Below are 117,413 nucleotides of genomic sequence, written 5' to 3'. Positions count from 1 at the left end.
CAGCTCCGTGTTGAATGTGTCCTGATGATACGTCAGTGACGTTGAACTGGACCACGTCTGTAACGTGCGCCTTGTTTGGATGACCACGTGCAAGTTTGTCCTTGAAGGTGGAAAAGCGAACTATTGCCTCTATCTTTGCATCAGTGAACGAGATTCTGTTTCCATTACTGGAAAAACAAACAAACAAACCCCTGGTTATTCGTTTTTTGCAGCTTTTGGAGCTCCTCCCGTTAGTACGGCTTTTCACTGAGTTTTCCAAAGATTTCCTCTGGGCCAGTCGCACACCCACACCCGCACACAGGAAGTCAGTGGTCTCACACTCAGAAATCGTGTGTGTGTGTGTGTGTGTGTGTGTGTGTGTGTGTGTGTGTGTGTGTGTGTGTGTGTGTGTGTGTGTGTGTGTGTGTGTGTGTGTGTGTGTGTGTGTGTGTGTGTGTGTGTGTGTGTGTGTGTGTGTGTGTGTGTGTGTGTGCTTCCACGACTCACATTGCCTAAGTGGGCTCACGACTCACTTCCCACATGGAAACGACAAGTACAGCATGGAAAGTGTTTTCTTCTCACCTGTGATTATGATTCACTGCTGAAACAAACCTGATGGTTTTCACTTTCCCTCAAAAAAAAAAGACCAAAAAAAGGGCTTTAAGGAATAAAAGCATATTTAAAACTTTAGCTCAAGCAGTGATGTTACTGTTCTCAAGTCACCAGAGTTAACCAGTGTATTGTTTGTGAGTTTTTGCATGAATTAAGATTTGAATGAAATAAAACAAACCCAAGCTCATTGGAAGTCATTGGCATCTTTGCTGGGAAGACACTTTTTAACCTGATTAAGACCTTCAGAGTCAAGTGAATGAATAAGGACGTTCAAAAGACACATTAGTGATCATTTTCTCCAAAACATAAATTGACATATTTTCTAAAAGGACATAAAAAAGGTGACACATTTGGGTTGGCTGCATCTCTTCCAGGTCATCTTGGATCTCTTCAAAACTGTCACTCTATACAATTGTTAATCTCTGCGGCTGCTTTGAGTCCCAACTTTGGCTGGTAACTTCTAATTCATGTCACGCCTCTCTTTTATGCTCACCTTTAGAAGGATTAACTCTACAGTCTCCATTTCTGGAGTTTCATCTTATAGTCATTGTGTACGTTTTACTAGATTTGGAGGCATTTTGAATGGCTGTGAGGAAACCTCTTTCTGAAATAAAATAATTATTCGTGCCTCATGCAAAATATGCACATCATGTGAAACCTGTTGACCAACTGAATCACAAGCAAATGAATGACGGCAACAACATTTGGACCTCCATACAAACTCCTGCAGTAATTTCACACAACATATTGTTTTTGATTCCCTCTTTGGGAACCCATTGTTTGTGCTACATATATTATTTACAGTTATCACATTGATCGAAATATTTTCCAACTGTTGTTAGATTAAACCAGCCCGAGTAGCTCCATCAAGACAGTAACATGATTTTCTAATGGGTGTGTACTGGAAGTCCTGTGAGATTACACTCTTGTGTGATGTCTGGATGCGAGTCTCGTCCCCTAACCGAGGGCCCCCTGGACACCTGAAGCAAACATAATTCTCACCAGCCTCTCTGAGATGGTACAGGTGTGAATCACTGTCTCTCTCTCTCTCTCTCTCTCTCTCTCTCTCTCTCTCTCTCTCTCCTTCCTCCTGTATGACCCTCACTCCTCCAGAAATAGCCGGAGTGCATGAGTCAGGATCTCAACCCACCTCATCTCTTCCGCCAACCCTCCTTAAGGGGCCGTCTGTGAACATATAGGAAGCACGGGAGAATAGTTAAGGGGGGAGGTAAAAAGTGACAGAGAAATGAGAAAAAAAATTAGCAGTGGGGATTGAAACACTGTGTAAGCGAGTCCAGTGGGATCAGCGAAATACAGTCAAGTAAGAAAAAGAAAAATGTGTTATGTGAGAAGAGATTAAGTGTGAATCCTCCATAAAGAAGTTCCTCCTTCAGGATTTTTTTTATTAAAAAGAAAAAAAAAAAGACACAACAATTGTTCTCTTGAAAAATAAAATTCACCTGCACGTGAATGTGAATCCTCCCCCGGCACACCCTGTCTGTTGATTTCTCATTTCAAAATCACATCAGACAGAGGAAAAAAACAAACTCCTATTCTTTTTTTTTAATTACTTTTAAAGCTTATTGGAGAACTGTCATATTCTTCATGGAATCATTCTCTTGTAGTTCAGTGTAATTCATTGTATTTTGGCGACTTCATTAACAGTTCGCTGATATTCCTTGTCCAACCTCTTTTTCTTACTCAGTGTTGCTGGTGCTAATCCCAGCTGACCATATGATGAGGCATCAGTCCCTCACAGGGGAAGTAACACAGGCTTCAGACTCACCAACGAACCTCAACGGCATATTTGTGGACGGAAACCAAAGAAACCCCTGAAACTCATGACGAGAACATTAAAGGAATTTTCTTGTTTCACTGTTTTGTTTTTTCTTGTCACATGCCCGTGCTCACTATCGTACTGGTGGATCTCATCGGGTAAAAAGGTGAAGACGAGCGTCAGCGGGCGGAACCTGTTCACAAGTTCCAGGGCGGTTGCCGAGATATGAACATTGTAATCCGCTCATTCACTGCTATTCATAGGGTCACGAATGAGCCACCAGAGTCAACATATCTATATATTATCTCACGCAGACGTGAAAATGCCTCAAACACAGACTCATAGGAAAACTACTGTCATGCTTGAGGTGGAACACGAGCCTGCGTGCCACCGTTATGCAATCCCTGTGCACGTGAGGAACGGGTGCATTCAGCCGTTGAACATTTATTAGAAACAAAACAAAAAAATAAATAAAGGTGTGTACACTGATAACTTTTATTATTCCTGTACAGCAGCTTTACAGGCCGTCATGTCGACTTGAGTCGAGCGTGGATCTCGGACGTATGTGGGTTGTTATCTTCACCTGCAGATTCACTGAAACAAAACCTGAGAGCCTCTATATAGGATATGGCCATGTGTCTTTATCGCGCTCACCAAACGGGAAACACGCATGCACGCACATGTGTGCAAACGCGCACGAAAACACATACACATCAAGCAAATGACATGAAAACATTAAATATTCACCACCAACTTCTCTTGAAATGTGGTACTTCCTGTCCACTTTACATTGACAAAATAAATCTCTGTACACGTAGCGCTACCTTCATATGTTTACTATGCAAATGTTTTGTAAGACTGGCGAGAAGATGAGCGGGCAATTAATTGACATCGTCATGGACAATCGAACCAGACGTTTTATCATCAATGTGGTCATGTGAGGATGACTGTCTCATGCCAAATGTGTCAGCGCTGACAACCAACTCTATGAATATCTTCTTGTGGTTAAATTATAGTTCTTGGAACTTCTGGATGACATAATGAAATTAAACCATTCATCACGTTGACTCTACTATAGTTAAGTAGCCAAGAGCTTCAGTTATGTCGCGATAACTGTTAAATTTGCCGCATCTTTGAGTAACTCAATGCACCATCTTGTGGTCGAAAGTTGTATTGCGTGGCAAAAAGCGGCAAGTTGGATAGCTTGCTGAAGTTAAACATACATTTAAAAAAAAACTGCATTTGAGATTATATCCAGGCTCTTGCTTCATCTTGATGAATTATTTAAGGTTGTAGTGATTGTCACAAAAAACAAAGATAACAAATTGTATAACAATGTACCCACAGTTTACACATTTATCTTGCGTGTAATATGTGCCATATCATGTAGATCCAGGTGAACCATATCACACCACAGATATGACTCATTAGATGAAATACACTAAAAATAATGAACAAAAACTATTGGCCCCTCTGCTACAAATATACAAAATAAGTGTCATCTCATCAGGACCCATCATCAGAATATATACATGGTTTCAAAAGTAGCATGGAGCATTCCATATCTTGATTGCTATGTGGAAGATACTGGCAGATAATACTTTTTTTTTCTTGATTTTGAGGAAGGACAAGTTGAGCTTAATTTCTTTTCTGCTCATTTTTGCTTTCTGTGGATTGTGTTATTCCTACTTTTTTAAAACTTCATTAATTTGTTTTCCATTTTTTGAAATATACATTATGCAAATCTCTCTCTCTCTCTCTCTCTCTCTCTCTCTCTCTCTCTCTCTCTCTCTCTCTCTCTCTCTCTCTCTCTCTCTCTCTCCATCCATCCATCCATCCATCCAGTCCACTCAAGGTTTTGGGCCGTGACGTATTTACTGACGGGGACGCGCGAGTTTTCACACAGGTGCTTCATCTGCTTGCCGGTGCGACTATTTGTGGAGATAAACTTCGCCTCTCTCTCTTCCTCTCTCTGTTTCTCTCAGTCTCTCCCTCTCTCCCTCCCCGTTAACATCCCCACTTGTTAACGCCGCTCCCTCACCTCCCTGCCGGTCACTCAACCTCCGCCTGCGCGCCAGAAGAGAGGGAAGGAGCACAAGGTTTGCCCTTTTGACACTGTGAAGAAACGAAATACTGGAGGGGGGTTTAGGCACGTTCTCCCAAGAAACGACGCGACATTTAGTGAATAACAGAGGACGACAAAAGATGCTGGATCGCTGTTACCGAAAAGTCCAGTCGTTGCTCTTTGGATGCCTGGCTTGTCTCGTGGTGACCTCTGTTGTAAACGCAGACGGTAAGTAAACATTTAAGACTTTGTAACAACAGACACGCAAATACGCCTTATAAGAATATATTTCATAAGACATTGCGCTGTAAACGTTTATAGTTGCTGTGAATTGCTGCTTCTTGTTTCCAGAGCGCACCAAAAAAACTGGCTTCAAAGTCGTTACCTGCTGCGTTTTGTGACCGTCACCAAAAAAAACCAACTTTTCTCTCTTAATCCTCGCGTTTGCAACAATAACATTAATATCTAATCGCCTAAACGCACGTTTTTCCTAGTTATCATTGTGCATGTGCAAAAAGTCTGAACTTTAATAGTTGAGCGATCCGTGCGTAAAAGTTGCGTTGCGCAGAGTCATTTTTGCCCGAAATGGTGCAATTATGCATTGTTAAGGGTTGCGTTTCCTGCTTTGGTTTCTGAAAAGCTAAAAATGAGAGGGCAGCGTGCAATAAACCCCCATGTCTGTGGCTTTGTGATTCTAAGTGGGGCGTTTTGTTACATTGTCTGTGTATTTGTGCTCTTTAAACAGTGTTTTTAAAAAAGATAGTCCAATCTCTTCAACATTTCCTTGAATCTGAAGATATGCAAGCAGGAAAGTTCCTGACCCACAGTGAAATAAGACAATACCATACATTTAATTATAGATTTTAAACGTTTTCAGTCACCAGGTCGTTGAATATATTACCTACTGATGTCTCGTCTCTATTTTCAACCTTTTTATAAGTTACATTTTTCTTTAATGAAATGCTTTGCAGTGATCAGAGGAAGTTTTATCGTACAATCCTAGCAAATCAATTTAATTTCTTATACTAGCAATTTTAATACATCCATGTACCCGACTGGAGGGTCACTGCTTGGTTTGAGTAACTATTTTATAGTCTTCCACACACCCAAACAATGTCTTGTGAGATTGTCATCAAGACAACGAATGAGAAAATGTTTATTAGTAGATGGCATGCATCCCTTCAGAAGAGATTTGGCGAAAACAAAGGGCACTTGAAGCTTCTCCGTTATGTTAGATATGCTCTACTTTTGCTTGTTGCCTCAAGAAATCAATCAGATAAAAGATTAATTTGCACTCTTGTACAACATAAATGTAATTTTATTCATGGGGATTTTTCTTAAATGCCCCTTTATGCGGTAAGTATATCTGAAAATCCGCTTTTTGAGCGTTTGCCATGTCAGGGCTTTTTCACAGGTAATAAGAGGCTCCTCTGACTCCTCGCTCCCTGTCTCTCGTCAGGTCGAGTGTTTGTGTTGGACCTGAGGAACTCCTCCGACCTGCAAGGCTTCAGAGATGCTGAGCAAGCTTGCGCCTCACAACACGCCCGTTTGGCATCAGCAGAGGAGCTCCGTCACGCTGTGGTCGAGTGTTTCTTCTCCCCCTGCACCCGTGGGTGGCTTCACGGAGGCAAAGTAGGGTAAGAGGAGAACAGATACAGTGTATGAGTTTTTCTTATTGTTTTAAGAGACCGAGGGCTTCCAGAGAGAGAGAGAGAGAGAGAGAGAGTGAGAGGTCAAAGGTCTTTTAGCTGTGTGCCCCTCTTTCTTTGCGTGTGGCGGAGGCGGCGATGGATAAAAGAGAAAGGAAGTAAACAGAGTGGCGGCAGTTATAGAGCGAGCGGGAAGATAGAGGAGTGACACATTTCAGGGGGGAAAGAGAAAAAGACGAGAGGAAGAGACGGAGAAAGCCTCCTCTGTTCCTTCCTGCAGGAGGAGGGAATTCTGAGCTGGGGTGTCATGTCGACAACTGCCTCCATTTACACCTCTGGTCTCCGTGGCAACGTGACACACAGCCCTCAGCTCGCAGAGACAGGGACGGGCAGACAGGGATGGAGAGGAAGACCGGTAGAGCTGACCCCCTGCTGTTTAAGAAACAGAGCTGAAAATCAGTGTATGATGATGGCCTGCATCAACAATGGTTTGTCATGACTTGACAAATAATTAGCCAAAAATTTACATTTTTTAAATTTCCCCTTAATAAAACTTCAAAACGTTCTTTATTTGCACTTTTGATAATAAAATGCAAACTTTTTTGTATCGCACCTTTCATTTGTGTTGAAACAACAAAGTACTTGACAGAAAAAAAGGCAAAAGGTGTACAAAGAAAAAAATCATAATTTTGAATAATTTAAGAAATAAAAATGGATTAAAAGGAGATAGAAAAGCTAAACATGAGATGTGTGTTTGCGTGTGTATGTGTTTGCGTCCCACATGAATAAAATTGGCTTGATCAGGCTGAGCAAAATTTTCAGAATCACCGTGAGGCAATATTTGCCCTGAATGTGCACAAGAATGACCGAATAAGTCCGATAGCTCGAAAAACGATCCTGTAAATTGACACGTTGCAGATTAAAAGTGTCTTTCGTCATGACTTGGAAGAGTTTTAGCATTGATGCACGAAAAGACTTGCTTCCAAAATGGCGACGGCCCTGAAAATGACGAACGTCTGGTCGGAGGAAAAGCTGACACTTTTTTTTTTTTTTTTTGGTCAGTGTTGGTCAGTGGACATCAGCTTTCACACTTGCTTACCATGTTTCACACTTTATCATCCCTCTGTGGCTCCGTCTGCCGAGGTCAGCGGCTCCATCTTCCTGCTTGGGAGAGTCAGAAATAGACCAGATGTGAATTTTCATGTGGAAGCTGGTGGAATCGCTTCAGGCTTTTACCGAGTTCTCGCATTTTCCATGATGAGCGTCAAAGCGGATTCAAGTATTCCATTAAATCTACATAATGGTGAGCTCATGCAATACATGTTTGAAGATACTGACGAGAAAAGTGTCCCATTGGACATTTTGAAAAGCTGCTGGGCTCTAATATCAGTGAAGTGACAGCTGATATTGACTAAGAATTCCTAATCACAATTAAAGGGCATTCAGAGAATTGTCAGGACCAATATAATGGCGGGGTTGGGGGAGCTGCTAGATTTCTGGATGGATAGATGAAGAACTTCAATTCAATTAAACTCTATTTACCCCCAAGGGACAATTTTAAGAAATTAATTGAATTTGTTTGTTGGCTTCCTGAGCTGTTTTCGATCAATACTGTGAAGTCCATGAGCGTGCACGCCGGTGTTTGGATTATTGAACTTAAAGGCCTCGGACATTCAGCCGCCAGGTTTCTGGGTGTGTCGCAACAACACGTCCTTCTCGGATTGACTGCAGCCTTTAACGTCTTCATCTCACCTGTCAATCATACGCGTGCTGCCCCGGTAACCAAACTCAATAATACCACCAAACCCCAACTCGCACTCGGGATTCCTACGCATATGGTGATGTTATCCAGCTGTCAAATGTCGAAGTCTTCCTGGGATTTGGACCTCAACCGTCCTCCTGATGGTGTGTGAGCAGCGCTGGGTGAGGGAGTGTGGTGAATGTCAAGGGACTTCCTGAGTTCTATAATCCATAAGATTCTATTTTTTGGAGGATTTTGTTCCTCACAGTGAAATTCAGATGCCATACAACTTGTGCTTTCTCACAGCAGACACACACATTCTGGACGTGTCCACCATTACTACCGCTCCCCAACTGCCGTCGCCTAACTTCCACCTTGACCTGACCTCACACATGTTTTCCCTCTGAAATTGCTTTAAATATTGACTTGACTTGGGTTTTCACGTTATTCTCATGTAAGATACTGAGATCTGAGAAATAATCAGTCTTATAGATGATGAGCCTCACACATTATACTTCTTGCCTTCTCTCTCCAACACACACATTCACAGAGAGCCGGACGGCTGTTAAAACAGACCCTGTTCTTTTCTAGCGTTGTCTGGATTATTTCGGTCTTGCTCCCAATCGCTCTCTCTTTTTCTCTCTCTCTCTCTCCTTACTTTTACCCGCAGACTTTTGTCCTTATAAGCTGAAGTTAGCATGGCACAAGCATGCAGTATGACTCAGACCACTCTCTTCTCACAGCCTTCCTGCACTGCCAGTCAAATTCTTTCCAATCACTGGTGCCTTGATTAGGCACCCACACACAAGCACACACTCACGTCTGGGCCAAAGTCTTTCTCCATTAAGTGTCAGCAACGTTCGCAATGAAACCCCTTTATTAACCAAAAGTGTGTGGCGGGCTCAAGTGGGTGCTTGTGGAGTCAATCAGACTTTGAATTGTCCGAGCCGGGGCTGATTTGTGCCGCTCGTTGCTCAGGGAGCACGATATGAATGTCCTGGGAAGTTTGGAATAGGGCTTATCTGGTGGTTATTTTGGATGACAAATAGCCCAATAATATAATAACGTGGCAACCGAAATAGAATATGCACTCAGCAGTTTTAGCCTCTGCAGCTTGCAGGCGATTTGCACTTTGTGCACTATTCGGCCACTGTGGACTTCATAAATATACGAAGTCCACACCGCTATGTTTGTTCTAATTGAAGGCGGCTATAATTTATGGCACCCGCTGTGGGAAAATCTGTCCCCGATGTGTAGTGGTGTGATAATATTACGCCACACACCAGGGCCGCTGATACCGCTGCATGTTTGAGACGTGATGTGTGTCCGTGGACCCTGATGTCATGTTGTAAAAATATTTACAGAGGCAACAAATGTAACTGGGGCCACTCAGAGAGCACCGTACTGTGGTGCAGTTTATATCTCAGTGTGCAGTCTCAGTGCCTGCATACATGCATAATGCAGAGCTGCAGCTTCACATATGATATTACTCCAAAGACCCATCAAATTAGTGGTATACCTCATGTGCTTTCAATATTATTAGAGGTGTCAGCGGAATCATTGTTGTTTTGATATTTCATTGAATGACCAGCATTTATCGGTGCCATTTTCAAACGTACAAAATGTTACTGGAATAATCCACTGCATGGTTGTTACCACTTCTGCAATTGTTCACAGTTACTTAAAGCAGCTAGTTTGGATCAAATGTTTTAGACAAGCGGTTCCTATTATGTGGGTCAGAGCCCCTTTTCTAAATGTTGCACCATTATTCTAAGACGTTTTACAATTATTGAGGAGTGATCTGACAAATTACTGAGACCTCTCATACATCTCATGCAACCAAAAAAAGCTCAGAAGCAGAAACAAATTCAAATAGCTTCCAGTGGAAATAACCTTTTTGTTGTTCATTTCGCATATTTATTTCTTCATCTAGACTCCATTCTTTGCATTTGTAAAGAGAGCGAGTGCGACTTCCTCATCATTTTCCACTGTCAACATCAATATTAGGTTGCAAATGTCCCCTCGGTTACATTGTTTGCCTCATCGTCTGGTACTTTAGCACAGTGGAATATTGAGCAGCTTTACTGGTGCAAAGCAAGAGCCCTATTTTCACACTGTGACTCATCAGTTTAACATTTATTTCAACTTTTCTCTCCTGTGAAAAAACACAGAAGCAATTAGTTCAAGGACATGAAAATACACTTTCTACTCAAACTACTTTCAGAGTTGACTTTTATTTGCTATTTCTAATAGAGTGCGATACGTTTAAATGATATGAAGGTATGAAAAAACTGCATTTAAGCACACTACAGAGGAATATTTCTGTTCAAGGTACAAAATGTGCACGTTGCTCTATGAATGACTGTGTCACAAGTGAAAACGACTCCATGTCATATTATGTGATTGTGTAAATTAACTTTATATGGTGAGTGTTTGCATGTGACTGATTTGTGTGTTTCTTTTTTTTTGTAGGACCACTGTGTGTAATATTGTTGGGGGTACCCTGAAAGCAGTGGACGTAAGGATGGAAAACACTACAGATGTCTCTGCTCATCTGGACGCCTTCTGTGTCAAAGATAAAGGTCAGTGAAAACATAAAGTTGAGTGCTTGAACTCTTGGGAGTGGTGATCGGAGAATGACCGAATCCCTTTAGTATAAGTATTTTTCTATTTCATAAGATATTTACAAAATTGTAGAATCTATTTTATATCAAATTTAGTCAGTCTTTAAGTGCGTGAGTGAAATAACTTGATTTGTGCAGATGGAGCTGAAAATTAAAAGGTTTTCAGGCATTGGCTAAGAGAAGGAAAGCACATCAGTTGATGTTTTGGATCAGATTAGTATTGAAATCCACCTGTAAAAGGCCTCTAGTTTTCACTAATGAACAGGGGAGCTACTGTACCGTGACTGTTGACACGCCACACATGCCGAGGCTGAAACAAACACCCTGCTGTGGGATCGAATCTACACGTCGTGCACATCCACTGAATGCATGTGAAAGCTCCTACAAAGCTTTATGTTGTAGGTCTTAGTAACAGTTGACTTGTTGACGCACCATTAAGGATGTTTTAATTCATGAGAAAAAATTATGTCGTAAAAATAATGTATTGCTTTTGTATTGTTGAAGTAGGAAATGTTTAGACTACTTCTCTGATCCCGATGGAATAATTAGTAATTACCTCAAATCTAAATCTACATTTTTACATAATCTCATGCTTCCCATGCCATTAAGTAATCCATAGTAATGCATTCCAATGCTGTAAATCAGATCCAAAATGAGCAATGTTGCTTTGATCACCTTGTTTAATATTAAACGAGGGCAAATCCATCCCTCACTAGTAAGTTTGTATAGATTTGAAACATTTTGGTAACAACTTAACATCTGTTTTTCCGTTGCCAGACGTTCCCTGTGGGGACCCTCCTTCCTTCCCTAACGCTCGTCTGCAGGGACACTCCGGCTTTGAGATGGGAGATGAGCTACTCTACACTTGTGTCCCAGGATATGTGATGCCCAGTGGACAATCCGCCTTCAGCCTGCTGTGCGACAGCTGCGGGGAGTGGTACGGGCTGGTGCAGATTTGTGTCAAAGGTACGAAGAACTTTAAACCGTTTCTCTTGAAAAGCAGAGTACAAACACAAAAAATGCCGAGCCTGACAGGTCCCTCTTGTGCTTGCACGTCAAAGCTTTGAACTTCGACCTGCACTGGACACCAGAAGGGGGTCAATCTCTTTACTTTCTTGCGTGTTGGACGTTGGGGTTTGTTAGGTAACTAGTGCTCGATTCCTGGATTGTGGAACACAGAGCCTTAGTTGTGAGGCGGGATGAAAATGGCTGCTCCGACACCTTAGTGAGACATGCCAGTATGTGGCCCAGTTCATGGCCGACAGAGAGACCGTATCTATGAAGGCCAAAGGCCAGGCCTGTGTGGATCGTATAGTGAACACAGTCATAGTCAACATATTTGTTCCCGATCTGCCAGGGGTTTTTGCCTTATGTTTTGCTATAAATTGGCCAAATCGGTTCTTAAGTCTGGTTTTTGAAAGATTTCGTGACTTTTTCAAATATGATTTGTTCTTGTGTTTCTGCAGATCAAACTGAAGGCCATGTTGACTACGAGGACAAGTTCATAGATTCTCCCGGAGCAGCAGAGCGAAGTAATGAGAGTCCAGAGGAGGCACATGGCGAAGTGTTAGAGGAGGCGTATGGAGCTGCATACTCAGATGAGAAAATGAAGCAGGAGCAACAAGAGACAAGTTTCCATGTCAAAGAGGGGGAAGTGCGTCCAGATGAACACGGGGACCGTGAAGTGGTCGGAGAGGTGATTGACCACAACAGAGCGTTTGAAGGAGATGCAGAAGACAGAGGCAGAAGCCAGGAACGGGCTGTTGAGGATTTTGTTGGCCATCCCAGGTGGGAGCAGGAGATGACGGAGGTGGTGAGGACCGATACTGCCACGGCAACAGAAGCACCTGTGTCTCTTCTCTCCCAGAAACACATGTTCTGGTTTCCGTCCGAGGCCTTCCAGGAGGAGGGATCTCCTGTCTCCACCAATCCAGTGACACAGACAACACAGAGAGCCTCAGGCGCCCAATCAGAAGAAAGCCAAGAGCACAAGAGCCACGAAAGACTTGACCACCAGCATCCTGCTGATATTGATGATCATGACGATGAAAGAGACAGATATGATGACCATGACAATGTTGATCATGACGACAGCCGTCACAATGAACAGGATGTCCAGGACAGTCACTATGATGACGGTGATAAAGACAGTCACTATGACGACCAAGATGAAGGTGACAGTCGCCAACAGGAAGACGTGAAGCACCCAGCTCGGTATGACGAACTGGACACACGGGAACGCCATGACGATGCCGACGGTCACGATGACCATTATGACATGGGCGAACATGAAGAGGACAGTGATCATGTTCGCTATGGCAGTCGGGAGTTTGATGACGGAGATGATACTCACAATGAACAGGAAATCTACGAGGACCATGACGATCTGGCTGAGGATCACAACGGGGAAGATGGAGAACATCTCGAAGTGTCTGAGGAACAGTCGCAATATGATGACCATGATGACCATGATGATGGTAAGGGATTGTCTGACGTTGATGAAGCCCATCATCATGACCATGATGACCATGATGACCATGATGACCGTGATGACCACATACACAGAGAAGATGAACGATATGACGACCCTGACAGCCATGAAGACGATTATTCTCGACACCATGAAATCTTTTCTATAGCAGCAAACGAGCGTCAAAACGTCACTCAGAAGGAAACAGCCACCACAGATGAGACGTGGCTGGACGGCTACCCCGTCGTTCAAGAGGAAACGGACAGTGACTCCACAACGGAGGAGTCTAAACCAGAGGACAGAGAGAGGGGGAGTGTTGCCAAGACAACAGATAGGCCCAATGAGGTAGAGATCCGTAAACCAGGTCCTGACACCACCTCGCCAGAAGAGCAGGCATTGCCGACGGTTCCCGAATTAGAACAAGGGGAAGCGGAAGAGGTGTGGCCAGGTTTCACTGGGACGTCTGTACCTGCAGGTGACCTCTTAGAGCCTTCGGACTCCCCCTCGTTCTCCGACACTCTGGACTACGACACCCAGCAGGCAGCTCCCACCCACTCGTGGCTGGGCGACCTCACTGAGCACCCTTTCCTCGATCATGGCCCGGCTCCACCAGTGCGGGATGATGACGACGTCTATCCTGGAGTGATCGAGGAGCACACGGTTCGCAACCTCCCGGGTGAGACTGGCGACAGAGGGGAGGTAGAGGGGGAGATGGAGGAGACAATCTGTGTGGGTGATAACTGTCCCCCCAATACACCCACCCCCTCTACCCGGGGTCCCACAGTGGCAGCCATTATTGTGGCAGTGTGCGCTGTCGCCACCGCCGTCATCGTTGGGGTTTGGTGTTACCAAAGGCAACAGCGGAAAAGTTCGATGTATGAGATGAACGGGAAGGGCCAGAGTCAGAGCAGACAAGCCCAACAGATAGAAATGCAGCAAAAAGTGTAGGCGGGACCAATGAGGAGAAGGACTACGATGAAAGACAGAAACTTTTGAGACGTGAGAGAGACGGAAAGCACAGCTCCTGATCTTGTTAGAAACTAATGCATATTTGAAGATCTTGCAGAGGTATGAACAGATTACTTCTGTAAAAGGGGAAAACCTGGCACTCTGATCAAGACAAGGCAAAAGAATACAACATGATTCTTTAATGCAGTCGCCCTGTATGACGCAGAATGGCAAGGTTTCTCTCGTGTTTCAACCCCAAGGAAATACAGTTGTCCTTCTTATACCTTTCCATTATTTTCAATGTGTCGGCATCTAGCTGGACACACAAAGGGGCTGTGACTGGGCTGGACTTAACCCCGGGAACTGCGAGAGGAGATCATGAAGAAATGATCATGTCGGTGAACCTTCCCGCCCACCTTCCTGATACAAGAACTGAGACTTTAACCTCCAAAGCAATTGGACATTGTGGTAAAGATTATTGTGTTACTTTGCTGTTGTTTTTATTGACTCTGACCTAATGTTCATTGTTTGGATTATTTGGTGTTCTACATCTTCTTTTCTGTGTATTCCATGTATAAAACATCGCAGTCATCACCTGAGTGAACATTTCAAAGCAGATTTGTACAGCTTGCCCCCCCTCCCCTCACATGATAAACTCCAGGTCTGGCGGAAGAGTGAACAGAGAGATGATGGTTGATGACGGCTATAGCATGAGGGCTGCGGAGAAAGGCAAGATGAGAAGGAGGAGATGAAAGAGGCCGAGGAAAGGTGGAACTGGGTGGTGCAGTGGGATGGGAAGGAAACTTATGAGACTTTTCTGTCTCTGTTGGTTTTGACAGTCGGCTGGTGAAACATACAGAGGCATGAAGACTGCAGACTCGGCTCTTTGGACGTGTGTGACAAAAAAGTGTGAATGTGTATGTGTGTGGTCCTGTTTTACTGTCTTCGTGGGGTCCAAAAACTTTGGACCACACACACACACACTCTTTGTGGGTCTGACCCGCTTGATGGGTCTAAAATGTTGGAAACCATACATACTGTATGTGGGAGTTGAGAATGAAAACGGGGTTACGGTCATGGTTCGGCACTTAATTGTGAAGGGACAAGGGAATACATGGCGTCTATAAGTCGACCTCATAAAGTTAGAGGTGCAAGAATATATGATTGTTAGTCTGTGTGCAGTTTAGAAGCACACTTCACTGGTTGAGTCTGACGTACCTTGTGAACACTGGTTTCCATGTGTTTGAAGGTTAAAATGTGTAATTTTTGGGTTAGCATTGGGTTGGTACATTGTGTTGGTACTTGCGTGAATGCTGGAGACATTTTAAACCAACTGGAGACGCTCCCATGGCAGCAGAAAGCTCAGATATTATGCTTAAGCTTAAGAAATATCACCGATCGCTTGACTGCTTTGTTTGAATCTTTAAATGAAAATTCAATTAAAAAAGTAGACATGAAAGAATAATAAATGTAATTGCAGATTTAATTCACTACATCCGTTGATTAATTTTATTCTATGAGTACACCCTGATTGATTACACTACCAGCAGTTAAAGAAGCTCCTCCAGACTGGACAAGGGGATAATTTGATGATTAAATGTCTGACGAGTTATTGCTGATTGTTATAATAATAAATCAGAGAAGATAAATCATAAAGTTCACTATTTATTTCAGAGAGCAATTAATCTTCCCAGAGGGGCCACATGAAATACACAACTGCTGTGAAGGACTGAATCTCTTGATGAAAAGTATTTTGTTGATGAGGCACTGCTCCTGTTCCTGCATCACCCCAAATCTCCCAACTTAGATCTGATCATTCTAAATTTTACATGTTAAAGTGTTCAATCCCAACTAAGCAGACGTCCTGACACTTGACTAAAATAAATGATTGTCCGCATCTTGATAAAAACTGCTTCCTGTCTGAACCAAGGGTATTACGAACTGTTTGCTGTCGCTCCACATTGTGTTGATGTTGAACTCCTGTTCATTTCATGCTGTACCAAACACTCAATTTAGAAACAATACAAATATAACTATATGTCAGTTGTCACAAGAAAACTTAGATATAGTATCAGAAAATGTTTGTCCAGTAATGAGGAGAGCTGAACTCTCAAGCAATACCTTAAATATCAAGTGTTTTGGTTCCAATTATAGACCATAATAAGTGATGGTGAGTAGAGAAGGTTCAATTTTATGTGTCAGCAATAATAAATTATATCTGTTATCATGTTTCCAAGTTTAATTTACAAAAAAAAAAAAAAACATTTGTTTCTACACTTAAAACGGACACAAAAGGAGTAGAGATTTAAACACAGTGTATTTATGTTTCTGTAAATATGAATCTGAAAACTATTAAGTTGCTGTAAATACTGCGGTTTGTGGGAAGTGAAACTAGACATTGTTTGATTACCAAAAGTAGACTTTATCCCTCATTTCTCACACAAATCGTCCAGAGGGTAGTCCTTGCAAGGTTTTGACAGGTCCTCGGTCTGACGCACACTTTATTGTTACCAGGCTTTCCACAGAGCTTTGAAGCGACAGATTCATTAAATTCATTGAGGTGTGTGTCAGAGCAGGAAGACACTGAAAACATGCAGAGTTATGGCCCCCCAGGACCAAAAGGGCCCACCTACGCTATGATATTTAAACTGTAGTGTCAATAAGCGGTGTTTCTCATTGAGTATCAGTGATTTTTAATGGCTGAAAACTGAAGAATGCTAAAACACTGAGATCAATTTTGGGATGGGGATGAGATTCAGATAAGTGCAGAATGTAAACTTAATTTACAAAATTGTTTGGGTTTCATCTCAAACGGCAAGATGTTTGATGTCAAGATGAAAATGTACTGTATACATGTTTTCTAAGTCCAAATAAACTTATAAACATGTCATGTCTCTCTTCCATCATTTTCTCCGGGTCAAATGAACACATTTGCGTCTAATTTGCTATAAAGGTGTAACTTTGATTTGCAACCTCGACTCTCAACAATCAGACGTTTGTCATTTATCCAACTCGGGCTTTTTTTTTTTTTATCAGTCGCCTCCTTCTGCTTCTCTGACCCAAATGTTTACAAAGGAGACTAACACATTTTTTTTTTTTTTTTTTAAACGCCTCAAAAGATGAAGTGGAGATGATACAGAAGGAGGCGTGATGAAAAAGACAGGTAAATAGAGGCAGGAGAGCAGGCGGACGCAGAGGCGTAGACACACAGTAATACAGAGGGAATGTTCCCCTGTGGGCTCTTAACGCCGATGTGTGACAAACTGCACGGAGACTCAATGTTCAAACATGATTAAACAACTCCGTGTTTTCTCTGGATGTCTCTCCGCTCGACTCTCTGATCCATTCTCCTGTCCCACATTTGGGAGTTTTTCTTCTTGCAGGCCACTTTGGATTAAAAAAAAAAAATCATTGGACTGAAAAAGAGTCATTCTAAAATCAGCAGAAATGTACAATTTGGTCTTTCGTGATAGATTAATTCAGTTTGCATGTTCTCCCTGTGCATGCTGGGATTTGCTCCTGCAGTCCAAAAACACACGTATGAGGTTAATTGGTGTCTAAATGACCCGTAGATGTGAACGTTCAGTGCATAGGATTGTTGTTTCCGGCTCCAGCTCTCGAAGCAGAATAGAGGAGAGACAGATGAAGTTATAGATTACTTTTGGACCCATACTCCTATTTTCTATGACACTTTATGCAATTTAGGATTACTGGAGATTACTTGCTGTAGATTATCTACAGAGAGACCCAAAACTCAAACCAGGGAGCTTCTCACTGTGGGACCTGGGTGTGAACCACACACATTTACACAGAGGCATAATCCAGGATCACCAGTTAACCTCACATGCATGTTTTTGGACTATGTTAAGAAGCCAAAGTACCCAGAAGAAACAGAAGCACACATGTGAAGAACATGCAAACTCCACACACATAAGGCTCGGCCAGTATTTGGACCCATGACCCTTTTTTCTATGTGGTGCCAGCCGCGGTCCACCATGAACAGATCACACACACACACACACACACACACAAATGGCACCTCACATCAGATTTTTAGAAATGTATTTTATTGTCAAAAAATCCCGAAAAGACAACTTCGATGATTCACAGTGAGAAAATGAATTCATAAAACAGTACGTACAAATATTCCTTACCCAAGTCTCATTGTCTTTATATAATTTCCCCCACTGTACTGTAAAGTCCATCCCTAGATACTTAGTGCACCGTCTCACAAGTATCATCAATATTCAGGCTGTGATGCTGCAATTAAAAACACAGTGATCAATCAGAGACTCTCAGAAAACCCCAATAAATAATACGTTTGGGAGTGTTTTGTTGTTGTGTGTGTGTGTTTGTTTTTCAGTGTTTCGGCAGAGTTTTCAACGTGGGCTATTCATCCTCGTCCAGGAACTCATCTATAAACTCCACCACCTCCCCCTGAAGACAAAAAAAAAGAGAGAGAGAGAGAACAATGAACCAGGGACCACTCAGGAGGGTTTGTCTCACTTCAAATTGGATTGCCCTCAATTCTCCCCCTCACGGCTCGATCTGTGATTTCTCATATCGCAAATTACTAAAGAGATTACAGTCGCCCAGTGAATGGTGTTTACTGTGTACAGCATGTAATCCTGCTTTATGGTGGCCTGCCCTGATGGCCACGCTCCTTGTGCTGCAGCAGAATGACTTCGAGAAAGTTGGTGTCACACCGCCACCCGACGGCTATCTGTGGTACTGCAGCCTGATAGACACAGGGCACATTGTACTGCAGAACATCATGTGACCATACTGAAGAATCTCGGGATTTTTCCATAAGTTACACAAGGACACCGTCTATGAGGGAAGCAGAGAACCTCGCGTGAACTTGTTTAATGGGAATCACACAGGTGTATTCCCACCTTATCTCATTCATATACAATCACCTGTCTGGAGGCATCCTGCAAAGCATGAAGAGAAAAAGATGCCAGAGACACACCTCATCGTCGCTCGCCAGACGCTGTTTGGAGAAGTCCAACATCTCTAACTGCATGGTCGTCTGGTTGTAGTACCGCACTGCCTCCTGCCGCAAACAAACACACATGCGTGCAAAATAATGAGGCATTTTAAAAATGGATTTTATGTATCTTTTACCTGAAAAAAACAAAAAAATAAAAGAATGACAGCCAGCTTCCCCCTGTCATGCAATAACACAAAGCTGCAACCATCAGTACACTAGATCCTATGCAGGACTGTATGCAAGGGATGCAACCGTATTCAACCATGGATAGATAAAAAAAAATGTTTTAAATTATGTACGTGTTGTTATTTTGTCCTCACTGACTGTGACTGTGAGTGTGTGTGTCGTCGTGGGTGTGACTGATCATGTGAAGTATATTGAGACTAAAGTGCTCCATCAGCTGAGTGCACTGATCAGACAGAGGCTTGAAATGACTACAAGCGTAAAGCGTTTTAAACAAAACACAAAATGAGTTGTCAGGAGAAACTAAATACACCCCATAATGCCACACAATGGGAAATGATTAAAACACGACAGAGAACAGTTTAAGTGGAAGGCTCAAAGGAAAAGACAAAAAAAAAAACTGGAGAAATTGGCAACGACAAATCATTTTCTCTTTTTCAGTCGGTGTGAAGTTTGGCGGAAACGAAACAAAGTCTTTTATACCTCCGTGCCCATAATCTCTTAATAAACGTTGGTCAGTGTTTAGATGAAGAAGCGGACTCCGACCAGCTGCTGATTGTCGTATCATATGTGTCACACACAGGTGCCAAAGTGACGTTATTATCGAAGTGATTTGCGTATTTGAGACTAAATTAATAAATGTGTTCCATATTTACTAACACGTCATCCACTCTTGCCTCGAAGCACAACAAGGGCTTTTTTGTGTGTGTGTGTGCAGAGTCTGCATGTTCTTGCATGTGAGTGTGAGTGACTGTGATGAACCATCCCCCAATACCCTCAAGCTGGGCTCCACAAACAGTTACCGATCTGGGGAGGAAGTCCTCCTCCGTCAGCCCCCACTGGTCTTTGTGGTACTTGTAGTAAGCCACGTTGTTCTTCATGACCTCGTCGCTGGGGTCGAACAGCATGTAGCTCACTGCACAGGGCACCGCGTTCTTCAGGTCATTCACTGGAGACGCAGAGATCGGACCGCTTTCACTAGATTTGACTCGCACAACAACAGAGGAAGGTGCAGAAACCTCGTGGGCTGCGGACGACGGCGTGCTCACGTTTGTAATACGCAAACTGCAGGTAGTGGTACATGGTGGCCACGAACTTCTCCACGACGAACCCTCCGACCACGGGCGTCAGGTCGCTTTCACACGTCACCTTCCTCTCGAGCACTTCTACGTAGTGATCTGAAGAGGAAAGAACATCATATAGACTTATTCTGAATTCAAGAAGTTTGCAGGGGAGACTGTAAAATCAGGAAAAAAAGAAAATCCAGAAAAACAATATGTAGTCAGGGGCTGACCAGCAATGGACGGGTAGAAATCTTTAAAGTCCTTGACGTCCCGCGGACCCTCAGACGCAGCCAGACACTCGTCGTAGACCTTGAGGAAGTCTCTCAGCGCCAGCTCCATGTCTGATACCGACGTGCGGAAATTGTCGCCATTATAGGCTCTCACTGCTCTGACAAATAACATCTGGAACGGCAGAGAAACACATTAAATAATAAATAACAGTCATTGCACAGGAGGTGTTAAAAACATCTGCTCACGTCTGATCGAACCAAATAGTGACGGTTCTGACTGAAAGTTCCCGTGCGAGCACGGCATGCAAAATCCACACAGAAAGGCTTCCACACCGATATGTAGAATGTCAGCTTCTACATGTGTTTTATGCCGTTTCATTATTCTATGTACTTAAAAAAAATCTAATAACAAGAAATGAAATTTCTCTTATTTCATCTTGTGGCGCAGATACATTTGTGGTTCCCTGGTTAGAGCAGTCAGAGTTGTGTGTGTTTTTGTGTGTATATGTGTGTGTTTGTGTTTGTGTGTGTGTGTGTGTGTGTGTGTACCTCGTAGGATTTGGTCTCCAGGTCTTTTAAGTGTTCCTCGGCTCCGGGCAGACTTTTGTAGTAGGCCATGTTTTTCTGCATCATGTCATCGTCCGGATGCTTCAGCAGGAAGGTGTGAGCAGCAGACACAGCCTTGGCCAGGTTGTTCGACTGAAACACATGAACAAAAAACACACGCTATATATCTATGTTGTGTCACTGTCAGTAACAAATACAGCTAAATACGACCACATTAAAAGATGGATGGATGTTTTGTTTTTTTGCTGTCACCATCAGCAGCTTGAGTTTGACAGTTGTTTACTTCATAATATTTATTTTTTTGCGGATTGCCTGTTCATAATCAGATACTTTTGGGGAAAACAGACGGACGGAAGGACGAACCGATAGAAAAATCAAATGAATAAATAAATGAATGAAGGATGAGATAAATAATCAATACTTATGAACACATTAATGAAGTGAATATGTTATTTAAATGTAGAAACATAAGTAGAAAATGAAATCAGTCAATTGAAAGTAGAAACATCACACATACATACATACATACATACATACATACATACATACATACATACATACATACATACATACATACAGACAGACATTTACCAGTCATTTGATATTTTAACTCGACATATAAATTGAGATCAACGTTATAAGTTAGTTCCAAACTATAGAAAAAGATGCGTGACGTGCATTCCACAAGATGAACCTTAAATTTGAAGAAGTGATAAAGGGAGAAGTCCTTGTTTCCGAGATTTCTATTTCTATGCGTCTAATTCCATGTTGACGCATGACAAGTACAGGCTGGTTAAAGTGGGATCTGTTTTTTTTTTTTTTAAACCCCTCTGGTGCATCCGTGGCACGTAGACGACGTCAGGAGGAATCACTGAAAAGCAGTAAATAACCTCACTCCATGTTGACCGCTGCTGTCCTGCACTCAACTTTTATTTTATTTATTTATTTTTAAGTGAAGCAGTCGTTCCTCCCAGCTTCTCTTACTTTGAAATAGGCGTACTGGAGGTATCTGTAGGGCTCCCTCTTCTCAAACTCCTCGATGGTGTCCCTGCTGGGCATGGTCTGTCTGAACGCGGGCAGCCCCTGTTTGCAGCGCTTCAGGCACTGCGCCCTCTTCATCACGTTGCCGAACGCGCGCAGCTCTGGGAACTCCGCAAACTTCTCCTCGTCGTCCAGACGCACCGAGCTGCAGTTGAGGTTGCAGAAGGCCTCGCTGTCCCGCAGCAGCCGGTAGAGCCGCAGGGACACCTCGATGTAGTCCACCGTCTCCTTCCACTTCTCCCCGGTGTACTGGTCCAGTGCGTATTTGTACGCGGACTCCAGAGGCATCAGCTCCTGCCTGGGGAAACTCCTGAAGCTGTACTTCTCATACTGGGAGTCCACCGCGGAGGACAAAACCACGATTAAGAGTGCAGACAGGAGTTTGGAAGACGTGGACGGGGCCATTTTTCTTTCTTTTTCTTTTTTTTTTTGAGGGAGGTGGGGGGGAAGGCCGTGCAAATGGTGGGATGATCCGGGACTACGTGGGTCTTGGGACCGCCTCAACTTCCACAGCGTATCCGGGCAGAGGCTCCCCTCCCCCGGGCTCAGGGCAGGATCAGTCGCTCCGGGGCTGCGGCTGGGGCTCCTCCTCCTACTGAATCACAGAAGCGAATCTCTACTGTTCTGTTTTAAATTAGCCCCCCCCCCTCCTAAAAAAAATAAAAATCAGAATTTAACTAAATAAAGTGTTTTAATGAGTTGACACATTACGGCAATGAAAGACGTGTTCTATCTATGCGTTAACCCGCAGTGTACCGTATTTAATCTTCGTGTGCATACTTTGTCCATTCTATTTAGATTTTTTTTTTTTTACCTTTTTCCAGTCACCAATTAAACCCCTGGTGAGTTTCCCTCCCCCTCGAGCTGCCACGTAGAAACATTCCACTTTGGTGCGCCTCAACTACTCCAAAAGGCCACCAAACACATTTTTACGCGTCTATACGCGCAAAAACAGCCAACACCACGACTCTGCACAGTATTACACCTTGGGCGTAATTCAGATTTATTCTCATTTGAAAGGCCCCTGAGGGGATGTATCTGAGGAGGAGACCCTTTCACTACCACGTTGACACATCTTGGAGGGCTGCAACTGCGCAAGAGCAATACGTGGTGCCCCAACAACCCCATTCAGTTTGAAAACTGCCCAAATGTCATTGAAGCACACCGGAAACATGAGTTGTAATTTCAGAACAAGAGAACTTTTTTAAACTCTCGTGGTTGATATATATCTCCTACGACCTCGTGCAGATGTTAATCCACATATTCCCGTTGTGTTGTCCGTGTTTATGTAGTAAAACCTGACATTTTTAGCCATCATAGACGTTTTAGTTGCGATAGTAAAACCGGATATGGTGCGTTTTCTGTGTGACTTGACACCCGATCCTCCCTCCACTTGGGACCAGGGGCAGGACTACGATCCAAGTCAAGTCGAGGAAACCCAAGTACCGGGTGACCTGGAAGAGAGCACGCACACCTACAGGCCGTTCCCTCTGCTATTTTCCACCTTCCGAGAGCTCGCGACTGCCAAAAATGTTCAAGTGCATGCAGGGGGTTTTGTATCTGTCGGTGCTGGTGACGTTCGCCGCCTGCAACGCTCCTCCGGTACCGTTAGACGACATCCTCATTGAGAAAACTTTCGTCCCGGAGCAGTGTGGCCGGGCGGTGAAAGTGGGAGACTACGTCAGGTACCACTACATCGGCACGTTTCCGGACGGCAAGAAGTTTGACTCCAGGTGAGAATCGACCGCGCAGGTCAGCGGGGAAAGGTTTCAGTTTCAGGAGGGAGGGAGCGGGTGCACCGAGCGAGCTTCGTGCGCGGTGCGTAAAAGTGCGCGTCTGGTGGTTCGCCTCTGAGCCACGCAGGCAAAGCGGAGAGGCTGAGCAGTGGAAGTTAACTCTCCAAAACCTCCAAGCTGGAACGGGAATACTACTGAATACCACGCTCTAATGGGAGGTGGACTTTAGTCTTTAAATTAGATTTAGATTAATTTGAGAAATTACTAGTAATTAGATTTTCTTTTCTTTTTTTTTCTTTTTACCTGATGGGTAAATGCCCACATGGCCTTTGAATGTAGCTGAGCTCCACTTCTGTTTTTTTTTTTTTTTTTTTTTTAAAGTGTATCCACAGTTAAAAAAAATGCATATAAAGTGGACCCAGGCCTAAAATCCATCTCATGTTCACATCATTTGTCAAATACAAAAAAGCCGTGAACTGTATAAAATGCACACATTTCTTACCATAATCAATCTGCCATGTCAGAGGCATGACTTTTTTTCAAGCTTACTAATGAACTAATAAATTGTAGTTAGTGCTTAAAATTCTACTATTAATGATCAAGTCATTTCTTTTCCTGTAGTCCCACAAATCAAGAATAATCACATCATTGAACAGATAAATATGTGCATAATTGAGTGCCATTAAAACGGGATGCTTTAAAGTAAATGATATTCAGACATGAGCATGCTTCATTGAAATAACAGTGTGGTTTGTTTTTTTTGTTAACTCTCCAGCTATGACCGTGGCACCACTTACAACGTATTTGTTGGCAAGAAGCAGCTGATTGCAGGCATGGACAAAGCTCTGGTGGGGATGTGTGTCAACGAGAGAAGTCTGGTGAAGATCCCCCCTCAGCTCGCCTACGGGAAACAAGGATACGGTGTGTATGTCTGGATGAGTGTCAAACGTCCCTCTTGTCCCATCGTGGCTGTTTTATGTGGCTATTATAACCACCCCCAGATGATATAGTCGGCCCACAGCTGGCACAGCTCACCATAACAACGAGAAAACTATTGCGAGGACAGTGGCCAAGGTAGGAGGAACAGAAGTTACAGTCTTGTATAGAGAGCAGTGTTTTGTGTTGAGGCAGGGGGGGAAGTGGGCTGCCTTTAAGCGTCCATGTTGGATGATGTCAGAGGGACATCACAGACCAGGAAGTGGATCGGGAGGCAGCCGGAGTTTGTGCAGAGCAACCACTCACATTGTTGACGTGTAATGAAACCTGAGGCCCTCCGCTAATCCGAGCCTGTGTGTGACACGAAAAGCAGATTTGTTTGCACGTTTGCAGAAAGAAACATATTTGAGAAGTTTTCCAGAGACCGATGTCTCATGTACGAGCAGGAAATACTTAGATAATAGGAAAGAGAGGGAGAAAGGGGGCATGTATGGGCAGGCCAAAGCAGAGGCAGTGTCCTTTACTGCTCTGTATTAAAGGGATCAGAAAACCTCAACAAGGTAGCGGAAGGGTGTGATTGAGGATTTTTGAAGAGGTACAAAGAGATTCCAATGAAGAAAAAGAGACTGCCAGCTCATCGGTCGGAGACGTTTAATGGCTACCATGCACATGTGCCTCATTCAGCTTCTTTTTTTTTTTTTTAAATTTTACATCTGCTTTACAGTCGTGCAGTTTGTTTCAATTACCAAACCAGAGATACAAGTATTGAACTTCAGTATTCAACCTTTTTGAAAGGGCAACTTCAGCATTACGAACCCTTATGCATTATTAAGGGTCTCAACATCTTGAATAAAGAGACTTTAGAGTACACGTACAGTTGGGGATATTATGCTGGAGTTCCAGTTGCACTGCTCGTTCGGCCACTTACAGAATACGGGATACGAGAATGTTACCTTCCCTCTGCAGGTACCATCATCCCTCCCGACTCCATCCTCCACTTCGACGTCCTGCTGCTGGACGTGTGGAACCCGGAGGACGGCGTCCAGATCAACACGTACCACACGCCAGCCGTCTGCTCCAGAAAGGTGGAGGTGTCCGACTATGTCCGTTACCACTACAACGGCACCTTGCTGGACGGAACCCTCTTTGACTCCAGGTTTTTTTTTGTTTTTTTTTAAAGAGCATACACACAGTCACACCAACACGCGCCTGCACGCGTCTAACATTTGTTCTCCGCTGCAGTCACACGCGCATGCGTACCTACGACACTTACGTCGGCATCGGCTGGCTAATTGCTGGTATGGATCAGGGCCTCCTGGGAATGTGTGTCGGAGAGAAACGCATCATCACCATGCCCCCGTCGCTTGGGTACGGAGAGAATGGCGACGGTATGTGTGCAGAATTTAACGGCTCATCATTTTGTTCGTAATATGTGTCATTTGCAAATGAAATGAAGATTTTTAAAGAGTTCGCTGTTTCGAGAAAAGCTCGAAAAACCGACGATTGCCATGGAGACATAAACATAATGCAACACAGCTTTACACTTCAGCTTTATGTCCCATCATGTGTCACCAATGTCCAAGTGGATCCCCAAGAACTTGTTTTTTTTGTATTTTAGTATGAAAATCTCAAACTGGAGGGTTTGATGTGGAAAAATCTGATGCAGTAATAATGTAATCTTGTGATCTACTTAATGTCACTCTGATTCATCATCATATAATCATAGTGTGATTAGTAGAGATGAATAGTGCTTCGTGTTATGCTATATTTTAGAATATTCTGCTCAGTTTAGGGTTAAAAAAAGAATCAAACCTGCACATTGAAGGAGTGTAAATATGTCTAATATGTCAAAATTTCTTCTGCAAAAGTATTTTTTCCTCAATACACGACATAATCACTTCATCTGGAAATGCCGGATGCAACACTTACGTCTGATAAGCCTCAATAAATCGACGTTTTAATGGATATATGTTGTCACCTTCCAGATGAGGCTTTTTACATTTTTAGCTTTTGGATGATGATGGTTATTATTATTATTATTATCATTATTATTATTATTATTGTTATTATTATTATTTGTGGACCTTTCAAAATAAATAGCTAGATTTCCACTCCTCATATCTCTTATTATTCAAATCGTTCAATTCCAAGTCTGACTATTTAAAAGGCACAAAGAGCAGCACACATCACAGACACACCATTAATCATCATGTCAAAATGTCTCACATGCTAAAATCTTTTCGAAGAGATTACGAGACACTGCATCAGGACAGAAATCACACCGTGGGATCAGAAACAAATAAAACTCTTTGGAACTGGAGCCAGTTCAGAAGCAAGCCGTGCTCCCTCCACGTGGAGATCAGAGCTGCATGACAATGTTCTCTCTGTCTCCTCTCCTCAGGGAGTGACATCCCCGGACAGGCGTCTCTGGTGTTCGACGTTGTCCTGTTGGACCTCCACAACCCCAGAGACGGGATCTCCGTTACGAACCAGCAGGTGCCCGACTCCTGCACCAGGAAGACCATCGCCGGAGACTTTGTCCGCTATCACTACAACGGCAGCCTCCTCGACGGAACCTTTTTTGACTCCAGGTATGTGAACATGTTCAATGATCATCTAGGAGGGTCTCATCTTGTGCCGCCTGCAGTTTCTCAAGTTCGCCTCGGGGTGGCAGCACCGCTCTGTGCGCTGAGGCCCTTCAGACCCCTGAATCGAAACTTTCAACTAAGAACCTTGAGTTTCATGTTTTGTTTATGCAACACTGCCTTTGCGATCTTCTTTGGAACTGTAACCACTTCCTTTCGCACTGCAAAGGAGTTTGTCTTTATACCACCATGAATTCCGCGTGTTCTTGATCCAAGAGAAGTAAAGACAAAGTTATATTCTCAAACAGAATTTATTGTAATAAAGCAAAAGGATACAAATTGAATTTACCAAATCACAAGCGCTTGGTCCGTTCTTCTGAACAAGCCGGTGTGAAGGACCCGAGCTTCTAGAGAAGAAGGGCCCCGTTCCTGCCCAAGGCTGTTACGATACTATTCTACTTTTAGCTGATTATTCTGCTGCTATTTATGATTAAGTGGTTTTTAAGCTATATATCATTCAACTGTAATAACTGACAGGATGTATTAGTCATAGGAAAAAGCAGATCTTGAAAGAGGCTCACTCCGATTTATGAGGCTGCTGTGCCAAGTGAAGAACCTAAAAGCTGCATATAGTGATAGAAGCAATGAAAGAAGAAACACTTTGATTTGAAATATGGAAAACATCAGATTCATGGAAGATTCCATTCGATTTTGGAGGTCATCCGGAAACCTGTTTTTTTTGTGTGTGTGTTCAAGCTTTGGTGGACAACAGAAATCTCTGATTGTTTAAAACTTGTTTGTGCTTGTGTTTTTTTTTTATTTTTTAAATGATATTCTCATACATTATGTCGTGGTACCTGAACCCTTTGAGTTTTATATTCTCAGACTTTGATGTGATTCCGCGTTCTTATTTTCCCCCAGTTATTCTCGCAATCGTACCTACGACACCTACGTGGGCCAAGGTTATGTGATCGCCGGCATGGACGAGGGTCTGATTGGGGTCTGCGTGGGAGAGAAACGCACCGTCACCATTCCCCCGCACCTCGCCTATGGAGAGGAGGGGACAGGTGGGTTTATATGTGTGTGTGTGATATTTGGATGTCCTCATCACTTGAACGAAAAGTGATGAGTCGTGGATTTTTGATGAATTGCAGTCCTGGGCTGCTCTTAAATATACTCCTTCGGGGTCTTCCCCCACCCATCAGACACATCCCATGTTCTTCTTGATCACCCAACGTTAGTTTGGAAATAACCGTGTTTTCCATAATGTGTTTAGGAAGCCCCTCCTTTATCTAATTCTAGTTCATGCCCGTTTCTAATGGTAACTGCCATCGGACTTGGCTCCAGGTATTTTCACGGCTATTCTGGGACACAGTTATAATTGTCCGTGATTGATTTCCTTTTCTTTTTTTTTAAACATTTATGAGCTTATTACATTGTTTTGGTTCAATCAGCATGCACAGTATGTTCGGTTACACAGGCACTGGTAATACAGTGCTCCAGAGAATAAAAGATAATTATTCGACATCTGCTATATTTGCTTCTCTTTCTTCCCGACTCAAGGCTCCAAGATCCCCGGCTCGGCCGTGCTGGTGTTTGACGTTCACATCATCGACTTCCACAACCCGGCGGACAACGCAGAGGTCACCGTCACTCTGAAGCCACAGGAGTGCGAGGCGCACACCAAGAAAGGAGACTTCGTCAAATACCACTACAACGCCTCCCTGATGGACGGCACACCAATCGACTCCACGTGAGTAAATAGACTGAACGTAAGCTGGAAGTGACCGGCACTAGAAATTCTGCAAATAAAAAGATTTAAAAAGTGCTGTTTTGCGAGGGAAAATTGTGTTTTTATGTGAATGTCATTAGTTCAGTTGCTTCATCACCATGTGGCCTTTGTGATGCAATTTTTGTTGTGAAAATCTACTTTTTTTTGTCCCTTGTCCACCATATTTGAGAGAAATTGGCCTTTTGTGTACAAAGAAAAACTCTTTGAGTTCAGCTCGTGAAAAATGGGGACAAACTGGAGGGTTGCATTTATCTTTCTGTTCAGTGTAACAATGAATAGGTGTCTTTATAAACACCTATCATACACTTGACCTATGCCGTAGAAATAGATGTCCTTTTAACTGAATGTTTGTCCACCACTGAACAGGATTAAGTGGTATTTCGAAGAGGGATGGAGTGAGTGATTTGGTTTTTTTTCAGGACAGCCAGATTTACCTCCCAAAAAAATGGAAGTTAATTGGGAAAAAATGCTGCCTATTACAAATAACCCTTATCCCAGTTGGACCTCAATTGATCTGGAGCAACTCCCACTTTTTCTTGCTCTCAAGATCATGTTTTTATGAACTCACAGTCCAAGTGGGACTTTCATGCCAACTAGAGACAAGGTAACTAGTTTTTACTGCTGCATACCGACAACCTGATGCTCAGAATTAATAATAGGAGTTACTGTGTCTTCTATATGATTATGTTGTATACTTTGCTTGGTTATCCTGCATTGACCCTTTGCATTGGCCACATTTGGCTCATGGGACGATTTGCATAGCTGGCCGAGACCAAAATATACAACACAACCAGTTTCAGTTCCTCAACAGATGTTGAGAGTCAGCTGATTTGGTAAAGGTGCAACAACAATAATACACGTTGCAGGGCGCTCACATAGTGAGTACAGAGCACAAACCAAACTTAAAATTTGTGAATTAACTTGGATTTCTGTTTCAGCGCTCGACGTGCCGCACATTGAAAGACTGAAAGAAAAAGTCACTGTCTGACAAGTATAACGCGCCTACTTACAAAAGATTTATCCAAATTACATTCATTTTGTATTGTTTTTTTTCTGTTTTTTTTTTTAGGTATAATTATGGAAAGACATACAACATAGTGCTGGGAGCGAACCAGGTCGTCCCCGGGATGGAGGACGGTCTCATGGACATGTGTGTGGGAGAGAAACGACACCTCGTCATCCCTCCTCATCTGGGTTACGGCGAGAGAGGAGTCAGTAAGTCTCTCTCACACACACACACACACACACACACACACACACACACACACACACACACACACACACACACACACACACACACACACACACACACACACACACACAACCTCCTAACAATCTCTTTGTTCTTGTGTTGTTTGACCTTCACGGCAGGGGGTCACGTGTGTATACAGATTCCTCAGAGCCTTTGATGCTTTGGCCAATTTGGAAAGTGATTGTCTTGTAGCAAAGCAAGGACAGACGCCCCATCAGGTCACATATGTGAGATGTTTAAGGAGTGTCAAAGAATTTGAGGAGGATCGTTGCTTTAACTGAGTTGCCGGTGTCCTTCACTGCATAATCCCGGTTTCAGCAAGTTTGATAATGAGTGGCCTTGTTCTTCTGTCCAATAAGACACAGATAGCCAGACGTTACTTCAGCATCTGAACAAAGGCTCTCTATTCTACCAATAGGCGTTAAGGCATGAGGCTGTCTTTTATCATCTGTCACTACAATTGAGGTGTCGTGGATTTTTGATGAATTGCAGTCCAGGGCCAAGTGCGATGTCAGACGTCTTCCACGAACATATATCGATAATTCTGTAACTATACCGGTACTCAGCTAGTCAACAAAAGCAAAAACAGGCTGGAAGATGAGAACTGGATGCAAACGGAGTTTTATTGCTAAAACACAGAGCCCAGGTCGACCAATGGACACAAAGACTGTGCTTTCGGTTCAGCTCTTAATTACATTTATCGGTGCCCTCCCTCACCCACCAGGCGCGTCCCTTTTTTTTTTTTTATATCACCCAACATCTATCTGGAAATAACCGTGTTTCTACATAATGCATTTAGGAGGCCCTCATCCGCATGTTCTATTGGTATCCGCCATCTGTCCTACTCTAGGTTTCTCTAAAGTCATTCTGGGGACACGGTTATAATTTCCTGAGGCTGCTTTCCATTTTTTACAAACATTTATGAGTTTACTACATTTTGGTTTAATTATCACGCATAGTATGTTTGTTTACACAGATTATGATATATTTATTAGGGATAATATCAGCAGGGGTTAGGCAACAGCATTTGATTCCATTGTTACATAAAATTGATAAATGATGATTCTTAATAGCCTGATTAAAATAATAGCTATTCACAGAGCCTGCTTTCTAAATATACGACCTGATTAGCTGTCCGTTTTTTGGAGAGGGGAGGTGAGACGAGCAACTTGGCGTTAGCTGCTGCGCCCGGTCCCAGGCCTTGTCTTGGTTGGATCCTCCTTGAGGGAGACGCAGGATCTCCGTACAGAGTTACGGTCGCCCGTGGGGAGGGGGATTCCTCCGTCGACAGGGATAGTGGATTCTGCCGCGACGTCAGTCTTGATGCTGCAACCTGTGACCCGTGAATGCCTGTGGGTTCGATGGAGAGAAACTCCAGTTTCTCTTCTCGGTGCCGGTCTTCGCCCTCCCACTCGTCCCAATTCTCCGGAGACTCCTTGAGGGTTCGGCTCCTCTTGTGGGATGCATCTTCTTACGCAAAGGACTCCATTGATCTCTCCCTGAGACTCTCAAGTCTCAGATTTTTATTCTTTCACAACTCTCCCTTGTCAACTCCTCCTCTCTGCATTTGTTGTAATTGTCGTTTTTTCCCTACTTGTCAGTTACATGCTCATGCTCGCCTACATGCCTCCCCTCTTACCTGGTTTCAATTCTGCTTTCTCAGGCTCAGGCAAGCTCAGATTTAGCCTTATTGTTACATCATCATCCTGTCACCCGGTACCAGAACATCCTGCTTCCTAATGAGACGTGTGGGTGTGTGTGTGTGTGCGTGAGTGTGTCGGTTACACTTTAAATCGCTTTTTAATCAGAAATTGCAACCTTTAATCAGTTTGCTTTACTCTAATCATACACAGGTTGAATACATATGGTCACTTTCAGTTCCTTCTTTCCCACGCAAGTCTCCGTGGTTCGTGCTGGGATCTCAACACTTAAAAGATAATTATTCAACAATGGTTTAAGAATTAAGTCTGCTTGTCCTTGTTTTTAGTGGTCTGAACCCTTTATCTGATGGATTAGAGGCGTCCATGACCAGTGTCCATATTCACAAAGTCTCTCAGAGAGCTCCTCACTTCGCCTAAACATTCCTAAGCAAGGAATCATAGCTTCAGACTGATTCCGGAAGATTCTGAGAGCAACTCTGAGCAAGGAGACGACAGAAACATTTACCTTAGTGAGGAGGTGTGGCTGACCCTGTTGCTCTGTATAGGAGATTAAGATTATCTTGGGCTGGATTAAAAATGTGAAATCGTGAAAATTATTTTGTCACGATGATCAAAATCAGAAAAAAATAATTACATTTGTACACAGCTTAACTCATTCACATGCTAATTATAATGTGACTATTGTTATGTTTTCACCCTGGTTTGACAACTGGTGTTTAGATATGTAATTCTTCTCCTCAAGTAAAGCCACCTGTCTGGGAATCGTCTAACTGGGAATCGTCCATCTGTGCTGAAACCCTTGACACCATAGAGACATCTCTCCTAAATGGAACCATGTGTCTTGAGAGTGGGTCAAACATTATTCCTGCACGGTCCAGCCGGTAGCGTGTGATTAAATCGCTGTTGTTTGAACAAACAGAGAACATCTTTCCGCCATCTTGTCTGTTAAAGAAACCTTCAGACTTCACTCTAAATAAAAAATCTTAAAATTCGAGGGATTCTAAGATTTCAAGAGTGACGTGAGTAAAAGCGACTTTGAGCCTCCGGGTGCTTTATGAATTCGGGCCCAGGTCTTCGCCTCGTTCCACCACTGACCAATAGGTCATCTACTTCCAAGTCTGTTCCATGGCTGTTGTTGGAGGCCAGTGACTGTGGCTCTGTCTGCATATTCAATTGTGGATTTGGTGTTTTTGCAGGCTTGTGTGAATAGTGGGAAGAGCAGAGGGCTCAATATGCAGCCCTGTGGACTGCCTGTGTTTAGGATGAAGGTGGAGGAGGTGTGCTTTCCTACTCTAACTTGCTGTGGTCTTCCTGTGACCATGATCCATGATCCAAGCACCCAGGGTGGTATTTAATGTTGCTGGCAGACGCAGCTACCGAGAATTTGAATTTGAATTTGAATTTGAATTTGAATTTGAATTTGAATTTGAATCCGAATAGGTGTAGGAAGCAAAAGCGTATACACACCTACCCTTTCACAAAAAAACAAAACAAGGCTCTCGAGATAATGTCACACACACACACACACACACACACACACACACACACACACACACACACACACACACACACACACACACACACACACACACACACACAGATACGCACGCACGCACACACACACACACACACACACACAGATACGCACGCACGCACACACACACACACACACTTTTTAAACTGATATAACTACTTTTACAATACGTATTACAGAGAATAAAAGATAATTATTCAACAATACACATATATACTTCACATGTACATAATAATAGTGAACAAAAACATTTACAAATAATAATATTAGGAATATATTATTTAAATGTCATCAATTACATTTTAAATACAAAATATATACTGTGGCAATAATAAAATTAATAATATTCTCTATCACAATATATACAATCTATTATGTTTAATAAGTATTAATATATTTTATACCATTATATGCATATTATATATTATGTCTGTCCAGGTAAAATTGTTGCTTTTTTTTCTTATACTTATGAATAATATATGATTTAAAAAGCTTTTTAAACTGGTTCATGTTGGTACTTTGTTTTATTTCATCCTTTAGGCGGTTCAAAAATGTAACCCCTGTTGTTGTTACACTCATCCTCTTCAGTGTCGTTTTAGCACATTGCATCTTGAAATTTAGTTTTCCTCTTAAATTATATTCCCCTTCTCTCTCTTTTCCTGCAGCCCTTTTGGAAGTGCACCTTCATATAATAATTTGGACATTTTTTGAGTTGGACGAGATGTGGTGGTTTTAAATCTGGCGTTTTTAGGAACAAGCCATTTATTTGTTGTGTTATGTAACAGTCCGATGGCTCTTTTTTGTCCCCGTTATGAATAACGGGTTAGATGTTGGTGCTTTAACAAAGAACTGCCTGAACTTTGCAGTCTGTGGCTGTCACGTGAACACAGCACGTCATGTGACTTAAGATCACATATACTGTATAACGTGCGTTTTTCACACATGCATTGTACTCAGCGGATCAGGGACCTGAGATGTGGCGAGATTCAGCGTGAACCCCGTTCGCGAACATTCTACAGTGGCTATCCCATCCTGGACACACTCTGTGTGTGTGTGTGTTTGTGCAGCTGGTGAAGTCCCAGGCAGCGCTGTGCTGGTGTTCGACATCGAGCTGGTGGACATGGAGGAGGGACTCCCCGAAGGCTACATGTTCATCTGGAACGAGGACGTGTCCCCCGACCTCTTCGCCGAGATGGACAAGGACGACAACAAAGTGGTGGAGCCCTCCGAGGTGTGTGACGACGCCGGTCTCAGTTCTCTCTCTCTCTCTCTCTCTCTCTCTCTCTCTCTCTCTCTCTTTGTCGCTGCGATTCCGTGAGACTTTAGACAAACCGCTCTGTTCTCCGTCTGTTCCACACAGTTCACCGACTACATCCTGCAGCAGGTCAACGACGGCAAGGGCCGCCTGGCCCCCGGCTTCGACCCTTATCGGATCATCGACAACATGTTCTCCAACCAGGACCGCGACGGAGACGGGAAGATCACCGAGGAAGAGTTCAAACTGAAAGCAGACGAGTCTGCTACCCACGACGAGCTATGACGGGACTGAGTACTGGAGGGTCGCATGAATAACAAAGGGGGCCACGAGTATGTGGTGGGGGTGGTGGTGGTGGTGGTGGGGGAGGGAGGTAGGGGGGGGTGAGGGGGGTGTAACAGGAGAGGCTTTGTATGTACACATGTGCTGGGGCGAGAAAACTGTTGATATGGATTTGTGCTTTTTTAATTTTTAAAATGAGGCGGTAGTTGATCCTGTTTATTGGGTGCCAAATATGACGGAGGAGAAGAAAAAAAAAGAGAGGATTTTATCGGAAAATGAATATATTGAAAATAGATATTACAAAAAAAAAAAATTTGGGAGACTATGATGACAGTGAATGACTGTTTTTGTTTTACCTCGTTCATCAAGTTCTTCATTCCTACTTTTATGTGAGTTTTTTTCATCTTTTTTTTTTTTTTAAGTTCTGAAGGGTATAAAAGCACTCCTTTGTAACAAAACAAACAAACACGGCCTCACTCCAAATTCACAATGGACGTTACTTTGACTTCACAGACTATTTCTATCACTGTTACTGTTGTGTCACTCTTTATTTTCTTCAAATATCCGTAACATTTATTACTGCATTATGGTTTCATGGATAGAAGTTACTTTTGTTTCAGAGGTGCTGCCTTTTTGTAAAGTTGAAAAAAAAAAAAAAGTAGCCACGTCAATGACATGGAAGTAATAAATTAGAACATGTTTTTGTTCCTCCCTGCACCTCCCCCTATTACTAGACGTGTCTGGATGCGCTCTGTGGTTTCAGATGGTAAAAATGACTCACGGAGCTTCACACTGAAAGGTGGCGAGTCCTCAAATGTTCTACAATCATTTTCAGTCATTTGTTTTGTTTATTTGTCTGTCAGTGTGTGGTCTTATGTGTGTTTGTGACTGAGAGTGAAAGACAGGAACGTGTGTGTGTGTGTGTGTTGTTTTTGTATTATGTTTTTATTCAGGAGTACCAATGGTTGATGGAGACTGTGTCATTTGAGTTTTTTTTTTAATAAATGACTTGACCTGAAGATACCCGAGGTGTTTCTGTTTATTTGCCAGTGTTTACTTATGAATAGAAAATAATAGAACGGAATAGAATAGAGCCAAATGGAGCATCACAATGTCTTTTCTATTAACACAAGCTGCCGTTTACCTTCTTGTATATAAAAATATATATTACACCAAACTATAGTTAACAGGGTCAAAAGGAGGATCAATGCTTCCTTTATAACCTCCTTTAGCCTAGGATGCATCCTTTCTCAAAGGAGGGATAATGCTGCCCCACAATTCCTTGCTGCAACTAAATTTAAAGGGACCCACTCATCCAAGTTCAGGGAAACTCACGATGACTGAAAAGGGACGCAACTGATGCAAATTACCAATGCAATAATATACCTTGACCAACTTTAAATAGTCTAAAGCCCATATCCCGACTATGAATGTTATGTTGTAAAACGAACACAGTAGAGAAAAAAACTTTTTGGGCAGCCTATTCTTAGTTTGCATTGGTTTATTATTCACCTGGCAGGCGTTTCACTTACACGGTAGCCTCTTTAACTTTGATTTCAATTCAAAACACGCAGTATTTGAAATTATATCAGCGGTTAGAGGCACAGGGGAAAGCGTTCGATGTGTGCTTTTACTTGTCCATTTTCGGAAATTTGTAGTTTTTTTCCTGTCAGTAACCTGCACTGCTGTTGAATTATTATGTCAACGAGGTGGATGACGTCACGGGGTGAAGGAAAGGTGAGGTCATCCACCGGGTGAAGGGGAAGTGGATAGGAAAGGAGATAGGATATCGCTTCAGCTCCTCTCTCGCGCGCGCTCTCTCTCTCTCTGTGCAGCGGTCGAGTGAGGAGGGGGGGGGGGGGGAGGAGTCAGATGGCTCGCCGTCTTAAAAGCCGCGGCTAGGAAGCCGAGAGTTTCCTCCTCAAGCTGGACTAACGAGCACCAGACAGCCACGCGGGGACGTTCTCACGGCTCCCCTCAGATGAGAGGGCGACGACGGTCCGAAGCGGGGCGTCTCAACTTTGCGGAGCCATGGAGCATTTCAAGCTGCGGTGTCAGGTGGGTGTGTGCACAGACACACTGCTCCCTGCAGAGGATGAAACTTTCTCCAGACGCCACATGTGGGTGTTTTTGTTTTTTTTCCGAGAAAGACCAAGCGACGCTTCCTCCGGCAGCTTTACCACACTTACACGGTCACAAATTCTTAATTACAGGCGCACATACAAGCTCACGTTTTTTTTCCTGCTGTTGTTGCAGTAAATTTGGTGGACATTTTTTTTTTTTTTTTTTTTTGTGCTCCTGTGTCAATGTGAAGTTTCTGTTTCCTTCAAGCGCAAATCGACATAGCAGCTCTCAGTGGATATCTCGTGAAAGACCCCGGAGTGGTCGCTCATTGGAGAAAAGGGCGGTGCTTAGCTGAGATTGACGGATTTCACAGCCAATCAGGAGAGGGGAGCTTCTCTCTCTCTCAGCCAGGCTCCATCATATCTTAAAGAACTATTAAATCCAGTCAACAGTTCTTTCCACCGAAAGAATTGTTGAATGTACTGAAATAACCACTACACAAGGTTGACGCTTTTCCGTCACCCATCGTTGGGGTACTGTGGGACAACTGAACGGCCTGGTTTTGGGGAACCGTCTGCTGATTGGTCAGTGATTTACTACATGGCCTCAATATTTTAATATGTGGGCTGTATGAATCCACTCTTAACATATTTAGCTTTGCATTGTTGTTTTTTTCTGCGTCGTGTTGTGGACTTTTGTTTTTCAAACAGTTATAATAGCCTGAGGCTGCTTTCCAATAAAAAAAAAAACCCATTTATGATCCTAATACATTGTTTTGGTCTAACCAGCTTGCATAGTATGTTTGTTCACATAGGCTTTTTCTCAATACAAGGTTTACAGAGAATGAAAGGCGCAACAGCGTTTGTCTCCAAAGAGCAGAAGCGAGGCAGGGATGGAGACTGGGACTCGGTAGCTGATCCGGGATCAGAGCTCGGAGGCAGCCGGGGACGTCTGTCGGAGCAGCTCCGGTGCACTACAGAGTCCGCTCGCCGCATCGCTGTCCGGAGCCCCATTGCGCTGGCCGCCAACATGGAAATTGTGGCGAAAAAAAAAGTTAACTAAACAGCTAGTGCAAAGCAGAGGATGTAAACAACAACAACAGAGGATTTATAAGGTCCAGATCTGCCGCCCCGACTGAGATTTCTGTTGCAACGTCTCATAACTGCGGAGCTCTAAACCCCGCCCACATCTTAACCGGACTTTCTGCAGAGGAAACGCGCAACAGATTAGGCTCTTGGTACAAAGCAAGGTTCTTTCCTTTTTGTCATCCGAAAAAAAATAGTCAAAACTATTTCAACAAGATGAGGGAGGCAGAGTTTCTTTTCAGGACCATTTGTTGTTCCACCACGCCTCCTCACTACACAACCAAAACAAACGCGTTCATAATTCACTATGATTGGTTGGCCAGTTGCTCTGGTCTGATGCTTCTGCGTGTCTGCTTGTCAGCTGAGAGCGGTAATACATACAATGTTTGTATTGTTTACGTTTTTTGCTGCCTGAAGCCAGTAAAATGCAGAAGCTGCCACAGGAAGTGCTACAGCGAACCTTAACCGCCACTTTTTGCAGCACCTCGCCATTGAAGGCGTCAAACGGAACGTTCTCAGTTGGAGGTGTCCACTGAGCTCCGAGCGTTAAGAAGTATCATCAGCAGGTTGAACAGAGACACAGAAAGGCATAGAAGTGGAAGAGCTCATACGACCTTGATGACGTCACCAATCCCCGCACGGACAACACAAGCCTCATTTCATCCTCGTGGACGGCGAAGCTCCAGCTCACTGCGGCGCCGTCTTCAGTGGACGCCTGCTGGAGACGGCGGGACCTCGAATGGAGCGACTTGCACTTCCTCCAGACCTGAATCTCTGCTGCTTGTTGAACCTCGCTGTGGCGAGTTCAGTTGTCGTTAGTTGACTTGGTAGTCGTATGCATTGAGCCTGAGTACAGAAAGCTGGGATTAAACAAGTGTAAAGTGCCTGCGACTTCTGCTCAATTGACTTCTTTGAGTTTTTCTACTTTTCGATTTATCCCTTTTGTTCAGACTACAGAAATGAGCCACCAGGAACAAAAACTTCACAAAGACTGCTTTGTAAGCATTGTGCAGTTGGGCGTAGCCTAATGATCAGTTCTCCAACACAGCAAAACTGCATTTTGCTCACATTTATAGTCTTGTTTAGAACATTCTGCCGTTTCCAGTGAGAACTAATGGAGACATTATTGGCAGCTTTCGTCAAGTTGCTGCAATCTGACATTATTTCATATCATGTCTCAATCCAGAGTGCGAAGATTTTAGGTTTCCCCTGGCAAACATGCAGTAGAGGTCCCTCTATGTCAATCCGCCCTCATTTCCACTGCGACTTCCCTTCTTCCCATCTTCTTGTACTCCTATTCTCTCTCTCTCGTCTTAATCGGAGCGCCTATGACCTGGTGACTGGAGGCCAACCCAGATCTGATTGAGATGTGGATCCGAATTGAATTAGGTTTGAGTGATAGATGGAGCCTGGCTGGGAGAGCGGGCTGCCGATCAAATAACTGAATGTACAGGCAGAGTCAAGTCGCAAAGCAATGGATTTTAAAAAAAGAAAGAAAGAAAGCAGGAAGTAAGGAACAATTCTGCTAACAAGATATCATGAATTCTTCAAGCATTGAAAAGCATGTGGAGTTCACGGTTAAGGACTGCATACATATATTAACGTCAGTTTTCAAAATAAAACTTTATCCTGCTTTGGATGTTAGCTGGAAGTGGGGAAACTCCACCCTAACTTCTACAATAAAAATGTGGCTAAAGAATTTACTATGTTTGCTTTAAGCTCCAATGAGGTTGTTTTGAGGTGCCACAGCATCAAAACTGTAAAACAAACAACATTTTGGATTAACCGAGATACTTTTGTAAAAGGGGGGGAAATTCATCTTCTGCAGTCTAATCAGGCGCCACTGATGGTTGACGTTATTCCTGCAAAAGGAGTTTAAATCATTCATTAATCCAAGGATTTTGTAATTTTTCCAAATTTGCATTTTTTTCCCTGGATGGACTCAGATTCTGCAATCTAACTTGGCCACAACACACCTGGAGTAGCTTTCAGCACTTGGTTCACGCTATGGCGTGAGCATTTTTCTCACCAAAAAAAGAGAAATTCTAAAGTATTCCCTCTATCTAACCCTTTGTAAGGAATGTGACCACTTTTGGTGACATCTCTATTCTTTTGCTGGGTTTGGTTTTCATTCATTTATGTTTTATAAAGATGTATATTGCTAAATAACTTTTTCCTATGTGTGCAGATATCTGACCTGTGTCACAATGTGTATTTCATAGGGATTGTATTTGCTTTGTATAGATATGCATGTGGTCCTGTATATGCAAGCTTGGCACAAAAAGGACATTTGTGGTTTGTCAATCTATTCGTGTGTGATCAGTGCCTGATTGCCACTTTACGAGCCAACGCCATTAGGATGAGACTCTGCAGCCACTGGGATCCCCTGTAACTTCAGTTGGGGACTGAACTGTATCGTAACAAATGACTACACCTTGTTCCACTGAGCGGACTATAGCAGAGAAGGAAACGGCCCTGACCTCAGCCCACTTTTGGAAGAGATAAACCGACCCCACTGAATTGACGAACAAAACCACGATCTCTGACTGTTGGTTGAAGATTAAGATGCTGTTTCACCGCACTGTGAGCAGGCTGCTGTGGCTGAGTTGTTTTTCCACCTGCTACTATTAAATGTATGAGGACTTTTCCGAGTTACAGATAATCACCCAATTGAGATTTTCCTTACTTAGTGCACTATCTTTCGACATCTCTGGTAGCCCATCTTTCATAATGAGGAAAAATTCCGGCACACCGGGGCCGTGTGTGTCTCGCCACAGACAGGTGGCCTGCTGCTCCCTTCAAGTTAATCCTTCAAGTGCTGTATAAATCCATCCATGACCCCACATGTAGTGGCCGATAGGTTTCAGATCACCTCTGGATTTGGTTAAATTCAAATTTTGTGGGAGCCTGAAGACCAGTTGTTGGGCTCATGCATAGTCTAAACCTGGAGCAGGAGGGTCACTGGTTCACATACTTCAATAAGCAGGATATTTAGGGGGGGGAGTAGAAGTTATTGCTGGACTATTTTCATTGTACTCTGGAATCTTCAGTAAGGCCCCGAATCTCACTACTTCCTTGGTATTTGTGGTTTTAGGATTACTTATTAATGAAATGGGGGGGGGGCGTGTAGCTGTCCTAGCAGTCCTAATCTGAAGGGAAGTGTATGAGGGAATAAAAGGCATAAACATGTGCACAAGACTGACAAAATAAGCATCAAATACAGGTCTTTGTCAGTGTACTTGTATATATTTATGGGGGTTGTGTCGAGTTGATGACAGTAGAAGGTTGAATCCAAACGGACTTTCTGTTTCTGCCATGAGAACTAGATACTTGCAATATGTCATGGACTGGGAGGGTGGTTCTCGAGATCGCTGGAAGCGTGGCGAGCGTTTTGAAATCTCATCCGTTGACTAGTTGTCCACCGAGGACGCTGTCCGTGGACGAGTTGTTCAGGAGTTGCAATTTTGTGGACGAGTTGTCCTACAATCGTCTGTGTCCCATCTTGTTGCTCCCATTATCAGGGGACCCCCCCCCCCCCCCCCCCCCCGTTGGTCAGCAATGCGCAAGTGGAGCTTATTCAATGTAGTGGAAATTAACATTGGTGCCTGTAATGTGTTGCCCTGCAGAAATAGCACCTCTCCCACTATGACTTTGCAGGGGGGGGTGTGTTCATAAACTGCATCCCTTCTAGTAGACCCACCCCCGCGGCTCCAGTTTGTCAGGGCAGGGAAGGCAAATGTAAATGTGCGTACGACTATATAAAACTGACCAACCACACCAACTTCTCCAGGACTGTGTTACTCAGACCTTTTCCAGTCTTGAGCAGCAAGGACTCCTACTAAATGTTCAGTGTTCAGAGATGGACGGGCCACTTAATGCTCACAGTGAAAAAACAGAGTAGTCGTCCACAAGGTTTAAGCCCAGATAGACGACTCCCATTTAGACGACTTATTAGAATAAGTGAATTATTTCGAACATTTCAGTGACCTAGGATGAATAGCAACGTATTTTTACACATGAAGTTCCATAGGGTCTTTTAAAAAGTGGCCCAGCATTAGTTTAAAATTGCGGCGGGGGAAGAAAAAAATAAGCATGTTCGACGAAAAAGCACGATTTATAAAGGAGTTCTATAATAAATTGAGTTTATTTTGATCTAAGGCTGATTGGATTTGACACATTATGCCAATATTCTCTACCAATTTTGAGTTCAGGATATTTATATTTGCCTTCCAACTGTGCTTTTCATCAAAAATAATTCCTAGAAATGTGTTTATCACAAGTTTGGCAGAAAAACTCGTATTCGTAAACGGGGCCTTAGGTGTGACCAGACCAGTCGAGGTGTCTGGGAGGTGCGATGAGTAAAATTTGACCAATTGTCAAGAGAAACAAAGCCATATGATACTGAGGATGCACCGATCTACATTTTTCCGTTGAATTTCCGTTGCTTCCCCGGATGAATGTAGAATAGACATTGAATTAAATGCAAGGGACTTTAATTCAAGAGACCTTGCTTTATACAAGGACACACAGAGAGAACACCAGTTGGACCAGCTGCCGTTAGACAACACAACCCATTGTCTTAAGTCAGAGGCGCCGGCTAATCGTCGGGAAGGAATAACAAACTGGGAGAGAGGCAAGGACGGCTGCAAATACTTCAGTTAATATATTATAAAGGCCCAATCCCAATTCTCTTTTGTACCCCTTAGCTCTCCGCCTCCGCCTCTGCCTTCACCTCCAAAATGAGGGCAAAGGGATAAAAGTTTCAGCCCTTGGATTTGGGCGCCATTATATCAGCAGAGCTGAGCCACGGATGTTTGTTGATTTTCCAGCAGGAGCATCGTCATGCCGTCCCAAATTCAACGTGTTGCAGCAGCTTGGCTGCTTTGTTTCGTTTTCCGCCGTTCCACATCAAGGCGAAGAAATAGGCGGAGACATGGATTACTTCAGAGATGGATGCTATTTAACCATTCTCCCCACTTGGGTACACCCCAAAGTTAATGCAACGTACATTACTTCGCGGAATTGTATTTATGACACTTCAATGTTTTTCATAACAGCATTTTCCAAGAACTTAAACCACAAAAGAACATTTGTTACGCCTGACATACTGCAACAAGTGTTTCTGACCTTTTCTATTCAGCAGCAGAGGTGACAAAAGCGAGGCCTGCAGAATTTCCTGTTTATCTGCAGATATGCTAAGCACAGTGGATTATATGCAGCTTGTGTGTATTCCTTCACCTTTAACGGGTGCGCATGATTAATCGGCAATTGTGCATGATAAAATACAATAGTTCTTCACTTGTTTGCTCGGGGGTCCCTGTTTTCAAAACAGCCATATTGGACTACTTTGGAACTAAACAGTGTTATAAACACGGTCTCTACGAAACAAATACACATGGAAGCTACATACGCCAGATGGCAGCGCTACTGCTGCTCTTACTAGTATAAAACACAACAGGTTTATATAACTTTAGAAGCGTATATATGTGAAATGGGAGTCCTTCAGCGCCATGTCCTCCTACCCCTCTGCTTAAAGTGTGCATCTGGAAAAGCTCCATTTAGAGGGGTGAATAGCCCTTCCCCTCACCCCTCCGCCTCTGTACATTAGTGAAATGGGACACCTCTCAGACTCTTGTGAACGCGCATTTCAGAGGGGTAGGGGTAAGATGAAGGGCTCAGGGGGAGAAATGAGACTCAGCCCAAGAGGTCTCGGTACAAAGGGCTAAGGATTTTTCACTACATTTCCACCCTCTTTGATTGAAAGATCAACGCTACCGGTACCATTAGCCTTGCATTCATCACAGTTATTAAATGAAAAACTTATGGCTGGTCCCTTGCATTTTTTAAATTTTAATTAAAATATAGTCACACTAAAACTTTGACTCGCCACCCCTCCAAGGTACATAAACGAGCCCTCACAGAACAAATGACCGCATAAAGATGTGGAGATGATTACAAACCGCTGGGAGGTCAGAGACTAACCCGGAGACTGAGAACAGGCAGACGAGCCCAAACCTCACCTTCCCTCACGGCCGTTCCAGGGAAGGAGTAAAAGAACTCGCGCTCTCTACACCTGAAGTGTGAGACAAAAACAGAGAACAATGGTTACAATGAAATGTAATGCCGTCTTTGATTACATTGAAATCATCAAATATCATTTGACAATAAAATTGTAATACCTACAGAGCAATGAATCCACTGATCATACAGTAGCTTAAACTAATTCAATAGAATTCATGTGTGTGTATATATATATATATATATATATATATGTCAAAACAGTGGACATGTCATGAAAAGTTGGATAGCACAGTGACACTATGCTAGCTGGCTGCAAACTGTGGAATGGATTTCCTGACTCATTACTCCATGCCTCATTCAGCCTCCATTCAGAAAGTCCATTCCACAGTTTGCAGCCAGCCAGCGAGCAGAGCAGCTGGTGTGGTATCAATATCTTTTATTTCTGCAGCACTGTACCAAGAATGTCTGCGTTTTGCATCTGCAAGCTGAGCTTTAAAGATAGTAGTTGCTGCCTGTCAAAACTGGAGTGATGAAGGGGAAAAAAATGTAAATGCTGGATGCAGATGACATTTTTTTCACACACACGTCAAAGGAAATTCATTAGAATTACTGTTATCAACATAAGCACTCTGAAAAGATGCTTGTTCAGCCTGTGTTGTCGTTTATTCCTGCTCATGACCGGCAGAAGGTAAAATATCCCAGACCAAACAAGGAAGCACACAAATGTACAATTTACCAATATTAACCAGATGTATGGTCGATTATATCTCATTTATAAATCAAACACGGATGCAAGTTTCTTTCTTTGTCAGAATTTTTGCGAGACCGGTGTTCCTTGTTCAAGAGTGTAACTTGCATTATAAACAGTGTTGAATTTCATATTCAATGCAGTCTTGTATTTTCTTCACCATAACCTTTCCTCAGAAAGCACAATCCAGACTTTACTGATGCACATCTTGTTCTTGTAGCTCTGCCACATCTCCTTCAACAAGGTGTTTGCTTTCAAGTCACACGTGCAGTCACATGGAAAGGTGGGTTTTCAAATCATTATGTACACGTCACATACCATGTGTTGTATTGAACTGAGAGAGATGCTGTTTTGATAATTTACCCCAACATGTTTCCTCTATTGATTTATTTATTTTTTTTACCCACAGAGAATGAAAGAAATCTTCCCAAATGGTAACAAATGCTCTTTAGCTTTATTGTAATTTGTGTCCAGTTTGTGTTAACTCAGCATTCCCATTAATATCTGCTTTTTTGTCATGTTTTTTTTTTTTTTTTACTTCTTCTCAGATGTGGTTAAGACCCTTGGTAAGCTCGCCAATATTCCTACAACCTTTATGCTCTTTTTGTGTTTGAATATGTCATTCTCTGTTAAAGTTCTCGAAACCTTTTATTAGTTTGTCATGAAGTAGTTCAAAGTATAAAAACGGTCAGAAGTGACACTAGAGTGACCGTAGCTGCTCACTCGAAGGTAAAGGAATTGTGAGGCGTCTCCACCAGGTCGGATTTGATGGTTTCCTTCTCACTGTCATGTTTTCGCCACAGCTCAACTTCCCTTCATCGTTTTTATGAAAGGCGCAAACGACTGGACAAATGTCAATGGTGAGCAATTGACACTTAACTGTAAATGTTTCCCTCCATTTTAATAAAAAAAAAAAGAAGAAATTCCTAATGTGCAAACTGTTTCCATTTTGTCCTTCCTTCCAGGTTTGTCTCACCTGACGTTGGTTATTGGTGACACACCGATCAGCAGTTTTTACCTGTGCCATGTCTGTCACTTAAAATGCCCAGTCGACAATATTCCAAGCCACGTCCGTTCTTCGGACCATTTCACCAACTTCCTTGTAAGTCTTGGACACCGTATGTGGTGGGGGGGGAAAAAAAACAAAGCTGTTTTTCCACATTTCTGAATTATAATCAATGATTTCTTTTGTAGAGCATCACAGACCCAAATTCACTGGAATTCTCTTGGATGCCACAGAATGAAAAAAACAAACCATATTTGTGTGGCGAACACATGAGAAGAAATCGTGAGCTTCAGGTTTGTACACCAGTGCATTTGTGTATTAACTATGGAGTCGTTATTGTAGGAAAACTGAGTTTTTGAGCATACACAACATTGGCGGAGACAGAACTAGACTCGAAGCACTTAAAATTAAAAAAATCAAAAATTAAGCCAAAGTCACAAGTATTTACTCCAGTTCTAATGCGGTGGTAACCGGTCTGGGGGTAAAGTTTTCTTGATTTTTGTTTCTACTCCCTTGCAGCAGTTAAACGAATGTTGAAGCCTTACAGCTGATTAAATTGATCCAATACCCAAATGCAAGTCGCCATGAATTTATACTCTTGAATTTCACTGGAACCGTGTCAGGCGATGGAGGACTGCCAGAATGAACGAGCCTGTGAGCCTCAGCTCAGGGCGGGGAAACCCAGGCTTTTACAGCTTTGAATCCTTTCACCTCAGAAGTCTCGCGAATATCATGTGTAATAAAAACAGTCAATGGTGAAGCTGCTCAAAACAGACTTTTCAAACACAACTATCTTTGTACGTGTTGACAAATGGTTTTACAAGTTGTACTTCAGATAAGCAGATTTAAATTTTTTTAATTACAGACAGACAAATTTTGAAATGACTTTTGCAGATTCTGGTTTACATTGACAAATTCTTTTACAAAGTGATGACTGACTTCAGACACTCAGATGGAGGAAACTCTCCACATCCATTGATGAAAAATGTTGCTCCAATAATCCCCCATGCCGTCTACCATCTGCAGATCTTGCATTTACCCGCAAAGTTGCTCTCCGAGTTGACGTCCAGTCAGTACGCCGGCGGTATGCAATTCTAAAATTTTTATGTAAAGGATTTACGACGTGTGTGTCGAATCGCATGTTAAGAAATTGTTCTGACTCTTCTCTGTAGTGATGCGGACGTTAAGTCGAAATGAAAAACTTTTCAAACGCCTTCAAGGTCTGTACACATTTTCTTCACCGCAAATTAAGTTTTGTGTAAAAACTATTTCAATGATCTACTGATTCGACAGAATCTTAAACGATATCATGTCTTGAGTTCACGTCTGAATTCTTTCCGTGTAGATGCCCTGCCAGAGACCGACCTCATCCAAACTTACCAAAAAGACTCCAAAAGAAAGAGTCCATTGCTCGGTCAGTAAATGTACCAAACAGAACAATTGTGATTCTCAAATTTTTCCTGAAGTTGTCCAGTAGTTATATCGGTAAATTATTTTAAATACGTCTAAAGCAGCATTTGCGTTCCTTTTGGCGTTCCTCACCTTTCCCTCTTGTTTTTCTTTGTTTTCCACACAGGTCTGCATCACATTGTCGAATGTGTTTGTGTGGGTCCGAGTAACGAGAGGTACTTCCTCTGCACACTCTGCCACCTCCCGGTGGCTCCACACATGATCATCAAGCACGTTCTGAGCTTTGACCACGTCTTTCGCTATATCGTAAGTACCACATCCAACATAATGTTGCCGATCAATATAAGATTTATTTGCATGATCCGAGATGGTGAAACACTTTGTTACTTTAACTTTGCTGTTACTTTTAAAGTTGAGGTCTTGGAAATGTAGTTACCGTATTTTCCGCACTATAAGGCGCACCTAAAAACCTCCAATTTTCTCAAAAGCTGACAGTGCGCCTTATAATCCGGTGCGCCTTATATATGGACCAATATTGAGCCACAACAGGTTTCGCAACTACAGTAAGCAGCCGCCGACTTCATTTTTCCCCGTAGAAGAAGAAGCACGTGGTGCATGCTGGGATATGTGACTGCGCGAGGCGTGCCGTTTCATTTCCATTTGTGTGTTTATGTAAAGACCCCAAAATGGCTCCTATTAAGAGACACGCTTACGACGCAGAGTTTAAACTCAAGGCGATCAGTCACGCAGTAGAACACGGGAATAGAGCAACAGCGAGATAATTTAATATTAACGAATCAATGGTGCGGAAGTGGAGGAAGCAACAAGATGACCTGCGCCAAGTAAAGAAGACTAAACAGAGTTTCTGAGGGAACAAAGCGAGATGGCTACAGTTGGAGGACAAACTCGAACAGTGGGTTGTTGAACAGAGAGCAGCAAGTAGAAGTGTCGAATAGTGCAATCACTATTCGAATGAAGGCAGCTAGCAAGCGCTAGCAAGCGCTAGCAAGCGCTAGCAAGCGCTAGCAAGCGCTAGCAAGCGCTAGCAAGCGCTAGCAAGCGCTAGCAAGCGCTGTTTTTACGTGTTTATTGAATCGAGGAAAAGTTCCCCTCCACAAGGTGATATAAATGTTGCACTACATCTTATACCTCGCTGTTGTTAAAAGATAAATGAAATACCACGTCACTGACTTTACCTCGGGGAAAATAATAAAACAGCTGTTTATTCATTTTGGGAGTGAACGGAGTTGTCAGAACGCTGGTTTGTAATCTATTAATAAAGTTTGACTGACCTATCTGACTGTTTTGTTGACATTCCATTTAGCGCAGCTCCATCTAATGGATGCATAACGTAACCCCAGCCTCTACTGTAGCGTCTATTCTATGCGCCTTATAATGCGGTGCGCCTTATATATGAACAAAGTTTTAAAATAGGCCATTCATTGAAGGTGCGCCTTATAATCCGGTGCGCCTTGTAGTGCGGAAAATACGGTAAGTACAAAAGTAAATATGAAATGCTAACTATGACATAAGATGCCTTTTTTTTTAAGACTTATTGAACCTGTTCTTTCTGCTCATCGCGCGTCTCTAATGGTGTCCTTCAACCGTCGCGGGGGTCCCCTTTCTTATCTCTGTTCGTGTTTTCTGCTCTAATGGTATCTCCATCAGTCCTACTTTATGGTCATTCTGGGGACACGGTTATAGTTGCTCGAGATTCTTCATTTTTAAAAAAACATTTATGAGCTTATTACATTGTTTTGGTTTAATCATCATGCATATGTTCAGTTATACCGACACTCATAATACGGTGTTGCAGAGAATAAAAGATAATTATTCAACAATAGCGGGGATTGCTCATATTTCCACCAAACTCGCAAATCTAACTTTCATAATGAGGGAAAGGGAGAGTTACAGCAACAATACAAAGAATAAAGGCCTTATCTCTGTTGATAAAAGTATTTTATTGGTCATTTTGGTTAACTGTTTAACCGTAGAGTGCAGCAGGCCGGAGTTACGTGATGTACCTGAATGCATCACTCAGGGCTGCCAGTTGAGTTAGACCTGACCACATAACGCAGCGCACGACGAGGTCAGGAAGATAGAAATGCCAGTTTTAGGGCAAATTTTGGAGAAGCAGAGGGGCTCAAAACAGCACAGATGCATGTCGATCAAATAACTTTCTTGTTCTTCCTTTTTTTTTTTTTTGCGCAGGAAGAGTGGCATCCATCTACACTGTTGTCAAAGGCGAGCTATATAATAGACGCCTCCTTTAGCTCCAAGATTTTGGACCTGGCAAAACAGGCAGAGGAACTTCAAGGATGTACCAACATGAAGGTAATGACAGTTCACTGAACTATTTTTTCCCAAATTGGACATTTTTATTTTCTGATACGGTGAAAATGTGCGTTTGTTTTCTTTCCTAGCACATGAGACTGGAGCCGGACGAATTCACGTCGGTGAATTTCAAGAGTTACTCAGAAGGTTTGTGTTTACTTTTTCTCATTGCCTTCATTTGTGCACCATTATTGTTGATCAGTTGGATCCAGAGTTATGGATTTACTAATTCGTATGTTTTGTTTGCTTTCAGCTTTAACGAAGCTGGAACTGATCAAGAAGTGCAGCTTGCAAATAAGCGTCAAACCCGGGGAACAGCTTGGTAAAATATTCCATTTATACAATTTCTTTTCAGCGAATGTTGAATATTAAATACAATTTGATTTAACCTATTCGTTGCATTTTCTTAAGTTGTTTTGTTTTAAAAATGAATAATGAATTTGTTTCTGCAGCTGTATGTTCTCACATGTTTAACATAGCGTTGTTAAAATGTACCAAAACTACTTCCTCAAGTCCTTCTTTATTTATAACGCATAAAGCTACCGGTCGGATACAGTTCTTTGCGACCACAAAAGCAAAGACGAGAAGTATTGTGCCTTTGACTTGACTTTCCGGTCAGGCTGAAGAAGAGGCGTGTCCTTGTGTTGTAGTTTTTGTTCTCGGTGGTCGCGAGAACCGCTCCGTCTATTGTCATTTAACACTCAAGAGACATGACCGCCTGTCTTCGTAGTGTGTCGTCCGTCGTCATCGGAGAAGCAGGCGACGCCGGCGGTGCAGTCGACACCGGTTGCATCCTTTTCCTCGATCTTCAAAATAAGTTGCCAGGTAACGACTCCCAGTTCCTCCAAAACGATCCAGATTATCATACCAGGGGATGTCTGTGTTGTAGAAAACATTTAGAATATCTTTAATAATGCACAGAAGTTCGAATGACGTATGCCTCCGCCATGCTGTAGATCAGACCTCGTCTTTCCGTCTACATGCACACTAATAATCCAGTCCTTTTCTGGGGTTTTTGAACTAAGTGGGGAAAAGTTATTCACATTGTGAGTCAAGGACAGCTGATAAAAAAAGACTGGCGTTGTCGCCATGTTCAGATGCCTTGACAATAACAGGAGGTTTTATCAGAGGTCTCAGCCGTTACATTCCAAGAAAACCAATAATGGACAAAATAAAAGGAAAACCAGGATTTCATAATATGATGGCACTGACGTTGTTTGTAACTTTGCTGGTGGGTTAATGCATGAATTTGTGTTGTGGGGTGACTCTGCCTTGTCTCTTTGTGTAGGTCTGCCATATGCATGGTCACAATATGTTTTGGTTTCTCAAACATTTGGCACAACCGAGTCACCAGACGGTATGTTTCCCTTTCAAGAGACGATCTTTATAACATGTTAATTAAATTACCTTGCTTAAAAAAGTTGCTTACTTTGTTCTTCCACAGGGTCTGGTTAAAGTCTTTAATGATGGTATGTTTTTTTTTGTTTTGTCTTTTTTGTCTTTTTAATTTCCTGCTGTTAAGGTTTGTTTTGTTTTTTTTAAGTATTATTTTCTTTCTTACAGATGCAAAGGTTGATGGTTCTCAATACCAAGGTACCGTTCCCTTGCTTTATGTGGTTAGATTTTGATTTTGAACGCTGCTCATTGCAGCAAATTCTAACCACTGCACTCCTGCTTTTTGTTTTCTTTCAGCCTTATTCAACTTGGGCTTATACTCCTATGTTCAGAACTGCTTAAGAAAGAAAGAACCGCTTGTCGGTGAGGTGCTTTTCTTGATCTGCGTGTCCCACGTTAAACAAGCAGACCAACAAAGTTGATTTCTTTTTTCTTTTTTTCTCTCTCTCTCTCTCTGCTCGTTTGCTCAGGTATACCCATGATCGTGTCCTGCATCTCCGCTGAGGTCACGGAAGATCCTTTTTACCTGTGCTTCGCCTGTTCGGAACACTTCAGTAGCTCCTTGGTGCGACACCTCACGTCTGAGAAACACCTCATGCTCACACTGGTAATCGTTTTTTCCAAAGATGTTGCACGGTGCCTGTGGGATATTTAGCAATGGAAATTAGATTAATGTCTTTGTCGTGACGAGCTTTTGTCCTTTCAGTCCAGGTACCAGGATCCCGAGGTGCTGCCTTTTGCATGGAAGTCTGATGTCGACTTGGACGTGAAGGTACTGAAGGCCAAGGTGTGGGAAAAGGAGAAAAAAGACAGATCATTCATTCCCTTGAAGGTAAAATACCAACATTTATTTATTTATTCATTTTTTTGAAGAATCAAGCACAAGTAACAAACAAAACTAGTTATTTCTAGAAGCATTTTGCAAAGCTGCTAAAAGTTTGCTGATGCCCAGTGCAATAAAAGTAAGTTTCTCTACCAGGTTATTGATCTGCCGTACTGGATATTCTGCGACATCAATACAAAGGGTTACACTGAAGGTAAGAGCTGATCTTGCGTGGGACGTTTCCCATCGTTTCGGTGCAGAGGACACAAAAAAAACACATTTGATTTGCACATTGGTTCTAAAAACTAAAAACCTTGTTTCACATTATATTGTTCACTGTCCTTTCACTTTTGTATTTTGTGTGCCTCTGCAGTTTTTTCCACATTTATTTTTGTGACAAACTCCAGAACAAAACATACATTTCAGAAGTCACAATGTGAAATGATGTCTGATATTTTCTTTTTATGGACTTCAGCGGTGGAAGTGCTTAAACGTTGCGACACTCGCCTGACGGACGGAGGTTAGTTACAAGCTTATCAACTGAAAAACAAACTTAATTTTATTATTATTGATGTCATTCTACTTGTATGTCTTTTTTTGTGGTTTTGATGCAGTTCCGCCATTTAAAACAAATTACGGTCTCCAGGCCAAAAACAACCTCCCTGTGCTGGGTGAGAATAACTGAAATCATAAAGCCGTCCGGCCGAAATCCTCTTCACATTCAGCTGCTTGACTTCGTTTACCTCTTTATTGTAGGAAAGCAGTTCCTGGTCAAGTACGAGGCACAGAACTCTAAGTCACAGCGCTACAGGGCCTTTCTGTGTTTGCTGTGTCAAAGAAAGCTACGGAACAAGGAGTCCCACGTCCACATCTTCTGCCAAGAGCACGTCGTCTTATTTCTGGTGAGTAATTTATTGATGTCGCAGGAAAAACGTGCACACAGACGATAACGGCGACGGTCAGTCGGAATACTCCCGTTTTTTAACGCAAGTGTGTTAATCAATTGACTGTATTTGACAACTTATTGTTCTATGAGCAGAAGAAATGAACTGTGTGGGTGTGTTCCTTTTTAATGTGTGTGTGGTGTGTGTAGGAGAAATTCCACCCAGGCTCACTGGATTCCAGCAATGTCGACGCAAAGTGCTTATTGGATTTGGCACAACAGGCTCAGACTCATCAACCCGGGGAGAAGGAGCCACAGGTTGGATTTTGCGCCATCTTCATCGAGCACCCCCCTTTTTTGCCACACATTTATTGTTTTTCTATCGATGTTTTTTTTGCCTCCCTCAGGAGGTAAATCTGACCGTGCCCGTGAGGGATTCCCAAACCTATAAGAAAAGTAAGCGTGCTGCAACAATTGCGTCTCTGTGGCTGAAGCGTTGGCTTTACTCATTTTCATCCCTGTTTTACAGCAACAGACATTTTGAAATCTGCAGAGAAGCAGGACTGCAGGGTAATGTTTGAGCCAAAGATACAGCCCAAAGGAAGACTGGGTAAGTCAAATCAAATGATTTAAAGGAATCGTTCCCCGGAAATCAAATTTCTCCTATGTTAAAACATGTATTTTGGTGTTGGACCTCAGTTGAAACTTGCCTGAAAACCTGAAGTTTGAAAGTTGGTTGAGGTTTTTGTTTTGTTTTATTTTATCGACATAAACCCACTTCTGTTAAATTTCGCTGCTTCCTGCCATCTGGACTAGTATCGACTCGGAACCCCCTGTGATTCAGAAATGACCCCTGTGTTTGATTTAGAATCTCCGGGTTGCGTTGCTCCGCGGCCTGGATGTTTGTAGACGTCTCCACGATCAATTTTTGATTTTTAATATTTCACGTGAGCAAAGGACTGCTATGCTATCATCATGATTGGCTGTCCCTGTGGCTAGTTAACATCCTTTTTTAAACCATCACATTTTAAGAATTGATTTATAGACATTACAAAAGGAGACTGGTTATGTGAGAATATCGAATATCATCCCATTTTTGTCTGGGATATCGTCAAGATGTATTCAGCTGCCTTAAAATTAAATCCTTCATTCATTCATCGATTTGCTGCTTTCGTTTTGATGCAGCGTGACATTTAATCAGAGAATGATAAATGCACTTTATTTATTTTTTTTACATTGTTTCTCAGTTCCCAGTGGGTCTCCTTCAACTGCCAATGAGAACCACGTGAGAGGCCACAGTGTTGAAAAAACACCAAATGTGGAAAACAAAGGTACAAAAAATGTCTCAAGTGAACAAAAAGTCTCTCTGGAAAAAGAGGTTTTAGAAACCAACTCGGCGGTGGAGACAAAATCTGAAGAGGCGTCACTTGAAACGACAAAAGAGGAATCAAAAGAGGCTGAAGTTGATAAAACCAGTCGGGAAGTTCCAGGAAGCAGCCAGAGCGCAGTGAAAGAGGAAGTTGGAGCGCACTGTGAGCACGAAGCAGCCAAAAGCAGTGAAATTGTCCCGGCACAGCTTGAGAAGTGCAGCAACGAAGGCGGCATGAGCAAAAGGAGTATCGGCATGTGTGAAGGATCCCCGGAGGACCGGAGCCATAAAAGACAGAGGTTCACGTCCGAGGGCGAGGCTGGACTGACGGACCAGAGCGCGCCTGCCATGGAAGAGAGCCACAAGCCGAGTCAGAATGGCCGTACGTATAAAAACTCTAGTCGCCTTACCGGTAATCCGTTTTGTTCAGCATTCATGAGAATATTTCGATCGTCACCGAGAAGTTGATAATCAGGAGAAACCGTTCCGTCCAGGTTTAAGCAAGCTGTACGATTGCCGATGTGATAAACGTGATTCGGTTTACCTCTGCGAGTGCTGCTCCCTGAAGATCCCACAAGACGAGTTCATCAGCCACGTTAATGGATCCGGCCATCCAAATGTTGTTTTGAAGGTGAGCGAATGTCGTCACAGACATCTTTTGTCGGTTTCGCCCTGAAAATTCTGAAATGTCGTCCGTGAATGAGTTGTCCTACTGTCCTCTCTTCCAGAGTTGTTTTGTGCCTGTGCACATTTCAGAGCATGGGATTAAGTTAAAGCGGTTCTTGTACTTTCAGTGGGAGAGAGCTTAAGTAGCACGGCCACGTCTGCTTCTTGTATTGATTGTTGTTTATGTCTAAACTCTCAGGTTGTTCAACTGGAGGAAGATATGTACAGTGTCATCTTAAAACATAGCTTTGAATCGGGTAAGCTTGTGTCAGTCTTAACTTGTTGGAAGAAATCCTCTGTCTGCCGCTTATTTTGTGCAGTTGAGAGCTCAGTCCAATATCTTCCTTCACCTTGACAGTGATTGAGATGGTGTCGGTGCTTCTCTCCCGGTCTGAGCGCCCCTCAACCCCACCCTCTGCTCCACCTTCTGTTAAAGAAGAGGAGATCTCTATCACCCTTCATGAGCAACATATCGTCGACTCTGTGAGGGATCACATCAAGGTCAGTAAATTTGTCTTTGAGTGAGCTAAAATGACTTTGTACTTCCTTTCCATCTAGATAATTCAAGTCTTTCTTATTCATACAAACTAGAATGAACTTATCTCCCTTTCCCGCTAATCTTAACTCGTCTCCGCCTTAAAATCTGCTGACCGTCCATCTTCTGCTGGATTGATGCCCATCTTTTGTGAAATGCAACCATTGTTGCTTAACTTTCTCCAGAAGGAGAAACTCCCCATTTTAGAAATGTGCTGCAGTCCTGTTATGTTCAAACACCAACATTAAGTTTAAAATGTCCTGCTCAACACTAATTCTGTTGTCTGCTTGGAAAAAAGAAAAAAAAATTTTTTGTTTATGCAGAGTGTGTATCCATATTGAGATAAACTCCCATTTACTAAAAATAAAGAGTCCGAACACAGAAAAAAAAACAAAAGTTGACTTTGCAGTCAGTGTTTTCAGGGCTTCACCACATCCTGTTTCTTCTTAAAGGTGGAGAACGTGAAGACTGAAGGTGATTCAGAAACCTGCGAGGCGGCAGCGAGCATACTTGCGGTGACATCGAACGCAACTCAAGCCGCTGAACCGAGAGAATACGCAGAGTCTCATGTCGGCATTTTTGAATCGGCAAGCACAACTGAAAAAAACCTGGCGCCTCCTGCTCTCCCAGGGAAACTCTCTGAAGCCGATTCTACGTTCAACTCGGACCTGGATGAAAGGATGGCGGTTAATACAATCTGCACTGCAACTTCCTCTCCGTGTACAGCGACCACAGAGGAAGTAATGGAAGTCAGTTCTGCCTCGAGTGCATTGTCTGATGCAGAAGCTGCACAGCAAAATGCTGAAGGTGCATCTCCAAAAGGATCCACAGGGGTGCATGAAGGTCCGAGCATAATGGCTGACAATAATCCTCAATACCTGGAAACTGCACCTGCAGCTTCAGGCACGTGTCAGAAGTTACCAAAATCTGTGGCCACCGGCAAAAAGTCAATACTGGCAGTTAAAAAAGGGAATCGAGTAGAAGGAGTGGTCAATGTTTCAGCCCACATCGCACAGTCTGCTGCTCCTCAAGTGATCGCAGCCATGCCTGGCAGGCCTGAATCCAAGAGGGAGCCAACGAAGCTGCCACTCGCCACTGCAAATAAGACCAAGTCCACTAATGGATCTGTTAAAATTGGTACGTTTTGATTTTAACGTCGCAAGAAAAATCTGAACGCGTCTTAATGAGATGTTAAAATAGATGTCTCCACTCTCGCCTCCTCTCAGGTACCGATCAACTCATTGTTTTTATGAGCTCAAAGGAAAAACGGCAGCAGGTCTACTGTCAGCTGTGCTCCGTCAGGTTGCTGTCCTCGGATCACCTGCGCGAGATGAGCCACCAGTATAACTACGTGGTGCGTGCGTGATGAGACTGGGAGGAAAGTCAAGGCGCTGGTCAACAAGAGCAGCAGAGTTCAATTTCACGTCGTAAACTATATTATATTTTATTTTCCCAGCAAATGAAAATCCCCGGATGGACTGCAAAGCCTTTGGAGTATGCACAGAAGTTTCAAGAGACGGTGGCCATGTTGGCGAAGGAGCAGGGAAGTTTCAGTCAGGTACATAGTGTTTTATCTCATCTTGTTGACTTTTGAAGTTCAGTCGTGTACATTTGAACTCCTGCAAATATTTGGAAGCTGTTTTGACATGAGCTGTACTGGATGGATCGGATAAGGCTGTTAACTAGTTGTGATTAATCTTTTGCTAGAGACTGGAAGTCATGATCGATGTGTATGAGGAGGTGAATCGTCTTCCAGTGAAGATCGGTAAGGAAATAATTTTCTCTGAAGTATAAACGACTGAAGTGCAAGGTGTTTATTTCCTTTTATCCTACGTCACCATAATCAAATTTTACGTTTCCACTCACAGATACAAACATGGTATCACACTGTAAAAGTCGCATACTAAAAACGGTTCCCTTTGAGAATAGCTCATGTTTGTCTTGATTTATTGTTACTGAAATCTGTCATTTTTATGGTTCCTATTCTTCCCGTGTCTCTTGTTTCAGCTATAAAAAGATTGACAGAAATGCTGATGCAGAAAAGCCTGAAGGGCTCATCTTCGTCCACAGCCAACAATGTGGCAGCTTTGCAAAAGACAGTCGTCATTGGCAGTCCATGTGAAGTCACGAGCTCAGACGATGGTAAATTCAAGTGTCATTTCCGAGGATCAAATGTCTCCCACATACACCTGATTTCCAACCTCATTTCAGTTTGATTTATAGAGCTCTGATTGAAACTGTCATTTTGCAACCTCGATATTTTAATACCTTGTAAAGAAAACCAGGCGTGTTTGATTAACGAAGAAGACAATTAAAACCAACCCTGTATCTGTCCAAACCTGTAGGAGTCAACGTGGAAAATAATCGTGGTTGTGTCAAGCCTCAAGTCGGCTACCCTGAATCAACGTCGACATTTTTCAAAACTCCTGCCACGTCTAAGGAGACTCCTGTCAGCAGCCAACAACAGCCAAGGAAGGTTCCAGAATTAAAGGACACACAGAAAACCCCTGGACATGCTCAGAAGACATCATGTGTAATGTTGAGTCGAAACCCACGTGTTGAACCTGCTTCTGATGATAAAGCAGTGCAGAGTCAGTCAAGACCGTCCAACAAGGAAGATCAAGTGGTAAAGCAACATGCAAGACCTGGAGGAAAGAGTTCATCTGAGGAGCCGTCAAGAGTTTCAATAGGTGAGTGTTCTGTGTGCTTATTTGCAATTAGATGAAGAACTGGGGTCAAAGAAAAGAAATCCGTGAATAAAGAACAGAGAGTGCAGACGACCGGAGTGTGGGAGAGGGATGACTGGCTGCAGGTCATTGAGGACTGATCACCGCTCTCCCATTAAGGGAGGAGCTGCCCAGACAGGTGGAGGAAGACGCACACGAGCCTGGAAGAGGCGGCATTGTGCGTGTGTCTGGGGTGATTTGTGTGTTGATTAATCAAGAAATGGCGACTTCAAGAACGGTGTCGTCTCGCCGGTGACGAGCAGGTTCCAGGTCCACCTGAGTCGACTCTCGCTGTAATTTTTTCTCAAATAGGAAAGGGTGGGAGGCGGTTTCTGTATCCTGAGCTCAAATTTAAGTCTTGTTAAAACGACAGATGAGCCTGTTGGCTGAGCACGCTCTCGTCTTCATATGTCTCTATCAAGATTAATGAACAAGATAATTTATGCAAAACTTTTTTATTCTTAAATCTCTAGGTGTCAATGGGGACAAAAATCGTGGTTGTGTCAAGCCTCAAGTCGGCTACCCTGAATCAACGTCGACATTTTTCAAAACTCCCGCCACGTCTAAGGAGACTCCTGTCAGCAGCCAACAACAGCCAAGGAAGGCTCCAGAATTGAAGGACGCACAGAAAACCCCTGGACATGCTCAGAAGACATATGTATTGTTGAGTCGAAACCCACGTGTTGAACCTGCTGCTGCTGATAAAGTAGTGCAGAGTCAGTCAAGACCGTCCAACAAGGAAGATCAAGTGGTAAAGCACCATGCAAGACCTGGAGGAAAGAGTTCATCTGAGGAGCCGTCAAGAGTTTCCATAGGTGAGTGTTTTGTGTGCTTATGTGTTTGCAATTTACAATCTTTCTCCCCACAAATTGTAATTGTCTTGTTTTCGATCTCTTCATCTTATGTCTCCTTCATATTATGACTAAATCAAGATTCCTAGACAAGACAATTTACACAACTTTTTCCTTATCAAATGTCAAGGAGTCGATGTGGAAATAAAACGTGGTTGTGTCAAGCCTCAAGTCGGTCACCCTGCATCAACATCCAGAACTCCTGCCACATTGAAAGAGACTCCTGTCAGCAGCCCACAACGGCTAATGAAGGTTCCAGAATTAAAGGACACACAGAAAACCCCTGGACATGCTCAGAAGGCATCATATGTAATTTTGAGTCGAGACCCATGAGTGTTCTGTGTGTTCTTGGGTTTGTCGATTCAGGGATGATTGGCCTCAGCTGCTAGTAGTTGAGGACCGATCATGTCTCCCCCCATAAAGGGAGGAGCCTCTGAAGTAAACAACAAACCCTTGTCCCTGTTTGGGCACCAGGTTATGAAGTGAACAACAACAGGTGTGTCTTGAGGATGAAAAAAGACTTCAGTGACGCCTTCTTGCTTGCGTAGAGAAGGATTTAATGCACAAGTAGTTTAGCAGCAAAAATACAGGTGAACGTTCAACCCGGGAGTTTGCTTTGCCAATCTGCTACTGAGTGTAGGATCACGTCTCATTTTCTAGAGGTCCAAATGGAACTACATGGACCTTCCAAATAAGGTATGAGTGACCATAACATCCCATCAGGATGTCTGGTCATTGTCCAGGACCCGTTTTACAACCTGAGCCGACACGGCAAAACTGACCTCAAAGTATCTGTTATCTGGTGAAAGCCGTAAAAATGTATACATCACAGGATGTGAAACGACTCTAGTCTAGTCTCATGGCGGCAGACCAAGGTGGCACAAAGTTCCCTTCACCTCCCAGACACACGTGTTGCAGGCAGAAGAAGACAACAGCATTGTGTGTGTATCTGAGGCCGTGTTTACACGGACCCTGGTATTTTGGAAGAAAAAAGTATTTCTCTGTGTTTGGGCCACACACTTTCCTAATTCCTGAGAGCTCCGGCCTCAATGGAGATCTGGATACACTCCGTGTCTCTGGTTGCATCTGAAGGGGGGGTCGGCGGATGTTTGTCACAATTGGTGAATTTCCAGGATTCTGATTGGCTATCATGGCTTCATGCTTCTCATTACACTGCCTGCTTGTCGTTACTGTCTGTGTTGATGAAAACATTTTTTTTGGTAGAGACAAATACCAGGGTTTGTTTTGTTGTTGTTTTTTAAACTCTGGTATGTGTAAAAGTGGCCTTGGGTGTGGCGATGCGTGTGTTAATAAAGAAATGTTGACTGGTAGAACAGTGTCACCTCCTCCGTGTTTGGACTTGCGGCGAGGAGGCGTGCCTGCCGCAAGGAGAAAGACCTGCAAATTTTAATTGCAAGTCATGGCTTAGTAACCCAGGCTTGGTGCATTGAATACAATGACCGAACAACATAAACCTTATCGCAGCTTCACTAAGGAAAAGAGTCCAGGTTCACATGAGTCGGCCCAAGCTGCAAGTGCCAAGAGCACTTTCTCCTCTTCATAATATAATGACATCAAATTTACTGAGCAAGATAATTTACATGAAATCTTTTTTTATTCCCAAATCTCCAGGTGTCCATGTGGAAAAGAATCGTGGTTGTGTCAAGCCTCAAGTCGGTTACCCTGAATCAACGTCAACATTTTCCAAAACTCCCGCCACGTCTAAGGAGACTCCTGTCAGCAGCCAACAGCCAAGGAAGGTTCCAGAATTGAAGGACGCACAGAAACCCCCCGGACATGCTCAGAAGACATCATATGTAATGTTGAGTCGAAACCCACGTGTTGAACCTGCTTCTGATGATAAAGTAGTGCAGAGTCAGTCAAGACCGTCCAACAAGGAAGATCAAGTAGCAAAGCACCATGGAGGAAAGCGTTCATCTGAGGAGCCGTCAAGAGTTTCAATAGGTGAGTGTTCTGTGTGTTCTGGAGGTGCAGCGGTAGACCGTTAATTTAATGGAAGCTGGTGACTAACTCCACGTTCTCCATCACTTTTCTTCATCTGTTTTTTTTTTTTAACTGCTCCTTTTTCTTCTGCAATTATGTTTTACGGCAGCTTTCAGGCTCATTACTGCCACCTGGATTGAAGGAGGACTCTATTTTTTTATTTTTTTTTAATGTACACACTCCAATATTTTTGTCAGATGACACCATACTGTGAAAGTATGGGATGAATACAGATGCCATTACACCCATAGTGTGTTCATGTTTGTCAATTTTGTCTTGGAATGTGCCAGGTTCTTATGTTTCACAGGAGAAAGTACTTCCCAGCGTCAATGTTTGAATTCCTTGTAAAGAAAAAGCATTTTTGAGGAGAACAGCCTCCAGTAAAACTAGACACAGAGGAGGAAAACATCCGCTTTGTCTTTTTCTCCTGTTCTACTTTAAAACACTTCAAATGCTCGCCAGCATTTTTCTCAATGTCATTCTCATCTTTCTTCCCGTCAATCTTAATTGTCTTGTGTTCTGGATCATTCTCATTATAATTTTTTTCTTCATATGACTAAATCAAGATGAATATGACAATTTACACAAAGCTTTTTCCTTCCCAAAACTGTAGCAGTCGATGTGGAAAATAATCGTGGTTGTGTCAAGCCTCAAGTCAGTTACACAAAATCAACATCCAGAACTCCCGCCACGTCTAAGGAGACTCCTGTCGGCAGCCAACAACAGCCAAGGAAGGTTCCAGAATTAAAGGACACACAGAAAACCCCTGGACATGCTCAGAAGACATATGTAGTGTTGAGTCGAAACCCACCTGTTGAACCTGCTTCTGATTATAAAGCAGTGCAGAGTCAGTCAAGACCGTCCAACAAGGAAGATCAAGTAGCAAAGCACCATGCAAGACCTGGAGGAAACGGTTCATCTGAGGAGCCGTCAAGGGTTTCAATAGGTGAGTGTTCTGTGTGTTCTTGGGTTTGTAGATTTTGCTTCACACGAAAAAAAAACCCAGAAGTTTTAAGTTATTTGTTGTCGTACTTAAGGAAAAAAAAAAAGATACTGAACCATCATGTGAGTGTTCATACTACAGCCAATGATGTGGCAGCTTTGCAAAAGAAAGTCGTTGGCAGTCGATGTGAAGTTACGAGATCAGGTGATGGTAAACTCGATACCATCCACAGCTTTTATTCAGTGTATATGCACGAAAGCCCGTCCAGAACCATGAAGTACCGGCACATACTGCACAGTGGAAACGAGGTTTATCTTGACAAAGAAACCGGTCAAAGAACGGCAGTCCACATGGACAATCGTCACGTTGGAGAGTATAGACTGCAGGAGAAGGAGACGTGCAAAGTTGATTACAAGCTATGTTGATACAAGAACCCATGGAGGCTGGAACTCGGTGAGAAGCTCAGTGCATTGAATACAATCACCAGACAGTATCAACTTGTAGCAGCTTGTCGAACAAGAGGGTCAGTTTCACCCTGGCTCCAAGTTTTATCCAATAGGAAAGGGTTAAAGAGAGTCGCGGCCTCCTGAACTCAAATGTGGAGCTTGTTGTAGCGTGAGGGGAGCCTGTTGGCTGAAAGCACTTTCTGCTCTTTATATAATGTCGACATTAAGATTAATGAAGATGATTTACACAAAACCTTTTCCTTTCCAAAGCTGTAGGAGTCGATGTGGGAAATGATCGTGGTTGTGCCAAACCACAAGTCTCTTACCCTGAATCCACATCAACGCTTTCCAAAACTCCTGCTACGTCTCAAGACGCTCCCGTCGGCAGCCAACCACAGCCAAGGAAGGGTCCAGAATTACAAAAAAAACCCAGAGATGGTCAGAAGACCTCGGAAGTAAAGTTGTTGGGTTGGGACCGACACGTTGAACCTGCTGCTTATGGTGACGATAAAGAAGTGCAGAGTCAGTCAAGACCTGGAAGAGGGAGTTCATCTGAGGAAGTGTCAACAATTTCAATAGGCGAGTGTTGCATGTGTTCTCGCGTTTCTCGATTTTTGTCCTTGAATGTGCTTGGTTCTCATGTTCTGATGTTTCACAGGGGAAAGAATTGAAGGAGAAAGCCATTTGTTGGCATACTTGAGTATAAAAAAAATGGACGCTGAGCCCATCATTGGTGAGTGTTTATAATGCTCAAATCCTATTCTGATCCTCGGTAGTATGATTGAAGCTGCCGGTGTGTTAAAGCTGGTATGTCTCCGTCAGGTCAGGGCACTGTGTGGGAGTGCCGAGGCATCTCCCAGATGCCGTTCTTCCTGTGCGAGAGCTGCGAACTGATGCTGCCCCAAAACAACATCTGCCAGCACATGATCAGCCAAAATCACAAGTTTAATTATTTGGTGTGTATCGTCTCCGAGCCGTGACGATGACTTTTGGCAAATGCTGCTTAATGGAGATTATAATCAGACGTATGTTCTTCCAGCAGAAACGACACACTGAATTATTGCAGTTCTGGACCTTTCAGGACTTACTCGAGGAAGAGAGACTGGAACTTTTTGACTTGGTGACCTCGGAGGTGGCGAAGCGGGAGAGTATTCTGAATATAGGCGCGAAGGTAGCTCACATCTATATTAATGAAGGATCTCCAAATGTTGTATTTTCAGTGCCTCTATTGTTTTTGTTTGAGATTTTCAAAATTGCATCAGTAATTTTCTGTATTGGACTAGTGTGTTTTGATATATATCATCGAAAAAATATATATGTCAAGAAAAGTAAAAGCAGATTGAGGACCTGCTGCTGTTTTCTGTTTCTCAGATTGTATTGCTGAGAACAGAGTTGTACGAATATCTTCAGAAAGCCCCATTCACTGAAGGTACCGTTATACACAATCTGCAACTGGCCAGAGTTCATTTTCATATTAAAATATACAAGATCTTGTCTAAACTGTTTTTTTTGTTTGGTTTTTTTTAGCCTTGAAGCTGTTGGAAAGCATCAGTGAAAGGAAACTTCGAGTCGCCTGTCTTCCAACACAGAAAAGTGAGTTCAACCAGCTCGGTTGTTTTCACACTCAAGCACAGTCTGACAGACTTCAGCCGCCACAATACAAGTACAAACTATATTCTATGGTTTCTGTTGAGCAGGTCAGCAGCTCGAGTCCCAGCAAAGTTTGAAGCTGTCTCTTCCCACAAAGATGCAGTTGAGTCCAACACCTTTAAAGGACCAGGGACGTAAACATGGTAACATTAATTTGAGAGATTTCTTACTATCTCTCCATTTTTTTCTACATGTTGAGAACCTGTCCAATGAATGCATTTAAATAACTTATTTTAGGCCGTTTGGCTTGAACCAGTGTGAGAATGAGGAAACACATTTCAATATATGTTGCAGGTGTGAACAGCTGGCCTTCCTCTCACTTTGGTGACAGATGTTCTGCCACAGTCTCCAAACCCCCGACATCAGCCGGCCAAATAGTTTACTTTGTCTTGTACTTTAACTCTGTTCCATCTTGGTCTGTCATCGTAACCACTGACAGTCACAGACTGGACTTTCTTCTCTAAGTGCTTTAACAGCATCCCGCAGAAGATATAAGCAATATAATCGCTCATAATTTCAGTATAAGAGCATAAAACTATTTTGAAAACTGAAATTATGTGCTACTAAACACTGTTTTGCATACATTAATGACTAATGCATGTAGTGCGGCCCCTAAATGATGGTAACCCTGATTTATCATGCAGCATAGACAAAATATTTACAATAAATGCAATTAGTCAGTTTTAAAGAAATGTTGGTCTTTTAGTGACATGAAAGGTAAATACAATTTTTGGCACCACACAGAAACTACACATAGTTAGTGTATAATAAAAGAGGACGGTTGCCTCTAAATACTTAAAAGAAAATCTCTTCACTTTTTTTTTTTTATTGTTTCTTTATATTTGAAAACAAAACACATTTTCAAATGTTATTGGACAAATAAAACTTATGAAACTAGTTTCTGACCAATTCAATTGAAAATCAAGCCTTAAAAAAGATAGGTAGATCAGAGACTGTACTGTTCCAACATACCCCCCCCCAGTGACATTACATCACAGGCAACAAAGTTAAAATACATGCTTAATAGTTTATGAATTCCAATGAACACCAGACAGCTTCATGAAAAAAAAAAAAAACGGATGTGAAAGGTGGATATGTCCTGGCTTCAAACTGCATTTTGTCACTGGTTAATCGTTTTTATTGTGTTTCCTCTGCCGTTTCCCTTAGCAGTAAAAAAAAAACACGTGAACGAAGATCCGATGGATGGAGAGTTACATGACGTCCAAAAAAGAAAAGCCTCCAGTCCTCTGGATGCAAGAAGTTTTCCCTCAAAGGCTGACGCTGCCATCGCTCCACTTCCTCAGGCTGGCACTTGTATCCAGCCCAGAAACATGTGTGCTAGTCTCTCTGTGCAAAAGGAGGTTGTGCCACCCGTTTCCCAGCACCAAACCCCGACCGTCCATGTGTTGGCAGCAAATCTGACAGATGAAGATTCAAAATCCTTGTCTTCTGCTCCGGGTGATCTTGAAGTCGCTCAGACACTGCCTCTCTCAAACCCTCCGAGCAGGAAAAGGAAAAGGCCAGCCGATACATCTGTTGAAACACTGGTCAGATCGTGCACAAGAAACTCCCCAAAGAACTCCTTGCCAACCAAATCCAAAGCCCCCCCACTGCAGCCCATTCAGGAGCCTAGCTCTGTATCGCCTTCTTCCATTGCTGGCGACCCTGCTGCGACTCCCAGCTCCCTGCCTCTTCAGCCTGAACACACAAAGTCCATATCTGACATACAAAGCATACCCCCAAATTACTTCACAGTTCTGTCACAAATAATAAGTGTGCTGAGAGATGGTACTAAGGCTTGTTCAGCCACAGATATTATGAAAGCTATCCACTGCCGTGCCATCACGTCAATACCAAGTGATGAAGGAAAGGCTTCTCTGGCGAGTGAAAGTATAGAAAGGAATACTACTGACAAGGGTTTGAAGATTTCAGGAGGCATTCCTCGGAATCCGCTTCTCAATCAGCTTCTCGCCCGGGGTGCCAGCTCTACCAGTGCAGCCAGCAAATCACTTTTTCAGAACAATTGCATGAGGGACGACCCTACGCTCACGACAACTGAAAGCAATGGTGCTGGTGGCGTGGCAATGTGTCCTACGACTTCTACTGCCTCCCATGCTGAATCCAGTGATCCACGACATCCACAAGGCAGCACGAGGCAGCTGACATGCAGTGCTGTTGCTCCCAGTGTCACAGAACCTGGAACATCTGATGCTTGTCCCATAAACACCATCGTATTGGGCAGAGGAAATTATGCTTGTGGATACGTGGTGACTGGCAGCTCTAAAGGCCCCACTAAGCTGAGCAGTAACCCCCAGGTGGGCTTGTCCACAGGCCTATCGGTACCCACTCCTGCAGCATATGCCAAATACAGCAAAGCCACATATGGTAAACCTGGACATTCATTTCACAAAACCACAGTCAACCCTACTATCAACCCGACTTTCACCTCACCTACCAACATGGTTGTCAACCCTCTCGCCAACACTGTCAACTCTTCTGTCATCCCTCACGTCAACTCTGCAGTCAACTATCAGGCCAGCACCATTACCAAGACTTTCATGAACTCTTTCAACAGTTCGGTCCAGCCACATACCAACAGTGCCGTCAACCCTCCCGCCAACAGTGTCGTCAACCCCCCCACCAATAGTGTCGTCAACTATTCCATCAACCCTCATGCTAACAGTGTTGTGAACCCAGCAGTCACCCTTCACGTCAATCCCCATGCTGTTGGTCAGCCTGATGTTGACTTTGCCGCCAACACTGTCGCCAACCCTACGATCAACCCTCCCGTTTCCTCCCAGAGTTCTTGCCAGTCTTCCGCGGGACTCTACCCAAGCCAGATCCACTCGGGAGTAAACTACTTGCATCTGCAAACAATTGGACACAGTTCAGCAGTTGGGATGGAACCCAGGTGGACCAACGTGGAAATGCAGCAGTACCAGTATCGGCAGCAGTATTATCAGCAACAGCAGCACTATCAGCAACAACAGTATTATCAGCTCCAGCAGCATCTGCAGCAGCAGCGGCAGCAGCAGTATTCAAACCAGCAACAGAACCAGAACCAACAGCACGGCTGGTACCAACAGTCGAATTAGCAGCAGGGAGGAGTAACTGTTTCTGGAGAAAATGGCAGGAAAAAGTGACCTATGGTTTTGTGTTTTACCTTATCAGCTACCCAGTTGTTTTCCTGATGCTGAAAAGTTTTCATTGAAGTAGCATCAAATTCTCAGGTTACTATGTAAGGAAATTGTTATGAGTTCTACTTTAAATTTAAGCTACCAGTCAAAAAATTTTCATATGAAATCACATCGGGGTTTGTTTTTTTTCGATTTTAATCTGCTGTAATTTACTGAGCCTTTTGTAGCAGTTTTATCAGTGTTTTATTTGTTTTAATCCTGATGCTCCAAATGTTCGCCACTTTGTAGATTGAATAGTATTTGGGTTTGTATATAGTTCTTGAATGATTTTTGGATACGTTTTTGTTGTTTTCAGAATATAAAAAAAATGGTTCAAAGTGCATTTGTGTCTCATGTCGATTGCTTTCTTTTAGGATCGGGTGTGAGAAAAGTCACACAGGATACCCAACTAATGCAAGTGTGAAAACTGTCCATCTGCATGCCTTGTGTGTGTTGAGGGCTCACAATCAGTGTCTACCACATTTCCTGTTCCTTTGTGACACATCAGTGACTTAAATATGCCCTATATTGTGTGGCAGGTCAGAAAGCTCCCTTACCATTTTTGTTGGGTACTTGTTTTAAGGGAAAGACACTATGGAGGAGCAGGAACAACAGCTTGAGGAGGCAAAGAGAGCAACACCTTCGGTTTATGGTGTGTGTGCAACTCCTCCCCCGCTGCAACTTCAAAGTAAACAGACTGGAAGTTCTTGACTTGTGACCAAGAAAATAGAACTCTTGGCTTTTTTTTTTTCTTCCATTTTAAAAGCTATACGAGTGTGTGAATGTAATGGTGGGGGTAAAATTAACTTCATCACAGTGTCGGGCTCCAAAGGTCGTAAGTCGCCTCCTCCACATCTGAGGAATTTTCTCCCACTCGGCCATAAGGCAGGGCCTCATCAAGGCCACAAGGTTTTATCAGGTTCAGGCTTCAGTGGGAATGTTGTTTCTGAAAAAACAAATTCTAAACGGACTGGAGAAGGGTTTGTCACTATCTCTCTGTTTTGTCTCATTGTGTCAGTGAGGTCGTTTGTCTTTCTGTACACAGAGGAAGCTCCTTGAGAAGGTCACATAAATAAAAGTATGCGTCTTTTTTTCTGAGATTACAACTAGAATGTTCAAACTATGATGGGCGATTGTCCAAATGTGCTACAGAAGAATAATGGCTATCTGGCTGAATCACTCAAAAAATCCAAAAGAAAACTTACGTTTTGCACAAAAAAGTTACTTTGTTATTTAGTGATCACTAAATTATTGCACACAGCTCATTAGTTGCAAATTGTCTATATGATTTACTGATTGCCGGCAAAATGATAAGTACAAAACAACTCAGACATAAGAATGAAAAAAAAATCAGACATTAAAAAGGGAAACAATAGTTATTAAAGTGAATTAAAATGTTACTTGAAAAAATCATATTAAAGAAGTCTTCATAGACCTGTAGCAGACAGTGGAGAACAGAAACCTTTTCACTCGCTGCACTGGTGCATAATCTTCAATCACTGCTTCACCTTATAAAAAGCTAAACTGTTGAGGGAAGATTTTAGAAAGTTCTCTACCGCTTTAGATTAAGATTGTATTGTGAGTTGTGAGGGTCTACTCATGTATGGGGGGAGCCCAGATCGTACAGTGGACACAAAACATTTGGCTTTGCTTCCTTAATTTTAAAAAACATTTATGAGTAACACATTGTTTTGGTCTAATCAGCATGCATAGTATGTTCGATTACACAGACATTGTCAATACAGTGTTACAGAGAACAAAAGGATAATTATTCAACAAGTCCTTACAAAAACAAAGAAATCAACCTATCATGACTTCTCTCTCTTGCTGCAAGATCATTGATTAAATGATGATTGATTTCAATCTTTTCTGGTCTCCTTGAGATTTCAACTCTTATCTGAATAGTTCCATCCCCAGGCTCACAGCCAAGCTCTCACAACAGCAAACATAAGATTTATCTTCATATATGTTTGGGTTCTCTTAAAAGGATCACCTGTGAACCACGTTGGATCCAAGTGAGTAAAAAAAAAAAACAGTCTGCCTTTCAGAAACAGCGGGCGTCAGTCAAACAAAGTGACACATGAGACTCAAAATGAGTATCTTGTCAAGGTGAAATTATATTTTGTTAGCTATTGAGGCGCTTGTCAAATGGGACTAAAGTGCGTTGAGATCTCAGCACAAAGGGGGGGGGGGGGGGGGGGGGGGACTGAAACAAAGACTGTGATGATTCAAACCTGTATGTGATCAAACTATAAGAATGAATTGTTGCACGATAGAAAGTTTAACAATTATGTTTGCGATTATAACGAGATTTAGGAAAGCCTGAAAAATATATGTATGTGATGAAGTAAAGGTATAAAGATACAGATGATTTATGTGTCTCAAAGGAAGTCAGGAGGTATGGTGTAATGACAGGAAGAGTGATGGCAGGAGGTAGCTGTACTGGTGTAGCGGAAAATAACACTTGAAGCGTGAAGAGAAAAGCGGAATTGATGCTGGGAGAAAGGGGAGACGCGTAGGCGAGAGTGTAACTGCTATAATAACTGTTAAGCTTTTGGACTACAAATGGAGAGAGGACGGGTGGACAAGGCAGAGTTGGAGTGAGTAGAACGCTGCTAAAAGGGCTACAACTACAGAGGGGAGGTGTTGCGGCACCTCCCTGGAACCAGGAGGGCCGTAAATCGTTGCGACTAAAAACACGCTTATACTCTGTTATGATGGATTTGATGTTATCTGAGAATCACTGAAACAAACCGCCTTACGAAAGCTGCATTATATTCTGAAACGTGCAGATGTTTCTCTATTCCTTGGCTCCAAACTGGCAAAACACTCCGTTTCTCAGCGAAGCCTTATCTGGTGGGAAGGGAGCGCCGTTTGTGTGAATGTCAAGGTGAACCGTCTGGTTTGTTTCTGAAACTCAGAAGCTCAATTATGACTGTTTCCATCACCCTCCGAAGTAGATAAGAGTTGCGCACAATGCAACCATACACTATTTACCCTTTTTTCTCATTCACCAACTATCTCTAGGTTGCAGAGGTATGGACACTTTATGGCGCTCCAGGGAGCAGATCTGGGGGTCAAGGGTCATGCTCAGGGACCCACAGTGGTGAGGGAGGGACTGAAACTGAGAACTTCAGATTCCACGTCTGCCTCTCTCACCTCCAGATCCCCACTGGCCGGAATCTCCACTGTGGGGCGGTTTCTATGCCCCCTAGAAGAAATATGGTCACGCCTTCTGGAAATAACCATATCAAGTCCTTGAGCTGATGACCATTTACCCTAATTTAATAATGTTCTCCACTGTGTTCGCTGACACCATTATTTCCTGATGGCCACATTTACCTTTTTTTTTTTTTTTCTAAAAAAGCACAAAACAAAATATGGCTGAACACACAAACATTTCCATTCATACGTATAAACATCAGTAAGCATAAGCACTATTCCGCTGAGCTTTGTCTATCTCCGAGGTCGTCACGTCGCTCAGACAGGGAATTTCTGGCATGGCAGTTCATGCACGCATGTTGACGTGCACATCCCCACAATACAGTAGTTCCCATCAGCAATGAGACCCTCAGATAAGAAGAAGATTCATATTTGATTCCCAGGTGTTGGCGTCTCACCATAACAAATGCCTGAGAAGCAACATAATACTCCAGAGCCGTACAATAATAATTAAAAAAACTTCTCTCTGTTGACTATTTATTGGAATTTTGTAAAAGCTTGCACAGAAAACATTTCTGTTCAGAAAGTCATCGTCGCCAAGCTGCTAATCTGCAACCAGCCTCCCAGACATGGATGCTCTGTTATTGTGCAAGTTTTATAAGTGACAAAGTACAAATGACTCTCTTTCTTTGTCTTTCATTTATGGCACTTCTTCTCCCCCCCCTTAGTCCTCCTGTCTCTCCCTGACACCGAAGTGTAATGTTTATGTCTCAGCTTACCTCTGTGAGAGTGCGTATTTCAACTTTTCTGACCTGAAGAAATATGTCAGTTACACATTTGTTTTGTGTGTGGCACACTGAAATCATATTGCATCCATTCTGTTGGTTTTCACAGCTCACAGCTCGGTACATTCCAAGTTGGTCCTTGACGTCTCCTCAGCTCTCCACTTGTAAAAAAAACATGGTCATGATAAGCTGAAATCTGAGAAATAGGGAGGTTGATACCGAGACTCAGGGGTCACCTTGACTGCACAACAAGCTCTGAGAGAACCAGTTTAAAGCAGTTTGGAGTCAGATGAGATAAGAGGCCTGGCCGACCACAGTAAACTTCAAAAAGGCATCTGACCAGTCATGTGAAGAAGGGGAACTCGGGATGTATAAAAGACATGATGCAGAGCAGTTGGGGGCCTTTCTTCGCTGCAAAGCTGGGGTGCATGCTGTGGGTTAGCGAGGAAGAATGGACTGAGCTCGTATTCTGCAATCTCTGGTATATGCATTTTGTAATCTCTTACTTGTGTGATCAATAAATTCACTATTGAGGAATCAACTCTTATTTCTGCCTCTCCTGGATCAACGAACACACGGAATTCATGGGAACACAGGAACGAATTCCAACAGACCATATTAATATTGGACCATATTAAACAATGCTGATAACATCTGACATCTGACTTCACCTGAGGGGCTTCCTCTAGCCTCTAGCCTCTAGCCTCTAGCCTCCAGCCTCCAGCCTCCAGCCTCCAGCCTCCAGCCTCCAGCCTCTAGCCTCTAGCCTCTAGCCTCCAGCCTACAGCCTACAGCCTCGAGGCCTCGTGACAGGATGAGATGTGATTTAGCATGTGGCCTGCCTAGACTTCAACATGATGCCAGATAAAACATAAGAAACTTTATATAGAGAGAGAATATAAGAAAATATACTTCTGTATCTTTATTAATGCTCAGTTAAAAAACTAATTTGATAATATATCCTGACAGAACCGCCCATAGCCTCAGACACAACAACAGAAGCAGTTACGGTGCAACATATAACACAGATTAGACTATCTGTTCACCCTGTGGTTGCATGTGAGGTGTATTGTTTTCTTCCTCAGCTCGTCTGAGGGAGACCTTGGTGAGACAATGTTTAAATACAGAGTGTTTATCGATGGAATTCTACATGGACTCATATGTGCTGACATTCTGTTTACGAGGCTTGTGTCAAGAATGTATATAATGTGGAGACGGTCCGCCGTTCAAGGTGCTACACATGTCTGCTGCCAACTCTGCCGGACTTAAACCATCGTCTGTGATCCTGGTGCGATCAACCTTACAAATAAATCTTTTAATGTGCAATCAAGAAGGCATCAGATAAGCCCCTTTTCATCTTCTTCACTTGCTGAATAATTTGTAGATGTGTGGTGGGATCGAGACTTCAGCTGACGTGAAAGAGAGTGAAAAATGAACTTGTTTCGATGATGCTTCTTTGTTTGGTTAAAAATATTTACTATAGAGTCGGATGGCATCAACTCACAGACTGACGACATTAGAAACTTTATATAGAGACAGAATATAAGAAAATATACTTCAGATGTTTTAAAAAAAAATTCTAGTTGTGAAGCTGTGCATGTTTGATTATTTCCCTATTTTAACATGTGTTTGGAGAGAAGTTATGATTTGGGTTTTCTTTTGTGTAGGGCAGGAAACTTTCAGCCAAATCTGGCAACCCTGCTCATTGGTAACTTTAAAAAAAAAAAAGAGGACGTGACACGTTCAGATCAAGATAAAACATGACTGTATGTGGCCACTGAACCGAAATAAATCTGGAAGTCTTGATGTGGATGGTTTTGAGTGGGAATACTTTGAATCGGGGTGGTTTTGAACCGGACCTGGCAACCCGCCACCCGGCCTGGAGGCTCGTCGTCTCCTCCACGGGGGAAGAAGCCAACAGACCCGAGAGCAGCAGGTAACAGACGAACGGCGTGTCATCTCAGGACAAAAACTCCGTAACCGACAATAGTGAGTATTCCTCAACCTTTCACTGAAATCCAGTCCTTCTATATCTAATTAAAAAAAAAAAAAATTGTAAACTTTTAAGCATGCTGTTTATCGGTGAGTACACTTCATGTTTTCTACTAACAGTTAAGTTCCAGGGACAATTCTAGCTTTTTTCTTTCCTTCTGTGAATTCCTTTATGAACCACACGAGTTGTTTGTTTGTGTTAAATGTCCTGCGGATCTCGTTGTGTGTCCCTAATCTGTAAACTGGATTAATCAAGCTTTAAAAAAAAAAAAAAAAAACTACGATGCTTATTACCAATAATCCTTCCTGATTTGATATGATTATTTGGAGTCAAATCAACAAAGAGCTTCCAGTAACTGCGACTGATATTTTTTTCCTCATAACTTGTCGCCTGTTAAAAATCATTCGTCTGATTTGTAAAAAGTTTAAATCTCTGTTCAACCACCACGTTGTCTCGAGTTCCTCCTTCCATCTCATTTCAATGATACTGCAGCACCCCCTGGTGGTGACCGCCCGTCATCCCATCCATTTTTACTTTCTTTCTGATATTTATTATGTTTTTTTTTCTTCTTTTGCCTCACCGTCTGATTGCAGGAGGTTTTCTTCATATGCAAGATGCAGCTCGGTAGGACACACACACACACACACACACACACACACCACACACACACACACACACACACGCACCTCTTAAACTCTGCATCTTCACCTCCACGGTCCACCTTTTCCAGGAATCAAGCCTGTTTTGATGCGTTCTCTTTTTACAGGCCAGAGCCAGTTGTTCGAGTCCCTCAGGGTGTATCTAAACAACAGCAGACGACTGCAACCTGTTATTGGTCTGTAGGGACATAAATCGCACTTAAATATGGTTTATGGTGTGTTTTCCATGACTTTATCGATATATATATATATATATATATATTTTTTTTTTTTGTGTGTGTGTGTGTTTTTCCTCCCCCATACATTTAGGCCTGGACAGCATTACAGAATGTGTCACAGCAGGTGCGATGAACAGAGAACTGCTGTACTTCTGTAATGTTTGCATGTGTCGATGTAGTAAATCTGACATTCGAAACCACATATTTGGAAGCCATCATAGGTTCAATTATATCGTGAGTACTACTTTTTTTGGGGGGGGGGGATTGGGAGACTTCATAACTCGGGTTATGTGATGCCTTTGATTGTAGTTGAATGTGGAATGGTTTGTGCCCTGCAGAAAGCATGGTACCCAGAGTTGTTGATCGCCTGGCAGGAGGACAGTGACCTCTCTGCCATGGCCTGGCCCCTCATGGAGCTGGCCAAGATGGTCGAGAAGAAAGAGGGTCCAGGACAGGCTCAGGTATGGCAAGTTCCACTGCAGTTCTCTATGTCTCTGGTTGCAAACAAATCTGAAATAAGAGTCTTCAAATATCCGCCTTCATGTGAAGCTGCTCGAGGTCCGAGAAGCTTTGTACCAGAAGATGGCGACACTCAGCGAACTCGACGGTCAGTAAATTACCCCACATGTGTCGTGGCCTTTCGTTTTTCCTGCTTCTCCCCCCCCCCCCCCCCCCCTCCCTACCTACACTATCGCCCGCTCATTGTGGATCTTCTCTCCAGCTGTAACTCTGATAATCGTGTTGAGAGGCGGTCAGGCTGACGTGGCGAGTGGCGCCGACACGCCCGCGGCTCCGCGCCGTCCCTCCCGACCGGCGAAGACGGTTCTGCCGAGAGGCTCCGAGAAATCTGTCCGGGACGACGCGCCGTCGCACCAGGTCTCTGTACACACTTTTTAACGTCTTTTTCGGCCTTGACACCTGAAGAGCAGACGTCCTGACGCTGAAAAACTGAAACTCCCCCAGACGTCCCCACGCCAGAGCTCAGAGAACGCCGGCTTCCTTGACGCCTACACGGGAACCAAGCCTCTTATTGGTGAGCAGTTTGAGGAGCAGCACTGGAAAACACTCTTTTGGACCTTAACGCGCTCAGATGAGACTGAAAATGTCTCGTCCCAACAGGTCTTGTCTACGTGGTGGAGTACAGAAGTGAAGACGGCTCCTCCAACTGTTTCTTATGCCACTGCTGCCGCGTCAGCTCCAACGGGAAGGAAATCATCGACCACCTCACCGGCTCTCCTCACCTCATCAATTACTTGGTCAGTTTGCTCGCGGGATCGTCTGTCCGATTAAGACTCGCGTTCAGTTTTGTTCGACGTGCCATAATGTTGTTTGTCCAGATGGAGACGTGTCCTGAGCGCGTGGAGGCAGTGAGCGCAGATCGTGAAACGCTGCAGTCGCTCGCCCACAAAGTGCAACAAGACGACAGCAGAGGAACTCTGAAGGTATTCCATCTTGTTTTGGGATTCCACCATTCTGCTTCGTGTAAAAAAAAAAAAAGAAAACGTCATTTTTTTCCCCTTGTAACGTCTCACATCCTAGGTAGTAAATGTACCAGAATCCCTCTGTAGAATTCTGGCTGCCGAAAGTTACCACTGCTGTAAGTACACGCGCTTTTCACTCGTCCTTTTTCCTCTCTTTCCTCCGTCTCCCGCGGTGGGACTTTGTAAGTATGAAGTCATTTCTTGTCCCTTTAGATATTTCATAGATGACATAACTCTGCTCTTCATAATGCTTTTATCATTTAGTCAATATATCACTACTTCATTTCAGACGTGATGTTTAAACACGTGTGCAATACTATATACTCCATCTACCCACATAAATATATATATACACAAATTCATATATAAACCCTCTACCGATTATATAATTAAAGTTACATTTTATGAAAATGTATTTAGAAAATCTGTATTTAAGGATGCATACATCCTATATCCAACTACTCAGCCTGAAAAGGGGTTGGAAGAAGTAAAACTGCCATAATTCTAAGTTTTAATAGATAAATTCATACATTATAATGATCTTTATGGAGTAAAAATGTATAGTTTTATACACCCACATAAACATATATAGACACACACCTGTGTACAGTCCTGTTGTCATTGTAGGACACTGTTGGAGATTAATCAGATTTTCATCCCTGTACTCGTTTGGAATTATCAGTTTGAGCCTAGAACTATTTAGTGGAGATTAACAGTCGTGGATCTGCTTGTTTTCCGCCACCTGCGCCTCCGTCCACTTGAATCTTTTAAACTTAAATGAGAAGCTACAATTTGTATGTATTCAACCAGTTCTCTTGTCAATAAGCACTGAATCTGGCTTTTTTTTTTTTTCTCATGGCGCTGCAGGAATGCTGATCTGAACTCTTATTTTGTAGTTTCGAGTGCATTCTGTTGTCTGTATAGCCTCGATGCTGTTTTCAGGTTTAAAGGTACTGCGTGGCGAATGGAAAAATACCGACGTGCCAGAAAACAAAGACGACCTAAAAGGTAAACTGAAGAAACACTTTGTTGTTTTCTTTCTTTCTTCTTTGTAACCTGTTGGTGTTTTTTGTTTTTTAGGAGGAGGAGTTACAGACATGTCTGTGACATTCACGCCGCAGAGCGACGACGACTCGTCAACAGGAGAGGCGTCGTCGACGACGAAGGACGAGACTGAAACGGTGTTCACCGTGAGCCTTCCTCTGTCTGCCGGCCCCCTGCTGGTGGAGAGGACGCCCTTCGGCGAGGACCAGACTTCCGCCTCGCCTTCAGCAGACCTGGATCAAATTCACTTCCCAGAACCTGAGCCGGGATTGTTCCCAGGACGTGACGATGGCGACGGTACGTCGTGGCGTGGACCCTCTCTTTTCCAGCAGGACGCTGAAGACGTGCAGGGACGTTGCCCCGGAGACAATCTCAATGTCACTTTGTTTCGAGACGTCATTGGTTCTCCCAGTGGAGATCTGCGTGTGTACGAACACGTGACTGAGACGTATGACGGAATGAACAACAACAACAACAACCACCACCACCTGCTGGTTACCCTGGAAACGCCCGGTGATACGTCTTACACCAAGTGGCAAAATGAACACGACGTCCCGACGCCGAACAACGAACCGATGTCGGCTGTGTCTTACTTTCCTGCCTCCGGCCACCGGGGCGGCGGGAAGGAGTTTTGTCACGCGTCGTCTTTCTACAGCAAAACCAACGGAGGAGGGGAGGGAGACGGCGGCGTTCAACATCACAACCAGCAGCTGCTCTGTTATCAGTACAGGGCAGGCTGGGCTGCAGGTCTCCCAGCAGGGGTCCAGTATGGCCCCACCAGTGACTTTTATGATCCCGCTCCTCGTTCAAATGCTGCCGGGACACACATGCAGTGTGGAGATAACCCTGCAGACGACGTCTGTGTTGTACCGGAGAGGAGAGAGCAGCTTCACCAGGCCCAGCGGGGGGCGCTGCACACGTACTGGGAGTTCGGCGCTTACTGGGTCTAGGCAGCATCTTTCTAAGCCCAACCAGTGTGTTTTTGCCGAAATGTTCCGATTATTGTTATTATTATTGTTGTCAAATTGGTTTTGGACTAAAGGAAAACGTTTTTGACCGTGCCCTGGAATGACATCAGAACAAAGGTTCTCAAAGCAGGAGAGGATGAGCCGCCTCCCACCGAGGTTCAACCAAATCGTCGAATAAATCACAAATCTAAAGATATTTCAGACTTTGACAATTTGACAATTGACAATTACTACTAAACACAATACTTTGACAATTGTGTTTACATTATGCTCAGTAAATTTAGCAGTGCATGATTGACGGTTTTGTTAATTCACAATAATTAATAAAATAATTGAAGAGAAGTTATCGTCCCCTCCCCTCCGCTCCCTTTGAGAACCAGGCTTGTTTCAGAGGAAAAGCGTTGCTTCAGTGTTCATGAGTTTAGATAAAGACTTGATAAATCTCTGAAATGACAAAGTTTTGTTGGCACCTGACTCCCGAACGCCGTTCAAGCCGTGGAGGGTGAATCAGAGAAGGGAAAAGTAGAATTCATGTGTTTTCCTCAGTTTAAATGTTCCTTATAACATTTTTTTTTAAACTTTTATTTTAAGTCTTTATTTCTTGACTCCATTAATAGTTTTGTTCAAATTGGCATCACGAGATTTAGTTGTTCTGTAAAAATATATATTTTATATATATATATATATATATATATATACATATATTATATATAGCAAATACATTTTTTATTTTGGACAAGCCGTTCCTTCAGACATTTCAAGAGACATTTAGCTTCTTCAAATAATTCCTCGGTTAAAAGAGTAAAACTCTCAAATGTTACTGTAACACCATCTATTTCCCCTGTGACCACGACAAATCTCCTTTCTTTGTCCCTTCTTGATTTCTGTAAATGGATTAAATGATAATTTGTTAAATTAAGACGGCTACGCTCTTTCTTTTGCCTGTATCAATGAATAGAATATCCTCGAAAACCCCGTTCTTTTTAAGTTTTCATGTTCTTTTTTTTTTGTGTTGACCAAATTTGATTCCTCTTTGCCAGTTTTAAGACCCCAGATACATTTTAAGTAAGAGTTTTATGAAATATATTCTTCATTGTTCTTTTTATCCAGAAGCTGGAACTCAGTGAAATGTATATCAGATTTTTTGCAGATTCTTCCAACAAATTGAAATTTCAAGAGCGATTTCATCCAATTTACGAACTCATCCAATTTACCCGAAAATTGGCGTGGTGATAGAAACATGATTGGTGAGCAAAGCTCGTTACAAAATATCTGAGGGCATGGCCAAAAACTGATGTTATGCCATGAAAGAGGAAGTGTAATGTAAAAATAAGAAGCGTATTGTAAAAGTTTAGTTTCATCCTTGAAACATTTTGTGGTTTAAGTTTAACATTATTGTTTTAAAATATTCATACTCTGAGAAAATGTTAATCAATTTTGTTATTGCTTGTTTTATTATTTGTTAATTTGAGCATTCTTTTTATTTATTTGGTCATACTGCTTTTTAAAAGAACATAATCTGCATTTTCTGCATGGTGCAGCTGTTTAAGTTCCTCCTGCCCTCAGCACCGCTCTCTTCAATGAAGCAGATCTACTTCCTGTCATTTCCTGTATTTTCATAATCGTTTAACCTTCAAAACTAGAACTTGAAGTTTGAAATGTAAACCAAAGTTGTTGATGATGGTTATCTCTTCACTTCGACTCAAAGACGGTGACTGGTGTGGTTCAGATGGTTTATTGCACGCAATGATGTGCGATTACACGGATTTGAAAACCTTAATGAACTCTGGTGTATTGTTGATGGATTGCTCATCAAAACAAAGGAGCCGGTCCCACTGTCGGCTGTCACAGCAGCTCCATAACATCAGAATTAAGGAAGCTTTAGGTTCGTTCGACACTAGAGGGGTGTGTGGCAGGATGCTGTCGTCTCCTAAAAGCTTATTAATGCACTCAGACCAATGTATGAGGGGACTTCCTGCCTCTATTTTCAACATAAAAGCTGTTAAAACTATATATTCCCTTCTGTGGGGCGTGACAGAGTTCCAGAACACACAAAGGAGGCCATAAACAGCATCAACCTCCTGCGAAGAAATTCATTTGTGTGCTGCTCGTTTGAAACTGTAGCCGGACAAATGAAAGACTTAATTGATTTAATAACGTTTGCTGCATACATATTTCACAAATATCATTTTACACATTTATTATTTATTAAGGACTAAGATGAAAAAAGCAACTTCAATATGAGTCGATGACAAAATCAGCATTTTCTCTTGGATAATTAATGTGTTGCGTTTTCATCGAAAGTGCTTCATGTTTGGAAAAGACAAGATAATTATGAGTGCTTGAGTCAAAATTTGCAAGAAGATAAATACATGTGATAGAGGTAAAATATAGGGGTCTATTTTCAGGCTGCATGTCAATATGATAATTCCTATGAGCCCCAGATCTTCATGATCCTCAATCCACTTAAGATGGATAACACCTGATGTCTTACTTTTTTTTATCATCTGACTTATTCAAAACCTAATATTACACGAAAGGCATCACCTCCTCGAATCTGAACTTTTTCAACATCGTGTCAGGATTTTTAATAGTTTTAACGACATATTTACAGGAGAGACAGCTCGTTACAAGTCACGGTGAAACATGAATGTACGGTGCGAATTGGGTATCACGATAGAATAATAGAAACTCGCTCCATCTGTTGGAAGTGGGCAAAATGGGTGCGTATTTATCCCCTCGTCTATCACACCCTGTGCGCCAACGAGTGGGTTTGGGATGCGCTTTTATTGTGAAGGACGCACACGCTCCACTGTCTCTCTCTCTCTCTCCTCTCTGACTTGACGCAGCTCTTAACAGCCCAGCAAGGCACCGGCAGCTCCTCTCTGCTGACTCAGTGCCTTACCAGCAGTCCGCTCACCGCGAAACAGAACCACGAACCGACGCACGCTCCTCCGGTCCACGCGCCCCGGCACCACCGCAACTCCAGACATGGCCAAAACCGCGATCGGTGAGTGACGCACTTTTATATGTTGCTATTTTATTTATGCGAGATTCAAAAGAAAGAAAGAAAAGAAAAGAAAGAAGCGGCTTTGACGGTGATGAGAGTCGGTGGCGACACCCATGGCACAAAAGGATGCTGAGGGATGATGATGGGAGGGAGCGGCCAAACTCCTCCGCAAGTCACTCATTAAAAAGGACACATTTTTAAAAAAAGAAAGAAAAAATAAGTTGAATCAAAGCAGGATTTAATGATTTATTGACTGATATTTGTATTTGATCGCAATCAGAGCTGATGAATGAGGGTTTGATTGAGATCCAGCTCCCACCAATGACGCATTTTTTTATTGCATTATGCGTAAAGATTAAAAAAGAATAATAATCATAATAAACAATTCTTGGATATGATATGAGCACTGGCACAGAAAGGTTGTTTCCCTCCACCCTCGTGCAGCAGCGTGGGGTCGATCCTGGCCGCATGCAGCACCTGACACACGGCCGCGCAGCATAATGCAGCGCAGGCGACCCCACCCAACATCTCCGGCCCCCTCAGCGCCAGCCGGCAGCTCTCCACGGGGAGAGACGCCTCGCCGTGACGGATCTCCTTCTTAAATTTGGGCCATCCTATGGAGCTGGAAAGCCTGCCTGGGCTATTTAGTGGGTTAGAGATGTGGACGTGAATGAAACAGAAGAGAGGAGGAGGAGGAGGAGGTGGATGATGATGATGAGGAGGATGAGGAGGAGGAGGAGAAGAAGAAAAAAGAGCATCCTCATGGAGAATTGCTTTGCAGTCGAGGGAGGAATTTACGACTGGCTATGAAAATGAATGTCCTCTCCAGTCAGACTGCAGCCCTGTGCTATAATGTTCAATAATAGTGGATGCTTCAGTGTGGGGTGGGGGTGGGGGTGGGGGGGGGGCAGTATTTAGTGGGATCGGGTAGAAACGGAGTGAGATCGCACTGCATGGTAGGTTGGAGGCCTTGTGATTGTGCCAGTGTGAATTTACATTCTACACCGTAGCATATTATCATTTATTTCACACCTGACTTTACTTGTGAGCCCCCTCCACCTTCCACCCCCTCCCCCTCCCCCCCCCCCCCCCCCAAAAAAAAAAAATTGCAAACACTCCATGACTTGTGAAAATATTCCAAAAGGCACTTGCGGTCATGCATAAAGTGTCAGTACACACAAAAAAAAGAAAGTGTGATGTATGTGGGGCCAGTTGAAGGAGCGGCGTGTTTGTTTTCTGGTTGACAAAGCACTTGACGGACAGGGAGACACGCAGGGGGGGGGGCAGTGGTGAAGGGTCCCGGTGTCGGTGGGACATGAGGAACTCAACCCTGCCTGTTGTATTTATTCCCCTCACCTCCTCCTCCTCCTCCTCCTCCTCCTCCTCCTCCCTCTGCCCCCCCTCCTTCTCTCCTTTCCTCCATGATTTGAGCTGAGGACAGGCAGGATGGGATGGGCACGGAGCAGACACTCCAGAAGAAAACCCGCCGTCGTGCCAGTCAGCACTCCCCAGGTCGTTGAGTTCATTTCGGCCTGATGTTATTTACAGAGACGCCGCTGCCGTTCCAAGGGAACTCAATTCCACTTCTTTTGCGCTTCCGATATGAAACAGAGAATAATATTCTAGTATCACGTTTCTAATATTGGGGAAATATTTCACATTTATAGATTATATAGAGACAACACAAGAAAGCAGTGGCAGACTATATGTTCAGATCACCCCTTGGTGCATTAAGGCTCCAGAGCACTTCTCCTGATCCTTATCTTGCATACATGTCACTTCCTAGGTGTGGTCATTCAGTGGATCAATTCCTTTGTGCCGAGAACACAAAGCAACGTGGGCAGTGTGGTCGTCCATACCAAGCAAGTGGTCGCCTCCCGATCCTGCTGCGTTCTCCTCACTTCAGTATCGCTGCTGATGGTCGCGGTCCATCTGCATGAAGTGGCCCGGACACATAATTCACCCTGATTTATCACTGAGTCACATCGATCTGCGCAGCGCACTCCCATTACTGGTCCAGATGACTGTTTCTCTTAAGCGCAGGCTGAAAGGGAAGTGTGACATCAATCCAGTGGTGAAGGCATGATGTCATACATCACCTGCTGAATATGTGCATTCGCTTTTAACTTTCTTTTCTACACTCTTACAGTACAGCTTTCTCTCATAGGAGTGTGACATTAATCAATCGGTATTGCCGTGCACTTCCAGTGGCGTCTTCTAAAGACGTTGGGTGAAATTAGGAATTTCCAACAGGCAACACTTTTTGCAGTTTTTTCAGTAATTAAAAAAAAAAAAAAAATTCCCAAGATTCCATTGTATGCCGTTCTTTCTCAGCTATGACGAGTGGCAGCCTTTCGACAGAACGTGTAGCCGTTCTATCTTTTTTCTTCTTCTCCAAACTACAAGATAATTTAGATAAGTGCAGGTTTTTTTTTTTCCCCCCCCATCTCCTTTTGCCAAAAACTTTCCATTGATCCTGTGCGGACACAGGGTGCGGCTCCATCTTGCTCGCAGCCCACCGCCTCTCCATTAAATCTCTTGCAGTGCTCCTGACCATCCGGGTATCATAATATTTAGTGTAATAGGCAATTTTGCTCTTGTGATACGGTCGTAATTTTCGGATTATATCGCTGCGCTGTGTCCAGACTGTAAAGGGCCCGTATGTACCGGCCTGGCCCACGCCGCCGACGGCGCCCAGGAGGGCCGTAGGGTACACGGTCACATTTTGTGGGTTGACTTTAATAGGCGCTTTGTTGGCGCATCACCAACGTACCTCTCGTTTGGTTTTGCACCCCGTGTGCCGTAATCTAAAAGTACATCACAGAGGTGTGGCGATAGAGAGGAAAAGGCCGGATGCGAGCGAGAGGGAGCACGCGTCGGCAACAGATGAGACGGGAGGTTCGGGGACGCAGCAGGCGCTGATGGAGGAAGAGGGACGCTTGCGGGGGAGGATATTGACGATCTGCGACTCTCTGGCTGATGGATTGGAGGAGGAAGTGCGGCGTGATGTCGGGGTGTGTGATTGGGGCTGCGGGAGGAGGATGACTGGCAGTGCGGTGGCGTCGTTCCTCTCTGGCGTTATTCGGTCTAATTTCAAGACTGACTTATGAGTGCGGCGTGCCCTGAAACTCGTTGGAAACCTTTGATCAGATGCCGGCTGCTGGAGGCTCTCTGCTGTAGGATGTCACTTTGGCTCGTTTGTCATTTTTATGCGTCTGGCCCACGGGGGCATGGGTGTGTTATTACTGTGGTTACAGCAGGAAAAGAATGAGAACTACAGGGGCTGCGTTAATGTGTTCGCACCACAGCGCTTCATATCTTTTAGATTATGGATATTGGAGGAATATGTGGCTTTGAGATGGAGAGCTGTTTCAAGACACAATAAATGTTTGTTTTGCCACAATGGGAGAGAAATTAGATTTACTGGGATACAGTCACAGTAAATCTCAGCTCAGGCTTCTTGAATGAATGCAACTCTACCACATTTTTTTGTAAAACTTAGTGGAAAATTCAACATTTTTGGGAGCGTTGACTCTCCCTTGATGCCCCAATAAAGCATTTTTGAAAAAATACTCTCAATATCAGTATATTTCGAAAATGATTTCTTTATTTATTTCGATCCAATTGTTCAGTTTCGACATCAACAAAGTCTGCACACAGAGCCTTTTGTTGATCTCCTCCATTAGCACTTGACCCAGATTACCTGCTCCACTGGATTGTGAACCGTCTGACTCCTCAGCTGTCAAGTGGGATTGTGTGTTTGACAAAATGGCTGCTGGGGGTCTTGACACATACACGGCAAATAATGAGCCCGTGACAGCCCTTACAAATGTGTCCCTCCCTCCCCCGCTCCCCCCCACTCAACGCCGCCTCTCGTCAGCGGCGTTGGCGCGGTCGGCTAATTGCAAATTAAAGCGCAATCCACCTGAGCTGGCTGCTTGCATGAGGCGGTCCTGGGGGGGGGGCAGTGAACGGCGGCGTCGGTCCCGCCGGGGGCTGCTCCCCTATGCTGCTCGCTAATCATCCTGCCTGTTTATATCAGAAGAGTTCTTAGCCCTTATCCATCACTCTGGCATTTCCTCTCCCTGTCTTTAACCACTCCTCTTTTTCATCTCAAAGAAATGATATCGGCTCCCCCCCATCTTCCCCCTCACCACCCCCCCCCCTTCCCCCCACTTTTCATCTCTTCTTTCTTATTGGGTGCCTCAGTTTCGTATTATCACCCCCTGCTGTGCTCTCCTCGCTCTCTTCCACTTCCTCCTCAGGGAAGGGGTTAACAAGGCCATCAGAGAGTAGTGAGAGTTCCATCTGAGAGTTTATCATATTACTGTGGCGTCTGGCAGTCTGCAGGGTAGCGAGAGAGAGAAAGGGAGAGAGAGGGAGAGAGAGAGAGAAGCAGGATTTGGATCAATCATACTCTACACCAAACTCCACTATCCTCCACATTAAGTCTAATTTCTGGCTTTGCTACTGTAGCCTTCCACAAATAATGAGTCAACCTGCCACCTCCCGGTGCTCCCGGTGATGGATTGTGCCAAGCAATGACAGTTGGCATGCTAATATGCACCACCAGGTTGCGTTCCTCTGACAGGGCAGAGCAAATGCAGAATATTTCCCATCCTGCAGTGTTTTTGCAGATATTTCTGTCTCTCCCCCTGCAGGGAATGTTGCTCAAGTTGAGTCTCACATTACAAAGTAGTATCGGTGCCAAAAGTACAGGGGGGGGGGGGGGGGGGGAAACAAGGTGAGACAAAGTTAGTTTTTTTTCCCCTGCCTGACCTTTGCATCACTTTGTCATATTGAGCACGGGGCAGGTTGCCAGTTTAAATGATTTGATGCCAGCTTTCACCAAATGTTATTAACTTTGGAGCCATAAATGAACCAAACGTTGGAAAGTGGCGTTGCTGCGTTATGCCGATAAGCTCAACCAATCGCTCAAGCCAGATCCGACGAGAGCCACACAGATTGTTGTGAAGTCTCATCAGATTTCCAGCAAAGTCTCTGCGTCCTCTCGTACCTGAAAAGCACGATGTTATTCTCTGTTGCTGAACGGGCGTCGGTCTGGCAGTGTTAATAAATAATAGGCTGAAATAAAATGCATAGCTAATGGCGTGTGGAGGATCCCGTGGGGATGGTAGCGTCTCGGCTGCAGGGGGAAATTAGGCCAAGTAAAGACACATCCATCATGTTTTCCCTGCAGCTCGGTGAAAACAAAGGCCACGAAATAGATAGAAACCCCCGGCAGTTTAGCCGCAGCAGACGCCCTTTGATGAGTGTTTTTCTTTTTTTAATAATCTAAAGGACTTGATGAATAATTTTTCTGCTAAAATCTGGATTAATTTTTTTCCCCCCCTCATCAAGGGCCTTCTGCCGAACTGAAAGTGGGTTAATGACGCTTCATCTTTTTGTATGTTACTGGGTTAATATTTCGCTTTTACGCATGTTTGTCGGCATCTGTAAGTCTGTGTCAGACCAAAGTGACTCACATGTCGTGTTTTCCCTTTTCCTTCCCACAGCTTACAAAGAGAAGATGAAGGAGATTTCAGTTCTCTCCCTCATCTGCTCATGTCTGTACCCGGAAACACGCAAGAACATCATGGGCGACTTTGAAGGTGGGTATTAATGAGGAAGGACTTCCTTCTTTGTCGCACACAGAGAGGAGTGCATTATTAAACTGAGGATTTGTTTTTTTCTTTTTCTTACACATGCACGCAGACTTGGACATCAAGCCCATTAACAAGCGCGCCTCAGGCCAGGCCTTTGAGGTGATCCTGAAGGCGGCCTCGCCCGTGTCTGACGTGGCCCACTGTGTTACCAGCCCCCCAAAGAGGGACATCTCCCTGGAGGACATCCAGAAGAAACTGGAGGCAGCTGAGGACCGAAGGAAGGTAAAGACACTTAAAAAATTCATATATATATATATGAAAAGCTTCTGATGCTAGATTTAAAAGCTTAAAAAAAAATAAAAAATAAAAAAAATAATATATATATATATATGTATATATATATATGTATATATATATATATTAAGGGAGGAATTCCCCGAAGTGTCATTCTGTTTTAATTACTTGAATGTCAAAAACTCAACTTTGCATCATATTGACCACTGCAGCTGCAAAACTTTTTTTTTTTTTTCTCAAGTGATGAGCTGCTTTTTATTTGCAATAACGATCTGAGAAAATGACTCTTAGCAAACTGGCCAGTAATTTGTGGTATACTGCAGAACATTCAGCATTTTTGGAGAAACTCATCAAAAAATGTGAACACTGGTGAATCTCTTAATGTAAAGGAGGAGCGTATTTCATTGCATTTTGTTACACTTGCAGAGGACACAAGTCTCTTTCCACAAATATCTTTTTTTTTTTATTAAAAAAAAGAAAATTTTAAATACATTACAGTCATTCCAATGTGCTTTTATAGAGAAAATAGAAAAGCCCAACACATCCACATGAGCAAGCAGGTTTACAGCTGCAAAACTGACCAAAAAAAAAAAGTAATCTGACTCATTCCTGCATCCCACTGATTCAAACGTCCCTCCTGTCAGCCGGACAAGTCCAGCAACCGTCCAACAAATCAATGAACCAAATCAATACGCTCCTCCATAGACGCTTTGACACCACGTGTCCCATCCAGACACAACGTCTCATGTATGAATTCAGACAACAAAGCCGGCTCTTCACTTCCCTCCCCTTCCTCTTCCTCTCCTCTTCCTCCTGCTCCAGTCCCAGGAGGCGCTGGTCCTCCGATCCCTGGCCGAGAAGCGGGAGCACGAGCGGGATGTGCTGCTGAAGGCGATGGAGGAGAACAGCAACTTCAGCCGCATGGCGGAGGAGAAGCTCCAGCTGAAGATGGAGCAGAACGAAGAGAACCGGATGGCTTACCTGTCTGCTCTGATGGAGCGCCTGCAGGAGAAGGTGAAAGCAGAGCTCGTCCACACAAAGCAGTCAGGGGAAGTGTATGAACGATCAGATTTTCCAAATTTCTGAACTGATTTTTAGATTCAGACAAGTGCAAAGCTAAAGTCAAGTATTTGCAAAAATGGCCCCCCAAAAAAATATTTAATGATTTTGAAATTATATTCAACTATCAGGTGTATGAATTATTCTATTTAAATATCAACATTCAGGCTAAATCTAGCAGTTTTTACTGCAGTAGACAGTGACACACTGCAGTAAGTGAGCAGTTTTGCCTCGATATCCGAGAAGGAATTTAGTTCATCTTCACTCAGGAAACAGTGATATTTTTGTTTGTGATGAAGTGAAATATTTAAATCCTGATGATACCATGTAAAATTCCAATTTTTGTTGAGTTTTTACAAGTGACAACAGTCTGTGCAAAAGCGTAAACACAGAAACATTAAAACATACTTGAGGACAGATTACCAGGTCGTCACGTGGAACAATAAGATTAATTCATACTAACTGGTAGTTTAAAGTGACTGTTGAACCTCAAATATGTTTAAAGCTGGATATGGAAAGGGAAAAAGTAACTGCGCTTGACCTCGGGAGGACAGCACTGTTTGATGGAAAAACTGCACATTTATATTTCATTAATTATATATTTATCAAAGCTTCAGTTTGTTTAAATACTTGTCACCAAAATACCAAGTCGTTCAGTCATTAGATTTTATCACAGTGGGTGACCAGCAAGCTTCTCTAACTTCCAGGACCTAAATAAATAGTTATTGCACAAATTCACTCAGAAAAACAACTGATAAACCCCTTTTTTTGCATTTTCTTGAAATTAGTATTAAATCATCAAGTTCTTAGAAAAGCAACTCTCCTGTGAGAAAAGAGCCAAACAAATCAGAAAAAAAAGTAATAGATGTAGTTTAAAATATGATCTTTTCGATTATCTAACAGGGTCTAATTTAGAAACAGTGAAATAAGAATAACACGTTTTAATTAAATGCTGACTCTAAAAGGAGCTGGTGTGAGTTGACTGCAAAGATGACAATCATTGGCCTTTTTCCTCAAACGTCAGTGTTTTTATTTATTCAGTAACAACTTTAGGAAAAGGAGCTAATTTATGATGTGCGACTGTCTTTAAATCAGCAGGGTGTAATAATGGCCCAGTGAATCTGTTCGACAATATACTGTGGGACTCACAAGGAGAGTAACTGAGAAGATAAGTGTGAAAAAATATTGAAACAAGTGGATGAAAAAGAAAAAGAGCTGCTTGACTTTGTTATTTGGCCCATTTTCACAAGACGAAGTGACAATTTAGTCACGTGAGCCTTGAACGTGGAAGACTACATTAATTCTAAAGGTTAAAAAAGGGTGTGTATGGAGTCGTCGTGAACAGAAAAGGAGTCCCTCCACCACATATTTCAATCATCTCGACGTGTTTTTCTAAACATTACCCCAAAGACATCCCCTTTACCTCCCTGACTGCCGTCAGATAATCTGACGAGGGATCAGGAACCTCCGAACACGCCTGTCCAAGTGGCGACAGATGTTGTGGGTTCTTTAAATCTGGAGATGTGATGTTCTTCACCTCGGTCTGATGGGGGTCGTCTTTCTGTTTCCGGGGGCCTCCGGCGGCCATGAAAACCCCCCCCAAAAAACCGCCCTCAATGTGTGTGTTTGTGTTTCCGTCCAGGAGAAGCACGCTCAGGACGTGCGCCGGAACAAGGAGTTGAAAGAAGAAGTGACAGCGTGAGAAGCCTCTGACAAGCTCCACCCCCCCATCCCATCCCCCCTCCTCACCCGCTACCACTCTCCCTACCCTAATACCCCCCCACCCCCCACCCCCCCACCCCCATCCCCCCTCCCCTACTACTACAATCCCCCATATCACAGTGAAACTACCACAGCGCCCTCAAACGGGGTACGGGGTGGGAAAAATGTGCAAAAATGAGTGAAACAAACAAACAAACAAACAAACAAACAAACAAACAAGAGAAACATCAATGTCTTTCAGCCCACTTTTCCCAAAAGCGAATGTTTTTGCTCTGTTTGAAAAGAAAAAAGTAAAAAAAATCGAATTGACAAGTGACAGTGGTTTTTTTGTAAATACTTCTTTTTTTGTTATATACAGTACGATACGAGCAGCAGAAGTATTGATTGCAGTGTGCCATTTTTTTCTTTTTTTATATATATATAAGTTTCCTCTCCTTGCATATATATGGATGTAATATTCTGTTCATTTTCATGATTTTAGTTTTATTTTTCCTTCGTTCATATCGGCCTGATGATGTTTCATATCTTAGGTTTCTCTTGTGTGGTAACAGGCGTAGGTGTTTGTTGTGAGTTTGCCAGCTAGCTGGTGTGTTGCAGCGGCTGCGTGCGTCCTCACAGGGCCGGCACCCCCCCCCCCCCTCCCTTACTGGGCACCTTCTCACTTGACCCAGCAGATCTGGAAGCACAATTGGATCAGAGTGATTTTCCATCGGTTTCATGCCAACGCTCCAATTAGTGGAAGGACCCGTGCGGGGCGGTTGGCGGAGGGTAAAGAAAGAGGGGACGGGGGGTGCTTCTCCTGTGGGGGGGGGGGGCCCGCAGGCCGTCCTGGCACATCCACTCCTGTGAGGTAGGTAGTGACTGTACCACAGGGGAACACTATAGCATTTATTGAGCTCATCCGCATCCTCCTCCCATCTTCTTCGTCTCTCCACGTACATATTTACTGTAGAAAGCACTCACTCACACGCTCTCCACACGGGCAGCCACATCCCCGTCCATCAGGCGTCGGGGCAAAGCCTCCCACATGCCTCGGAAACCAACTCCCGGTCACACTTTAGATCACGTGTTACTGTAGTATACCACACGGCTAAGGCTAAGGTGCAACCTGCAAACGCTGACGTGCAACATGAAAAAGAAAAAAAGAATAAAAACCTTTTACTCGCTACTGTGAATCTTGGGAGAAGAATAGGAATAAACGTCCCAGCTTTCTCCACTCCATAAAGGCTAGAGTAGTGCTCAACATTGTCTCCTGGAATCATTGCACTTCACTCCAAGACACTGTAAAAGCCACTGTAAGGTCGGCACGGGAAACATTTTTAAGCCATAACAGGCATCACTGCAACGATGGTTCATGGACACAGTATTGCCATCTGTAAAGGTGTATATGAGTGTATTAAAGTCTCCGAATAGTTTGTAACCCGGGGTTGTTGAAGCCTGTTGGTCACGCACGCACAGTTGGCCCATAGATGTGTGTGAGTGTGTGTATGTGCGAGTGTGTGTGTGTGTGTGTGTGTGTGTGTCAGAAAGGGCGGGTAGAGGACCCAATGTTTGTGCCATGCGCTATTGATCCGGTTAAATATAAACCAACACTAAACACAGTGTGCAACAACTGTCAGAAGTTCAACACGGATGGTGAATAGCCTACCTGCCTCTCTCTCTTTCTCTTTCTCTCTCTCTCTCTCTCTCTCTCTCTCTCTCTCTCTCTCTCTCTCTCTCTGTCCATTTGTGTGTTTCCCCCTCTCCACATATATCTTTGTGAGCAAGCAGTGGTTAATAAAGATTTGGGGTTCAGTGAATGAAACAGACTTCGAGAGTGACTTCTTTTGCAGAGCGACACCAGTCAAGTTGGAAAAGTAACAATATCAGGAGTCTAATTTCTTTGTTTTGTTTTGGGTTTTTTTTAACAAATTTTCAGATCTACAAAATGTGCTGTTCTTTTTTTCCACACAAAACTGCTCAGCCTTCGCTTCCAGGTGACAAAGTATTACTGGGTCTACAAGAAACCAATTTTACATTAAAAAAAACAGTACGAAAGTCAGTCACAAAAATAGATTTGTTTATCCTTGATAACAAAACATATAAACAGTTTCTTCACTTTTTCTTTACACAATGCGCTATGTTTTAAACTATCAGTGAACGTGCTTCAACACATTGAGTACATTCAACATTTGTAGTGAATAAAGTGCAAAAACTCTTATTTACATCTGTAACATTTAAAATAATTGCACAATGTTCATGTTGCAAATTTACAGTTGGGAAGCAAGTGGAACGTTGTTTAAAAAATCAATAATAAATCAATAATCAATAATAAATCTATGAATACATTTTCTACAGATAGTCTTCAATAAAAGAGAGGATTTCTTGATTTCTCTCTCTGGTAGTGAGTGAGCAGCCCTGACGAGGCAGGCTCTATCAAATTTATCAATGACTGAAAATCTAAGAGTTTAAAGAAAGCAGTTTCTTTCAAAGAATTAAGAAAAAAATGCCTTGAAAGCTGAATTGATGTGCTATTTGAAAATATACCTGATATACCTTTGGTTTTCCCTAAGCTCAGCTTCACATCTCAGGTGACCTGAAATACTGTGAATTAAAGTACAAACTACGTCACAGGACAAGAAAAACCAAAACCAATCAAATCAGATCTGAACTCTTGCCACTGTTTTCTTTATGTTTTCTATCTATATTTTAAATTCAGCTGTAGGCATTTTTCTTTTAGAGACATTTTCTTGTTTTGTCATCAAAATACATGGGGATTTATTTTCACACAAAATATGTAGCGCAACAGGACAGATAAGTAATCAAAGCAATTAATAGTTCATAAAAATATCTATTAAATAACCATGGCGGACACATTCATGATGATTATTATATTCACAATCTTTGAAAATCTTTTTCTTTTCCTGACGATCACCAAGCAAAACCGCTGACGGACACCAGGGGGAGACAAACGACAACTCACTGGAAATCTTCCTGACCTTGAGATTGAAGTTAAAAGTGAAGATCACGTCACTACCTGGACCCTGAACAGCAAGAGAGAATTACCGTGAGGGAATTGAGGAGAGGGAGAGAGAGAGAGAGAGAGAGAGAGAAGCTTTGTTGAAGCAGAAGAAGAAGAAGAAGAGGAAGAAGAAGAGGGGGCGTCTGGTGCGTCACAGCAGAGGACAGAAGGTGCAGCTGGTGGAGGCTGATGGCAAAAAGACAAAACTCGTTACTGCACACTTCCTCTCCCACAGTTTCTCCGTCCCCCTCTCCTCTTTTCATCCCCAGCCCCGGTCCTTCTCCATCCCTCCTTCTTCCTCTCCTTCTTCACCCTCTTCCAAACCTTCCCTCCTCTCCCTTCTCTCGTTCCCACGGAGCGCATGGGGCCAGGCGGGCTGCTATTGTCCAGGATATCCCCTCCTTGTTAATGGCTTCCTGTGCACACAAGAGGGCTGCTGAGCGCGACAAGCAGCCTCATCTGATACCGCCGTGCACGCGCACGCACCCATACACCAAACAACCGCAGGCAACAACAACAACAACAACAACAACAACAACAACATGCAAACACACATACAGTGACACATTCACACGCTCAAACACACTGAAACAAACAGGCCAGTGATTTATTAGAACTCTTTTTGTTTGTTTATTGCAGGGAAGTTGTCATTACCACCAGCAGCAACTTTTGAAAAGCTGAGATTTGTCAGTGCTTGTTTTTGTGCTTTGTACAACCTGAAAATATACAGACTCGTAGTGGGGTTTTTTTTTTTGCGAGAAGACACAGTTGGAAATGACGCAATTGTATCCCCGGGACTGAGCCCCTGTGGTACCCGGTGTTCCTGTGGCTGGGTGTGATGAGAGAACATTATAGTTAGAAGAACGCCTTCAGAGAAAATGTGATAAAAGAAAAAAAATCAAACAAAAAAACCTCCAACATAACATCATTTACATGAGGAAAAAAAAAAGCGGGTAAAACACATGAGAGCATTGATGGATGACGTCTAAATTTACTTTAGAGAGAGAGAGGAAAACACACGTTTTGGAAACAGACTTAAACCATATGGGCATTTGAAGCAGTTGATAAATTGTGGTGAGTTTTATTCAAACCAAGCTGGTCGCTAACTTCTGTTCCTACTATTTCATCAACAAAACACCTGGTTTCAGTTATTCCACCCCATAAAATGCTGTTAAAAAAAAAAACAGGGTGTCTCTCACCCCCCCCCACCACCAATCACCCTCCATGTAAGCAGGGCACCAGCATTTCGTGCTACAACTCAGAAAAACAAAGGGAGGGGGCACTTTCACCCAGGAACTTGACAGGCGGCGACTGCTTGACCATCTGGAAAAGCGATTCCTGATTGGCCGACTTCAGTGAGTGTAAACTTCTAAAAAAGGGGGGGGGGGGGGGGGGTAGGGGGGGGCAGGAACAAAGATCAGTCAACACAATAATTCACTGTGGTTGCTTCTTAGTCTTGGTCTCCCCCTCGGCACTTTTTTTTTGTTTTAATATACAAAAAAATATAAACATCATCAAGACCACAAAATTGTCTCTAGATAAATCCTTGATGTCGACATCGTTAAAAAACAAAAAAGCACTTTCTTAGTGGGGGGGGGGGGTAAAAAAAAACCAAGACTTGTCCTTGAGTCCAGCTCAGCTGGGAAATGAGTTGAGTCTATAAGCAGACGGCGTTGAGTTTGCCGGTGTCAGTCAGAAAGCTCCTATCTCCATCCCCCAGGGTCTGTAGGGTTTCCCCACGCTGGACGTCTGGGTGGGGGGGCTGAGGGCGGTGGCGGGGGAGATGATGGGGAAGGTGCTGAAGGCGAAGGGGAACGCGGAGAGGGAGGAGAGCAGGGGAGGGGAGATCTTGGACGTGGACGAGGGGATGAGGGCGGGGTGCAGGACGGCGGCGGGGCCGGGGCCGCCGGCGGAGGGGACCCGGGTCGGGTCCGAGTGGGGGGTGGCGCCGCCGCTGCGCCTGCCGGGGCCGTGAGTCTCTGCCGCCAACGAGGACGACGAAGACGACGAAGAGGAGGCGGCGGAGGAGGAGGAGGAAGAGGAGGCGGCGGCGGAGGAGGAAGGGGGTGAAGTGGACGAGAGGGGAGTCTGGGGGCTGCTGGTGGTGCTGCGGGGCAGGGGCGCCAGCGGCGCGCCCTGCTGGTGCTGGAGGAGGAGGGGGTGCGTCAAGTGGGCCGGGGGGGATCCGAAGGCCGAGCCCCAGGCCAGGTGGCTGAGGCCGGAGTGGGCCTCTCGCTGGGTGGCATAGTTGTTCAGATGGGAGACCAGGCGGATCCGCAGGGGGTCGGTGCTGTCCAGACCCTCGATGATGCTCAGGTAGCGGGCCGTCTCCGCCAGGCACTCCCTGAAACCCAAACCTCGGTAGTCCATCGCCAGGGCGTGAGCGTCAAAGTACCCTGAGGGGAAGGGACAACAAAATATTAGACTTTCAAAGCACCTCTGGGAGGAACATTTCTTGTTTTTTTAGTTTTTTAGTTTTTTTAATATATCTGTTTTAATCATACATGAAAACATTAAATAAAAAACAGACAAACCTTTGCCTCCAGCAGCATGAAGCATCTTCAGATGATCCACTGTCATTTGTAAAATCTCTGCTTTCTCCAGTTTGGCTGAACCCTTCATTGTGATGGGAAAACAAAGAAGAGCCGATCAATACAAACCAGCCAGGAGAGCTTTAAATGATCATAATGGTTGTTGAGAGAAGTTTTTTTTTTTTTTTTTTTTTTTTTTTACCTGCTTCTCATAGGCGCTGGGGACGAGCCTGCGGAGTTCACTGAGGCTGTTGTTAATTCTGTCCCGGCGCCGTTTCTCAATGATCTGAGGAAAAAGATATCAAGTTATTAGGGAAACTGTTTAAAAAAAAAAAAAAAGACGACGCAAACAGGAGCCTCCATGAATAGTAACTTACTCCTCGACGTCTTTTCCTCGCCTGCACCTGAGTTGATGTCGTTGGAGACATGGAGCCGAGAGGAGAGCTCATGTTCCTTCAAAGAGATCCAACAGAGGGAGGGTGAGCCAGTAGCCGCGAGATAAATGATGAATAAAAAAAAACAAACTTTGGAAATCTGCCTAAATCGTGTGGAAATACACTTTACTGGCGTCACTCACCCATTCTCGTCCGCGCTCTCTTTCTCCACCTCGATGTTCTCGTCCAGCTCGCTGTCCGACGAGCTAAAGTCGTGGTTTCTCTTCATGGTGTCTCCTGGTGTCCAACAGTAGCCGCTCGGTCGTGCGTCCGTCCAGGTTTCGCCCGCAGCGCCTCCGTTTGAAGCGCGCAGCTTTCCCACGGTGTCATTTCAACCCTGGAACCGGCCGGAGGGGGCGGGGCCTGGGCCGCGAGCAGCCAATCACAGAGCGCCGTTTGGCTTGACTGACAGCGCAGTTGGCCCAAACGCATTTCGGTGCGCTTTGACCAACCTGAGAGGGAGGAAACACGACAGACGTCCCACTCTGTCACTGTTTAGGGCTAAGGAAATGTTCAATGAAGTGAAAAATAAAAATAATAATAATAATGATTTTTTTTTTGGAGCAATATATATTTGTCATAAGCCGCTCAGACACAGTTGTTAAATGTCAAACAAACTTTAGCTTCAATAAGCAGGGATTATATATTTTATTCCAACCTTTGACTAAGAAAAAAAAAAACATTCTCTAAGAAGACTGGATCCAAACACCTAGAAAGTGTAAAGGTTTCCTTTGTTGTTATTTTTTTCTTTTAAAGACATTAAAAATGTGCATCTGGTTTGTTGATGATTTCATTGAGTTGTCAATAAGGAGATTATGTAGCACACATACACAAAAAGAACATGCAAACTGCACAGAAATGAATCAAACCTATGATATGAAGGTTCTAATCACAACCTTGCATCAACATCATTCACTTACCTCACATGTTTTATAATGATGGAATATGTATGAATTTTGTTATAAGAATGGTTAATAATACAAGAATGTATGATGGAATAGAATAGAATAGAAATTGTTTGAGCAACATTTCAAACACGCCCACCTCCCCAAAGGCAAAAACATTAACTAATAAACATTACATATATTATTATATATATTTAAAAAAAATATATAACTTAGATATTATACACAATCACACATCACGCATCATGTCAATCGCACATGAAAGCTAAGCCCAGTTATTATTATCTCTGAAGATAATAATAACTTTAATAAGTAGAATTTCCTCCAACTCATTTTCCGACATGTAGTCCTTATGTGTTGTTTTGTATGGTGTTTTGTTTGATAACTCATTTGCTCTTACAGGTTTCATTCACAAAACTTAGTAATATCAACTGATGTTTGTAAGAGAAGAGGATGAGGGAACACTAATCTAAGAATCCCGACTTTTTTTTCTCAGCGATTGGCCTTCAGTGGCGATAAAACTTTGAAGAAAAAGGTCAAAGTTCTGTGACTGAAGGCAGAAAGAGGGAAAAGTCTGAACTTTTTTAAAAGATTGTATTTTCTTCTTTCATAGTTTTTTATGTTAATTCCTCCTTTTTATTTCCTCTTTCTCCCCCCATCACTGTGCATATTGTTCTTTCACTGCAAAGTTCGAGCTTTTGTTTTTGTTCTTTTAAAATGACACTTGACGTTGGGAGTGATTGATCCTCCACCATAGAGGATCTTTGGACAAACTTTGACAGCGGTCCAATGGTCTTTCGGTCCGTGACTGCTCCCCCCCGCCCCCCCCCCCACACCCCCAACCCCACCCCCCACCCCCTCTCGTGTGTGTCCCGGTGGTGATGAGGAGTGGCTGGCCGGCTGTCAGCACGCGCTGGCCGTGGGAAAGTTCCCTAACCGGCGCTGATAACCAATCAGAGGCCGGCGGCCGTCTCCGGCGCTGGAATGAATGGAGCAATTGGTCGGGGCGACGGGCGGTCTGCGAGCGAGCGTGTGAACCTGTAATCCAATACTAACTCAGCCCGGGGAGCAGCGACGGAGGCAGGGACGGAGGCAGAGGACGGAGGCAGGGGACGGAGGCAGAGGAAGCCACCGAGTCTAATCTCACCCCGCAGAGAGACCTCGTGCACCTCAAAGATTCTTCCAACAGGACATGACACTCCATAACGCAACCAAAGCAGTCCCCCTTTATCATCTTATCATCATCATCATCATCATCATCATGGCCACACTCCCAAGTCCCGTCCTCAGACTGTTTGTATACATGGAGGACTCATGTTACCACAACAGTCTCCTGCTGGGTTTGATCCCTGGTTTCACATTCAAATACCTTTTAATAGGATCAACTAATAACAACTCTATTTTTTGTTTTTGGTCAACATCATAAAACATTGTGTTGTTACGGTATTAGACACAAGCGCATGTCCAGCCTGGACAAGATCAATAACTTGCGAAAAGGAAAGTGGACTTTATTTTGTCCTTCAACTGTATATTAGGCTCAAAATCATGATTATGCTCCACAGAATATATTTGGTGTTTATTTAAAACAATGTTGAATATTGTGGAACCAAGTGGAATATGTACAATTATATGCAGCTTCAAGTTCCATCAGCAGGGTTAGTACAACTTACATATTGGTGCATAATAATAAAATATTGCACCACTCATACTAAATGTCACCCCGTAAAATGTGCGTCTACGTAAAACAACAGCACAAGTATTAGTACAAACTCCAACATTAAAAACACTCAATAGAATATTGATATTCTATAATCTTAGAATATTCTTAGGAATTCTCAATTTGAACTAGTAGGATATTTTGTGTGGTTTGATTTTTAAAAAAAAACCAAAACTCGACAACCTCAATATTTCTTTGACTGAAATGATGAAGTTTAACAAGCACATTTTTTCTCTCTTTCTATTAGCACTGAAAACTCACCAACTAGTGGAACAACATTAGTCTAACTTTGTTTATATCACACATTTAAGGTAATCTTAAAACATTGTGAAACTTCACAAAACCCCCCAAAAAGTGTTGACATCGTCCATACTGAAACTTACTGAGATTTCACCCAAAGTAGCAGAAAAGATGAACTCAAAATGTCACTAAAGACCATTTTTTATAGACTATGCCTCATGTGAAATATCTGCAGCAGGCGGCAACAAGAAATACGCCTGTATGGAGGAAACATAAAACCTGAAGCCATTAGACACCAGCGCAGTGGAGTAATGCATCAGTCCAGCGCACTTCTGTTTAGGGGAGACAGATTTTTCCTCTGAGACGCTTTTAATCTTATGCTAATGAAGATAAATAGAAAACACTATTAAATTTACTGACCTTCACACACACACACACACACACATACACACACACACACACACACGCACGTACGCACGCAGAGTTATATGGCGATCCTTATCAGTGGGGGCTGAAAGCAAGCGAAGGCGTGATAGTCATCACAGAGCGAGGAGCCTGCCTTGTTTGGTTTATATGAATGAGAGGAAGCACTTAGGGCTGTTTTCATCTTATTGTTGTTGCACAAGGCTACGCTCAGAGCGGGACAGACACAGATGCACTCCAGCGTTCATGGAGGTGATCGCTTATGGCCGAGCGTCATGTTTGTGTGTGTGTGTGTGTGTGTGTTTATGTGTGTGTGTGGGGAGTTGCTTTCACACACATGAGTTCATGCAACCTGAGGCCTTTGTCACAATAAACACAGGTGTGCGTCCACATTAGTTTCTGACTGTGTGTGTGTGTGTGTGTGCGTGTGTGCGTGTGTGTGTGTGTAACCCTCGGGGTGGGGGCGGGAGGAGGATGAGGTGGGTGGGGGTGAGCCCTCTTGTTGTATTTCAAGTTCACCCAGAGTTCCCACGCTGTTATTTTCTGCCCGGCTGTCTTTGTTCTACCGGTCTCATCACATGTTGTGATTAGTAGGGCCTTTCAGGGGCCGCCCTTTGAAGGTGAGGGCCCGCGACACCACATCATCAAATCCCCACCCTCCGCCTCCTCCACCACCCCTTCCTCCTCGTCGTCTCCCCCCTGTGAATCAGGCCACCAAATCGAATCAAACTCGGGGCCAAAGCTCGGTTACAGTTCACCTCCACTGGTCCCGCTGTCTCTTATTAATATCTCCTTTCTCTTTCATGTCCAATTTCCTGTTTTCACATATTTTCCTCTGACTCCGGGCCTTCAATCATTGCCTCACTCTGTTTTTCCTGTCCGCAGAGCTCTACTGTTGCAGTAAGATTTAATTTTCGCTCCCTGCCGCCGTTAAGTCCCAGACACCAAATATTGATTCACATGGTTTTGGGGTTCAGCTGAAATGGAAGAACATTAATTTTGAGTTGGACTGGAAGTTTCCTCCTGAATCCTAAATATATACGTGTCAAGATCATTTTTAGCAGTACAAGTGCTTTACTAATAAATTGATCTAGGTGCTGTACATGGTCCACCGGTTTTTTTTTTGTTTTTGTTTTTTGCTTTAAGTGTAATCACTGGGTCTCAATATAATCACTCAGCGGTCCACATGTCATCAGGTGTTTAGCATCGATTTGTTTCGGTGGGACTTCCTGCAGAGGGTTTACATGGCTCGACGCGGCTTCAGGGAAACGCGTAAATCAAGCTGGACCGCAATGTTGACAGACTGACGTTGATAAACGATGTTGATGTCGCATTCAGGAACTCCCAGTTACTCCTTAGCAAAACAAAGTCGCGCTAAACATTAACTGCTAATGCTAAATAGTTCCCGATGTTCCCTGTGACTTGCAGATGGCGCAGTGTCGTCCAACAATCGTCCTCTGGGCAACTTCAATGCAAGATGCTGACACACATTGAGGAGAAGCTCAGGGTTCAATGTTTTGGCCCAAGAACATTTCAGCTTATGGTCAAGGGTGAGACGGGACTCGAACTGCCAACCATAGGATAGTAGAAGATGAGTCAAACTGTCCACAATAGTGAAAGATGAAGATAAACTGCAATTTCCAGCACAGTAAATCATCTCTTTCTTTGGTTTTGCGGAAAAAAAAAAAAAAAGTTTTGCTCTGTCATAATACTGCCAGAACTCAAACTATCATTTCAACCTGCCGACCTCGTCTTTGTCTTTTGTTCAGATGATTCAGATCCTGTGTGACTCAAGCGATGACGGACTTCACAGCACAGCGTTGATCTTTTTATGTTGCCCCTTTCATTTACATCATCCCGCGTTTATAAAAACCAGAACTTTTCCTAAATGAAAAACCGCTTCAGAAGAAGCGGGGAGGGTGTTCTTAATTTCCAGGATTATTGCTTTATTACATGGCGTGTTATTTGTCTTCATTTGAATCCCTCCAAGAGCTGAAAAAAATCTCTTAAACTCGCCTAAAAATGTCCCGACCAAAAGCTGTAATTATGTTTTGTCAGAGTTTCTGTTTAATAATGTTTTTGTTGTATGTGTGTCAAGATAAATATGACAGGACCCAGCAAACACTATGGCGAGCAGCTTGCGCCTAATGAATCACGTTGATAAAGCTGTATTTGTTTTAAGTAAAGTATAGCTTTATCATGTTGAAACTATTTCTATACAGCGTTGGTGTAAAAAGCAAAAAAAATTAATCCAAACAAAACGCACATGATTGTCATCTGTTTGACATCCAGACCAGTTTGGAGGGAGACCTGGAGACGACTTGTCCAGAGGAAGAAGAAGAAGAAGAAGAAGAAGAAGAAGCCCAACTCGGGATTCAAACCTCATTGTGCGGTAAGAGCGCTCACCACTGCACCAGTGTACATTATTGATGATATCTCAACCAACGGTCACATCTGCTCAGAGAAAACAATTTCAGCTTTGACTCTGCAGCCACGAAACCAGCTGACAATTTCCCTGGGAACTTTCCTCTCGGAGTTGCTTTGTCTATAGCTGGAGACAAGACAACTTTAAAAAAGGTACCGAAGCTGTTGTTGACAGTCACACTGCCTCAGGTGAAAGTCTAGGTATATATATCTACATATACTCCTTCTACTTCTGTGAAGGCGTGTGTGTGGTGGGAGAAGGGAAAGTTGTGTTAATGATAAATTTCCAGTAGAGGATTAAAACACATTATAATAATTCAGCCTTTTCAAAGGGAGAGTTCTTTTTGTGACAATCACTGGACTGCATGTGTTTTGCTTTATTTATTCTGACTCAGCAGAGATGGAATGCACAGTTAGCACACGATGAAACCCAACATTTAGTTTTTCATCCAAAGAAGTTAAAAATGAGTCGGGGGTTCGCTTTCGTTTGACTCGGATCAAAGATTAAAGAAGGCCTCCAAATGAAATAGTCAGGAAAAAGTAGAGCGCGGCAGTTAAAAGGTGTGACCCTGACTGAGTCATATCAGACGCCGAGAGCCGCGGCGTCTGCAGGTTCGCCGCAGACAGATGTTCATCCGCTCCGAACAATGCGTCCGGCGGCTCTCTGGTGAAACCCTGCGGAGGGTGAGCCTTGTTATTGTTTATAAATAGAGTTGTGTGGAGCTCTGAGGAAGGCTAACTTTGTTTCCACTGACAGGGAGAGGAAGCGGCGGCTAATTCTGCTCCAGACATGTGTGACACCCGACCATTGTCCCTCGGAGGGAGAGGGGCTGAGAGCCGGAGAGAGACATTGTTTATGAATGCGAGTGTCTTAGGGTGGGCTGTTTGTGAGGCAGGGGTGAGGGTTGTGTATGTGTGACACCCGAGCATTGTCCTTCAGGAGGGTGGGGGCGGGCGGGTGGGTGGAGGGGGAGTCGGACGTGGCCTCATTGTTGGCCCTTGTCAGTCACCGTTTGATCCCCCGTGAGTTTTGTTGACTGGGTGCTCCCCGTCACCTCTCTTGACTCGTATTCTTTTCCCCGTCGCACATCGTCTTCGCGCAGGTCGCGTCATTCACTCCGCGTATTGAGGAAGTGGAGGATGTGTCAGAGTTGACCCACTGACACTCATCTCTGTCTCGTCTTCCCATGGGAAGTGTCTGAGGTCCCTCCCCCTGTCTGTCTGTCATTCACACATCCGGGCCCGAACACTGCCTCAATGACAGCTTAAGACCCCGCTGCACTTCAAATTTAAGTGGGTTTTCTCTTTTTGTCATTATTCTGAGGCTCCTCGAAGACAAGAAATATAATGTGATACAAATATCTTAATTATGGAGTCCAAACTGATATCCAGATCCAGTTCTTGGTTATACATTTGTTTTATGATGTGCAGCAGCCGCTGGTACAACAGGTCATCTGCTGGCTCATTTCTGAAAGTATCTCTGCAGTGAAAGATCAACTCATACAGCATCTTGTACCCACCGAACTTCAAGTAAAAAGACAAAGCACACTGGAGGTGAAGCTCATTTTAATTGAAGTGATATCAATACATTTAGAAGTTGCAGGAGTAAAATGTATAATTTTCGAGAAAAGTCTATTTGAGGTGTTGAATGTTGCAAAAATCTTACATGCAGCTTGTCAAAAAAAGATTGTGTCTGCTGGGACTGAAGTGAATGAAGACTTCTGGTCAAAAGTTAGGAAAGAAAGTTAACAAACTCTAGAAGAGATTCATTATCTATAAGTTGACCACAGATGTGAGCTGTTTTGAAAAACGTGACTTTTAACACCCCAATATACAACATATGACTATTATTTCTTTGTTTGACGGATGTATTTTCTGTCGGTTGACCATCGTACTACTTCCTGCGTGATGAATTAATAGTCTTGGCCGGACTGGGTTATACTTGAGTCAGGATGTGGAGGCTTTGACGCACCTGCAGCCAGACGGCACAGTCCACGAACATATGTTTCAAGCATCACGTCTGCTTCTTTTGCCTGCAGACAACCTTAACGCACCCCTTCATCTGCAGCTCTCTGATCTTCTAAATGGTCGTCTAATCCTCAGTCTGGTACATTTGATATCTAAATTCAACAGGCGGATGAGACGCAAGGACTTGGTGTTCGGCTCCCATTTGTCGCATCCCGTCAAGTCAAATCTGAAAGTACCTGCTGGTCGCGGTCGGGGCCGTCTGACTCTGGCAGTCTGGAGGTGAGACGGGAAGCGGAGCGGCTTGGGTGTGACTCATGTCTGGAGTTAGTGAAACTCCTGGTGGGTGGTCAGTGTGAGAGGACGGAGTGAGAAAAAGAGCGAAAGTCAGGGAGAACAAAGGCAGTTCTTTAACTTTCATCTCAGCTTGAGGTAATTATTCGCTTTGAGTTTGACCCGGTCACACTTTCAGACTGGCCTTGTGCCCTTTGGCAAACAGTGATTTTTCCCTGTTTTGACGTCTTACATGATTTTCGAACATATCGGACAAGAGTGGCAGCAGAGATTAGAGAAATGAGAACCTGCTGGCATGCGACAGGAGTCACGAGTAGCATAAGAACTTCATGGTCTGCGCCTGAACAGCGACTCCACGTCTGATCCTTTGATACGGCTGCAGCATGATCTCCCTCGGCCCCGGCGGGAAGGTATGTTAAAATGTGAGGCGAAAAACAACACGGGTCTCACACATTTGCCGACGGTGCCCGCGCGCCAACACACTCCTGGTGCTCGCAAACGTCTAATCACTCATCTTTAAACACTAATTCGATAACGAGCCTGAACAGTTGAAACATGTTTTAACGTTTGACATTTGGCCTTCACGGGAAAAAGGGGGGGAGAACAAAAGCAGCCTCCTTTCAGCGTCGTTGCTGTCTTGGGAGAAACTGTAGCAAGACCCCCCTCCCCTCCCTTTCTCCTCTATTGCAGCGAGGGGTTGCCGGTCCTTTGACCCTCGTAATGATGGAGGGTCAGGAGTCAGGTTGTGTGAAGGAACCGTCTGCGCCTGCAGAGCGCGTGAGGAGCGCCTGGGAACCAGAGCTCGCCGTGTGATCCTGTGAAATTGATCTCTCCAGAGCGGACCAGCGGTGTGTATTTATATTTATGTGCAGTAGTTGTGTGTGTGTGTGGGAGGAGAGTGACTGCGACAGGAGACACACCAGTGGAAACAGTCGATTGCAGCGGTCGTCCTGCCTCGCCGTCACCAGGGTTCCCTGTCCGCCTGGAAGCAGCGGAAATGAAGACCAAGACTCTGGCGAAGGGAAACACATACATGTTAAAAATCTGCTTTTTCTTTGTGCTCGAAAAGCTGAAAGCAGCAGGACATTGTTCAATTCCAACAGCCAAAGAAGATTTTAGTAAATGAAGAAATTGGCTCTCGTCAGAGTCAATCCTTTATTGTACGTAAAGTCAGTATGCCATAGAGATTTTAGTGAAGTTCACAGTTACATCTTTGACTCAATGATTTCATCAGAAATTTCCAAACTTTTTTTCATCGGAGTTCCTTTTAATCCATTTAAAACCGAAACTTTTACTTTTGGATTTTACAATTTGAATTTCGCAGCTCACTCTGAATTTAATTGCTTTTGACATTAATGACGTCGTTTTAAAAAAAATTCTCACATCACACTCAGCTGGAAAACAAGATGTAAACAAATGTCCCTCCTGGTTAGAGAGACAATCTGTGTTCAAACTCATGGGTGTGAACAAAAAAAAAAAAAAAACCTTTACAAAAATTGATTTCGGTTTGATTCGTGCTCACAGTGATACTTTTTTAAACAGGGAACTATGTAAAAATGGCAGATGTTGACTGAAATAGTTGGAAAAATAAAGTCTTAAACTCAAGATTTTGTAAACAGATGTTTATCGAAATTATTGTACGATGTGATGAAGAATAAATTGATCAAAGAAACGTTTGAAGTTTGCCCAGCACCAGATAAAACATCTCTGGAGAACACAGTTTCCTTTGTGAGGCTCGGAGATCAAAGCTCGGTCATTTCACGCACCTCTGGAAAGGAAATATGTCCCATAAAATACCGTTCTAGTACACTGTAAAATAGTGTCGATATGTGAGGCCTAAGAATATGACCACAGGACTTTGAAATTATTTTTTTTGCACAGATGAAAACCTTCTATTCTCTTGTAAATATGCTTCATGTGTTCAGTGCAAGTTTCAGGTATAGTTTTAAATTGTGCTTCAAAAAGTAAAACTGTCTGCTGTTGTTGTGAGGTGTTTAGTCAGTTTCAATCACTACTGTGGTCTGACAAGAGTTTTTTTTTTTTTTTTTTTTTGTAATGAAATGGAAACTGTATGAAGACGCCCAGCATCTGAGGTAGATTTTCTTATATCTGTCGATGGAAAAAAAAAAATCCAGAGACACTTGATGCAAAGGAGGAGCAATAAATGCATCCATTCACAGTGGAGTCACACAAACTCCTGTTGCTCAGAATGACACACACACACACACACACACACACACACACACACACACACACACACACACACACACACACACACACACACACACACACACACACACACACACACACACACACACACACACACACACACATGTTTGAACTGTGGGAGGAAGCTGGAGCAATTAAAGTAAGGCGACACGCACGGGCATAGAAAACAATGCTGACTTTACACGGAAAGGCCACGAGGCGTTAATGACGAGAGCAGCCACTGGTGCATTTGTTTACAGAGCGGCCAAATAACTCATGCTGCTTTAATAAAGAAGTCGCACAATAAGAGACGACAACGCAAGACTCTGCTGAGACGCTGCACGGCAAACAGAGGTGGTTTCTTTGCCAGCGGAGGCCGGCGCCTTTCGCCAACAGCACCGTTGCTGCTCCTTTTGCCGACGAGCATCAAGAATATACAGACGGAAAAAAAAACACAGACTTTGCATTTCGTTCAAGAGATTAATTGAACACATGCACTGTTGGTTGGAAGTAATTTGAATAAAATGTGGAAAAAGTAAAATATGGCTTGGTAATGACAGAATGTGAAACATTTGATGACTATGGCGGTGAATATAATAAAACTGGGGCTCGCAGCATATTTCAAATTCAGATTTTTTTTTTTTCCATTTCCAACTTCAAAGCCAAAACTGATGCAAAGTCCTGCCGTGTGTTCAATCTACATTTGAACATCTGCGTCACAGCTGGCGTGAAAAACATAAAGCGATACGATTGAAGAATTAAAAAAAAGAAAAAAGAAAGAAAAAAAAGAAACCATTGTGCAATGGGTTGGCTTGTTTAATCAGCATTTCTCCAAAGTATCTCAACTCCTCCTCTGAATGTGTGGAAACTCCGTCCTGCCGCTCTGATGCCTCCGCGGAGTGGACATGTTGTCTAATCCAATCAAAAAGCTCTGTTCAAGATACATCTGAAAGGGAAACCGTGCATGCTAAAGGCCGCGAGCCACATGCAGAGAGGTTGTTTTTGCCAGTGCGTCTGTGAGCCAGACCCCTCCAGTGAAAGCACGGCCGCTCTTTCATCTCCGGCATCTGCTATTCTTCTTAGAGCGCTCTCTCAGGCCAAGCCTCCGCTGTCTGTCTGCTCGGCCTATTTAGATGCGACCACTTCAGTCATATCTGCAGGCTTGTTATGGCAGCTACAAAACCAATCCCTCCTTGTGCTTATTCAATCACAGAGGGATCTCGGGAGCTCTTTTGTCTGTCTGCTCGCTCTCGGAGGCTTTGTGTTCGACATTTTGAAACAATCACATCTATTAGTTGGGACTTGTGATGTCTGATCCCGTCGCTGTACATGGGGCCAGCGTGAAAATGTGGCACCACCCCGTGCAGAAATTCCTTGAGGTCTGCTTAAATGAAAGAAACAATATTTGTGGAGAATCCAGTAAAAAAAAATAAAAAAAAATAAAAATTTCCATATTTTTGAAGCGATGCCAGAAACGTCTCACGGAATTGATATCAAGGGTGTTGTGAAGTGAAGGATGGGGATAGAAGCTGGTTATCTCACCAGAAAAGTCCCGCGGGGATTGAAAATCTATTATTCAGTAGAGCTGCAGTTACACTAATGACGGTAAATCAGAATATGGCTGAGGTGCATGCAGATGTTCCATGTAAAGGGTGCAGACTAAACACCAGCCATCTCACCCAATTCAGAAGTATAGAAGGGAAAGAAACAAATATATTACGAAAAGAATGAAGACCAGCTCTTATCCGTTCAGTCTGGTCACAAATGTGAGAGAGTCAAAGGTCACAACACATCTAACTCAATTAAATCCACTTTATCAGCTGATTATAACAATAAATTGTTGTTCAAAACCCAAGCAAAGTGGCGTGAAAAAAAATTGATGACGTCTGTTGGGTTGCATCATAATAAAACGAGTGAGTCGTTCTATACAGATAATTGAATTTTAGATATACAAAATATTACAATCGTCCTTTAAGGTCCACCTTTTTCTTATTTTAATTCATCACTTTTTGCACAAAAGCCTAGTGTGACACAGGCTAGTTTTGCTCCACTGATGATTTGTCATTGCAATAATTAATTATAAATCAAGATTTTGACCTCAGTTATTGAGACACATTAAGTCTACGAGAAGTGACAAAGTATGTAGCATAGCAATATAGTTTTTTTTTTTTTTAAATAATGTGAAATTCACAAGAGAAAATCTGCTGTCAAAGCCAGGTTGGTGGGAAGCCGCACACTTATCAGGCCGAGTGTCGATGACTGGAGCGACTTAGTCATTACATCACTCAGACGCCATTTTCAAAACATTAATTAGACAGACTTCCCCGGCTTGTTTGCTTTTGGACTTGTGAGTGACGTTTGTGTGTGTGTGTGTGTGTGTGTGTGTGTGTGTGTGTGTGTGTGTGTGTGTGTGTGTGTGTGTGTGTGTGTGTGTGTGTGTGTGTGTGTGTGTGTGTGTGTGTGTGTGTGTCACAGAGTGGTTAGCTCAGTGCTGATTGCTGTTTATTTGGTCTGTGGGTTGACACAGAGCCTAACAGTCAGGAGCACAACTGACAGCTCTGTTTTCATTGAGTCCCTGCGGCAGCAGCAACACTAACAGTGGGGTCGCGGTCGTCCCTCCCACCCCCCCACCCCTACCACCCACCCCCCACCCCAAATCCAAGGACCCCCGCACCAAGCTTCCTGTCTGTGCCTCAAAATAACATTGATCGTGATGACAACAGAATGTTTGAGGTTATTTGGAATTTATTTTCTCTCTCTAATGACAATGTTTCATTAATTATCCCCAAAGCTGTATAATGATTATTATAGTGTTGGTCAGGGTTAGATCTCAGCGTAACACCTGTTCTTGAAATTAACAGATTAATTAATGACAACATCAGCAGAAAGCTCTTAAAAAGGTAAGCCAGTATTCAACTTGATATTTTATACAATGATTATATAAACTGCATACATTTCTAATAGATAATTGAACAAGTTTGCAGAATAAGTTTGTCATCTGAAAAGAATGACCTTTACATAACATGTGCTCGATGCATTATGTGTCTGTTTAAACATGGACACCCTGGCTAACCCAAGCGACGGTCCAAAACGGTGTTCCTCATTATAATGAGAAGTAAAAATCACAATTATGCCTGGTCAGAGTTACACAATTCCAGAAATCATGCACAGGCAACACACACCTCATTGTTTACACCAACGTTTTGTTGAGTGATTGTCCTCGAGTTATTATTCTGCAAGCAACAGCAAGAAATGTGAAATATAGGATGGAAATAAACGAAGAAATCTTGTGTTTCCATTGTTCTCAAATGAGACTTGTGGTATTTTGATGCTAGCCTCTGTCTCTCTCAGTGGACACGCCTGGAACAGATGAGTCTGTTGGGAGTTTGATCAGGTGAAAGATTTATATTTGATGCGTCATTCGATGGCCTGATAACCATACCACAAGTAACGCTCGGATGGTCAGAGTTTTGAGGAATTATGGTGCTTTGCTTTGTCTCAGTAGTTCTTACATGCTTTAAAATAATGAGAACTGTTGACATATTGTTGCAGTGTGATTCACAATGATGCCCAAAAAAATTTCTAATTTCCTGAGTGAATAATATGTTAAATTTTTGGACTCAATAATATGAAGTTTTCACAAAAATCCAGCAATAAAATATTGTTTTTTAAATCTGGCTTTGGTAAGAATGACATTTTAAAACTGATACCATCTTAAAAATAATAGATTTAAATCTTAATTAAAAAAATACCTCACATAATTATACTGATTTGTTTTAAAGCTTTCTATAAAAGCCTAGAGTTGACATGATCATCAGTATTTCAGTGAATGCCTGGTGTTTAATTAGGTTTATTTTACTTTACTTTCCAATGTGTTTAATATTCTACTTCTGTTGGCGACCTGGGCAGAAAATAGAAACTAGGCCATGAAGTACATTTGTGTTTTACAGTATAAATGAGCAAATAATCACAGTTTATCTCTTGAAGGGTGAACACACACGCACACACACACGCACACACACACACACACACACACACACACACACACACACACACACACACACACACACACACACACACACACACACACACACACACACACACACACACACACACACACACACACACACACACACACACACAGACATGCACAAGATGGTATATGGTACATGGGCACTAATCAACCATGTAATGTGACCCTGTCTCAAAGAAAACACACACACACACTTATAAAGAGGTCACCGCTTTGCCGTCTGGTGGTCATACACACACACACACACACTCACACACACACACACACACACACACACACACAGATCTCTCTTTGTCCAGCTGACATCTTCCTCTACTGAGCAGCGATGAGAGTATTGGGGGAGGAGAGGGTGGGCCGGGATGACAAGATGAGACGACTGTATGGTGTGTGTGTATGTGTGTGTGCGTGTGTGTGTGTGTCGAAACGGCTGCTCTCAGCCATCCACACAGCTGTCTGCTGAACACACTCACACACGCGCACACACACCCACACACACACACACACACACACACACACCGAGCGGCTGTGAGAGATCCCCCCCACGACTGCTTCCCAGGCCTGCGAGCTGGAGGGAGGGGAAGGAGGGGAAACGGCTGGAAAGGATTACGCACACAATCGCACACTTGCACACCAACAACCGCACACGAAACATGACGCATACAGAGGATTCAGGGAGGATTCAGACCCCTTCAGCTTCGGGACGTTTCGTTCTGGCGTGTGTTTAATCTTAAGCACGTAAAACAGTGATCACAAGTACATGCAACAACCCATGAAGTCAGACAGAATTTTTTTTGAATGAGTCAAATTTGTTCTGGTACTGGAGGATGTGCAGATTCTCCTCATCTTCCAGGCAGATCTTCTTAAGATCTCTTCATTTTGCACAGCGATGTGACTAAACTCCCATCTTTTGGCTCTCTCAGCAGATTTTAAGCTTAACCAGTCAAGAATCATCAGTCTTGGCTTTCTGCTCCCGATCATTGTTGGACGTGGATCACTTCTGCAGGAGTCAGAGAGTCTAATAATTTTGATTGGAATGTCAAACAGCATGATGATGTCATCGCCATGCTGAATAGAAAAAAAAAAAAAAAGGAAATCCAGCTGAGTGTTTGACTGATATTGTTCCTATTTTAGAGATACAATCATCCAGTCAGTCATTACTCACCAGGAAAGATGGAAAAAAATTCATTCATCTCAAAGTAGATGTACAGATACAAAACTGAACTATCTCCAGATTGTAAAACACAATATTTGTGTTGGAAATGGTTTTTGGGGGGAATTGTTACATACACAATGTAATTGTTGTAGTAACTGCAGTAAGTCTGTCCGTGTGGATTCAATAATGCAATTATTATTATTTTTATTATAACACACATCATGATTCAACAAATATCACAGTTTTCTACCAGGAACCAAATTATTTTCCCCAAAACAATAATAAAGTATCTCGCCTGAGGAGTGAATGTGAGAAAAATGAAAACACCTACTTAAGTATAAATACTTCTTTTATCGCCACTTCTGCTAGAAACCAGTGACACATCACAGTATTGATGAACTGTTGCTGCACTCTTTCTTCACTTGAAGATCTATTTCATAGCACCGCTTTGTTTTGTTTTTTTGTTTTTTTTAAAGGAAGGTTGTGTGAAGGTTGTTTGAAGAATTGGTGAACAAACTTGAAATGTAGGTTTTTTTTTGTGCTATTGGTTTTTATACCTCAGAAGAATTAGCTGTGATCGTTCTTAAATGCCTGTTTGGTTGATCAGTATTGGTTAGTCGTCGCTACATAAATCGACATATTTGCAATTAATCTGTGAGGAGTGTGAGCTATTCCTGCTGAGGTCAATTCAATTATACTGCCGGAAAAATATCTTCCTTCAAAAAAAAAAAAAAAAACCCGCTGCAGCCCAGAGTGAGAGGACTCTTCGCTCTGTCGCGAGGAAATCGTTCATAGTTAACAGGAAACAGGAGCACAGTCTCAACAGGAAGCAATGCGCAGCCACTCTTCGGAGGGACTGTAAACCTCTCGAGTGCTTCTGGGTCAAAAAGTTTTGCACTTCTCTTATCGACAGCTATGAGGACGTGTTAAACGGACACACATTACGCTGCGCTAATTGTATTTTCGTTCACAAAGTATGTGTCGTTTAAAGATCAACAAACAGTTCTGCTACATAAACGGTCAGAGTCCCCTCTGCTGGAAATGTTTGGACTGAAAGAAACTGTGCTATTTTAGTTATTTGTTTGAGGCCTTCATGGTATTTTGGACACGCCATGTGAAAACATGTGGCGGACTCAGGAATATTCCCCCATGTTTGTGTTTTTATCAGGCGCTTTACGTTGTGTTTGTTATCCCTGCAGATGGAAATAGACAGAAGTCGGACTTTCACAGGCGTCACTATCTTGACATCTAGCCTGACTAAACTTCTCCCCCAACTCTGATCAAGTTCAGTAACTATATATCGTATGTATTCAGCGGGTTTTAATGAAAGACTACTGTTAGAAACAAAGGAAGGGGAAACAAAGCGGGAGCGAATTAAAGCGACTTAACAGGATGAGGAAAATCAAAGTTGTGACATCCCTACAATGATTCCAGACCCCAGATTTAAAGCTTGGTGTTCACCACACATATTTGCTTTGTAGCCTTTTAGCAATTCTCATGAATATTTGCAAGCATGTTGTTTAGGCGACAGCGGGCTGCGCTCTGTGTACGTCTGCGTGTGTGTGAGCACTGTTGTGGTCATCGACGCATACTTCTCATGAGGCACGGCATCATGAGCCGGGCAGAACTTAAGAGAGTAGTGGTGTGTTTGTTGTGTGTGTCGGGAGTGTGGGAGCGAGACAGACGGGGAGAGACAGACACCAACGCAGAGGGAAGATGAGGAAGTTAGAAATACACAGAGAGAAATTAAAGTGGGGGGGGGGAAACAGAGACGGTTAAAGGGAGAGAAGCACTCACGTCAAAACATAACAGAAGCATGTGTGTGATTGAAGGAGGGGGGGGTGGGAGGGGGATTTCTATGGAAGTGTGGATGAAAGCACAAAAAAAACGTGTGTGTGTGTGATACAGTGGCAACATGATCCAGTGGGAATGTTGGGTGATCGTCGGCCGCACGGAGCCATAAACATAACAACAGGAAACTCCGAGCGCAATCATAGTCCTAACCCAAACTGTGCTGATCAGGAAAAACACATACACACTCACAAGTGTAACTAATATGCATATATATACACACACACACACACGCTATGTGTACACGGATTGTTATACACGATCAGCGCTCGGCGAAAATCATGCCGACGCGCATCCTCAGAGGGAAGGTAAAGCCCCCGGATTGCGTCTTTTGTTGATACTGAAGGTATCGGTGCAACGTTCACTGGCGGCAAGAGTGCCCTCATTTTTCTGCCACAATGTAAGAAGCATGTAAGACAATCACCACAAGCAGGAAAAAAAAAAACAATAATTGCAGAACGAAAGCAGCAGCGGCTCACTGTCAAGGACGGAGAACGACGCGAAGTTTGTTTATCTGCGAAAGACGTCCACACGTAAACGTCAGAACCAGAAACCCCTGGAGAAAATACTGTGCTCTTGTTACACCCCACCATCCACCACAATAGCCTAATATCGGTGTAATTTAGAAGCTCGGCTCTTCACGGTTTAAATAAAGATTGCCACGGATCATGATTTGTGCAGTCGGCGCAGTTCTACTCCGAACGTAATTGGAAAGACAAATACACAGATTTAATATCGACAGTGGGCAAGGCCGGGATGGAGTTATTGTGCAGTGTGCATGGAGGCGTTGGACAAGTTTATTTCGATTCCGTGTCTGTGAAACAAAAGAGAAAGTTGCTGTAGAAATCGCCCCCACATTTTCGACATTTTGCATTGAAAATCTAATAATCCTGAAAATTGCTTTCTTCTGTCTACAATTCCTCCTACAGCTCCTCCAAATTGTAATGTTTGCACTAAAAACGTCATCTACGGGTCCAACTAAAAGCAAAAGCGCTTCACTGGAAATCGATTAACGTCTGAAGGCAGAGTGTCGTCTCCTCGGATGTGTTTTGAGTTTTATTATTGACGGCAGCGTAAACCAACACGCGTCCATCACGCGTCCAATGTAAGACATTCACCACTTTTATTCACCACGAATTCGATTTTTTTCCCCCCGCACTCACGATTGATCATTTGTCCGGGTTCACACAGTTGATCAACGGCCAATGAGATTTGAGCTCAGCGTATGCTGACTGCATGAATAACCTTTGGAAACGCTTAGCTGATAAAAGTCAGGATAAAGAATAAAGACTGAAGTGTTTTAATATGAGCTTTAATGGACTGTCTATTATTACACACACACAAATACATCAACGTGCAGCGAAGCAGGGGAAACTCGTTCCCACACTGCCGATGACATAAAGCTGCTGTCGGGCAAACGTTTGGCCTCGAATGACCGTCTGAGCTACTGAAAGAAATTAGGCTTAATTTCTATAATGTGTTGTTTCACCAAAGTGGACCGTGTTGAAGCTCAGCTGAGTTCCCACACACACACACACACACACACGCACATGCACGCACGTACGCACGCGCAGGCGTGCGTACGTGTGTGTGTGTGTGTGTGTCTGTGTGTGTGTGTGTGTGTGTGTGTGATCAGAGGCAGCAGCTGGTGGATTTTACCGACTCGATGCGTCTCCCATGTCCTCCAGGAGCCGCCGTCACGCTTCCCGCCGGTCGTACATGATGTCACTTCCTGTGCTGGACAGTGTTTGTGTGTTTGCTGGAGTCGGAGGGTGTGGACCGTACGAGGTCCCAGCTGCAGCGGACCGTCTGTCTCCGAGGACGCGGTCTGACGATCAGAGCGGAGGAGAGGCGTCGTTACATGAATTGATCTCAAAAGCAGATTTACTGTTTGTACATCCAACTTCTGTTTTTGTTTCAACCGCAGAATTTCAGTGGGCAGACATCCTTTCTACCTCCAAGCTACTTAAGTATTATGATACATCAGAAAGTGTTATTAAAGTTAATTACATTTATCATCGTGACTTAGCTGCTCTAGGTTTTTAGCATCTGTACGTCTTCATACATTTATGTCCTCCAGTAAATAACATCTTTGTGTTTTTCTCTTTTTGCTTTCATGCTTCTCCGGCTTTGGAAGTGCAACTTCCTGGTCTGTAGGTTTTTTGTCCCAACCAGGATGTTCTATGTTGATTGTTTATTATGTTTTTGTTATCTATCCTGTTCTTTTCTTAACTTAACTTTTCTCGTAATTCCAAGAAGGACAGGTCAGCTCAGGTTTCCTGTTGAAATTACTGCGGTATGAATAAAATTCAGTGTGCGTTTATAGTGGGTTTGGTTTTTTTGGGATCTGGAAAAAGTTGGGCATTATTTGAAGTTTTCAAAATCAGTTTATTCATGGTTCATGATTAAATACGATAGAATACGGTATAAATTCTGATTGCAAAGCAAGTGATGAGCCCATTTAAAAATAGAATAATTTATTTATGCTGCAAGGCTGATATAATGTAATCAATTATAAGCACTGCCTGCCCAATAATGATATTTGGGGTCGTTTGTTGAGGTGCAAGTAAAACTCTGAATGTTACCAAATAGCGTTTGGATTTTCAAAATTGCATGTGAAAAAATATCAAACCGGCTTAGTGAAACGTTGCATAAAAATGTGTTGAAGAGCTCGATGACAGTGGAAGTTTGAACTCTTCTAAACACCTGATGATGAGTCACACTCATGGATCCCGCCAATCAAAATGTCATCATGTCAACATGTCAGCGGTCCCACATTCACCCGTTCACTGAACCCGTCCACTGAACCCGTCCACTGGTCTCTCCGGTCGCTCCTCATGTATCTTCCCTGCACTTCTCCCCTCATGCGCTCCTTCTTGTTCGTGTGACCCCGTTTCTCAGTCTATGGCTGGCAGTCCGGCAGCTGGGACACGTGGTTCATTGACTGGAAAGCTCTGGCAAAACACTCTGTCTTTCCTCTCACACCATTTATTATCTGTACTGGGAGACTCCCAGGACACACACGCACACACGCACACACACACACACACACACACACACACACACACACACACACACACACACACACACACACACACACACACACACACACACACACACGCACGCACACACACACACAGAGGAGGACAAGCAACAATTTTCCTCTTAGTGTGAGAACTTCGGCGAAGTCTCTTCACCCGAGTCACACAGATGTTCCTCTTGGCACCTCGGCAGGTTGTGGTGGGGCGGCTCAGGGGGCCTTTCTGGGGTCTGGGGGGCCGCCGAGGGCCAAACAGGGCCCCAAAGTCTGGATGAGAGCTTCCTTTGTGGGACACAAAGCATTGTTTGTGCTGGGAAAGGCCACGGGGATGGGAACACCGCCCAGAGCTGGACACTGAGCAGCGATTCTGGCTTTTCGTGTGTGTGTGTGTGTGTGTGTGTGTGTGTGTGTGTGTGTGTGTGTGTGTGTGTGTGTGTGTGTGTGTGTGTGTGTGTGTGTGTATGTGTGTGTGTGTGTGTGTGTGTGTGTGTGTGTGTGTGTGTGTGTGTGTGTGTGTGTGTGTGTGTGTGTGTGTGCGTGTGTGCTGTAATGGGGATCGAGAGACAGGCAGTGAGTGTGAGTGTGGGAGAGAGAAAGAGAAAGTGTGTCCTCACATGCAGTGTGTGAGTGAAAGTCACTGGAAGGACGACATCAGAGCGACACGCTATGTCTCTCTTCGGGGTCTGACCAGCGTGAGGCTCCACGTCCTCGTCTTCACTGAGCAGGGACATACAGCATGTATCTCCCGGAGCTCAGGGCTTATTGACACTCTGGTCGAGATTGATCGAGCTGCTAAGCTGGCCTTTCTGTGTGGAGTTTGAATTTCTTTCAGGTTCTTTGTTTTCTCCTTCTTACATTATATTATCTATATTTACCTTGAGTCCGATCTTATAGCATTTTCTGAAGAAGACATATTTTATGTTATTCGTTCTTTATTTTGAAACTCAAACTAAGAACACCATTCTACACTTTTGCTGTCTCATCACACTTGTAAGGAGAGATGACCTCATATATTTGCGACTGCATCCCATCAACATCAAATCAGCAACGTTGCCATAACAACAGTAAGCCATGACTGGCAGCCCCACCCTGCTTTTCTTTCAAATGTGATAAGATACAGTGCTGATGAAGGACCAGGAAGCACGGCGGACTATTTTGAGACTTTGGGAACTGTCGCTTCAAAAAAAAAAAAAAAGTGTGTGTATGAGTGCGTGAGCATGAGTAACGGGGTGGAGTGGTGGTGTGTGTGTGTGGGGAGGGGGGGAGGAATGTCAGAAAGCCTACAGAAAGGGAAAGAATGAAAACAAAACAAAAAAAAAAAGCAAAGAAGTGGTTTATACCCACAGAACAAAGACGGAGAGAGGGGATTTTTATCCATATATATATATGTAATTGGCATTTTCTTTTGGATCCCAGACTCACTGGCTGAGAGGAGACAGAGGAGTGTGTGTAGTGCTCACACACACTCCTCTGAGAGTTTGAGGCTGAGGTGATGTGTAAACTGTGATAAACCATCACTCTCTCATTACTGTCACCGTCGCTTTTTGACAGGGCGGCCGACGCTACGCCAAAACACACACACACACACACACACGCACACACACACACACACACGCACGCACGCACGCACACACACACACACACACACACACACACACACACACACACACACACACACACACACACACACACACACACACACACACACACACACACACACACACACACACACACACTGCTCACTGTCACCAACACCTTGAAAAACACTCCACTGCAGCAGCATGTGTGAACATCAGCGCAGGTCGGCCAGAGGCCTCCAAACTGTCTGTGGGTAGCCGCGTTTATGAAAGACAAGCGTGACCCTAACGCACCACGGAGGTGTGTGTGTGTGTGTGTGTGTGTGTGTCCACTTTGTAAACCACTTTGGAAAGCCCCGCTTCTTAAAAGCCATGTGGCTCTGCTGCTGTCTCATAGTTTATTCAGTTATTTTTGGGAGTGCCGGTTATTTCAGAGTTTCAGGAAGAAAAAAAAAGAAAAGAAAAAAAGTGAACCTGAGTGAGTTCATGTGAAGGTTTGTTGTCT

The 117,413-nt window shown here is 43.4% G+C and overlaps 8 protein-coding genes and 1 long non-coding RNA gene across 9 annotated transcripts; 7 read left to right on the top strand and 2 right to left on the bottom strand.

The window, feature by feature from the left end:
• Nucleotides 1-4,573: 4,573 nt before the first annotated feature.
• On the top strand, nt 4,574-13,865 carry susd5 (sushi domain containing 5; the record flags this gene model as incomplete). The annotated part of the gene is made up of 5 exons (XM_080515564.1): nt 4,574-4,661; nt 5,893-6,070; nt 10,296-10,405; nt 11,225-11,413; nt 11,914-13,865. The coding sequence occupies 5 exons, from the start codon at nt 4,574-4,576 to the stop codon at nt 13,863-13,865; spliced, it is 2,517 nt and encodes an 838-aa protein (XP_080371690.1).
• A 4,077-nt stretch (nt 13,866-17,942) lies between these two features.
• Nucleotides 17,943-22,501, bottom strand: crtap (cartilage associated protein). Its single transcript, XM_080515936.1, has 7 exons — nt 21,887-22,501; nt 20,885-21,034; nt 20,336-20,507; nt 20,091-20,219; nt 19,845-19,990; nt 18,838-18,921; nt 17,943-18,302 (listed from the first exon to the last, which is right to left on the bottom strand). Exons 1-7 carry the CDS (start codon nt 22,346-22,348, stop codon nt 18,255-18,257), a joined length of 1,191 nt encoding a protein of 396 aa, XP_080372062.1. The 5' UTR covers nt 22,349-22,501; the 3' UTR covers nt 17,943-18,254.
• Nucleotides 22,502-23,368: 867 nt separating this feature from the next.
• Nucleotides 23,369-35,016, top strand: fkbp9 (FKBP prolyl isomerase 9). The gene is made up of 10 exons (XM_080515934.1): nt 23,369-23,676; nt 24,455-24,600; nt 25,582-25,771; nt 25,858-26,003; nt 27,017-27,206; nt 28,122-28,267; nt 28,764-28,953; nt 30,062-30,207; nt 34,507-34,670; nt 34,800-35,016. The coding sequence occupies exons 1-10, from the start codon at nt 23,474-23,476 to the stop codon at nt 34,977-34,979; spliced, it is 1,701 nt and encodes a 566-aa protein (XP_080372060.1). The 5' UTR covers nt 23,369-23,473; the 3' UTR covers nt 34,980-35,016.
• A 1,897-nt stretch (nt 35,017-36,913) lies between these two features.
• Nucleotides 36,914-46,981, top strand: LOC308144985 (uncharacterized protein). Its single transcript, XM_080516296.1, has 8 exons — nt 36,914-37,034; nt 45,115-45,177; nt 45,304-45,328; nt 45,443-45,460; nt 45,698-45,754; nt 45,860-46,012; nt 46,089-46,193; nt 46,927-46,981. The coding sequence occupies exons 1-7, from the start codon at nt 37,008-37,010 to the stop codon at nt 46,136-46,138; spliced, it is 393 nt and encodes a 130-aa protein (XP_080372422.1). The 5' UTR covers nt 36,914-37,007; the 3' UTR covers nt 46,139-46,193; nt 46,927-46,981.
• Nucleotides 46,543-67,371, top strand: LOC308144445 (uncharacterized protein; the record flags this gene model as incomplete). The annotated part of the gene is made up of 42 exons (XM_080515561.1): nt 46,543-46,554; nt 46,927-46,984; nt 47,246-47,314; nt 47,477-47,616; nt 49,522-49,644; nt 49,734-49,791; nt 49,898-49,966; nt 50,375-50,469; nt 50,933-51,001; nt 51,089-51,113; nt 51,208-51,237; nt 51,337-51,402; nt 51,510-51,646; nt 51,746-51,871; nt 52,019-52,076; nt 52,338-52,382; nt 52,477-52,533; nt 52,619-52,764; nt 52,956-53,063; nt 53,153-53,201; nt 53,275-53,355; nt 53,993-54,496; nt 54,609-54,745; nt 54,980-55,037; nt 55,139-55,281; nt 55,768-56,452; nt 56,542-56,669; nt 56,772-56,873; nt 57,023-57,080; nt 57,323-57,457; nt 57,661-58,005; nt 58,515-58,856; nt 60,525-60,857; nt 61,510-61,842; nt 62,556-62,864; nt 62,944-63,018; nt 63,108-63,241; nt 63,328-63,456; nt 63,657-63,714; nt 63,813-63,878; nt 63,983-64,078; nt 65,103-67,371. 42 exons carry the CDS (start codon nt 46,543-46,545, stop codon nt 67,028-67,030), a joined length of 7,719 nt encoding a protein of 2,572 aa, XP_080371687.1. The 3' UTR covers nt 67,031-67,371.
• Nucleotides 67,372-73,644: 6,273 nt separating this feature from the next.
• Nucleotides 73,645-74,140, top strand: LOC308144573. Its single transcript, XR_013937055.1, has 3 exons — nt 73,645-73,675; nt 73,818-73,886; nt 74,020-74,140. It is a non-coding gene; the product is annotated as an uncharacterized lncRNA (long non-coding RNA).
• A 314-nt stretch (nt 74,141-74,454) lies between these two features.
• LOC308145050 (uncharacterized protein) lies at nt 74,455-78,069 on the top strand. The gene is made up of 8 exons (XM_080516377.1): nt 74,455-74,535; nt 74,650-74,804; nt 74,892-74,961; nt 75,048-75,184; nt 75,266-75,370; nt 75,468-75,525; nt 76,352-76,417; nt 76,490-78,069. Exons 1-8 carry the CDS (start codon nt 74,511-74,513, stop codon nt 77,401-77,403), a joined length of 1,530 nt encoding a protein of 509 aa, XP_080372503.1. The 5' UTR covers nt 74,455-74,510; the 3' UTR covers nt 77,404-78,069.
• A 2,343-nt stretch (nt 78,070-80,412) lies between these two features.
• On the top strand, nt 80,413-89,155 carry stmn2b (stathmin 2b; the record flags this gene model as incomplete). Its single annotated transcript, XM_080515689.1, has 5 exons — nt 80,413-80,431; nt 85,948-86,043; nt 86,147-86,319; nt 87,154-87,345; nt 89,033-89,155. 5 exons carry the CDS (start codon nt 80,413-80,415, stop codon nt 89,090-89,092), a joined length of 540 nt encoding a protein of 179 aa, XP_080371815.1. The 3' UTR covers nt 89,093-89,155.
• Nucleotides 89,156-92,729: 3,574 nt separating this feature from the next.
• Nucleotides 92,730-95,365, bottom strand: hey1 (hes-related family bHLH transcription factor with YRPW motif 1). The gene is made up of 5 exons (XM_080516250.1): nt 95,222-95,365; nt 95,022-95,097; nt 94,847-94,930; nt 94,648-94,729; nt 92,730-94,509 (listed from the first exon to the last, which is right to left on the bottom strand). The coding sequence occupies exons 1-5, from the start codon at nt 95,305-95,307 to the stop codon at nt 93,806-93,808; spliced, it is 1,032 nt and encodes a 343-aa protein (XP_080372376.1). The 5' UTR covers nt 95,308-95,365; the 3' UTR covers nt 92,730-93,805.
• Nucleotides 95,366-117,413: the final 22,048 nt, after the last annotated feature.

The sequence above is a fragment of the Blennius ocellaris genome (genome assembly GCF_963422515.1).
Source record: "Blennius ocellaris genome assembly, chromosome: 20".
Lineage (NCBI taxonomy): Eukaryota > Metazoa > Chordata > Actinopteri > Blenniiformes > Blenniidae > Blennius > Blennius ocellaris.
This window is presented reverse-complemented; position numbering and strand designations above follow the sequence as displayed.

What these genes read in the sequence shown, in the direction of transcription:
- LOC308145050 (XM_080516377.1), top strand. Translation starts at nt 74,511, where the DNA reads ATGGCGACACTCAGCGAACTCGACG. An exon ending in GGGAACCAAGCCTCTTATTG is followed by an intron (nt 74,962 to 75,047) that starts GTGAGCAGTTTG and finishes TCGTCCCAACAG; the next exon opens with GTCTTGTCTACGTGGTGGAG. An exon ending in ACAGCAGAGGAACTCTGAAG is followed by an intron (nt 75,371 to 75,467) that starts GTATTCCATCTT and finishes CTCACATCCTAG; the next exon opens with GTAGTAAATGTACCAGAATC.
- crtap (XM_080515936.1), bottom strand. Translation starts at nt 22,348, where the DNA reads ATGGCCCCGTCCACGTCTTCCAAACTCCTGTCTGCACTCTTAATCGTG. An exon ending in TGGAGACCAAATCCTACGAG is followed by an intron (nt 20,508 to 20,884) that starts GTACACACACAC and finishes CTGCCGTTCCAG; the next exon opens with ATGTTATTTGTCAGAGCAGT. An exon ending in GTCTGGCGAGCGACGATGAG is followed by an intron (nt 18,303 to 18,837) that starts GTGTGTCTCTGG and finishes TTTTGTCTTCAG; the next exon opens with GGGGAGGTGGTGGAGTTTAT.
- hey1 (XM_080516250.1), bottom strand. Translation starts at nt 95,307, where the DNA reads ATGAAGAGAAACCACGACTTTAGCTCGTCGGACAGCGAGCTGGACGAG. An exon ending in CGAGGAAAAGACGTCGAGGA is followed by an intron (nt 94,931 to 95,021) that starts GTAAGTTACTAT and finishes CTTTTTCCTCAG; the next exon opens with ATCATTGAGAAACGGCGCCG. An exon ending in CCAGCGCCTATGAGAAGCAG is followed by an intron (nt 94,730 to 94,846) that starts GTAAAAAAAAAA and finishes ATCACAATGAAG; the next exon opens with GGTTCAGCCAAACTGGAGAA.
- LOC308144985 (XM_080516296.1), top strand. Translation starts at nt 37,008, where the DNA reads ATGGAGCATTTCAAGCTGCGGTGTCAG. An exon ending in ACGTGCAGTCACATGGAAAG is followed by an intron (nt 45,178 to 45,303) that starts GTGGGTTTTCAA and finishes TTTTACCCACAG; the next exon opens with AGAATGAAAGAAATCTTCCC. An exon ending in CCTTGTAAGTCTTGGACACC is followed by an intron (nt 46,013 to 46,088) that starts GTATGTGGTGGG and finishes TTTCTTTTGTAG; the next exon opens with AGCATCACAGACCCAAATTC.
- fkbp9 (XM_080515934.1), top strand. Translation starts at nt 23,474, where the DNA reads ATGTTCAAGTGCATGCAGGGGGTTTTGTATCTGTCGGTGCTGGTGACG. An exon ending in GGAACCCTCTTTGACTCCAG is followed by an intron (nt 25,772 to 25,857) that starts GTTTTTTTTTGT and finishes TCTCCGCTGCAG; the next exon opens with TCACACGCGCATGCGTACCT. An exon ending in GGCACACCAATCGACTCCAC is followed by an intron (nt 28,954 to 30,061) that starts GTGAGTAAATAG and finishes TTTTTTTTTTAG; the next exon opens with GTATAATTATGGAAAGACAT.